The 121,896-nt window shown below is 38.8% G+C and overlaps 3 protein-coding genes, 1 long non-coding RNA gene and 1 other non-coding gene across 5 annotated transcripts; 2 read left to right on the forward strand and 3 right to left on the reverse strand.

Moving 5' to 3' along the window:
- Window positions 1-23,505: 23,505 nt before the first annotated feature.
- Window positions 23,506-23,964, reverse strand: LOC129768974 (uncharacterized). Its single transcript, XR_008741774.1, has 2 exons — window positions 23,833-23,964; window positions 23,506-23,758 (listed from the first exon to the last, which is right to left on the reverse strand). It is a non-coding gene; the product is annotated as an uncharacterized LOC129768974 (long non-coding RNA).
- A 5,514-nt stretch (window positions 23,965-29,478) lies between these two features.
- Window positions 29,479-30,745, reverse strand: LOC129768445 (60S ribosomal protein L27a). The gene is made up of 4 exons (XM_055770108.1): window positions 30,653-30,745; window positions 30,344-30,410; window positions 30,025-30,272; window positions 29,479-29,655 (listed from the first exon to the last, which is right to left on the reverse strand). The coding sequence occupies exons 1-4, from the start codon at window positions 30,656-30,658 to the stop codon at window positions 29,527-29,529; spliced, it is 450 nt and encodes a 149-aa protein (XP_055626083.1). The 5' UTR covers window positions 30,659-30,745; the 3' UTR covers window positions 29,479-29,526.
- A 5,104-nt stretch (window positions 30,746-35,849) lies between these two features.
- On the forward strand, window positions 35,850-37,742 carry LOC129768809 (putative protein tag-52). The gene is made up of 4 exons (XM_055770698.1): window positions 35,850-35,878; window positions 35,950-36,097; window positions 36,160-37,198; window positions 37,258-37,742. The coding sequence occupies exons 2-4, from the start codon at window positions 35,956-35,958 to the stop codon at window positions 37,595-37,597; spliced, it is 1,521 nt and encodes a 506-aa protein (XP_055626673.1). The 5' UTR covers window positions 35,850-35,878; window positions 35,950-35,955; the 3' UTR covers window positions 37,598-37,742.
- A 14,439-nt stretch (window positions 37,743-52,181) lies between these two features.
- LOC129771748 (zinc transporter 10) lies at window positions 52,182-120,409 on the reverse strand. The gene is made up of 6 exons (XM_055775746.1): window positions 119,993-120,409; window positions 88,953-89,408; window positions 61,890-62,538; window positions 61,701-61,832; window positions 53,211-53,389; window positions 52,182-53,144 (listed from the first exon to the last, which is right to left on the reverse strand). The coding sequence occupies exons 2-6, from the start codon at window positions 89,139-89,141 to the stop codon at window positions 52,641-52,643; spliced, it is 1,653 nt and encodes a 550-aa protein (XP_055631721.1). The 5' UTR covers window positions 89,142-89,408; window positions 119,993-120,409; the 3' UTR covers window positions 52,182-52,640.
- Window positions 109,242-109,388, forward strand: LOC129772176 (U4 spliceosomal RNA). Its single transcript, XR_008742581.1, has one exon. It is a non-coding gene; the product is annotated as a U4 spliceosomal RNA (small nuclear RNA).
- Window positions 120,410-121,896: the final 1,487 nt, after the last annotated feature.

Consider the following 121,896-nt stretch of genomic DNA (forward strand, 5'->3'; position numbering starts at 1 on the left):
TAACTGCTGTCAAAACGTTTTTTTTTCACTCAGTTTCGCACTAGTTCGCCCCGAAAGCTGTTAGTTTCGCACTGAGATGTTTCACGGGTTGGCACTCGGGTTCACCAATACAACTATACTGAACTGTCAAGTTCCGAATATTGTTTTGGAAAATCTAAAAATAAAGACTATGAAAATGGAAAACCTGCTGCTTTTGCTTTTGTATTATTGGAATCGTAATCCAATTCGGATTCTGATTTTGAAGAGTAGAGTAGACGGCATTAAGCTACGTGTGCTTTCATTGGGAGGTGAAAATAATGATGGATATTCAGGTGGAATAAATTTCAAAATCAAAATTATGAATGAAAATTTACTTTAACGTATCGAATATTTATTTTATGTGATTAAATAAAAGTTTTTTTTTCCGATATCGCAGAATATTAAACGAAAACTGTGTCTAATGATGGTTTTGTATTATAATAGTAATTATTTGTGGAACAAACAGGAAAAACAGGAAATGCATTGACAAATGGTTAAGTGAGTGTCAGATCTACGTGTGTTAGGTAATCAAACAATATTAAGTAAAAATTTTCATTCAAACTTTTATATGTTTACACTGAACTTGACCCTTCTGATCTGATGGAGAACAATTTACCTCCCAAGCAGTAATATCACCACCAGACGTCGACACTGTACATTTGCCGTCGTAAATATAAACAAATCAGACTATATAACGCACACCAACAAACCACCGCATTCGTGAAACTGAAAACGTTTTTTTATTACAGAGTCAGTTTGGCACTGACTCAGTTTTAAAAACGAATTCGCTAACAATGTGTCATGCAAGTAACCTCTCACGAACATATAACCAAGTATGAGAGAATCATTCAGATACTTGTATGAATGACAGTTATGACTTGTGTATCATTACATGATTAAACCAAGAGAGGAACGAAGACTATTGTTTGCATATTCGAGCTGTATCAAACATTGCAAACCATTTTCGAAGCCTGCATACAATATGCATACAGCCCGCATATTGTGCGATTCACATAGAACGTTACGGAAAGAACGTCTACGTTCCGTCAACGTCTCCACCAATTCACACATGCAGTCAATGCTTGCACCAGCACCGTCACGTCAAATGTCAAACGAATGATCTATTCAATGTTATTCATGGTGTCGCCATCTACAACAATTTTGAATTGCAACGCCCTCTTTCAAATCAGTATGCCTAGAATCAGTCCTAAATTTAGAAAAAAAAACAGTGAAAATCATTGAACTATATTATTTAAATGCCTAAAACCTGTAGTCCCGACCCTTTTTTAACAATAATAATATACAGACTGTTTTTCTCAGCTAGTCGTGAATTGATTTTGACTGAGAAATTTGAAACTGGGAGATATGTTGGCATAAAAAATGCAGCCAAAATCAAAACAAAAGCCGAGACACAAAGCCCAGACAAAAACCCAACGAGCCGTCCGACTCCGTCAATTATTCTTTTCTACAAATCCTGCCGGTCGTTTTCGTTGAACGTATGCTGACGGGTCGTTACGTTGCCGGTGTATGTGAATGTTTTCATATGAATTGCATGGTAGAATAACTGACGTAACGGAACGTGACGTAGATGTTGTATGTGAATCGCACTTATATCGCCCCGCTCTACTATAGCGAAACCTACTGCACAGACAAGTGCAAAGCAATAAATGATACAAGAAAAATTACGTCATCGTTCGGTCACCTTTTGCGGAGAGCAACGAATGGGGAAAGAGAGCGGTGCTGCCAGTAAACCTTTGCGGTCTATATGAATATACACATTTCAAGGCACAGCGGCTTTAAAAATGGAAAATATGATCTGTCTACCCTTCCCTTAGCCTCTATCGAGCTAAATAATCATATAGTTTGCACTCTCTAAGACTTAAACATCAGGATCTGCTACATTAGCTGAATATGAATCATTCGCTCTGCGTAGTCCGTACGATCCTGCTGTTTCATGATGCATGGAGAGATCGATATGCATATGTTAGAGGCAAAAAAGAAAATAAACTTTCTGCACCGAGAGCGTATATGATGGTTCTGCGGTGTCGGTGTCGGTGTATCATGAAGTGCGAACCGATGTAGAGTTGTCTCGTTCTCTTTTGTGTCGTGATTTGCAGCACGTAACAACAAAAGAATGCCGCTGGGGGAAATGATTTGTGTATGATCATATTTGAACGAACGAAAGTGATTTTTTCACTGAATGGATCATTTGGCAAACACTGTCTGTAGGCGTCTTGGAAAACTGCAACCATTTATTTGATCTATTGTGGTGCAGATGATGTTACTCAAATAAGAAATTCGAATAACACCGAACAAAGGAACGAGGAAATCTGGAAAAATCAACAAATGTTCATAAGCAACCCAAAACTATCGCGTTTTAAATTGGCTAGGCGAAAAAACTACAGGCTACATGGACATCATCTGTCCAACGAACTTCATGACCTACCCCAACGAACGCTCCTATAGATATAGTATTTTCGATTCGGACCATTAAATAGTGGCGATGTACATGAGCTCAAAACTGTCGACTGTAAGATGCGACAGAGCTGATCCTCGATGATAACGCGCAGTGGCTCGAAGCTACGTTACCCACAACTGAATGGCAGGATCCACACAGCGATTAGAGAATATGCGACTGGTGACAATAGGAGTATAGAAGTTTGATACGAAGCTTAACCTTCTAGTTTGAAGTTTTACTAGAAGGTTAACCAATCTTGCAGAAGCTAAAGGGCCTATTCTTCACTTTGGACGATGTTGAGATCGTCCCCGCAAGAAGCTGACACTGACTTGACTATCTATTACTAACACTTTGCGGACCGCTCACGAGATTTCTCGTGTTTCGCGTCCCATCCGTTGCGGAATTTCCCATTCCAGTATACGAGTTTCATTGAAATGTTTTATTTGGTAGACTGGAGAGGTTTCAGTCAGTTTTTCTCGGTATGATCAGTGATGTCAGATGAGAAGACATGTTTTTGTTTTGAGGAAAACAACAAACAGTTTTAAAATTGATCAATCGATACTCTTTTCTCAGTGCCAAAATATTAAAAAAAACATAACAAAAAGGAATAAGTTTCATATATCTTTTGGTTTCATTGATATTTTTCCTCGAGCATATGGTTTCATCACTCAGACGTTTTGTTATTAAGGATTTATTGGGGGCAATGTTTGTTCACCTAATCAACGATTTATCAAGAAAAGTTTTAAATATAGTAGTTGTTTTGAACTACTCATTTTCGTTCAATATGCGAAAACCCTTTTAATATATTCAAAACAGTCATCTCGCATCCCTGGATATGAGTTCAATGTTTACATTTGGTTGTGTTGTTTGGAAGATCCCCATTTGAAAATCTGTAAAATCTTGCAATTACTGAATTGAATTTGATGGTTGCAGTCGAAAACAAACATTGCTTATGCAATACTAGTTTAGCCGTGAAACAATTTTTGAAGATAAAGGTGGAGCAGAAGAATATCGTTGCTTTCAATCAACAAGGTGAACAAACACATAAAAAAAACTAGACGATTCGACTGATTCATCGACGAGCGCGGCCAAACGATCGTTGAGGCAGACGAGCTACTCGTCTGTTTTTAGTCGTGCTCGGCTTCTGGAATATGAAAACAAACGAGACGAGCGCTCGTCTGCTCGTCTCGTTTTCTGGAATAGGGTCATTAATCCGTCGGCTCAGACGAGTTTCTCGTTTGTTTTTCGTCGAGTCAGACGAGTTACTCGTCTGTTTCTTGTCGAGCTCATCATCTGGAATAGCAAAACAAACGAGACGAGCGCTCGTCTGCTCGTCTCGTTTTCTGGAATAGCAAATTTATGAAACAGGAGTTTCCCAATAGTGTAAAATATATAACTCGCGATACTTGTCTACAAATCAAATAAAGTTTTGTTTTTTTTCTAACAGAGATAATTTTTCTTCTAAGTGGAATAAATAAAAAAACAATTGCTGAAGATAAAGAAAGATCTCCCTTTTCAGAATCAATTTATCAAGATGCCAAAAAATACTGATTTATAAAATTGGAAGTTGGAATTTTTAATATATTCAACGAACGAAAGAAGTGTGATTTAGGAAAAACTGAAGAAACTGAAGAGCAACACAAACCAATATCCGCGATTACAGGCTCTTAACACTTCCGACGCCCCGTCACCCAGATATGGGTGACACTTTCCTCGCTCGAATTGAGTAGGATTTTTAGAAGGTATTTAATAGAATAGGCACCTATATGTAACTATAGGATATGAAGAAAAATAATAAAATCATAACCATAATATTATACTGTTTATACTATACTTTTTATTAATTTATAGTACGGATGGTTTGTACTGCAGTTTATTGCAAAACGCCTATGCTATGACTTTGGCATGTGTTATTGTCATCAATTCGTCTTCAATTGAAAACAAACATTGCTAGATCATGTAAAAGTTATCTATAAACTAAGTTTGATCTTCATTTAATAATTTAATCGCAAGTTGGGCTCTGTAAGAAACTCAAAAACGTCGCGTTGGGCGTCGAACGTGTTAAAGCAAAGCAATACAAGGGAACTTCGGTATAACGTACCCTCGATATAACGTACACGCTTTCTAAAGAAATAATTTTTTGAATGTTTTTTCTGAAAGAAAAATAAATTATCTGTATTTTGATACTAAAGCTTGTTTTGTACCTTTAACCAATCCCGAAATACAACTGTTTTGTGATTCCGGATTCTTAATGAATAAAACTTTAATCAACAGTGCGAAGGGAAACATCATTAGAAATGTTGGCTTTGTCTTCTAGTTGAATTTATTCATTAACCTTACTCGAACAGCAACACAATAAAGTAATATAAGCTACGTTTCTGAAGTCTTCAATATGCTTCGATATAACGTACAATTCGATACAACCTAAAATTTGGAAAGTAAAATGTACGTTATATCGAAGTTACCCTGTATGAGGTATTGTCTCGAAAGAAAAATGACCCCACTGAGTGTCTGGTATAATTTTGCCCCACGATTATTTTGGAAGTCATCTAGATACTCGATGCAGAATGGTCGATAAGGATTTGGAAATATATTTTTAATACATTGGTGAAGTCTCAACTGAAATATGGACAAGGACGCAGTTGAGAAAAGTGAATATAAAATCGTGAGTGAAGATGAACCGCATCTTTCTGTGGGTCATATTTCCTCAATGAGCAAAGCCACCATAGGCAGAAGAATTAGATGACTGCTGTCTACTTTATCTTTTGAATATAAACTTAATTTAATTATTTCCTTGATTTTTTAAATAAAAAAAATTAAATAATGTCCACGTGGACAACAGGGGGAGGGGTGTAGTCAATGTCCACGCTTGTCCAAGGAGGGGGAGGGGGATTTTAAAATCGTACTTTTTCTGTCCACGTAGTATGTGGACAGCCACTATTTCAAAACAACTACTTTGTTGTGAATACGGTACATTCGTATTAGCGTCACCGGCAGTGTTTGCCAAATGATCCACTCATTGAAAAAATCGCTTTCGTTCGTTCAAATATGATCTTTCAGGAAACATTTCCCCCAGCGGTATTCTTTTGTTGTTATGTGTTGCAAATCACGACACAAAAGAGAACGAGACAACTCTGCATCGGCTCGCACTTTATTGCACACCAGCATGCAAGCAAAGCTATCATATACGCTTTTGGTCAGAAAGCTTATTTTCTTCTTTGCCTCTAACATATGCATATCGACCTCTCCATGCACCATGCAACAGCAGGATCGTACGGACCACGCAAAGCGAAAGATTCATGTTCAGCTAATGTAGCAGATCCTGATTTTTAAGTCTCAGAGAGTGCAAACTATATGATTATTTATCTCGATAGAGGCTAAGGGAGGGTAATCAGATTATATTTTCCATTTTTAACGCCGCTATCCCTTGAAATATGTATATTCATATAGACCGCATAGTTTTACTAGCAACACCGCTCCAGTGAGAAGCAAAAACTCTCGCGTTTTATCTCTTTTCCCATTCGCTGCTCTCCGCAAATGTTGACTGTATGATGACGTAATTTTTCTTGTATCATTTATTGCTTTGCACTTGTCTGTGCAGTGGGTTTCGCTATAGTAAAATGGGACGATATATGTGGTTCAAACTTGTATGCAGGCTTCGAAAATGGTATGCGATGTTTGATACAGATCGGATATGCAATCAACAGTCTTCGTTCCTCTCTTAGTTTAATCACTAAATATTACACAAGTGATTACTGACATTCATACAAGATTCTGAATGATCCTCTCATATTTGGTTATATCACAGCAGTGGAACTCCATACAATTCACTAACTAAAAAGTGTCCACATTTTCATCGCTTGTTTACGTGAAGAATATAATTTTTTCAGGCACACTTGAGTTGAGAGTGTATGGATTTCTAGCTGTCTTGACGTAAGGTCTTTAATGAAGAATGCTAAGATGGGAAGGTTTATATAAACATGTGTATAATTAAATAAGTTTATTCAAATATTGCCGTTGCCGTTCTTTAACTATTCAGTGCAATTTTATCGAAATTTGAAAGAGAAATTAAAAATGAAATGTTTTTTTTTCAATATTTTTCTGAGATGGTTATTAAAAATCCATGATTATCTTTGCATTGTTATTTACCCCCCATTATTTGTTAATTTTTCCTGCTTTTTGTGCTTTGACCTATAATTTTGACAATTCACGTGACGTTTAAAAGAACGAATTGTGGAAAATTGAGTGGCAAATTTTCTAAGCTTTATAATTAAAGTTTTTCTGTAGTATTTAATTTCTGAGTTTGTATGAAAGACCGACTGAAGTTGATTCATAGAAGAATAAGATTTCATTTCATATGTCGATTTTTGAAATCGACTCAATGGTTAAAAAGTTATGACGTTTTGGAATGAATCTTACTTACTTAATCAGCAATAGGCCCCAGTGGCATGTGCTGTACACAAAAGTCGTCTCCATTCACATGAATTTTATATTTTTTCTCAATTCTCAACTTTCAAACTTATTTCAAGGATCAACATATCGTATCTTTCTATTAATCCGCAAACATGTCTAGTAGTAACTTAAAAAAACCAAACTCATAAACGACAAAAAGAGTCTTCGATTGTGCATTTTTCATTTTTTTTTACAGTTTTACAGTACACATTCGCTTATTGGCGCTTGTTTAGTTGGAGTGTTTTTTAATTGGTGGTTCGCTAGTTGGTCTTTGCTAGTCTTTGAATGTTAAACTCAAAAAATGAAGGCACAGTATAAAAGTTTTTAGTTTTGCAGTTTGTTTGACAAATGTGTTCGTTTAAAAATATATAGAAATATATATACAAATATAAAGTGAATTACATCACATCCACTATTAAAGAAAGTTGATGATACTTATATTTTCTAGCATCAATCCAAATGCAGCAATCCTAATTATTATTATGGCCGCACTAAAAGACATGAAAAACAACAAGAAAAACGCTTACTTTGAAATTTGTGAACTATTGCAGTATTAATTCAGCCATTCCATGCCAAACTGATACAGTGGTTTTCAGATTTTCGTGAAAATTGGTAGCGTGTTTTCGATATGGTAAAACATTGAACCTGTATTTTTTTGGGTGATTCGATTTTTTCACACTTTTCCCAAAAATGACTTTTATTAAAAACTCATAACTTCTGAACCACTAAGCCGATTCAGATGATCGACACATCAAATTGAAATTATTTAGCTAGTCTTTTTTGGGAAAATATCAAACTTGAAATTTGAATTTTGTTTTCGTAATTAATTGTATCTATTTTTCATAGTTTACATGGTCTCGGGACCAACGGCGCTATAATTTTCTATAAATTTTAGAAAACTGAGGATTTTTCACACATTTCCATTTTTTACTCAAAATGAGATGTGTTCTTTTTTTCTTTTTTGAGTTATAATTTTAACCGAGATGATCGATATATCAAATTAAAGCCAATGAGCTAGAATTTTTTGGCAATATTTTTCCATTGCGAAAAAAATTAATTTTGTTTTCATGATTAACAATAGTAACCGTTTTTTTATAGTTTATATGGTTTCGGAACAAATAAAAAAATCAGAGGTGTGTTCTTTATATAAATATATGTGTTAATTTCCCCGGCTAAAAAGCTGATTATTAGAAACTAATTGATGTTAACGTTTCATTACCTTGTGAATTCTATATACAATACCAACAGAGGGTATTTTAAAAAATTAAAATGGCTTTTTACGGGGTTTGAAAAAAATGTAATTTATTCAGAAATCTATTTTTATGTTGTTTTTTAAGCGTACTTACATTACCTAGTCGTATAATTATTGTATCATTGTTTGTAATTTTTTAGTGCTACGAAAAAGCGTATATGGGATTTGAGGTATTTAAGTATAAACGCCACCGGAGCGCAATTTGCATTATGAATTGGTTTTGACGTAGGACTACGTCTAACCGGAAGATATAGGGGGTGAAATGGAAATCTAGGCACTGAACAAGTAGGAAAAAATGCAAGATTTGGAACGCTTATAACTCGAGCATTTCTCAATAGATCGCAAAGGTTTTTGCATCAATTGATAGGAAATATATCTACGCATCTATCATAACGAATAACATTTCATTTTTCTTGAGATAAATAATTGAATAATTGTGAAATATCAAGCATTGTCCAAATACACTATGTGCCCATTTTTGATTGGTCCATTTTGTGCTCCTCAAATCGTACCGACCAAAACGGGTAACCAGAGCAGCAGCGAAAAATAGAATGAAGCACGATTGGAAAGGAAAAAGAAAAAAATGAACGAAACATTGGTCGCAGTCTCACACATGCGTAATTCTCGAGCCAGCCAGTCAGCTTAAAAATCCCCGCTCCGCTGCCGTAACGATCATTCTCATTCAAACCGTACACCACATCGGTTCGCATCACAACACATCAACAAACCAACCCAAGCAGCCATGTCTGGACATGGTAAAGGAGGAAAAGTGAAGGGAAAGGCAAAATCCCGCTCAAACCGTGTTGATCTGGAGTTCCCCGCAAGGGTAGCTAGTCCGAGCGCGTTAGTACCAGTGCACCAGTCCACCTAACCGGCGTTATATAGTTTCGGCCGCCGAAGTGATCGAGTTAGCTGGCAAAGCTGCTCGCGACGATAAGAAAACCCGCATTCGGAACAGAACACATTCGGTTCGGTGGACATCAAGACAACAGGCAGTTGCAGCGAGTGGCGAGTGGCAAACGCAATCGCAAAACGGCATCAGGTAGCAGAAGAAAAAAGTTTGTTCTTTATACAAACTGCTTTGGTGGCAAATCCAGAACAAGGCGGCATCGAGGGCGTTCGAAATGGTTTTTTTCAAAACCACGAGTACTAAGTTTTCTAAATTGGAACCATTCCATAAAACAAGGCGCTTTTCAGGGCCATTAAACCTCCCAAAAAAGAGTTTAGGAAATACAGTTCAATGCTTTCTAAAACAATATCCAAAATAATAATAAAACACAAATTGATTTTTTCATAATTTGTTTGCCAGGATATGATGAGTATGTGAATTTGGCAGTTGTTCTGAGCTTATTGATTTTCACCAATTCTTAAATTGCTTTTAGATTGAAAGTACAGTAATTTACACTTATCTCTACATTTAGCTAATTGGACGGACCTGTATTGCGACATATTTATTTGGACATTTTTGTAAACATAGAGTTCGGGGTCCAAATTATGACCCCACATTGAAAGTCGACACTGTACCACTGTCATCGCAAATGTTCAATTGCCATTGAATGTAATTTACTGTAAAATATGTCACAAGCTGGATGGGAAGAAATTTTCCAACTCTGAAAGCTGTGGCGAGTGGCAAATGCAAACGCTAAACAGAAATGTTTAGCCGAACAAGATGGGGATATCGAGTGATAACAAAACAATAAACTCTTTAGATTGAAGATAATTTTGTGATCCTGAAAAGGACCCTTTTTAGCCTGCATGTGAATCCAACGAGCGAACAAATCGTAATGAATGTATTTTTGTTTCATGTTTCTTTGTTTTTAAGAGGCTTTAAACTTTGCAGTTCATTCGCCTCCAGCCCAGTGAAGAGCCACAATAAAACCAGTCCAGAGGGGACTGGCGAAAGGGAAACCAACAAAATCACTCATCAGACCTGTCCGCTCGACTCTCGGTTAAAGAAGAAGGTAGGAAGGGATCCTATGCTTCATAAGATATTTAATATATGCTGTAAAGAAAAGTAAAAATTTACTGATCCGAGGACCAAAGCAGTAACGAAGCACAAGTGACCCAGCGAAGGGCGTGTTCCAAAGCCAAAAAACAAAAAGGCCCTTCTCAGGAGGATAGGAAGGAAAGGAGTGGAAAGGATTTGGGTGGGATTAGTGGATTGGGAGGGGGTGGGAGTGGTATGGGAAGGAAAGAGGGGAGGAGTAGGTGTGGGGTGGGGTGAAATGAAATGAAATACAGTTTGAATAGATAATAAAATATAGTGGTTTTGAATTTAATGGTATATAGTATAGCTGAAAAATGGAGAGGTTTATTTAATGAATTTATTCTCCTTGGTGAGTGTGGCTGTAGGAATAGGAAGTTGATTAAAGTATAATGTAATGGATAGAAGATAGATGTGGGTATGAAAGTATATATTATATTATTTGTTATTTAATATTATTGAATGCGTGTATATACATGTATGAATACCTTCCTTCCGACCCGTACATACATGTGTATACACACATAAACACGCATACATGACTGTGAAGTGGCGAACTTTAATAAGCACTTTCCAAGGTATTTAGTATTTCGGTTTAGATTTTACCAAAGAAGTCGGTTTCTTTCAGAAACGCAATTAAATTGGTTTCTTGGGTCTCGTCTCTACTGAGGATATCTCGGAGACTCTGACCTATGTTGTGTCGGACTCGAGCATCTTTGGTATGTTGACATTCAAGTAAAAGATGGCTAACGGAAACCGGAGCTTCGTTGCAAGCACATTGGGGTTTTTCGGCTCTGCAGAACAAGTGTGAGTGGGTGAAGTTAGTGTGCCCAATTCGAAGACGGGTAAGGACTTGCCTTTCCCTACTATTGAGGCGGTCATCCCAAGGGAGAGTGGAATTTTTAATTTTATGAAGATGAGTGGGACGGCTGTTTATCCAGCCTATGTCCCAGCTTTCACGGACTTGCTGTTTTACCCAGCGGACAATGTCAGATGGAGGACAGGGCATGTCTGGGGGATCTATTTTGCTGCCCTTGCCGGCCAGTATGTCGGCGGCTGTGTTTCCACGGATTCCTGAGTGACCAGGAACCCAGCAGTAGGAGATGTTTTTATTTGAAGCAGCCTCTTCTGTTTGCTTAATCCATGGGTGTTTGCTGTTTCCACTCAGAAGATCGTGGAGACAGCTAGCTGAGTCTGAGAATATTGTGGTAGGAAGAAACTCATGGGTGCATTCTTGGGTAGCTATTAAAAGGGCGAAAGCTTCCGCACTGAAGATGGAGCATTGCGGTGGAAGAGAAAAGCTACCAGTGTATCTACTCTCAAAGACTCCACATCCAACTCCATCGGCACTGACTGAACCATCTGTGTATACCTGGTGGTTGATTTGAAAATTGGATGCAACGAGGTTATTGAAGCAGGCTTTGACTTTTGGAGAAGGGTCTCCCGCTCGAACTGTCTTGAGAAGTTCAAGGTTAATGTTCGGCGGTTTGACGTTCCAATTTCTTCCCGTCGCAGATGAACGTTCACATATATCGGGAAGATCTTTGTTCGTGAGATTTTTGAACCATGTTTTAGCTCTATGTATTAATGGGACATTGTGGTCGCTTTCGGGGAGTGACAAGTGACGGATGGCTTTATTGGTGATGGCTTTTGTTACCAGGTGGGTGAAGGGAAGTTGCCCACTTTCTGCCATTACAGCAAGAGTGGGACTGGTGGGAAAAGCGCCAATTGCGAGCCTAATTGCTTTATTGTAAATTGGTTGAATGGTGTTTAACACCCTGTCCCCTCCACGGCTGAAGGTGCCTATTCCGTAAAGGATTTGTGGGACCAACCAAACATTTACAACATTTAGCAACGTCTTTCTATGACCAGAGGCTAGGTTGCCTGCGATAGACTTGATGATGTTCAATTTCTTTCTGGTGGCTATTTTGGTCTTTTGGGAATGTGATAGGAAGTTGAGTTTCTTGTCGAAAGTAACCCCTAGTATTTTCAATGTCCTCATTGTAGGGATCGGGATTTTGTTGAGCTGAAGATAGGTTCTCCTTCTGAGAGCTTTTCCGATATGTATGTGTTTGGATTTCTCCGGGGAAATTTTAAAACCTGTTTTTAGAGCCCAGTTTTGGATGGAGTCTAAGGTTTTTTGAAGCCTCTTTCTCTGAATTAAGCCGAAGCAGCTCGTAGAGATAAGAGTGATGTCATCTGCATAGACTATGACCTTTATATGGTCCGGGATAATCTCGAATAGAGATTGCATGGCAATGTTGAAGAGGGTTGGTGAAAGTGCTGAGCCTTGTGGGAAGCCGTTTTCTGGGATTTTTAGAGAAGATTGGTGGTTGTTAATAACGGTTTTGAAAGACCGGTTTTCTAGAAAACTTTTAACGAAGAGACCTAATCTCCCACGAATCCCCCAGTCGAAAAGGCTTTTCAGCACTGGGTACCTCCATGCCCGATCGAAGGCCTTGGATAAATCCAGGAAAACAATATCAATGTGGTGTAATTTTTCAGTTGCGTCGTCTAGGATTTTTTCGATTGCTACAAGGCAATCTTCTGTACCTTTTCCCGCACGGAAGGCGAATTGTCTGGGATCAATCAGCTTATTTGACTCTAGAAAAGTCGTTAAGCGTCGATTGACCATTTTTTCCAAGACTTTCCCAACACAACTTAGGAGAGTGATGGGGCGGAAATTGTCAAGAAGATGGTTGTTCATGTCTGGTTTCGGGATACAGATCATTAAACCCTCTTTCCAGCAACTGGGGAGGGTTCCACTGTCCCAGACTTTGTTGAGGAGCTTCAGAAGTGCTTTTTTCCCGAGATGGGGTAGATTCTTAAGCATAGGGTAGCTAATGTCATCAGGTCCTGTGGATCCTTGTTTGACTTTGTTCAGTACCCAATCGAGCTCTTTGAGGGAGAGGTTTTTGTTGAAGTCAAATTCCACATCGGTATGAAAATCGATGGGAATTCTTTCGCATTCCGTTTTGTGGGTTAGAAAGGTTTGGTCGTAGTTTTGATTGGAGGAGGCGGAAGCAAAGAAATCTCCAAACGCCTCGGCGATGATTTTCCGGTCATTGGTGTATTGACCGTTAATTAGAAGATTATATTCTTTGCTTCTTTTCTTTCCATGAAGCCTGCCAATCTTACTCCATAAATCCTTTGTTGACGCGTTGGGATTAATTTCGCTGACGAATTTAACCCAACTGTTGTGCTTGGCTGTGTTGATAGCAGTCTTAGCTTCTTTGCGAGCCCTTTGGAACTCTGCAAGCAGAGTGGGTCTCAGTGGGCTGTCCGGATGGGCCTTTCTTAATTTGCGTAGGGCCTTACGTCGACCTTTGATCGCTGCCTTCAGCTCAGGCGACCACCATGGGACACATTTCCTGCCAGGGATGCCACTGGTTCTGGGGATGTGCACCATTGCAACTTCTAGGACAACTTTGGAGAATTCCTTGGCTGTCCAATCTCGTTTAGCGGAGAGGCGGTTTTCAATGTCAAACTGATAGCCAGCCCAGTCAGCGTATTCAAATTTCCATCTTGGCCTTGTTGAAAACTCTGGAGAAGTTTGGCCGAAGGAAGTGAAGATTGGAAAATGATCGCTTCCGCAAGTATCATCGTGGATGTTCCAAGAAAGTTTTGAAGATAGTTTGTCTGATACTATAGTGAGATCGATGGCTGAAGTAGTACCAGAATAATGGATTCTGGTGTGTTGGCCGTTGTTAAGAAGGAGAAGAGAATGGTCGGATATGAAATCCTCAATGATGGATCCTTTTCGATCGAGGTATGCACCTCCCCAGGCGTATGAGTGGGCGTTGAAATCACCCATAAGCATGATTGGGGCGGGAAGTTGGGCGAACAGATGGTCCAGTTGGCCGCGTAGAGTGTTCGGATCGGAATCATTAGTGATGTAGATGCTAACGACGGTGATTGGAAAGGGGTGTTTAATGCGCACTACCACTGCCTGAAGATCAGTGGTAATGGGAAGAAGATCATGTGGAGTGCCATCTTTGATTGCGATTGCAACTCCGTTTTTTGAGGGGTTGGGACCCTCTTTGAAATATGTGATATATTTTGAGATGAAGTGTTTATCGAAGTTGTTTGGAGTCATAGTTTCTTGAAGGGCTATGACTGTGGGATTAGAGTTTGAAATAAGCATTTTCAGTTCTAGAATATTTCGTCGGATACTTCTGATGTTCCATTGTATCCCGAATTTCTGTGTTGGAGTGAATGTGTTGGTGTTTTTAACTCTAATTCCTAAGTCTTAATTGTGTGTATGTTTGAACTATTCAAAGAGAATTAGTTCGATGGTCCTTTACCCTTGGAAAGAGAAGCTTTCTTTGAGGTATTGGTGTTGTTTTTGTTTGGTGTAGAAGTCTTTGGAGTGTTTGTTGTGTTTGTGTTGTTTTTTGTTGAATGTGCGTTGCTGTTGTTGTTATTGTTGTTTTTTGTTTGATGTGTGTTGTTGTTGTTGTTGTTTTCTGTTGGGGTTGTATTGTTATTTGTTGTTGGTGTCTGTCTTTGTTCATTCTTAGTTCTTTTCTTGTCCTTGTTTGTTTGGGTCTCATCTTCAGATTTTTGATCTGACTCTGAGGATGATCCTTTAGTTATTTTTCTTTTGTTTTTGTTTTTGTTTGGAACATCAGACGTGTCCATAGAAATGACTGATTCGCTTTCGGATTCAGTTGATGAACTACCAGTTGTTGAATCTGTCATGGTTGTATCGAATGTAGTGTCAATTGGGGGGGTGCTTTCGCGACTAGAAGTGGCCGAAGCGGCCGAGGCGCAGTTACATTTGCAGTTGCAGCTGGGTGCTGGCTTTTGCAAGTTGGAAAGTCTGTCTTGCAGAACACTTGCGAATGTTGGAGCATTGTTTTGAAGTTGCAGCTGTTCCTTTGCCTCTTTGTATGAGATTCCATTGTCGATTCTTATTCTGGTGATTTTATTTTCGGTTTGCCATACGGGACAATTCCTACTAGAAGAGGAGTGGTTCCCTTGGCAGTTGACACAAAAAGCTGAAGCATCGCATACTTTGTTTGCGTCTGTTTGTTGTTCCGGATGTTCATGGCCGCAGTTTCTGCAAAGCGGATTTTCGCGTTTGCATCGCTTGTTCGTATGTCCAAATTTGTAGCACTTGTAGCATTGCATGGGATTGGGATAAAAATTTCTAGTCCCGGCTCGAATGAACCCAAAGTAAATAAAATTGGGAACGACAGTTCCGCGAATGGTCAATATTAAAGTGGCCGTTGGCACAACAATGTTGTTGTCCTTTCTGGTGATGCGTTTGACGCTGATCACACCTTGAGCGGTGAGTTCTTTCACCAGTTCGGATTCCGGAAGGTCGATAACTTCGCGGCAAGTCACAACGCATTTGCGTTGGTTTAAAGTTGGGTGGAAGATCACTTCTACAGGAGTATTATCAATCAGTTTGGTAATCGAAAGTAACTTACCGACTGTATCCTCATCCCTGGTTGTCAAGATGTACTGGAGTTTATTTTTATCATCTCGCTGTGGTTTGGCGCTGTTGAATTTTTTTACAACTGCCTTGATGGTATTGCTGACTGTGAAGGGGTTTGTTGGAAGCACCTTGTCTCCTGTGGCTCTCAGAAGCAGTATCTGGAGATTACCGTTCGAGGGGTCCGCCCATAGTGGAGCGGTGGCTTCGGTGGGCCTGCCCTCATAGAAATTTGTAGCCCGGCCTCCCGGAGGCCCGGAGCTACTTGAAGCCATGCTTCTGCTTGACTATACCTAGGTTATAGTCAGCAGGTACGGATATGAAATCACTAAAATTCCTTATTGGGAGATATTCACTAAGGGGTATGTTCCCAGAAAATTACACTTTGTTCTAGTAAAGCACTTTGAAAAGCCACCAATGGGTGCGGAAAATTGCAAATCACACTTAATATAATAATTGCTTCCGTCACTTCACTTGCTTGTATGCGTGTTTTTCTTTTTAGATTTTATTTAATAATAAAGATTCACTACACTACAATATAACTGGCAACACTGCCCGAAAGAAAAAGGGGGCGTGGCGTCGGTGACGCCGAAAAAGCGCGCGCTTTTTCCGGCAAGCCGGTGAGCGCCCGCTCTCCACGGTCGAAGCGAGCTATTGCCTTTTCCCGCTCTCCTTCTGCTGTCACCTTAAAACTTATTCTAACAAATCTCCTTCCACAATCGCCAGGGGGAACGTCCCAGTCCGCTGTCCAGAAACGCCAAAACTCCGAGCTGCTGAAAGAAAAATCGACCTTCTCGGTCGGAGGTTAAAATCAGTATGATGTATTTTTTCACGTTTCACGTTTCTTTGTTTTTAAGAGGCTTTAAACTTTGCAGTTCATTCGCCTCCAGCCCAGTGAAGAGCCACAATAAAACCAGTCCAGAGGGGACTGGCGAAAGGGAAACCAACAAAATCACTCATCAGACCTGTCCGCTCGACTCTCGGTTAAAGAAGAAGGTAGGAAGGGATCCTATGCTTCATAAGATATTTAATATATGCTGTAAAGAAAAGTAAAAATTTACTGATCCGAGGACCAAAGCAGTAACGAAGCACAAGTGACCTAGCGAAAGGCGTGTTCCAAAGCCAAAAAACAAAACGGCCCCTCTCAGGAGGATAGGAAGGAAAGGAGTGGAAAGGATTTGGGTGGGATTAGTGGATTGGAAGGGGGTGGGAGTGGTATGGGAAGGAAAGAGGGGAGGAGTAGGTGTGGGGTGGGGTGAAATGAAATGAAATACAGTTTGAATAGATAATAAAATATAGTGGTTTTGAATTTAATGGTATATAGTATAGCTGAAAAATGGAGAGGTTTATTTAATGAATTTATTCTCCTTGGTGAGTGTGGCTGTAGGAATAGGAAGTTGATTAAAGTATAATGTAATGGATAGAAGATAGATGTGGGTATGAAAGTATATATTATATTATTTGTTATTTAATATTATTGAATGCGTGTATATACATGTATGAATACCTTCCTTCCGACCCGTACATACATGTGTATACACACATAAACACGCATACATGACTGTGAAGTGGCGAACTTTAATAAGCACTTTCCAAGGTATTTAGTATTTCGGTTTAGATTTTACCAAAGAAGTCGGTTTCTTTCAGAAACGCAATTAAATTGGTTTCTTGGGTCTCGTCTCTACTGAGGATATCTCGGAGACTCTGACCTATGTTGTGTCGGACTCGAGCATCTTTGGTATGTTGACATTCAAGTAAAAGATGGCTAACGGAAACCGGAGCTTCGTTGCAGGCACATTGGGGTTTTTCGGCTCTGCAGAACAAGTGTGAGTGGGTGAAGTTAGTGTGCCCAATTCGAAGACGGGTAAGGACTTGCCTTTCCCTACTATTGAGGCGGTCATCCCAAGGGAGAGTGGAATTTTTAATTTTATGAAGATGAGTGGGACGGCTGTTTATCCAGCCTATGTCCCAGCTTTCACGGACTTGCTGTTTTACCCAGCGGACAATGTCAGATGGAGGACAGGGCATGTCTGGGGGATCTATTTTGCTGCCCTTGCCGGCCAGTATGTCGGCGGCTGTGTTTCCACGGATTCCTGAGTGACCAGGAACCCAGCAGAAGGAGATGTTTTTATTTGAAGCAGCCTCTTCTGTTTGCTTAATCCATGGGTGTTTGCTGTTTCCACTCAGAAGATCGTGGAGACAGCTAGCTGAGTCTGAGAATATTGTGGTAGGAAGAAACTCATGGGTGCATTCTTGGGTAGCTATTAAAAGGGCGAAAGCTTCCGCACTGAAGATGGAGCATTGCGGTGGAAGAGAAAAGCTACCAGTGTATCTACTCTCAAAGATTCCACATCCAACTCCATCGGCACTGACTGAACCATCTGTGTATACCTGGTGGTTGATTTGAAAATTGGATGCAACGAGGTTATTGAAGCAGGCTTTGACTTTTGGAGAAGGGTCTCCCGCCCGAACTGCCTTGAGAAGTTCAAGGTTAATGTTCGGCGGTTTGACGTTCCAATTTCTTCCCGTCGCAGATGAACGTTCACATATATCGGGAAGATCTTTGTTCGTGAGATTTTTGAACCATGTTTTAGCTCTATGTATTAATGGGACATTGTGGTCGCTTTCGGGGAGTGACAAGTGACGGATGGCTTTATTCGTGATGGCTTTTGTTACCAGGTGGGTGAAGGGAAGTTGCCCACTTTCTGCCATTACAGCAAGAGTAGGACTGGTGGGAAAAGCGCCAATTGCGAGCCGAATTGCTTTATTGTAAATTGGTTGAATGGTGTTTAACACCCTGTCCCCTCCACGGCTGAAGGTGCCTATTCCGTAAAGGATTTGTGGGACCAACCAAACATTTACAACATTTAGCAACGTCTTTCTATGACCAGAGGCTAGGTTGCCTGCGATAGACTTGATGATGTTCAATTTCTTTCTGGTGGCTATTTTGGTCTTTTGGGAATGTGATAGGAAGTTGAGTTTCTTGTCGAAAGTAACCCCTAGTATTTTCAATGTCCTCATTGTAGGGATCGGGATTTTGTTGAGCTGAAGATAGGTTCTCCTTCTGAGAGCTTTTCCGATATGTATGTGTTTGGATTTCTCCGGGGAAATTTTAAAACCTGTTTTTAGAGCCCAGTTTTGGATGGAGTCTAAGGTTTTTTGAAGCCTCTTTCTCTGAATTAAGCCGAAGCAGCTCGTAGAGATAAGAGTGATGTCATCTGCATAGACTATGACCTTTATATGGTCCGGGATAATCTCGAATAGAGATTGCATGGCAATGTTGAAGAGGGTTGGTGAAAGTGCTGAGCCTTGTGGGAAGCCGTTTTCTGGGATTTTTAGAGAAGATTGGTGGTTGTTAATAACGGTTTTGAAAGACCGGTTTTCTAGAAAACTTTTAACGAAGAGACCTAATCTCCCACGAATCCCCCAGTCGAAAAGGCTTTTCAACACTGGGTACCTCCATGCCCGATCGAAGGCCTTGGATAAATCCAGGGAAACAATATCAATGTGGTGTAATTTTTCAGTTGCGTCGTCTAGGGTTTTTTCGATTGCTACAAGGCAATCTTCTGTACCTTTTCCCGCACGGAAGGCGAATTGTCTGGGATCAATCAGCTTATTTGACTCTAGAAAAGTCGTTAAGCGTCGATTGACCATTTTTTCCAAGACTTTCCCAACACAACTTAGGAGAGTGATGGGGCGGAAATTGTCAAGAAGATGGTTGTTCATGTCTGGTTTCGGGATACAGATCATTAAACCCTCTTTCCAGCAACTGGGAAGGGTTCCACTGTCCCAGACTTTGTTGAGGAGCTTCAGAAGTGCTTTTTTCCCGAGATGGGGTAGATTCTTAAGCATAGGGTAGCTAATGTCATCAGGTCCTGTGGATCCTTGTTTGACTTTGTTCAGTACCCAATCGAGCTCTTTGAGGGAGAGGTTTTTGTTGAAGTCAAATTCCACATCGGTATGAAAATCGATGGGAATTCTTTCGCATTCCGTTTTGTGGGTTAGAAAGGTTTGGTCGTAGTTTTGATTGGAGGAGGCGGAAGCAAAGAAATCTCCAAACGCCTCGGCGATGATTTTCCGGTCATTGGTGTATTGACCGTTAATTAGAAGATTATATTCTTTGCTTCTTTTCTTTCCATGAAGCCTGCCAATCTTACTCCATAAATCCTTTGTTGACGCGTTGGGATTAATTTCGCTGACGAATTTAACCCAACTGTTGTGCTTGGCTGTGTTGATAGCAGTCTTAGCTTCTTTGCGAGCCCTTTGGAACTCTGCAAGCAGAGTGGGTCTCAGTGGGCTGTCCGGATGGGTCTTTCTTAATTTGCGTAGGGCCTTACGTCGACCTTTGATCGCTGCCTTCAGCTCAGGCGACCACCATGGGACACATTTCCTGCCAGGGATGCCACTGGTTCTGGGGATGTGCACCATTGCAACTTCTAGGACAACTTTGGAGAATTCCTCAGCTGTCCAATCTCGTTTAGCGGAGAGGCGGTTTTCAATGTCAAACTGATAGCCAGCCCAGTCAGCGTATTCAAATTTCCATCTTGGCCTTGTTGAAAACTCTGGAGAAGTTTGGCCGAAGGAAGTGAAGATTGGAAAATGATCGCTTCCGCAAGTATCATCGTGGATGTTCCAAGAAAGTTTTGAAGATAGTTTGTCTGATACTATAGTGAGATCGATGGCTGAAGTAGTACCAGAATAATGGATTCTGGTGTGTTGGCCGTTGTTAAGAAGGAGAAGAGAATGGTCGGATATGAAATCCTCAATGATGGATCCTTTTCGATCGAGGTATGCACCTCCCCAGGCGTATGAGTGGGCGTTGAAATCACCCATAAGCATGATTGGGGCGGGAAGTTGGGCGAACAGATGGTCCAGTTGGCCGCGTAGAGTGTTCGGATCGGAATCATTAGTGATGTAGATGCTAACGACGGTGATTGGAAAGGGGTGTTTAATGCGCACTACCACTGCCTGAAGATCAGTGGTAATGGGAAGAAGATCATGTGGAGTGCCATCTTTGATTGCGATTGCAACTCCGTTTTTTGAGGGGTTGGGACCCTCTTTGAAATATGTGATATATTTTGAGATGAAGTGTTTATCGAAGTTGTTTGGAGTCATAGTTTCTTGAAGGGCTATGACTGTGGGATTAGAGTTTGAAATAAGCATTTTCAGTTCTAGAATATTTCGTCGGATACTTCTGATGTTCCATTGTATCCCGAATTTCTGTGTTGGAGTGAATGTGTTGGTGTTTTTAACTCTAATTCCTAAGTCTTAATTGTGTGTATGTTTGAACTATTCAAAGAGAATTAGTTCGATGGTCCTTTACCCTTGGAAAGAGAAGCTTTCTTTGAGGTATTGGTGTTGTTTTTGTTTGGTGTAGAAGTCTTTGGAGTGTTTGTTGTGTTTGTGTTGTTTTTTGTTGAATGTGCGTTGCTGTTGTTGTTATTGTTGTTTTTTGTTTGATGTGTGTTGTTGTTGTTGTTGTTTTCTGTTGGGGTTGTATTGTTATTTGTTGTTGGTGTCTGTCTTTGTTCATTCTTAGTTCTTTTCTTGTCCTTGTTTGTTTGGGTCTCATCTTCAGATTTTTGATCTGACTCTGAGGATGATCCTTTAGTTATTTTTCTTTTGTTTTTGTTTTTGTTTGGAACATCAGACGTGTCCATAGAAATGACTGATTCGCTTTCGGATTCAGTTGATGAACTACCAGTTGTTGAATCTGTCATGGTTGTATCGAATGTAGTGTCAATTGGGGGGGTGCTTTCGCGACTAGAAGTGGCCGAAGCGGCCGAGGCGCAGTTACATTTGCAGTTGCAGCTGGGTGCTGGCTTTTGCAAGTTGGAAAGTCTGTCTTGCAGAACACTTGCGAATGTTGGAGCATTGTTTTGAAGTTGCAGCTGTTCCTTTGCCTCTTTGTATGAGATTCCATTGTCGATTCTTATTCTGGTGATTTTATTTTCGGTTTGCCATACGGGACAATTCCTACTAGAAGAGGAGTGGTTTCCTTGGCAGTTGACACAAAAAGCTGAAGCATCGCATACTTTGTTTGCGTCTGTTTGTTGTTCCGGATGTTCATGGCCGCAGTTTCTGCAAAGCGGATTTTCGCGTTTGCATCGCTTGTTCGTATGTCCAAATTTGTAGCACTTGTAGCATTGCATGGGATTGGGATAAAAATTTCTAGTCCCGGCTCGAATGAACCCAAAGTAAATAAAATTGGGAACGACAGTTCCGCGAATGGTCAATATTAAAGTGGCCGTTGGCACAACAATGTTGTTGTCCTTTCTGGTGATGCGTTTGACGCCGATCACACCTTGAGCGGTGAGTTCTTTCACCAGTTCGGATTCCGGAAGGTCGATAACTTCGCGGCAAGTCACAACGCATTTGCGTTGGTTTAAAGTTGGGTGGAAGATCACTTCTACAGGAGTATTATCAATCAGTTTGGTAATCGAAAGTAACTTACCGACTGTATCCTCATCCCTGGTTGTCAAGATGTACTGGAGTTTCTTTTTATCATCTCGCTGTGGTTTGGCGCTGTTGAATTTTTTTACAACTGCCTTGATGGTATTGCTTGTGTGATACACGTCATTAAGGAATTGTGAAATGAGCTTATTGACTAATAGAAGTGCCAACCGAACTGAACTAGATGTACTCAGGTGACACGGGCGGTGAACCAGTATGAACCACACCACTATATGATACAAGGGATACTTGTATCTCATAGCAGGCGATACTTTGGTTAACGTGTGTAACCATGACTCGTGCTCTTTCCTCTGTGGGCGTTCGTGCTAGTAAGACGTGATTTAACATTGGGGGATTCCTCTTCGGAGCCAGAATTGCACATTGGCGATCCTGCCGGGAGCTTTAATTGAAAAAAGACCAATATGGTTTATATTCGGACTATTAATTCCCATAAATATAGCAAGTTCTTGAAACGAAGAGAATCCCCCAAACAAACAATGTAAGTAAAAGTGAAAATCAAGTAATGTATGAAAAATTTGTGATGCAAGATGTCTGCACGGCAATAGCGAGACGGGATGTCCGCACGAAAAAAAAGCGAGACGGGATGTCCGCATGAGAAAGCGAGACGAGATGTCCGCACGGCAAAAGCGAGACGGGATGTCCGCAAGAAAGCGGAGCGGGATGTCCGCACGGCAAAAGCGAGACGGGATGTCTGCACAGAGATAGAGACGCGAGATGTCAGCACGAAAAACGCGAGACGGGCTGTCCGCACAGCATAGCGAGATAGTCTATCTCAGTTGAATATACAGTATTCACAATGGTATCGATGTTTGAGGATTTGTATGCGTCATTGGGCGCCCACTGAAAAGCTAAGGTCACTCTTGGACACTCTTGGAACCGGTTGTTTTAGTATTACTTTTTCATGCAACATTCAAACTCTGGTTACGATCGAGGCTCGTTGTCTGAAGCATAGCCGAATGTTTTATGAGCAAATGTTGGTGGCAGATGGCGACGACCCAACTAACGAAAGGAATCCCATGAATATTTCGTCGGATCAAGGCTAAAATTTTTCGTCAAGAAAATCAGGATTCATCGAGATGTCATCCCGCTCAATATAATTGGAAAGAGTTTTGCTTGCGTAAGGTGAATTTTTTTTATCGAAAGCCGTTTTTTGGGTGACTTTGAATAGCGCTTATCGTTAATATAGCTGTTGCAAATGAATTTATCGAAGCGAGCTTGAATGTTATTGTGCTAGTATTGTGCGTATCCGTTGACCAAGAAAATATGCGAAACAATATGGTTGGAATGTAAAAGGAGCGTTCATGAAACTGGTGGAAGTACAGTGTACAAAGGCAAATAGATTGCGGGGTTGCCTGGATTACGCGAAGATTAATAACGACAAGCGAAGTTTTCTAGTCATATTCCCGGGCCAAAGGTGAATGAGCATGTTGGGATATGTGTATCATTTGTGTATATATACTCTTATACATTACAAAATAGTCTATGCACCGCTGAACCAATGATAATTTTCCACGTAAGATTGATAAATGTTAAATGCGTTAAATGCAACCGTATGTACCACAAATTAGAAACTCGTCTTGCAGAAAACCGTAGATATAACGCTTGTGAAGTCACGAGTCATTTAGCCGTAGAGTATCGGAATAGCTGCAATAAGAACACTAATCGAATCAGGACAGGATGCTGGAAAACAAAAAATTAAAATTATTTTTCACGCATATTGTCATTTTCGGAGGTTTAATTTTTTTCTTGCAAACCATTCTTCCGTCGCTTCTGATTATTCCGTGGGGATGGATTGCTTTAGAATGGATTCATTCGCTCAAATCGTTGTTTTTGATTTTGTACTATGCACCTAAGACAAGACGTGACAACTGGCTTCATACTCTTCTTTCTGCATTTTCGTCGACCAAGTGCTAGATAACAGGAAAGCGAAATGTGAAGGTTGCCAAATGTTATAAAATTTCGGAAGATTATTTTCCAAAGAAAAACATGTGTTCTTCGTATCATGTATTTTCTGAGCTGCACCATTTTTTTGGTGTTAATTCTTCAACCGAATGTCATATATCTCAAACAATAAGTACTTTCCTGTTATTTTGGTATGCAAAAAAATTAAATGTGAAGAGATGAAGAAAACTAGAAAACGTAGATTTGATAGTAGGAGTATATGTTGAAATACATGAATTAAATTCATAGTTCATTTTATTTATCAAGAGATTATGGGCCTTATCATTTACACTTCACGATGAAATCGAATGAACGACGCGCCATTAAATTTCGTTTCACGAGTTAAAGAAAAATATGGGTTTTCAGGTAGAATGAACCCTTTTCAAATAGAAATTATGAATAAAAATTAAATTTTCCGTATCAAATTAGTGTGAATGTGAATGTGAATGGAAAACTTTGCTTTCTTCATTTGGTAAAATAATCTCGTACAAAAATTGTATTTGAAGATAATTTTATATTATAATGATAAGCTTTAGTGAGAATATCGGAAAGTGTATAGAAAATAGGTCAAGTTAGGGTAAGAAAGACGTGCTTCAAGTAAATAAATAACGCCAAGTAAAAATTTTCATTCAGATTTTAGCAATTTAAAAGTGCCTTCGGACTGAGTAGTAAGGCTTGTTAAAAACTAATTTCGTATCCAGATGTCGGCACCGTATCGTTGTTATTTGTTATTTGATCCTAATTTTATTGCTAACTGCTTTACTGTTGGAAAATAATTGAATGTTCTTCTCTGCTAGGCCGCTGCTATTATGCTATGCTAGATGGCAAGAGAATCACAAAAAGATGTAGTTGCAATGTTTTCCTCTCTTCAGGAACTGAGCACCGGACGTAACAGAAACGAAAATATACAAAGAATCCATAATAGAAATTTTATAATAGAATAATTTTGAATATATTTGGCAACACTGTGCAAATGTTGGAAATCTCATTTTTGTATATTTATCTTTGTCAATTGTTTTCCTCATCAACCAATCAGAAGCCGAGTTGCAAGTGGTCCGAGTTTGACAGAAGAAGTGGTCCGGAATCGGCCCCCACGGCTTACAGAGACAAGGCTAGTTCTTTAGCGAGTAAACATTTTTTTTGATGACGTCATCCGAGTCGTCAGTGTAAACAGTCGCCAGTTGTATTTTGTTTTCCGACTTACGCGTAAATGTTTCTGAAATGAAAAATCGAAAATGGTTCAATGCGTTGTGAGCGGGTATATAAATTATGGAAATGACATTATCGGGCCAAAAAAGAGATTCTTTCGCTTTCCGAAAAACCGAGAATTATGTTCTTTGTGGATAAATGTTTTATCAAATTATTCATGGTGTTAAATATAATCAACTATATTATCAACGCACAAACTTACAAAGCACGAAAAATAAAAAATAAGAACACATTGTTTACTTCAACGACTCAGATGACGTCACTAAAAAATGACTGATCGGCCCCCTATTGTCATGTCTCGTCTCAGCTATGCACCAGATGGAGTGGGAGCTCTGAATGAAGTTGATGTCTATGCAGAATTCATCTACGAAGTACGTTGAATCAAGGCGCGTAGAAGTATATCCTAAGGTGGGCCAACTTGCTAAAACCACTCTTCAGCCATCTTGGAAGTCTACTGTGTTTTGTTTGTAAACAAAACACAATACGCTTGCGCCCAAGCTCGCTCGTGATCAGTCTGTCTCTTTCACGCTTCAAGGAAATAATTCCCCTTCTGCTTTCTTCCGTACTGTTTTCATATACCGCTCCCCTAACCAACTTAGTGACGAAACGGCCTCACCTAGTACCATAGACCCGTCTTGCGTTGAATGATTGAGCCACGCAGAATCCCGTGTTGTAAAAGGGCGCAAGGTGTCGAGTAAATGCAGGGGTATGACTAAAACGCCAAATCCCTCATATTGCCAGTGTACCCAATATTGCTGCGGTTCACTGACATTTTGGTTCTGTCAATTACTGCTGTTTACAACTCGGTCCGGTTATATAGTCGAATAGTAGCAAACTTTAAACTCCATGTTTAAAGTGAACACCTCCATGTGAAACCGAAATATGAAAATCGTTCATGCAGTTAGAAATGAAGCAGCGCATTTTTCTTTATTTTTACTATCTCCGTGATTTTAACGATTTCAATCCTCGCAAATGATATGTTGGTAAACAAATGACGCCATATTGATTTTGATTTTGGGTAGCCTATATTCAATTGATGTCTAACCCCTGAGTAAATGCATATACTGTTTTACATGGAGAAAGTTAACACATTTGGTTGTTTCGTAATTCCCGAATTGTTGTTTCAATAGGTAAAGCCTTTTCATTTATAGTCATCTTATTCACCACCAGGAATATATGTATAAAACAGGAATATATGTATGTATGTTGGGTGATTCCTCGGTTTTAGATGTTACATACATACCATAACATCTAATGGATTGAAACTTTTTTTCCCTTGAGTAGAGGGGAGATGTGTGATACACGTCATTAAGGAATTGTGAAATGAGCTTATTGACTAATAGAAGTGCCAACCGAACTGAACTAGATGTACTCAGGTGACACGGGCGGTGAACCAGTATGAACCACACCACTATATGATACAAGGGATACTTGTATCTCATAGCAGGCGATACTTTGGTTAACGTGTGTAACCATGACTCGTCCTCTTTCCTCTGTGGGCGTTCGTGCTAGTAAGACGTGATTTAACATTGGGGGATTCCTCTTCGGAGCCAGAATTGCACATTGCTGACTGTGAAGGGGTTTGTTGGAAGCACCTTGTCTCCTGTGGCTCTCAGAAGCAGTATCTGGAGATTACCGTTCGAGGGGTCCGCCCATAGTGGAGCGGTGGCTTCGGTGGGCCTGCCCTCATAGAAATTTGTAGCCCGGCCTCCCGGAGGCCCGGAGCTACTTGAAGCCATGCTTCTGCTTGACTATACCTAGGTTATAGTCAGCAGGTACGGATATGAAATCACTAAAATTCCTTATTGGGAGATATTCACTAAGGGGTATGTTCCCAGAAAATTACACTTTGTTCTAGTAAAGCACTTTGAAAAGCCACCAATGGGTGCGGAAAATTGCAAATCACACTTAATATAATAATTGCTTCCGTCACTTCACTTGCTTGTATGCGTGTTTTTCTTTTTAGATTTTATTTAATAATAAAGATTCACTACACTACAATATAACTGGCAACACTGCCCGAAAGAAAAAGGGGGCGTGGCGTCGGTGACGCCGAAAAAGCGCGCGCTTTTTCCGGCAAGCCGGTGAGCGCCCGCTCTCCACGGTCGAAGCGAGCTATTGCCTTTTCCCGCTCTCCTTCTGCTGTCACCTTAAAAAATCTCCTTCCACAATCGCCAGGGGGAACGTCCCAGTCCGCTGTCCAGAAACGCCAAAACTCCGAGCTGCTGAAAGAAAAATCGACCTTCTCGGTCGGAGGTTAAAATCAGTATGATGTATTTTTTTGCAATCGCTCCCTTTTAACGCTCATTCGTTCGTCTCGTTGGACTCGCCCCTCTGGCTGAGTCTGCCGATTTGTCTCTATCCTGTGAGTGTGTACCGCTAGAGTATAAAACACGCGGAGCCCAAAAAAATATCTTATTTTCTTTCAAACCGTAAACCCGTGATGTTGTACGGCATCGGCATCGTGGACGTAACAAAGAAGGACAAGTTAAGGGAAAGGCAAAGTCCGCAAGGGTAACTAGGCCGAACGGATTGGTGCCGGAGCACCAGCGATTATAGATTTTCGGCCGTCGGAGTGCTCGAGTTGGCTTGCAAAGCTGCTCACGACAATCAGAAAACCCGCATCAAGAACAGAGCAGCTTCGGTTCGGCGCTCATCAAGGCAACAATTAGTTTCAGTGAGTGGCAAAGTGTTTCTCCGGCACGTCGCATTAAATGTAACTTACTGAACAATATGTCACAAGCTGGATGGAAAGAAATTTTTCAACTGTGAAAGCTGTGGCGAGTGGCAAACGCAATAGCTAAACAGGAAGGTTTAACCGAACAAGATGGGAATATCGAGTGATAAAAAAAACATAACACCAAAGGTTCTTTTCAGAACCTTCAACATATTCATAAAGAGTAAACAGTAAACTAATCCATTTTTCAGGTAGATAGGTAGGTATTCACGTAGGAGAAGAAAATAAAACAATATATTTAAAATATATATTTAACAAAAGCTGTCCCCTTTGTATAGTCCTACGTCACTCCGGTTATGTCCCCGACATTACCCACCCGTCTTTTTCTCAATAAAATTTATCCTGAGGTCAACGTAATGTGGACGAGTTCCATTAATCGAGGAGAAGGAACAGAGGCGGCCCTAAGCCGCCGAGGTGACGCAATCCGAGTGGGCCGCCGACCCGCCGTCGGAAGCGGTGGCCTTCCGCAAACAAACCTGTGTTCCATCGATTGCCCGGTTAGTTTGAAACATAGGAAACGGTCCTTTAGTTAGGTCCGACCGAGCGTCGGACGGCATACGTTTGGCCGGTTAAATTTTGCTTTGAAATATATCATTTATTGTATCTCGGCTCCGGTGACGCTAATACGAAAGTACCGGAAATTCATGGATTTCAAACTTTTGATGATAAATCTTTGATTAGGTGAACAAACATTGCCCCCAATAAACCCATAGTCCCCTTTATTCCGCACGACGAATGAGGTGACATGGCAATGGGCCTGATCACGAACGTCACTTCACGGTGAGAACGAAATAAATTGTATGCATTTCATTCCGTTTTCACCGTGAAGTGACGTTCGTAATCAGGCCCAATATTTCTCGCTTCATTCTGGAAGCCACCTTACTTTTTTACTATTATTTGATACCAGAGTCGATAACATATGGGGACACGACTTTAAATCTCACCTAAATAACAAACTATAGTCACCCCATTCGCCTTCGGGAACACCGTCACTTGAGTCATCTAACGTCATTCGCCGCGTAAAATAGGGGGAAATAACAAAACGTCTGAGTGATGAAACCATGTGATTGAGAAAAAATATCAATGAAACCAATAGAGGCGAATGAACTGCAAAGTCTCAAGCCTCTCAAAAACAAAGGATGGAATGGCAATGTTATGTTATTTAAATATTTTGGCACTGAGAAAAGAGTATCGATTGATCAATTTTTAAAATGTTTTTTTTCTCAGAATAAAAACATGTCTTCTTATCTGACATCACTGATAATACCGAGAAAAAGTGACTGAAGTCTCTCCAGTCTACCAAATAAAACATTTCAATGAAAACCGTGTACTGGAATTGGATATTTTGCTCGTCTCGACAGTGACTGCAGCCGAGACGAATAGCTCGTCTCGTTTCTGGAATAGGGCCCATTATTGAATCTAGAACGGTAAGAAAATGCACCGCAAGTTGTTCAGGCCCACCCTCCCCTGCTAGAATGGCATGCCTTGTGAAATTAATCATCGTAGATATGCGTTCATTTTAACCGGTATATTTCTTATTTCTTTATGTTTTTATTTTCTTTTACGCCCTCAAGACGCATGCACCTCCTGCCATCTTAATCTTCCTTTCAGCATTACGCGAGAAGAACTTAGCCTTCACAATGATGGGCTGCTTGGGAATGTGGCCTGTTCCGAGCAATTTGAAGTATCCCTGCAAATAAACAATAAAATAATCGTAAGTCTTCGTTCGCCTTCCCCTTCGTAACATTATTCGATAAACTGAAGAATCAGTAATGTACGATCAACATTGTAGTTTGCATGAAAAAGTACACAATATGCATTCTGACCGCCCGTACATAATAATCATCATGGTTAACACTCAAATTTTGCGCTTCAATGTTCCTGATGAAGTGAAAACCGACACAAAGGTCGATTCTTTAGAATTACAAAAATTACAACACGCTTGATTCACTAACTTTCCGATAATTCATTTTCATTGACAGTGTTGTTTCCACTTCATCGGAACAATGAACTCAAGATTCTCTCACTGTACACAAACAAAAATTGACAAAATACTTACGAATTTCACTAGATCCACAACTGGAACCTTAGATTCGTCCTTCTTGCACTCAATACGCTTGTCTTCGCCGACCAGCGACCACAGCTTGGTTAGGTTCAAGGTTGGGCAGTACTTGTGGTTTCGGTTGAGATGGAAATTCCTCATACCAACTTTACCGAAGTATCCGGGATGGTATTTGTCGTAGTTGATTCGGTGATGGTGCATACCACCAGCATTACCACGACCTCCAGGATGCTTACGATGCTTGCCTGCAGACATAAAAAAACACAGTTATCCCTTTTGAACAAATTGTAACCTATAAGATTGTACAAAAACATACCAATACGACCGTGACCGTGGCTGACATGACCACGTAGTTTCCTGGTCTTCTTCCTTTTGCGTAGATTCTAAAACGATAGATAAAACCATGCACTCTTTTAGTTCCATATTCACATTCTCCAACGCACATATATCTGTAAACAGTTTCACTAGCTGACTATGGCATCCAATAGCTTTGTTGTATAGCATCAACATTCTGCAATCTCTGCAAAATTCATCGTAATTCTAGCCACAACGACATTACATCTAGTCATCCACAACCAGCTGGAGAAACTCCCGATACTTGTAATATTCAGAAACAAACACTTACGACCATTGTGATTGAAAAAAGGGAAAACTCTACGCTGCTTTCACGAAATGTGTTCGACAGCAGTGAAGTCTGCCGGAAAAAGAACGCAGAAGAGCAGTTTGACGTTCCACTACTCCTTCCGGTGTCAGTGGTGAGTAGAGATGTCAGCCCAAAACGGGTGGCTTGTCAGAAAAGGAGGAATGTTTATTTTCACCTAAAGTGCCAAATGATTTACGTACACTGAGAGAAATAATTATTAAATATGAACGTCTTTTAACACTAATTCGATGGGTCGAGAACAAAATGTACGCGATGCTATGCATTTGCCTCAGCTACCTAAGCTACTTGACACGTTGTACTACCGTATCATTCTCCTAAAAGTGACCGTACACTATTTGTCCGGAGGTCAAATATTTGACAATTTTTGATAGATAAAGTTTGGTTTAAAATTTGTACAAACACTTTTTTGTTTGCTACTCTTTAATTGTCATGTCAAACGTCGACCAATTAGAAATGGTCAAGTGGGGTTCAGTGCTACGTGTTTCAAGTAAACAAATATCATGAAGTGAATTTCAATTTGCTTTTGGGCCTGCTGATCTGGTAGAGACGAATTTGCTTTCCAAAATTACTATATGATCACACACTGTACAAACGTTAAACACAAACATTAAATCGTATAACTTTTGCACATGCTAGGTAGCATATAAATTCGTATCAAATTAAAGTCGAATAAAATATCAATCAAAGGATGCTTCATGTGTATTCAAAATCGTTTGAAATGAAAAACATGATTTTCTATACTACTGATGGATTAAGTCGTATATCGGTATAACAATCATCCTAGTATCGCGTTATGCAGTATTATATATACGCATTATATAGATATTTGTGGTCTTATTTCTACCCACGCACGGTGCTCACTCACAGGGGTCGGTCTTATCGGTTCAAGTACGATGAACAAGGCCAGACAACACCGTATTGTCTTTAAGAGCGTTCAACTGACTCACCTGTGAGCGTGTGGAGCAGTTCGCTGACCACCGGCATATTCTCGAGGTACCTACTCCGTCGATAATTCATGCGAGGAGGACGGATGTCGCCCGTCGTAAACAGTTCCCGTGAGCAGCAATTTCTCCAGCCCTCATTTTCTCTCGCACTGTTCGTATTTTTTCTTTTCTCTAGTCTATCTCGATTCGATTTTTTTGACGGTCCGTGTGCTAAAGTCTTTTTCACCTTCCTTTACAGCTCAAATCATCTCTCTCTCTCTCTCTCTCTCTCTCTCTCTTTCTCTCTTTCTTAATTGTAGTTTTTGATAGACTATATGCAGGATACGAAGTGGAATCACGCCGTTCGGAGGAAACAAACACCGGAAAATATGATAAAGAACTTGGAACGAATCAAGAACACGAGGCGTCGTTGTTAACGTTTTATTTTACTTTGAATGTTGGCACAATTAATATGATTGGAGCAAGATATATACACCGAAAGGTAGTGCGCGGGTTTGCAGCACACGGTTAATAATAAAGGGGTGAATCGTTGTATCGTCTAACAGTTTTTAGGAAATTTCCCAAACGGTTCCAAGACTATTGTTGTTAATTTTGACAACTATTTGTATTCATTCTATTTGACAGTACGCATGTCTTACAGGTAAGTATTTATGGGAATTTTATAAGTATTAGTGGATTTTTTTTAATTGACGGTTTTTTTGAATTCTTATCAAATAATCAATGGTTCTATTTGATCACATTATACGACGACACTTTACCACTCTCATCGTCAATGTCCAATTATAGGACAAAATCACCTCCAATGTGACACTGAGTGGCGCCTCGGCACGTCGTATCAAATGTAAATTACTGTATATGATTTTGATTCCATCTCATTACCAAGTTATGCGATTTAATATTTGCTGGGTTTTTTTTCCGCAAGTTCGTCCTCGAAGGTTGTCGTAGAACCCATCATAGTTCAAAACTCCCATTGATTCAATCAGCCTACTCGTTGGATCCGCACTACAAGAATTCAAGTCTATCTAAGTATCAACATCAACGAGAGAATTATGTTTATTGTTTACTGTATGCAAAATGAATCACAGTAAATTACATCTAATTCGAAATGTGTCGCATTGTCGCATTGGAGACCATTTTGACCTGTAATTGGACATTCGCGATAACAGTTGTACAGTGTCGACATCTGGTGGCGACATTCAATGTGGGGCCATAATTTGGGCCTCGAAATCGATGTCTACAAAAATGTTCAATTAGATGTAAAAATGTTAAATGTCTCGCGTTACAGCCCTGTCCAATTAATTACATGTCGAATTAGATATAACTTACGGTATAAGTAATGTGTACTTACCTGAGTCATGTAAACTCAATGAAGTATTTTTTTCAATTGCATTTTGCTTGAAAAAAAGTTTTCTTCTCACTTTTTTCCCCTCACACTGTCAAATGTTTCTCCGATCAAAGGAACAAACGTTTTCGTGTCTCGGGTTTGTTTATTTACCTTTTCGGTCGAACCATAATCTCACTCAAGGAAGATTATCTTTCTACAGAAATCTTTGTGACCTTCTGTCCGTAGAACATCAACCAATGGGATAAATATCCCATGGTGTAGTGTGGCTGGTGTGGAAAGGCTTCCGGTGATAACTGGTCCATTGACTCCACTTGAAGTCAACTTAAAGGTAAGTGGGATTCAATTGAAAGGAAACGGACAAATGGCTGGTGAAACTACTTGATTTGGACTCGGAATAATTGAAGTTAACCGCTCAGGATTTGTAGGATGTTTACAACGATGAGTTTAGCAAGTTCAAGCCAGCTCCGTGCATAACTGAGGCCGACAAATGAATTATACTAAATCATTGAATCACAAGCTGGAAGAAGCACTGATCATACTAACGGAGCACAATTTGGGTGACGGAAGTTTATATGTACTAACTTAGGTCAAACATATAGCAGGTGAACCATTAGAACAATCTGCAAAACGTGCTGGTGATGAAACACTGTGAGTAACGCTTTGTGGAAACGCTCCTGTAAGGTTCCATAAATACAAATATCTGTCGACAGCACTCCAAGAAGCAGTTGAAACTGAAATATTATTTTCCCGGTGCGTACTAAAACCTTCGGCGGAAATATCAGTTATTGTAAACTTTGAATGAACCAAGGCGCCTAGAAGTATATCCTAAGGTGGGCCCACTTGCTAAAACCACTTTTCAGCCATCTTGGAAGTCTACTGTGTTTTGTTTGTAAACAAAACAGAATACGCTTGTGCCCAAGCTCGCTCGTGATCAGTCTGTCTCTTTCACGCTTCAAGCAAAAAACTTCCCTTCTGCTTTCTTCCGTACTGTTTTCATATACCACTCCCCTAACCAACTTAGTGACGAAACGGCCTCACCTAGTACCATAGACCCGTTTTGGAATGAACCTTATTATCAGAGTGTATCACAATTTTAGTTGTAATGATCTTAGTATAAATAAAACCCGCTTTTGCCGGTTGAGAATATCGTGTATATTTAAATCAATCGCTTCAAAGACTAACGTCTTCTTTATGTCAGATTCGTTCTGTTGTCTGGTGTGTAGTCTTTAATAATCATACCTAACTGCCACGATTTGATACGTTTTTTTTTGGCTAAATCGTTCATACAGTACATACTGCACACATATCAGTTCCTGCCAAAATGTTAGTTGGGCCCTTATGATTTTGCTATCATTAATTGATGATGAAACGTAGTTCGTTTATTTCGATTATTTTTGCCTTTCATAAAAATATTTTCTTTATGTAGTTGAATATTTTAATGAACGTAATATTTTTTCCGTCCTGATTATTGAATCTCTTTACATTTCTATTGGATTCGTTTTGACAACCAATTTGATTTTATCTGCATGACCCAGTTACTAACTATCATGAAAAATAATGTGTAATAAAATATAAGAAAATGAAAAAAATAAAAAGGTATGATCGTTTCCAGCAAAAATTAAATCGCATAACAAGCGTATATATAACATCATATGCCCTAAAATTTGGTTGGCATATAATGTGCCTAACTGGCATATGCATGCAAAAGTGGAGGCTATATACATACATGGCAAATGCTTACAGAATTTGTTTGGATGAATATGCAACTTTGACCGGCTATAATAGCGATTATGTTGAAATGAATTGCGATCTAATGTGAATATATTCATGAATTGTCAAAGCAACAAATACGACTTTTGCCATACTCATATACGATTTATTACAGACATAGAAAAAACAAATGGCGCAAAATATTTTCGTGAAATGTTTATTATAGTCTCACGAATTGCCATTTTTATATATGAGTATTCATGTTTGTAAAAATAATAATTGTTTGATTGACTTGTGTTGGGAGTGGAATATGAATGTTTGAAATGGCACAGATTGATGTTTGGTGAAAACTTCTCCGATGTGGGTTCGAACTCCGGTCGTCATCCACCAGCTATCTCGCGCGGCTATCTGAAATTTAATTCAACAGCGGTTAATACCTTCGAGTGCATCAGCATTTCATTGACATTTCAATATGATGTAATATGTTCTTTATTAGGATCTAATATGATTTACTGTTTCATGATTTTCTTCAGCATGCAACACGATTTACTGCAGTACTGAATCGTACTACGCTAATACGACACACAAACTGCATCAGCGTAATATACGCATATGATGCGGATTAAATATATTTTACGACAATGTACATCATAAAATTGATGTTTTGTAAACCGAATTGCGACATAATTTGATAATGGTATATTAAATCGAGTTTTTACATTTTATGCGATTTCAAATATACACGATACATACTTTGATTGATATTATATGCGATTATGATTTATTCGGATTTCTTGTAAGACTTGACACGTGCAAAATTATACAATTTAATGTTTGCTGGGTTATCTCTGATGAGTGTTCCAAACAAACTTTTTTGAGTCGACATTGATCCAACACTGCACTAATAAACCGTAGTTCCGCGTGATATTTTCGCCTATCAATAGTAGAATGTACCAATGAATAGTAGGGTAGAAAATGACTAGAAAATTGATTATATTTACTAATTATTCCTCTCAGTGCAATCATACAATCTACTTTCATTCATATATTTGTAACACCATATGGCAGAAATGGTGGTCTCGTGCTAGTGGTTAATGATTTGCCAGCCCTATGCAACGCGGGCTATGAACTGATGACAAATAAAGTCGTTATTTATTTACGTACACATATTCTCGCACCAGATCAAATGTAAAGTGCAGTTCGATTTCAGCATAGAAATATAAGTTAGATTCTAAGCTCTGACATTTTTTTTTAACTAGTTGACAATGCAACATAACATGGAAAACAAAACGGATTATTTAAACCAAAAAATGCTGAAACCGTTGATGCCAGAAGATATGAGAAGTGAACTCATAGCAGCTTTGAAAACGCAAAACGTTCAACATAATCGATCAACATCTGTTAGAAGTAAATTGAATAATTTAAAATCGTATCTTCAATTACTAGTTTCCTCTTCCCTCTTCAAACAGATTTCAAGAAGTACGCAAGCAGTTATGGCCCGGCTACTTCAAACGAAGCAGACAAACGTGCCCAGCTCAGATTGCAAGCAATTCAGGAAATTCGAACTTCGGAAGTATCTTATCTCAAACAGTTGGATTTACTTATTAAGCATTTCGTGACGCCTCTCAAATCGAATGGACTTATGCAGGAGCGAGAACACAACAACATCTTTGGCCAACTCGAGACGATATACAACTTAAGTCAGGAACTCTTGAAAAAATTGGACGATGATCTGGACAATGTTGTGCGAGCTTTCATGAACCTCGGACCTTTTTTCAAACTTTATTCGGTATACGCTTTCGATTACCGAAACTCACTGTGTACACTGCAGACACTCATGCAAAAAAATTCTGCTCTGAGCAAGTTTATCACAAACACTGAATCTCATCCTGAGGTGCAAATGAAGCTGATCTCGTTGTTGATAACACCTATCCAGCGTATCCCACGCTATAGGCTGCTACTCCAGCAGGTACTGCTTTACACGAGTCCCTCGGATGCGTCCTACAAGCAGCTGCAGCAATCAATTCGTCTTGTCGAGCAGTCCGTTTCGCATATCAACTCCGTTGTCGAAGACTACGAAAACACGCAGAGGTTGATTGTGGTTCAAAACTGCCTCACAAACAAATCGTTGAAAATCGTGAAACCGGGGAGGAAAATCTTGAAGGAGGGCGTTCTGAAGAAGGTTAAAACTGATGGAACCACTTCCAAAAAGTATTGTATTCTCATGTCCGATATGTTTATCTACTGTCGGATGCTGAAGGATCAAGATCATATATTTATGGATAATGGACTTGAGTGTTGTTGTATCTTTCCCCTCAAGAAGTGCAAAGTCATGGAGTTGTTTAGGGGAAACTTCAAAATAGCTTGCAGTGGGGATGGGACTATCTTCAGTGCAGACACCGTGGAGCAAAGCCAGAGTTGGTTGCAAGCGGTTCGCGAGGCAGTGGAACTGCACGTTCAATGCAGGAAAACTCTCCGGAAACTTTCTAGTAACAGGAAACCAATGCGGTGAGTCTGAGTAGCTGTTTGACTTAGTTTGATTTTATTTTTAAACTGGTTCATTTTAGCAAAAAACACATTCAGCGGTTGGAGGCTGAGGATGATCATCTCTGGTTGCTCCGACGCAAAATGGCAAGCCCTGCTAAATCGCCGAAGCGACGCAGCTTGTTGTGGCCATTCCACAATTTGGATTGTTTGAAAGCGAATCATTCCTTCCAAGATGAATCGATTGTAGGCAAAACGCACTACGAATCATCCGGTCTTCTCAATGGAAGAGCGTTACAACAAAATGAACCATTACCAAACAGAATAAATGATTCTCTCGTTATTACTCCATCGAACGGTAGTGGGACAAGTGGAAAAAAACACGTGCATTTTCAGTTGCCCGCCTCGTACTATAAACGTTAAATAGTATCTTAAATGACAAGTGTTTTTTTATCTGTCATATGTAATAAGGCTGTATTTTTTTATTGAATCTCATTCGATTCTCGTAATATGTATAAGTTGTATGTTTTTTTTATTTTTTAAATAAATTATTCTGCAGATTTTCAAATGGTAACATTTTTATCAATCTGAACGATGGATGTTTTGAAGGTTTTGAATATATGTGTCATGCTACATGATTGTCTACCACTGTATAGATCAGTTATACATAGGCCGCGGCCCGTGGGCCGCATTTGGCCCGGTGGCGCTACATTATTTTAAGCAAAGTTGTATTTGTAACAATAACTAAACTCTAGAAAGCATTATCTATTTTTTGACGTAGGACTACGTCTATGAGATACTAGCAAACCCGGCAAACTTCGTCCCGCCCAAAATTTATTTTTCGTTATCACATTCACGTTTTTTTTATTACGCGCACTTAGAGAGGGGGAGGGGTCTCAAACTATCACGAAAACCTTCCCCGGCCCCAAAAACTCCTACATACCAATTTTCATGTCGATCGATTCAGTAGTTTCCAGGTCCATAAGAATCAGACAGACGGACAGACAGACAGACAAACAGAAATCCATTTTTATATATATAGATGATGCAAAATCAGAAAACGGCACGTTTTTCTGAAACAGAAATAGCAAATGCAGCGTTCGTTCTGCAGACCATATGGATCGAAAAAATGATGCTCCGCAAGTTATTGAGAATTAAGGTGTGGTACACAAATTACGTAACGCTAAAAACGCGGATTTTAGACTCCATCCGTCCTATGTAATGGCGGGTTTACATTAGGGAGGTCTCTAGCTATAGATGGATTTATTCACCAAATAGATGTAAACGGGTGAGAACATATATGATACACTTCTTCGAGGTATATATGTATAGAATGTATAGAATAAATTCAGGCATGTGTAAACGCTGGTGAATTTCTCACTGGTGAGAAATCGCTAAAGTTGGATGCAGTTCTACTTCAAGTGAATAAATTCACCGAAGGTATAAATATATTCATTATATAAGTTCGCGCTAGTGTAAACGGTTGATGCGATTTCTATAAATCTCATCATATTTCTTCACACGAATATATCACTAGTCTAAACCCACCCTAACGATAAGTAACACAAGACCAGTGCTTGGAAATATCTGTATCACATCAATCTTTTCAGCTGAATTTCCGGCCACATTCGATCATTGCATTCGGGATACCGAAAATGAACCAACGCCAAACCTCACGATCACAGCAAGCCACTCACAGTTGATTCATCCATTTTTTTCATTCTGTTTTTCGTTCCGTTCTGCGTTCACGGAATGTGAGCAAAACAAAATATCCCTAGTTTTGTCATTCATTGACATTAACATACTAGTTCATTCACTATCAGCATCGTTCTCGGACACTGACGAAACGGAGAAATTCGTTGAGGAAGATAAGAAAGTACAGAATGCTCATAATAGTGACAATAAATTAAATTGTTCAAGCATGCAAGGTTTCTGTCTCAGTTAAATTGCTTTCATTTTACATAGGGAATATGCAGTTCCAAATCCACTTGTCAGAAATGCTTCAAAAGAAGAATTCCGATGTAAAAAATACCGTCTTGACTCAAATTTCAAACATTTAATTTTTTTTAAATTCTGAACACACGAACGTAAAATGGTGGTGTCCAAGACACGACCGCAATGGGAATATTTCGAGCTTCCTTTTGCAAACGGATCAAACTATGCTATAGGAGTAGCGGATGAAATTGCCAACATCTAGTTTTGGCTGACATAGCTTGCATTCGCTGCTTGGATCGATTCTGCAGAATGCCCCCTCGCCGTCCAAGCCTAAGCAATCCTTAACTGTGAGTGTGCATGCAGATCTTGCTCTTTTGTTGGCATTTCCGATTTGCGTTGCCCTCTCGGAGTAACTTCAAAAACAACTGAATAAGCAAGGCACTGACTTAATGAGAAAATCACACACATATCGGGATATTGAAAATGAACAGTTCGAACATTCCTGACAATTCAATGGCAATGAATGAATGTGAATGAATTCTCATGACTCGAGCTTTAAGGAAAGCTCAGAGAGCACAGAATGAATATGAATGAACACAGTTGTAAATTTGTTTGCCGTCGAATGAATGACAGTAGCATCGACAAGCAAAATAAACGCGTTACACTGATAAAAATATATTTTCAATGTTGCTTAACAAGCTCAATATTTCCAAGCTCTGCACAAGACAAACCCCCATCCCCAGCGTTGCCAATGTTCCAGTTTAAACTGGATTCTTCCAGTTTTTTTTCCTCGATCCAGTCATCCAGTTGAACCCTAAAATCTTCCAGTTTTTTGGAATATCGTCCAGTTTTATCCAGTTTTTTATATGTGTGCTCTAGTTTTATCCATTTTATGTAAAATAAATTTACAATGATATATATTATCTCTCCCTCCACCTACCTATTCCTTGAGCAATTTTTTTGACATTTATCGTTCGACCTTGGATCGATCTCTCTTTTCTTACATAGTCAACTCAGTATTGCTTATATTTCCGAATTCAATACGGTTAGCACGCAGTGCGTGTAGTGAAAATATACTGTTTTTCAGTCGTGTTTCATGTACCTCATGGACTTCTGCGACGGGCGAGGTTGTTATTTGGTTCTTCCCACTTGGTTCAATTCGTCGGTGTTTTGTGGAAAATGCTAAAACGAAGAGCAAACCGAATGCTGGAAACTTATCAAACTACTTCAAAAACAGGCTATCACTCAATTTCTATCTTATTTAACAGCCTATCCAATGAGCTACACTTTGTTTCAATTTATATAAATTTCAGATGTTGTAGGTCCTCCAAACCATTCTGAAGTTCAAACCTATTGATCTACCATAAGAGGTAATATTTAAGGATACCCCATTTTGATCTTCATACTAAAATTTGGGTTGGACAATTTTTATATAAGAAGTAAATTGCCAATGAATAATACCAAAAAAAAATGAGAGAAATAGTTTCTCAATACCAAAACTTGGTAATTTCAATATCAAAGTAATACTTGAGCAGTGTTGTTTTGGCATTGAATGTGTTCATTTGAATATTGAAATAGAATTATGGGAAGTTCCTTATGGTATTTTTCTTTGGTATTCTACCTCGTATCTTATGCTAATCCGTACCTTTTTGAAGTAACTATTCGCAGTTTTGCGACGATCTTCTATCAGCGATTTTATGGATAAGAAGCGATAAATGCGAGACTCTTCAAGTTTTGCCCAAATAAAACCGTCCCACAAATATCGTAACAGTTTTATGAACTCTATATAATTACTACCCGAAGCTTCTAAGAAAATTTTATTTCTTTAGCATTGGAATGGATAAAAAAATAATTTTATATAAATCATAGCCTATCTTCTTAAAATAAAACGGTTCTTCAGGATCCAGTTTTCTTCCAGCTTTTTTGAGAGCAATCTTCCACTTTTTTGAATAATATTATTGGCAACCCTGCCCAATCTGAACGATGTTCCAGAAAAAAGGCACATCAATGTCGTTTTTCAGCAATTCCAAATGAAATCGTCCTAAAAATGCAGATTTTAAAAACTTGTATTTTTGATTCCAATAAAAGTGTGTATTCCGTTTGGGTTGGAGGTAATATGAGTTTTTCACAGCAATTGGGATTTTTTGACTAAAGCGTAACTTTTGAAAAGGGCGTATCGATTTTAGTAAGAGAAATCTTTGATAATTTATATCTCAAAAACTATGAGTCGTACCGAAATAGTGTCTTAGAAAGAGTTATAGAGTTTGATGGTTGAATATGAAAAAAAATGTACACTGAGAAAAAAAATAGTACTCTTTTTTAATTTACAAAATAAAAATTCAATTTGTAATATCCAAAATACATATTTTTTAATTTTTTCATACAAAATAGAAGTCATGCAGAAAATTTAAAAAATGGGCCCAAGATGGTAAAACTATTTTTGACGACTTTGTGGAACATCGAATTTTTAGGAATTTTTGAAACTTCGAATTTTTGTATGTTAATAATCATTTTTAGCCACAAATTATGAATCCTGATTTGATTTAAAACAAAAAAGGTTATTATCAATCTCCTTCTAAATGTAGCCATTCTCGAAATATTCAAAAAAATATTTCTAATTTATTGTCTTTTTTAAAGCAAATAATCCCCTTTAATATGTTTGTCGTGTTATACCGTCATGTTCATAAAATTTGCTTATAATTTCCAACAACTTTTCCAAATACATCATCATGTTTCATTTTTTGACTCAAGCGTAACTTTTGTGTATTCCGTTTGGGTTAGAGGAAATATGAGTTTTCCACAGCAATTGGGAATTTTTTGACTCAAGCGTAACTTTTGAAAAGGGCGTATCGATTTGAGTAATAGAAAGCTTTGATAATTTATATCTCAAAAACTATGAGTCGTACCGAAATGGTGTCTTAGAAATAGTTACTCTGAGAAAAATAATGAGTACTCATTTTTTTATTTATAAAATAAAAATTTTATTTGCAATATCCAAAATACATATTTTTAAATTTTTTTTAAATTTTTTCATATAAAATAGAAGTCATGCAGAAAATTTAAAAAATTGGCCCAAGATGGTAAAACTATGATTGCATTTAGAAATTCCTAAAAATTCGATGTTCCACAAATTTCGTCAAAAATAGTTTTACCATCTTGGGACCATTTTTTAAATGTTCTACATGACTTCTTTTTTTTTATTTTTTATTTAAGTCATTTATTTTTACAGGCTCAGTTACATAGGTTTAAAGGAGCCGAACTCTTAGCTATACTTTTATTAGTATATATCGACATGTTTCCTTAAATTTAGGGTTAATAAAGTAGGAAACCGATTCCTCGCGGTCGACTCGAGATTAGAAGGGTGACATAGTTTCTTTTGGAAAAGGAGGGGATATAAGGATATTGTACAATGTTCGCACTCGCATTCACACTCACGCTCATCATACTCAATTTATAAATCTATTATTAATCTATTATGTATATACATTTCAGCTTATTCTGTAGTTAGTCAGAAGGGAAACAGTCGCTCGCGAAGGAAAAAAAAAGGAAAGGATAAGGGTGTACGGACAATCACACACGAAGATCGATAGTTTTAAGGAAAACATATATTAGGGACATGTAATCGAGGTGTAACCGAGCCAACACATCTCTCACCGGTACATTGGGCTGTCTACCTCGGGTCCGAAGGGAGTTTTCTAAATTCGATCTGGCAACAAGATACACCTCGCACGACCAAACAACGTGCTCGATGTCGTGGTACATGACTTCTATTTCATTTGAAAAAATAGAAAAAAACATATTTTTTGATATCGCAAATTAAAATTTTATTTTGTAAAAAAAAGAGTACTAATTTTTCTTCTCAGTGTATATTTTTTTTCAAATTATGCCAGCAATACTCTATAACTCTTTCTAACACACTATTTCTGTACGACTCATATTTTTTGAGATATAAATTATCAAAGATTTCTCTTACTCAAATCGATGCGCCCTTTTCAAAATTTACGCTGGAGTCAAAAAATGAACCATGATGATGTATTTGGAAAAAGTTGTTGGAAATTTAAGCAAATTCATAAAATTTCATGAACATGACGGTATAACACGACAAACATATTAAAAGGGATTATTTACTATAAAAAAGACAATAAATTAGAAATATTTTTTAAAATATTTCGAGAATGGCTACATTTAGAAGGAGATTGATAATAACATTTTTTGTTTCAAATCACATCAGGATTCATAATTTGTGGCTAAAAATGATTGTTAACATACAAAAATTCGAAGTTTCGAAAATTCCTAAAAATTCGATGTTCCACAAAGTTCGTCAAAAATTGTTTTACCATCTTGGGCCCATTTTTTAAATTTTCTGCATGACTTCTATTTTGTATGAAAAAATTAAAAAAAAATTAAAAATATGTATTTTGGATATTGCAAATAGAATTTTTATTTTGTAAATAAAAAAAAAGGGTACTAATTTTTTTCTCAGTGTACATTTTTTTCATATTCAACCATCAATACTCTATAACTCTTTCTAAGACACTATTTCGGTACGACTCATAGTTTTTGAGATATAAATTATCAAAGCTTTCTCTTACTCAAATCTATACGCCCTTTTCAAAAGTTACGCTTGAGTCAAAAAATTCCCAATTGCTGTGGAAAACTCATTTTTCCTCTAACCCAAACGGAATACACACTTCCATTCGAATCAAAAATACTCATGTTTTGTCATTTGTCGATTTCATTTGGAATTTATTTTTTAATTTCACTCTTGCAGGTATAAAGGGTGTGTCACATCAAATTGCATCACGGAAAAAACGCTGTAGAAATTCGCCCAGTAGACCGATCCTTTTGAAAATTTTAGATAGTAAAATAAAAACTATTAAAAAACTTTTGGCATTTTCTTTTTATTCATACTTCGAGCCCAAGCCCGTATACTCGCACCTTCCTCTTTACCCCGTCCATAAGGTTCTGTACAACGTCAGGTTGTAGTTTTTTTTTTAACATAAATCCATTTTCTCTTGAAGTCCGCCTCCGATTTGACAACTTTTGGGTTCTTCCGGAGGGCCTGCTTTATAATCACCCAATATTTCTCTATTGGGCGAAGCTCCGGCGCGTTGGGCGGGTTCATTTCCTTTGGCACGAAGGTGACCCCGTTGGCTTCGTACCACTCCAACACGTCCTTTGAATAGTGGCACGAAGCGAGATCCGGCCAGAAGATGGTCGGGCCCTCGTGCTGCTTCAATAGTGGTAGTAAGCGCTTCTGCAGGCACTCCTTAAGGTAAACCTGCCTGTTTACCGTGCCGGTCATGACGAAGGGGGCGCTCCGTTTTCCGCAAGAGCAGATCGCTTGCCACACCATGTACTTTTTGGCAAACTTGGATAGTTTCTGCTTGCGAATCTCCTCCGGATCGCTGAATTTGTCCTCTGCGGAGAAGAACAACAGGCCCGGCAGCTGACGAAAGTCCGCTTTGACGTAGGTTTCGTCGTCCATTACCAGGCAATGCGGCTTCGTCACCATTTCGGTGTACAGCTTCCGGGCTCGTGTCTTCCCCACCATGTTTTGCCTTTCGTCGCGGTTAGGAGCCTTCTGAACCTTGTATGTACGCAGGCCCTCCCGCTGCTTGGTCCGCTGGACGAATGAACTTGACAAATTCAGCTTATTGGCGACATCCCGGACCGAACTTCTCGGATCACGTCTAAACTGCTTAACTACGCGCTTGTGATCTTTTTCACTGACGGAGCATCCATTTTTGCCGTTCTTCACCTTCCGGTCGATGGTTAGGTTCTCGAAGTATCGTTTTAGTACTCTGCTGACCGTGGATTGGACGATTCCCAGCATCTTACCGATGTCTCGATGTGACAACTCCGGATTCTCGAAATGAGTGCGCAGGATTAATTCACGACGCTCTTTTTCGTTCGACGACATTTTTCCAAATTTACGAAAAATTAACAGTGAAGCATGGCCAACGTGATCTGTACACTCTTATCTGATTATAAGCGAAAGCTGAAGATATAATTCCTAAAAATTAAATTTCTACAGCGTTTTTTCCGTGATGCAATTTGATGTGACACACCCTTTAGCATCCCTCATGGGTGTATCTTGGCGTTGTATTCTTGGACCAATGAAATCCAACAGTGTTTCCACTTATTCAAGTGTTTTTCTCAACACAACACCGCTAGAGGATCATCATCGTAGAGTTCCTTCAATGTTGTATTTGTTGCTCCTTTTCCTTGCATCCAATTCCTGGGCCAAATCCTTTTACCTTTCTGTTTTTCGGATAGTATCTTCAGTTCGAAGAAATTCAGCACAAAGAATTTTTATACACGGTCAGCGTGTATTTCGCGATAAAATTGTATAATGATAAATACAACTGAAAACCTGAGACGAAAACTGCCAATAGAGAAGTCGGTTTCGGATCAATCATCTGTCGAATTCGCACCTGATTTCTGTTTCTGACTGTTTGATGGACATTTGAAAAATCATCTGGCATCACTGGTAAGCCAATGCTGTAGTATCTACTTTCTTGTCAGCAGCTCACACTGTGTGAACGGCCAAGGCGAGTCAACCAATTGTCAAGCAAATTCACCGGCCCAGTAGCTGCTCATTCTCAAGTCAGCTACTAGCAACGTATAAATTTGCCTTTACTCAATGGCAACATAATCTGTGCACAAAGTTTAAGTCGTTTGGAAAATTTTCATACTCTAGTTTTTTTCAAGTACTAGCTAACCCGGAGAACCTCGTCCCGCCAAAAATAAGCGTCAAAGCGTCACTTCACGGCAAGGTTGGCACATTTGATTCTGTGAAATTTTCTGAATCTGTTTTTTTTTGCAAAAAAAACCTGTCAAAATTTTGTCAAACGACAAAAATGAAAATGAAGGTTTGTTTTCATTTAGAATTTATTTTTCTTATTTATGGGCAGTTAGAGTTGTATCAATACAACAAAATAAATCATAAAAAGTTTTTCTCATAATCTTGTGAATTGTATGATATTCATACATAGTTTTGTTGAACTTTGCCTTCTAATTTTTCGTCAGTTTTATTCTTGAAAATCCTCCTTGAGCCGATACATAGTACTTCGTTTTCAAAATAGAGTCTATAACTGTGGGTGTCAACCGATTTCCGGACTTTGTTTCGTTGGCATTGTAAAGCGAAAATATTCATTCAACACACACTGATGAATGTCATCAAAAAGCAGGGGTACGACTAAAACGTCAAATCCCTCATATTACCAGTGTACCCAATATTGCTGCGGTTTACTGACATTTTGGTTCTGTCAATTACTGTTGTTTACAACTCGGTCCGGTTTAATAGTCAAATAGTGGCTAACTTTAAACTCCATGTTAAATGTGAACACCTCCATATGAAACCGAAATATGAAAATCGCTCATGCAGTTAGAAATGAAGCAGCGCACTTTTCTTTATTTTTACCTATTTTTACTATCTCCCTGATTTCAACGATTTCAATCCTCGCAAATGATATGTTGGTAAACAAATGACGTCATATTGATTTTGTTTTTGGGTAGCCTATATTCGATTGATGTCTAACCCCTGTCAAAAAGTGTCTTACAAACAACTTTAGCAAAGGATGCAAAATTTTCTTATTACACCTTTTGTCATCCAACAGCTGGAACCAATTGAACCATTTGTTTGGGAAACCTCATAAGTCCACTTGACACACTTACGAGAAAATGACCAAAAACTGCTTTTCTCAAAATTTTGACTGGGTCCTCCAATTTGTTGGTATGAGGTTCGATTATTAGACCGAAAACATAGTATTTGGGACCACTACTTTTTCAATATACCAGGTTAAGCTCAAAATATAACGCTTCAAAGTAGGTGGGCTTAGGGGGTTTCTCAAACAAATGAGAAATCAGTGGTGTTTTTAGGGGGTTTGAAGTCATTCCATTCAATTTTATGTACTTTAAATGTTCATAATGTTCATACCAAGTAAGAATGGGACGGCTGTTTATAAGTTACTAGGCAAACTTCGTCCCGCCCAAAATTTATTTTTCGTTATCACATCCACGTTTTCTCACTAAGCGCACATTCATGAGTCCAATCGCAGAACCGTTCATTGATTGATCTTGTCAATATTATATTGTAGAACATATGCGAATTGAATTTTCTTAATTTTCCCATTTTCCTTCAGAGTTTTTCGAAAATTTTCAATTGTCATGTTCGGTTGGAATGTTTGGTTGAAATATGTGTATTACTTTTATGGGACCCCCTTTCCATTCCAGAGGAGGGAGGGGTATCATACCAACATAGAAACATTTATCGTACCCGAAACCCCTCACATCCCGAATTTGGCTCCATTTGCTTGATTAGTTCTCATCAAGTAGGCTCCCTAGCTGCACCCAGAACAAAGTTTAGGAACAGTATAATCGGTTTAGCTATGGGATAGTTTAAATGAGTCAATATACGATTGGCGGTTATGGTTATACTTAAAACGAAAAAAATAGATTAAGCTCTTCAAATCGCTCAAGCTTTTGCTTAACAACTGCCTCCAACGAAAGTCATCTCGTTGCGTTCAACATTTTTATAAATCATCATAAATCGTGGGGGTCTCCGTAGCCACATTGGTTGCGCGTTCGCTTAGTAAGCGATCGATCGTGAGTTCAAAACTCAGGGCCCTCATTGACCATCTTTGTGTTATTACAGGATAACTACGTCCACGCAACGATTAAAGTCTGCTTCATTTAATATTGGAACACAAACAATTGCGTGTAGTTCAGTCATTTATTAACGAAAAATTATTCATTGCTGTTTCGAAGAAATTCTCGTACTTTTCCCGTAATACGGCACATTAGGCGGCGCACACCCTTTTCGTCCTCCGTTTTGGCGATTTGATTCCATCAGTTCTTCATTTGAGTAATGTTCCTAACAAGTTTTCCCTTTGCCTTAAGCCTCCGCTTCGTGATTGCCCAGTATTTCTCTATCGGCCGGAACTGGGGGCAGTTTGGGGGGTTGAGGTCCTTCAGTATTACGCTGACCCCGTTCGTTGCGTACCATTCCATAACCGTTTTGCTGTAATGGCAGCTTGCGAGGTCCGGCCAAAACATTACTGGACAGTCGTGGGCACGAATAAACGGCAGAATCCGTTTCTGTAGGCACTCTTTTTTGTAGACTTCTGATTCTGATGTCATTGTCTTGTCAGTGAGAAAGACTTTGGTTTTCTGTCCACAACTGCATATCCTCTGCCAAATCATGTACTGGCGGGCGAATTTATCCGCAAACACGAACTTAAATTTTGCAGGTACATCCCCCCGAGCCGTCGCCAAATAAAATTTTTGACCTGGGATTTGCCCAAAGTCCGCCTTCACGTAGGTCTCATCGTCCATCAGAATACATCCGTCGAACTTGGTCAGCACTTGGTCGTACAGCTTTCGAGCACGGATTCTGGCCACATTGTTCTGCTTCAGCGTCCGATTTGGCTGTTTGCTGGCTCGGAATGACCTTATTCCTTCCCGGAGACGAATTCGTCGCACCGTACTGTGAGCGGCCTGGAACTTATTGGCCAAATCGCGGTCTGAAAGATTGGGATTCCTCTTGACGGCCTTGATGACTTTCCCACGCAGTTTCCGGTCGACAGTTCCACTCCGACGCTTCGAATGCGGCTTCCGAGCCGTCGTCAACGTTTCCTTGTACTGCTTGATAACACGCCATACGGTATTTCTGGGCATTTTAAGCTGTTTAGCTAGCTTAGATGCCGACAACAATGGATTTTCAAGAAAACTGTGCACAATTTTATCTCTCCGTTCGGCTTCCATGGCGGTTGTTTACAAAATGCTATCGTTTGGTGTTATGACATAAAAACATGGTGAAAGGTAATGAATTTCCCGACACGTGGGTGAAAAAAGTTTCCAAATCCGTCCACTAGGAGCGCCACAATGAGCAAAAGAATTTGTTCCAATATTAAATGAAGCAGACTTTATCAGCGATGGAGATCGATCCACGGTCGAAATTAAGATCGATTCATCCATACAACTGCTCGCTCTGCAAGACACATCGGGCTGCTGTTCTATAAATAACTCAACAATGATCAATCAACTGTCTCCGCTGTCCGGTGGTCTAACTGGATAATGGAAGAACAGAAAGAATTCTCTTACGCCTAAATGGCTACTGTGTAAATGTGTACCAAATGTAATGGTATAGAAGGAATACTGGCGAATGGCAACTGTGTAATGTGCTAATTATAGATATATGATAACCATGTGACATGTACACGATTAAAATTCGGCTCTGTTACAGCTAAAATGCTAATGAGCCTTAAATAAATAAATGGGTTAAAAAAAAAATCATAAATCGTCTATGTATTCACTGTAATAAACTCAATATTTAAAATTGAATTAAAAAAACTGTAAATTCTGTATCTGTGTAGGAAATCTGTAATTTTGTATATACAGATTCTGTATCTGAAATTTTGCGGAAAAACTGTGAAATACAGGATATTCTGTATATGTGGCAACCCTGCTTCACGGTGAGAACGAAGTCAAGGGCATATAAAGCGCGTTACACATACAGCGTCACCATCACCGTCCCGTCAACTTTTCTCTTGGACTTATTTTGCCGACGTCAAATTTGCCGGTGATTGTGTATGTGAATGCTACCATACGATTTCCATGGGAGAATATTTGACATTTCATTCCTTTACGTTGACTTCACGGTGACGAGACGTTGTATGTGTAGCGCACTTAATCTAGCATACGAATCATTTCGTTTTCACCGTGAAGTGACGTTCATGATTAAGCCCGAGTTTTTCGAGCATTCAAGTTTTTGACCATTTGCAATTTTATTTTACTATAAATTTTCTATCACTTCTACCAAAACTCGTCATTATACAGTAAATATTCGCTAACTGGGCGAAAAGGGAAGACCAGTTATCGACATTTGCGTTTTAACTGGTCCGACATGTAAAACGTCAAATACAATCGAGGGAAACTTCAATGAATTGTTTGATTTGCATTGATCATGAAATTGGATAAACAAGAGGTTTCCAATAAAAGTTTCGCATGGAGTGCGACAACAGGTATGAAACATAATTTGGGGAAATTATTTTTCTGTAATTTAATCAATGTTTTTGTCATGCGAAAAAAGTGTAATAATGTAAATAATTTTTATAACATTTCAAATTACATTCGAATGCCCCTCATAGCAAATCTTCCATTTGAATATGGCGTCGATTGTTTACGAAATTCTGCTTTTTAACTGGTCCAAGGACCAGTTAACGTTCGATTCTTGCACGATTCTTCGAATACATTTGAAAAAAAAAACAATTCAATACTAAAGTAAAATGTATGAAGGATATATTCCGATGAGCAATTGCAAATTTAAATATATATGGAAGTTGCATTCGCATATGAGGTAAAATACTGAAATACGCGAGCGTAACATGAGCAAATTTATAACACATGCGAATTGGGGCTCTTTTGGTATTAACAAGATCTTCCGCATAGTAACTCGATGTTACTGATAATTCCTTAATATTTTCCTTCGTTGATCGTTTTGTTTTCACATATCCACGTTGGAGAGCCTTAACCCTTCTCTTCGTTGACCGAGGCATTTTGATTGAATGTAATACTTTTCCGTTTACTTTTTCTGAAAGCATAGGCAGCCGTGGCAGGGTTCCGAGCTCTGCAATACAATTTGCTTAACCAATGTTAAAGTTGCTAAAACTTACATTATAGACCCATTAAACGTAATAATAATAATTGTATTGATATCAACACAATTTTATTCTATTGATTTTCATGACATGAAACGCTATGACTCAGGAATAACATTTCATTCAGTGGTTTTTATAGCTGTTTCGATTATGTTGTCTGGCATCAGTGTCAAAAAAAAACGATGTTTAAACCAATACAAACAAAACCATTGCCGAAAATTGAAAATTGACTTTCAGAGCACTAGCTCGAGTTTTCCGACGTTTTTCACTATACAGTGCGACAGCAGATGAAAATTCAATATCTTGTGAGCAATCGATTAGAGTTTGGTTGATATTACTTGATGGGAAGTGTGCGAAAACGATAATTTTCTTCACACTGTTTCGCGAAATTATTGATTTTCGGGCGAGGGGTGAGGGAGGGAGATGAAAGAAATAAGCGCCATTGTGGCAGCCATTTGTGGCTAGCTTCCACCTTCACCTTAAATGAATTTTTTTTGTATAGTATTGATTGAACTACTAAAATAAAAATAAGATAACAAAAATGAGATAGTTTCGATCATTTCATCCTTTATTTCGTTTGGATTGTCGTGGTATGTTTATAAAAACACAATCAACGTGGATAACAAGGAAGATGAGAAGAAGGAAGCTCAATATGGTCGCGTGTTAAATATATTTTTCTTGTTTTTTTCTGCACTAAAATTATGATTATTGATTGTGGACATACCCTATACCATGACAGTTATAAACTCCTTTGCATATCGCATCGAGAGATGTGAGATTATAGTGAGAGGTACTTGCTCTATTTTGAAGATCACTTACCTTTCAGTTTCTATTTATCAATATTAGAAAATTACACGGCCTAAAACCTCACTTGAGGACAACTGTAGAGACGCCATTCGGCTTCAGGAATACCGCAAGAGTTCATCACATCCCTCCATTGCCGTAGGCGAATTCCGTGGCTACAGTTTGTCATTAGATTAGATTTGAAATCGTGTTCACATATATTTTCGAATGGGAGGTAATGACTTCGAGAATGAAGCGAGAAACTTTGTTTTCTCACGTCACTCGCGGCACAGAATGAAGAAACGGGAGTGTTCACTTGAGATGAGCTTTTCCTTCGCATCCGTTCTCCACAATCAAATAACATGAGGAACACGGTTTTCTTCTGTATTACAGCGACTTTTAACTGGGTTTCGCTGGTTCGTTACTTTTAACTTCCATTTCGGAAGAATGTCGGGAGTGAGAATTGGCCGCGTAATCTTTAGCGTGAGAGGTATGGTATTACCACTACGCCAGATCGTCTTCATAGAACTCGAGTTATCTGTTACCGTCAATGTGCATTTGTTGTCATAAAAATCTCTTTTCGAATAATGGATTTCTTTTAATCAAAAAATGTACAGCACCATGAATCGCTTAGTCGAATTAGTGTTGTTTGTATTTTTACCTAACACTAAAAAAACTACTGAAATGCAAAAGTATTAAAAACATACCTATACAGAGATCTCCGTATCATTCCTAAAATAATACCTCTAACAACATACGCTTATTTTCTCACCCAGTCTAGTAGTTAAAGTTAGATCTGGTATGGCCTAATTCGTTGTCGTCGCTCACTAACCTATCACAAAGTTGAACACCTAAATAAAATACATACCATTTAATTCAGCTAGTGGTCAAGACATCTAAGACACATACACGGGTCACTATCCCATGTTCCAAGTCCGATTTGCGTGACCAAAAGCCGAACTTAAAAGTTAAAACTTTGAATCTGCAATAAGCGTAACGGGTTGTGTCGACTTGTGCCTGCGCTCTTCCTTACTTGCTGGGATTCAGTCTTACTGGATTTGTACTAGAGCTAACGATGTCCTTCGCTAGTGGACGCGGTTTTCATCGGCAGCGGAAGCGGAGTGGTCACTGGCGCAGGTGGTTTGAGCTTCGTTCTCTATTGCCAGTGTCGTTGGGATGGTTTTGGTGATGATTTCTGCTTCATTTGGCACTGCGATTATGGTGTTACAACGGCTGGTAGTCCCTGCTTCAAGATTGGTTTGTACTTCCAATGGTATCTCTTCGATTTTTTCCCTGGTTGTTGTTGGCGTGGTATTCACGTTGCTGTTGCTCACTTTGTCCGGTGTCGAGGTTTTTGCGGTACCATCACCAACGATATTGTCACAGCAATGACGCTGTAAACAGCCTTCCTGTCTGCACTGCATCAAACATAAACTGCTAGTTGTGCCGGTGACTACGGATGATTTTGTCGGAGCCGCCAGCAGTGGCAACACTGGCAGTTTCGCTTTGAACTCTGGCTGTATGGTAACTTGGTTGATGCCCTGCTCGTGGAAGAAGTCGATCACGGGATCGTTGATGGCTGAGTATACCTAAAGTTGGGAGAGAAAAAGTTTGTTCGTATCACGTGCGAAATTATATTTTTGGATAGGGTATACCTTTGGACTTTCGAATATGATGTGCGCCGTGGAGACGTATTTGTTCGCGCTCAGCTGCCAAATGTGCAGGTCATGGACACTGACAATATCGGGGAAAGTTCGCAGCAGGGATTCCTTGAAGATTTCTATGTCGATCGTGTCCGGTATTGTTTGCAGCAGTATCATGCCGGATTCTTTCACTGGAAATAAACCGAAAAAATATGATATAAACAATAAAGATTGATCGAGAAGATGAATGATTTATGAATTTATGAACAAGCGAACAACAGTTAGCCCAGGTTGACACATTGGAGCTGAAAGATGGGATGGATACATGGAATTGCATCAATTGAAAGATGAAAGTACAACGATAGCAAAATGGAACTCGACTAAAAGTGAAAGATCGCAGTGTGGACGTAACAATTAAAAAAGGCAATAACCAAAACAAACGGATGAGAAGTCCATCAAGCAAGTAATGTAATTCAGTTGGAAAAGATGGTCATAGAGCAGAACGAAAATCAAGAGATATACTGGAGCGATTAATAGCCGACTTATCGAGTCATGGGCTCGGGACGGATGTCAACTTGTAGAATATCATTCACTCTCACTCATTTGAAAACCGCGTGCAGCTATCATCCGCTACACATTCACCGGCAGTTTATGATTGCGTGTAAAAATTGACCAATTGCAAATCGTTATATAGCTAACATTCGTAACATTTAATTTTAAGCGGGTTTTGTATCACTATAGTCCGGTTTGTCCTGACATAAAGCGTTCATAAAAAAAGTCTATTACTACTTCTTTTCTCATAAGCTTTATGCTTTATCGCCGGTGAAATTGAATACCTGTTATTCATTTCCATTTACAATAACGTTCTCAGAGAAATTTGATACTTGATTAAAATTTCTGCCATATATTATATTCTGAACATATAACATATAATCAACTCTATGGAACATATTTAAATAATTTGAACACATAATGCTACACAAATCGTCACTTTCATCTCAAACGAGGAGCTCCATCGTCGTTGCCATCAGATACCGATTTTAACAGCGATCCAGGAGCGTAAGTGGCGGTGGGTCGGCTACACATTACGCAAAAGTGGTACTGAAATTTGCAGACAAGCATCAGACTGGAACCCGCAAGGACATGGTTTGGGGGTCCGTATCCAGGCGTAGGAAGCTCCCACTGATGTTTATCGAGAAAAACGTAAAAATCAACGTCGCGTATTATAAGACCGAGGTTCTGGAGAAGGTTGTGGCCCGGCACTTCGGAACCTCATTACGTCTGGATCATTACGTCTTTCAACAGGAAGGTGCACTGGCCTGCAGTGACTCTCTCCCACGAATAGAACATCTCAAATAATTTCAATATGAATAAATATTTACGATAAGAAAGATTCCTACCAAGGATTTTCCAACAGGAACGATGGAATTTTCCATACTGTGCAAGTGGAAAATTCCCTACACATAGCAGGTAGCCAGTACGTTAGTTCTAACGTTTTTAGAGTTCTGTACATCCTCACAGAGGGATCGAGGATTAGAGAGAAAAAATAAAACAGTTGATAGTTGAACATCGAGAAGAACAGTTGTTTCTCTCGATAGAACAAAAAAGAAAAGTGCCCCAGACCGCTCGGGCGTTACAGGCCCACACGGCGAATATCGTTCAAGCGTGGTGTCGGGAGAATTTGACTGATTTTTTCCATAAGACTTCATGCCCTCCCAGCTTCCTGGACCTTAATCCCCTGGACTTTTATGTATGGTCGTACATGCTGGTCGAGCAGAGCGAACATAAAGTGAGCACCATGTTCCAAATTAAGATCATTTCCAAGATCTGAGACGAGGTGCCGATGGACCAGGGGCGTGCGGCGTGCGATTCTTTTGAGAAACGTCTCAAGGTTGTCGTACAGCACAGAGGGGGAGTTGTGCTTCCAGCTACTATGTCGTAAAGGTTCTTAATAAACATTGCCTCAATAAAAATTTACGCAGAAAAGAATATCTTAAGAATATATCTAATATATTTTTTTGCACATTTTTTAAAGTGTATTAGAACTTATTCAACAACCTGTACATGCGAATGTACCGCATAATCATTCGACATATTAGATTATCCATTGTAAAACGTTTAGTGTAAGTGTAAGTGTGACACTATCTACTAGAAATTTGGCTGTAAATAGCTTCCAAACTGAAACAAATAATTCGATTCTTCAAATTTGAAAATCAATCGCAACAAATGTCTGTTCGCGCATTATTTGTATACTATAACTCTTCAACCATGTTTTCTACTGGTACTACTGGCTACTGGTACGGTTCATGAATCTTGAAAAGGGGGAAAACAGAGGCTAAATCGGAAGTTCCTTTTCCGACGCTTTCAGAAACGGTGATCCTAAACCATTGATGGATCCATGGAACCATGGATTTTTTAAAGCGAATCAACTTCCAATTGACCGGAAATTACACACATCCCCCATTATATAGGTAATAGGTGAAAATAACTTACGAGCGGAAATCGAATACAATTTTGTTTTGACTTCCGGTTTGGGGCTGTCCACATACCACATGGGCAGAAAAAGCACGATTTAAGACTCCCCCCTCCCCTTCCGTGGACAAGCGTGTACATTTACTAAACCTCTCCCCTCTTGTCTACGTGGACATTTTTCCATTTCCATTTTCGGATCAAGAAAATATTTGAATTGCGTCTATATTTAAAGCTTATTTTATATTACCGGAACTGTAACGTTAATCTCTCTTTATCCTTATCGTAAAATTCATTCAAATCCTTTAAGTTTTTCACTAACATTACCCAAGAATTAATTCATATGGTCCTTCAGTTTCTTCCAAATTTCATTTATGTTGTCTTGATTTTTCCGTTGTTGAATTCCGCATCAAAACATCACTTATAGATTTCGAACAGATTTTTTTAGATTTGGCACATACTATCATTATATATCATATGACAAATTTCAATAGCAGAGATTAGAGAATAGCTTGAAAGCCTGCAAGTGCACCCGTGGCCGAGTGGTTAGCGTCTCACATTATCATGCCGGGTGTTCGGGTTCGATTCCCGTTCTGGCCGGGGGATTTTTCGTCAAAGAAATTTCCTTCGACTTGCACTGTGGTCATGCGTATTCAAGAGCTTGCCCCTCGGAATGCATTCAAGGCGTGTTATTTGGCTTAAGAAATCTCGACCAAGTATTAATAAATGACGCTAGTTAATGCATACGTTGAGACGGCAAAAGTTCCACAAGGGAACGTTAACGCCATTCAAGAAGTTGAAAGCCTGCTGTCTGATTAAAATACGATATTTGACAAGGTTTTTGGAGAAAGCAGTATGAGAATATGAATTTATTATTTTAAGTATCAAAATGAGTTCATTTGCATATACAGTAGAATCTCGATTATCGCGGTGTGGGTTATCCGTGAAAGGGAGTACCATAGCAATTATATAGGTCTTCCCGAAATTCGTCAGTGAGAGGTTGGACTTTGCTTTTTTGTTCTTTTTGGTTTACTGGTGTACATTACCATACGTATGAATAGTTAAATCATTTCTGTATTGATAATAGTCTTCATGATTTCATGTTTCGTGCATGTTTCAAAAGAAAGATTTTCGTGTTTGCACCTCATTTTTAGTCCTTCAATGCGTTATAGCGCGTCACGAATCTATCATGCACGTACGCAATGAAAAGCCGGACTATCCTGAGTCGGCTGAATCCGTTGTTTTCGAAAAGAAAAGTATTGGAGAAACAATTTAAAACCTCTGCAAAGTGCCCAGGAGAACACAAAATAAAAAATGGTCAAATTCCAGAAAAAGTTGAATACTAAGAAATGTACCTTTCGTAACTCCTGTAACAACAAACCAGAATTCTTTTTCAAAAGGAGTGCCTTCAGAAGATGATGTGTTTTTCTGGCGTGAGATTATATGCTTTTTGACCCGTATTGGAAAACAGTCACTATTCAGAAATGACCAAACGTTAATGAAGTACAACGACAATGGCATCACTTTGGTTCCCAAGATATAATATCCGGGCCAAGCTAAGGCTGATTGAGGATTACTGGTCGATTGTCAAGGGCAAACTAGAGGTAAACTATGGAACTATAAGCGTTGTGAAGGTGTTCAACGGAAAAGGGAATTTGAATGCCAAACAAGAGCTAAAACAGCTGTTGCTAAAGATAATGGGCGGTTTTCTGGGGAAACTTTGAATAATAGGCTAAGGAAAAAATATGCAATAAAATGCATAGTTTTCTCCTAGATTTTTGGATTCTACCAACTCGCTGATAAACATTCTTAGACATTCTTTGATCTTTAATATTTACTAAAAATGGAGAAAAAATCCATCAATCACAGATTAAAGCATTGTCCGCATACAATTCGTACGCGTTTTTTTTGTAGCAACACGTTCAGTGATCGCTACAAGAATTTTTCGATAGCGATTGAAATTGAAAGAGGAAGTGATGTTCATAGATACAATACAAGAAACGCGAATGATGCAAGAACACCCAACTTTATGTTTAGTAGGTCGCAGAACTCGTTGTTATATAAAGGTATAAATTTCTTCAATTCGATGCCCAGAGAAATTAAACGTGCGGCAACAATGGCAGAGTTCAAGAAAATGTGTATTTCACACGTAAAATCTGTTTTGTAAACAGGTTTTATAATTTTTCCTAAATCATTCATTTATGTTTGCAATTGATAAAAATTAATAAAATTTATTTACAGGTTAAACTACCATGTTCGTACTGATGATGATGATTTTTTTTTTGTTTTGTTTATGTATATTGTAAAAAAAAAAGTAATAAGCGTTGTCTACGAGAGTTTGAGCCTCGCGCGCGTTTGGTCGGCCTGGACTATGTTAATGGAACACTGGCAGAACACTGATATATAATGAAATTTTTATGTGGGTCTGAAGTGGAAACTGGAATGGGGATAGCTCATTCAGAATTGTCGTAAACTATCTTATCATAAGATGGTTATATCGAGTATTTGTGAATGTGGCAGATCTCTATCATGTTCTAAGTAGACACTTTTAGATATTGGGTTCGATTCCCAATCTGTCAAGGATCTTCCCGGGTTGGAAATTTTCTTGACATGCCTTAAAAAAACTTTGGGTCTGAAGTTGGGATTATCATTATGATAATGTCGATAAGGATAGGACCATTGTTTTTCTTTTAAAGTTTTTGCCTATTTATGATGTTCGATTAATAGAAATTCATGCCTGCAACAGAGTCAGTTCGCTGTTTTGTTTTATAATACTGATATCTTAATTTGGTTAAATATAAATATTATCTATTAGATAAATCGGCCAGTTCAAACCTTTGTAGGGGTATGAGGTGGGTCATCATCATCATCATCATAAAGTAGACTTCTTCGGGTGGAGAGAGTTTCACTGCTTTTCGTGCTGCGAGTCAAAAATTATTCTAGATGGAAGACGAGAGAACGAAATTATTCTTACCCACTTACATTGAAAGTTCAACGTGGTAAGGTGAGCCAATCGCAACGCAGTTGAATACTGCCAGGACTAACATGTGTGATGTGCTCCGACATTTTCTTATTCAAAGATGGATTTCGGACAGTTTCCTGGCCAAGAAATCTTACCTAGGAGGTGTCCTTGACAAATTTTAATTCACATTCATGGATAAATTTGCTCGTAAGTTTGTGATTTGGCAAGGTATTTGCCCCGGTAGAGCGAAAAACAAAATATGAAGATGATCCTCGAGATATCGGTGGTTTTTATGTGAGTTACTCTCAAAGTATACATTACAGTGAAAAAAATTCAACATTATGAGAAAAAGATGGATGTTCTAAAGTGCTCAGGCAGCTCAACCCTTCTATCAAAAATTACGAAGTTCTAAGAGTGGAAAGTTATAAAAAAGTATTGAAAATGCAGAACAAATTTCAGGCTACATTTATACTATACTTATAAGGCGTGTCCACGTGGACATTATTCATAACCCCTACCCCCCTTACCGTGGACAAGCGTGGACATTCTTGTATCCCCTACCGCCCCTAAAGTTGTTCACGTGGTATGTGGACAGCCCCTTCGCGAAAACTAGTTTTAAACGACCAGTAATGAAGGACAATCCCTACGATATGGGTATTGGATGAAAGGGCTTTCACAGCGAAAATCAAATATCGTATTCCGATGTCGATGTCAAACGAAGACGAAAACGGAAACGAAAACAACGTCAACGCTTAATGCTCAACGCGCACATGTACAGTAAATCAAAGGCGTCTAATAACATAATCAAATGCGTTCCCCCATTTGATGGTAAGCACCTGAGTAAACGTGTTAAATGACTAGGAAGCAAAAACAGATGGTTGGTGTAGCATACGCTGAATGCTGTGAGTTGGCAGAAAAGTATTGTAAACTAGGCTAAACGTTCTATAGCTAAAATGTCAAAATAAATCGAGAGCTGGTCTCTCTTCAGTTTGTAAAGTCAACGCGAATAGACGTGTTTCTTTTGCTAACCCGAAAATATAAAAATTGGCTCAGGAACCACGACTTTTCTGAAAAAACGGCATGCCGTTTATTACAGGCTACAGGTAAATTCAATTTATATAACTTGTTTTGAAGAGCATAATATAAGCAATCGAAATAACCTAGTTTTGTAATTTTTCGAACACTGATTTTCCGTACGTGTCAAAAATCTATCTATTATATCTGTCGTACTTTATCGATGTTTTGTACGGTAATCACATCAGACTGCCCGGTAATCAACGAGACTGCCCCCTTCATCATGACGAGGGACCTGGAATACAAGCCGTATAAGAAGCGCATGGGGCAACCAAGGCTACAACGAAGAAGAGGCTGGACAGCGTCAAACTGATACTTTCGCGGTACGCAGGTCAGGAGTTCGTGTTTTCTGGTGAGAAACTCTTTGACTCCTAACAGCCGCAAATGTCCAAAATGATCGGGTGTGGGCGCCGACGTTGGCCAGCATCCCCCCGTCCCACATAAACATCTCGCGGTTCCAGAGCGCCGCGTCGGTTATGGTTTGGGAAGCTCCCACTGATGTTTATCGAGAAAAACGTAAAGATCAACGTCGCGTATTATAAGAACGAGGTTCTGGAGAAGGTTGTCTCCCGTCACTTCGGGACCTCATTACGTCTGGATCATTACGTCTTTCAACAGGACGGCGCACTGCCCTTCATGCCCTCCCAGCTCCCTGGACCTTAATCTCCTGGACTTTTATGTATGGTCGTACATGCTGGCTGAGCATGAAATGATCAAGATCTTCTTAAATGGCACCAACGTTCCTGAAGAAACTTCCTCATCTCAACGTAGTATAACTTGCGTCATTTTCATTAGTACTTAGTTGAGATTTATATGCCAAATAACATGCCTCGAATGCATTCTGAGTTGCAAGCTCTAGAACACGCGTGTAAGACGGAGGAAATACCTTTGACGAAAAATTCCCCCGACCAGAACGGGAATCTAACCCCCGGCATGTTAGGTTTGACGCTAACCACTCGGCCACGGGAGCACACGAATTCGCGAGTATACTCGTGATGAGAACCTCTCCCCCATTGGGGAGTTTTGGCAACACTGAGGGTCATCTCATGGTTTTATGAGTCCACATTTGAGTAAAACACTAAATTCAGGAAAGCCACCATTTGATTTTTGGTTTGTTGCAAAATTTGAAACGAACAATCATGAGCTTATAACTCATAGTTGAGTGGTCCTCAACTGACCATCTTTGTGTGTTATTCTAGCTACTACGTCCATGCATCAATCATCATGTGATGGTGATCCCAGCCTCTCACTCCACATACGATCGATCTGCTGCATCGGTAATTGGTGCTATTTATAAACACAACAATGGAAGCCTCATATCAACAATCCCGCTGTATCTGTAACTGTGAACATTCGAACAATATTCTTATGCCGAAAAATGCGACATGTGTTGTGTATCGATAGAATAAGAATGAATACTCTTACGCCTAAATGGCTAATGCGTAATAGATAAAAAAATGTGTATCGATGAGATAGGAATACTGCTGTGTAATATACAACATGAGAAAAAATGTACACGATAAATTTGGCTCTGTTACAGCTGAATTTGCTAGATGAGCCTAATAATAAATAAAAAACCTGAGCCTAATAATAAAATAAACAGATGGGATAAAAAAAACGTCTGGACAGTTTCCCTCCGATTTTATCACGTTGTTCACAGCGAGCGGATATTATCATCACCATAACGTATATTTTGTCAGTCAAAAAATGGTGGAGAAAATACAATCGGACGGAGGTTCGGTTTGTCCGTATCTTTTTAATGAGCATGAAGCCTCTTCCAAATTGTATTCGGTGGATAAATCGTAAAATAATCGTTCCGTGCAACGGTTCGTTGCTTACGAAATTAGGTGACCATGCTGTATAAAAATGAAACAGCGTGAAATGATTTGGGAACGGCACATAAAAACACTCGTGGTTCAAGTTGAACGAAATGATAAAAGACATACAAAAAACCATTTACATTACATATATATTTTCACCTTCGCCATTATACTTACTGTATGGATAGCTGAGTGTCATTAGAACGACACAGGACAGGATCGAACACACTGGGTCTGCAAACTTGGAAGTTTCCTCGTCTTCGTTCGTATAATGCACGATCATTGAACACACTATGACAAATACCGTACCTGTTAAATACAAATATAAGTTCCAGAACTGTTGTACTTATGATCCCTAATACTTACTACAAATATCTCTCATCATTTCTCGTACACCCTGGCGCTTGGATGAGGCATATTGTAGTCCTCCCCCAGCTGGGGAGGCCACTTGTTTCCTGGAGCTGGAGAGACGCCTCTCCCCCTTCCGAATTCCGTCTCCGGTGACGACGCGATCGAGCACAACATTTCCGTTGGATGTGATGTACAGGAAACTGCCCTGGTGATACGTATAGCCACCGATCAGCAGATAACAGAATCCATTCAGTATGATTCCCATGGCACCGAGTGTGAGTACTGGAATGGGGAAGTGCATTGTGTCCTGATGGTGAATGTGGGACAACGTCTGCAGTGCTTCCACCACAGCCGAGAAGCAAAACGAGGCCAGAAAGATGCACACCACCAGCATCGTGAGCACATCGATTCGGGTCCAGCCGAATGTGTTGCGCAAGCTGTTCTCCCGCTGCTGGCGGGTTTTGGCCTTGACCTTCTGCTTCACCTTCTCCGGACTGGATTCCTCAGCTGTGGGTGTGAGCTCCCGTCCCGTTGCAACGCTAGAGGCGTCGTCACCTGTCGCCACCGGGATCTCGATGAAGCGATCTTCATCGGGGTTCAGCGAGTTTTGTGAGGCCGTCAAATGCTGCCGACAGGCTTCAGCTGTTGGAGCCCGTTTGCTATGCTAATTGATGCAATGAGAAGAGAGAAAAAAAACCATGATTGAATCAGGTGAGCACATGGTGCCGTTATTAGGTGTTGCGGCCGCATTTTGTGAAAGAAAAAAAACATTACAAATCATACAGATAATTAAGAGAAAAAATGCGCGTGAAATGATCAACAAATCAAAAGTATCTGCTGACACAGTAGCGTTTTTCACTTTCTCGTTTAACGGACCAGCATCTGGTCCACGAATGTCGTATATTCACGTGTAGATAAAATATATTCAACACACCAGAGATAGAATGCTTATCATGGAGACCCTAATAAAGTCTCATTATTTGTAACAACCGTGTACTTTGAATCAATTTATGGCATCTGCGCCCAGAACTGGCACGTCATTTGTTGTTTTTGTAGACAATATCAGTAGCGAGAGAGAAAATCACAACCGTGCGTCCATTCTCATCTCGATTCACGATTCCCAACAAATAATCTGGTAATCAATCGGTAGACATCCGATAATAACTAACCGGCACGATAAAAATAGAGTACTTGAACCTGTTTGTGAGTGTTTATATAATGCTCTACCATGTAGCGCTTCAAATGTTTTCCGATGAAGGGTGATGGTTGATGAGATACTGGTTTTGCATAATCGACAGATTATCTGCGTACAGCTGTAAGTAGGGTGTTGTATATTTTATTTAAATACATTGTAAGGATTGTGAAAAAATCATTGGTTTGGGTTGATGTGGCATAATTAAATCCGGAATTCTTTCCATGTCTTTCAACAGGATAATTCAAGTAGATAAAATTACAACAATTTCGTTCAAAAGAGTTGTTTGTTCATTTATTGTGCTTTAATATGATAAGTTCGGCGGTCCAGTTTCTATAAGACCATTTCAAAATTCATAAGTATTATCAATGAAAACTTCAAAACGATCGGCTGATTTACATGTCAATAATTGGCAATCTTGTCATTTCGGCTAATAACCATGAAAATTCGTGTTGGTATACTATATACCAAATTCTGCTGACCGGATTTCTTGATATTTTTCCATGTTTTCGAAATTGCGACCTTATGCTCTTCAATCGTGGTGTACCGCTTTCCATCGGTGTAGATTCTGCGTACAAGGATTTCAACAGAATTCAAGTCTGGAGAGCGAGCCGGCCAGTCCAAAAAATAATGTGACGATATCCATGCAAAAACGGTAAGGGAAAGGATTCCAGGACATGTATGAAGTAGTAAGTTTTAACAATTTGGATGCCTCCTCATACCAAGTAGTTGATAATGAACCAACTTCCTCGCCTCAACAACTAAATGTAGTTGAAATTTAGATATACTATCAAAATGGTCTTGTCCACTCAAAAAGGGGAGAAATCCAAATTAATATTCTGAATTCTTTTTTCTCGATAATTATGACAACAGAGACAAGTTGAGATGATAGTGTTAGAAACGAGGAAGTATTCGGAAATCGTTTCAATGTCTTCAGAGATGACCGTAATCTTCACAAATCCCATAAAAAATCGGGAGGTGGCGTCCCTATTGTTATTAATTCATTAATAAATTCAGAACATATTCCAACAACAGAATTCGACGAATTTGAGCAAGTGTGGGTCAAAGCACTTATTGTGGGAGAGATACATATATTTGCATCTGTTTACTTCCCCCCTGATCGTGCTCAAATTAGTTGTTATGAGAAATTCTTTGAAGTTGCTGAAAATATTTTATCTTCATTTGCACCACAATCAAAAATCCATATATACGGAGATTTCAATCAACGAAATGCAGACTTTATCACTGATTTTGACAATGAGCTCATCTTGCTTCCAGTTGTTGGTGATAATAAGACACTGCAATTGCAATAGCCGGTCTTGGGTTGAATCAAATAAATAATGTTCATAATCGACAAAAATGCTTCTTGGATTTCTTGTTGACAAATATGACCGAAGATTTTTGTGTGACTGAATCGTCATCTCCGCTTTCCACACAACTATCGAATATTCTATATTTTATAGGTAACACCCAAAATCCATTTGATTATGAATTCGAGAAAGTCTCTGATTACACTAAAGCAAATTACCAATCAATTAGGTGTAAGCTTAACTATATCAATTGGCAGGATTTATTTACAAGTGTGGAAAACATTGAAGTAGCAGTGACGACTTTTTACTCGATGATCAATGAAATTATAGAGGAGGAGATACCAACAAAACGAAAGAGGAGAAATATAAACACAAAATATCCGATTTGGTTTAATCAAAACATAAAGAATCTAAAAAATAAAAAAACAGAAGGCACATAAAATGTATAAGAAATACAAATTTGACGCTAATCTCGAAAAATATCTAAACATTTGCGAACAGCTTAACTCAACTGTTAAAAGCGCTTTTGAAGATTACAACTTAAAAACAGAGTCGGACATAAGGTCTAACCCGAAAAGTTTTTTTAATTACATAAAAGCAAAATTAAAAAGCAATAGTTTTCCATCACGCACAAAAAATTTGCAACCTCTTTGCAACATTATTTCAGGAAGTTTATATTGTAACAGCTGAGGAGGACCGAGATCGTGACTTCTTTGCATTTCTTCCAGAATTTCCATGTGATGTTGGAGTCAGAAAACTAACTTACATTGAAATTTTTGACGCATTAAATAAGCTTGATGTCTCGAAAAGGCCAGGTCCTGACGGAATTCCACCGGTTTTTATAAAAAAAATGGCATCTGAATTAACTCATCCACTTTTATGGCTTTTCAATAAGTCATTGGAATCACAAAGGTTCCCAAAAATATGGGAAAACTCTTTTCTTGTACCAATATTCAAATCCGGTAATAGATCCAATGTAAGAAATTATCGTGGAATAGCAATTATTTCTTGTATCCAAAAACTTTTTCAAGCCATAATAAACCAAAAACTTTTTCAACAACTGAAGACACGAATTACGAATAAGCAACACGGTTTTTTCAAAGGACGATCAACGACAACAAATTCGCTGGAATTTGTCACATTCACTTTGAATGCAATGGATAATGGTAATCAAGTTGAAGCTCTATACACTGACATTAGTAAGGCTTTCGATCGTGTTGATATACCATTACTGCTGCTCAAGCTTCAAAAAATAGGGATAGAAGTCAAGCTATTGAAATGGCTAGAATCACATTTGACTGACCGCACGCAAATGGTAAGGTTTAATGAGAAAATTTCAAAACCAATATTTGTTACATCCGGAGTTCCTCAAGGCTCTCATTTGGGGTCGCATTTGTTCATTTTATTTGTTAATGACGTTTCCGTTTTTCTTAACAGTGTTAAGGCACTTATCTACGCAGATGATATGAAGCTGTATATGGAAATAAAGAATGAAGAAGACTCTCAAACATTCAAAAATGAAGTTGACATATTTTATAAATGGTGCACTAAGAGTTTATTACTGCTCAATGTTAGGAAATCCACTTTGATGACTTTTACAAGAAGAAAAACACACTTGAACAATGGTGTTAAGCTGGGAAATCAACCCATCAGTAGATGTCAACGAGTAAAATACTTAGGCGTGGTCTTAGATTCGAAACTAATCTTTGTTGATCATTATAATACAATCATCCATAGAGCAAATAATATGTTGAGCTTCATCGAACATTTTAGTCACCATTTCCACGAACCGTACCCAATAAAGATATTGTATATTACATATGTCAGATCAATTCTCGAATACGTTGTATGCTAATCAATATTAAAAGCATAGAAGAACGTCGGAACTCTGCCTTGATTCTATTTATTATTGATATCATATCACAACGAGTGGACTCAGAAGAAATATTAGGAAACCTAAATTTTTACGCACCGATTAAACACCTGTGAAACCCTAACATTTTCTACAAAGATTACCGAAGAATGAATTATGCCAAATATAGTCCTATTAATCGTATGATGAGCCTCTGTAACGAACACAGTGAAATAGTTGATGTAACCATGCCAAGGATAATGAATAAGAATAAGATATAGTGAAATATTTTTTTGTAATATTTGGGCAGCATATCTGGTCTACGCTGGGTTGGCGAAATAAATAAATAAAAATTTTTTTTATGTAACTTGTTAAAATTCTCTTCTAAATTATACGGATTAATTATCCAGCCAGCTCTCTTTAGTTTTTTTTTTAGTTTTAAGTAGGATTAAGAATGTATCGGTCTACAATTTTGATTGACGACAATAAATAAATAAAATCATTGAATGATGTGAAAGCTATCTTGAGCTTTCCAGTTGCACAAAGCCCACCCAAACCATGCACGAGCCTCCACTAAAATTTCTGGTTGAAAAATACTGTTCCTCCTTCCGTGAATCACGCCATTACCCGTTGAAACCATGAAGACCATCCAAATTGAACTTTTTTTCGTCCTTTACATTAAAGAACTTTTCGTTATGGTATATAGCACAATGTGTTCTTTTGGAAACATACTTTGCCACAACATATCATGCCACACTTTCGGTTCATGTGAACTTTGGCAAAACTCAGACTTCTTCCGATGTGAGATTGTGTAAGATGAGGAGCTTTAACATTTCAAGCACTCTTTGCATAAGCGATTTTGAGATGTTCGAAGCTGTTCTAGTTATTTCCCGCTTATCCCGGCCAGAGAGCTTCGATTTACGTGAAGCTCTCTCTTTCTTACTCCTTCTGATGGGATCCAATCCGACGAGCAATTTCTCTGATACCAACATTTTTTTTTTGGTGAAATACATCGATTTGTCTTCCTTCTCTTTCCGTGAGGACTTTTTCCAATCGAAATTCGGATTTAATGATCAAAACAACAAGATTTATGTATCAAATGTAACTGGTCTTATAGAAACTTGACACTTGAAAAATACAAAAACTTTCGTTCACGCTCAGCGCTTGCACACACACATGTGAAAATCATGCAGTGTTTGGTAATTTCGCTGGTTCAGGTCAATTACGGAGAGCAACTACGAAGTGTACAGTCTACCCAAACTCAAGCTAATTAAGCTTAAATATCAAGTATTTAGTGTTTGATTCTAGCTTTATGACATCGAAAAATGTCGTTCGTTGTAGTTTTGATGGCTGTACCGATTTGAAATTCAACACAACATTTCATAATATACGATGGCAGGACCTAGGTTGAACCACAATGTATATATCTTTCTATGTGCTCGAATGATGCCAAAATCAAAGCTGTCAGGATTGTTCAAAACCAATCAAACTGCCTACATCGTAGCTGTTTTGATGCTTGAGATGCTGGAATCAAAAACATGGCTACCAATGTGAGGGCTGGTTTCAACGACCCCATTAGGCTTCGTGCTCAAATAACGTAACGCTATGAGATATTCTAAAGATACTCAAGTATCTATTTGAAAATTTTCTATTGGTTGCACGCTGTCTAGAGCGACACTGGAATAAAACTCACAAGAAACTTTTTTTATACTCTGGCTCGGAAACAATGGTGGAGTAGGTTAGTGAGATCGCTATTCTTGACCTAAAATATTTTTTCTTATCGGTCTGAACAAGTGCCTATCAGGAGATGCAATTTCTGATGATAGCGGATGAACTATCACATCGTAGCTAAACTCCAATAATTTTTGGCGGACTGTTAAATAAACATTAGGTTTGGCATTATTCTGGAAGAGGACGCTTTTGCTAATTGTGAACGTTTATTATAGATCACCGATTTTGATTCGTTTAGCTGCGAACAGTACTTGTTGGGATTTATCGATTGACTGTTTGGTAGAAGCTTATAATACAGAAGCGCTCTCCCCTCCCACTAGAATGACTTTCTGCAGGTGGAGACCGGCTTTGGAGATATCTAATGATGGTTCATTTCGCTCATCCCAAAGATTTTCGCTCAACCTTGTTGTAAATGATTATACTTTTCTTCGCCTGTCATGGTTTGCTTCAATGTTTTTCGGTCAAAAAGTGTAGAACTCATACATTGTAGCGTTTTACGTAATCACGCTGCACCATGAACATTGTGAGGAATCTACTAATTGATGTGTTGTATAGCGAGGATTATGCTTGATCAGCGTCTCAATAACTAGAAGCCTATTCCAGAAAATATTACAATTCAACGAAGAAGAGCATTGCTGTTAGGGAGATTTCTCTGAAGATACCTCCAAAATGTTTTGGTGGCGTCAGAATCCTATCGGAAACTGCGTCTCAATTCAAGTCGTTAAAGCATGCCAGCGAAACAGCCAAAGGCAAAAAACTTTCAATTTAAACAAGACAAAATTAAGAAGTATAACATGAACAAAAACTATACGAGGAATTTCAGCTTCCAAAAATTATGTAGACATGCATAAAGAAAAGTCAGAATTAAAATGTAATGTCAGATGAAAAATGTAAAACACTATATACAGTAAGTTTATTGCTAATATAAACAAAATTTCTTTCTCTAATTTTTCCTCGACTTCTTCCAACTTTTTCAAAAATTTCGTTGGCACCTTTGCACATCACGTTTCGCACAATGAGGCTGAGTTTTGATTGGGTGGGATATTTTTTCAGGGTCAAAGCCACAAAAAAAAAACCCTTCGAGATCAACATGTGAGTAGGTCTATTCAGCATTAGTAAACGTAACATTGTGAGTCGTTATCCATCACTGACCATTAGAGTGCCAAGGGATGTATGGGAAAAAAGTGACCTTCGTGTTTCAAACGGGATTTTCTTAAAAACGTTGATTCCCACGAAAAAAAACCCTATGCGAAATATCGGCTCAATCGGACTTCATTTACTAGAGTCGCAGACGTCAAAATGTGAGTTTTTTGAGAAACCGAAATATCTTAGAATCGCATGAAACGTCTAGATCAGGGTTTCTCAAAGTGGTCGATTCGGGGTTCCCCTGGGGTCGATTTGGAGTTCCCCTGGGGTCGATTTGGGGTTCCCAGGAGTCGACAGAAACGAAAATTGGTTTTGGGGGTCGACGGGGTCTGAATATCGACCACTATAAAATAACACAAATTCTTATTCGAAATATTTAAGATGCTCCATAAGTTGTGTTACGTTAACCACTTTGTAAAAGAATGGCCAGAGTTGCCACGTTTGATCCTGTAGAATTTTCTGAAAAAATCTGTATACCTGTATTTTTAGCAAAAAAATCTGTATAAAAAACTAACGGAAAAAAAAGGAAAGAAGGGTTTATTTTCATTTTGAATTTATTTATGGTTTGATTAAGTCGTATCAATACAACAATTTAAATCATAAAAAAGTTTTCTTATAATAAATTGTATGATGTTTATACATGGTTTTGTTGAACTTTGCTTTTATTAAATTTTCCGTAAATTTCATCCTTGACGCTCCCCCTTGAGCCGATACATAGCTTTTTGCTTTCAAAATAGAGTCAATCAGTGTGGAAGCCAACCGATTTCAGAACTTTGTTTTGTTGGAAGGAAGACAAAGAAAATGAACTGTAATTAATTTAACATTTAAATTTGAATTTGAAAAAATATATTTAAATTCTGTATCTTTGCAGAAAATCTGTAATTCTGTATATACAGATTCTCTTTTTGAAATTTGGCGAAAAATCTGTAAAATACAGAATATTTTGTATATGTGGCAACCCTGAGAAAGGCTAATATCTTAGATGGAAATAAAAAAGTACAACAAGAACAAGATGAAAAATTCGGCAAGTAAAAAAACGTGAACAGGTTGGTGCAAGATAATGTGTTTGAGCGTATGAGTCCTTCAGGCATGTTTAACATTGCTCTGTATTTTAAACATATGCGCGATTTAACACGAAGGAAGTCATCGTCAAATTCATGTCCAAACATACTCCTGACATTCTACTGTATAACAAGCTCGCCTTTAGATTGCAATTTCATCTGCGTTCTGAAATACGTTGGAGCTTGAATTATAATGTACTCAACTTCTAATTTAATTCAAAAGATTAAAGGTATTTACATAGCTAAATGAAGTGAATTAGAATGGCGTAACAATTTTTTTAAAAATTATTTCAGGAAACTCGGAATGGGTCGTGAAGAGGGAAAAATATTATTCAATTTATTATAAAGGGTGTGTCACATCAAATTTCATCACGGAAAAAACGCTGTAGAAATTTAATTTTTAGGAATTATATCTTCAGCTTTCGCTTATAATCAGATAAGAGTGTATAGATCACGTTGGCCATGCTTCACTGTCAATTTTTCGTAAATTTGGAAAAATGTCGTCGAACGAAAAAGAGCGTCGTTAATTAATCCTGTGCACCCATTTCGAGAATCCGGAGTTGTCACATCGGGACATCGGTAAGATGCTGGGAATCGTCCAATCCACGGTCAGCAGAGTACTAAAACGATACTTCGAGAACCTAACCATCGACCGGGAGGTGAAGAACGGCAAAAATGGATGCTCCGTCAGTGAAAAAGATCACAAGCGCGTAGTTAAACAGTTTAGACGTGATCCGAGAAGTTCGGTCCGGGATGTCGCCAATAAGCTGAATTTGTCAAGTTCATTCGTCCAGCGGACCAAGCAGCAGGAGGGCCTGCGTACATACAAGGTTCAGAAGGCTCCTAACCGCTACGAAAGGCAAAACATGGTGGGGAAGATGCGAGCCCGGAAGCTGTACACCGAAATGCTGACGAAGCCGCATTGCCTGGTAATGGACGACGAAACCTACGTCAAAGCGGACTTTCGTCAGCTGCCGGGCCTGTTGTTCTTCTCCGCAGAGGACAAATTCAGCGTTTCGGAGGAGATTCGCAAGCAGAAACTATCCAAGTTTGCCAAAAAGTACATGGTGTGGCAAGGGATCTACTCTTGCGGAAAGCGGAGCGCCCCCTTCGTGATGACCGGCACGGTAAACGGGCAGGTTTACCTTAAGGAGTGCCTACAGAAGCGCTTACTACCACTATTGAAGCAGCACGAGGGCCCGACCATCTTCTGGCCGGATCTCGCTTCGTGCCACTATTCAAAGGACGTGTTGGAGTGGTACAAAGCCAACGGGGTCACCTTCGTGCCAAAGGAAATGAACCCGCCCAACGCCCCGGAGCTTCGCCCAATATTTCTCTATTATGAAGCAGGCCCTCCGGAAGAACCCAAAAGTTGTCAAATCGGAGGCGGACTTCAAGAGAAAATGGATTTCTGTTCAAAAAAAACTACAACCTGACGTTGTACAGAACCTTATGGACGGGGTAAAGAGGAAGGTGCGAGCATACGGGCGAAGTATGAATAAAAAGAAAATGCCAAAAGTTGTTTAATAGTTTTTATTTTACTGTCAAAAATTTTCAAAAGGATCGGTCTACTGGGCGAATTTCTACAGCGTTTTTTCCGTGATGCAATTTGATGTGACACACCCTTCATACCAACAGATTTTCTCTCCAGCTGGAGGAGTCTATCTTTACCCGGTTACTTCTACACGCTGGAGTTCGCTGACCACCAAGAGTCTCTTGCCTAGCAAGACATTCAGCATTTTTGAATTTGTGCTTCAGCTGCAGGGTGACGATTTCAACTTGATTCCAAGCTTCAAGACCATGGAATATATCAGAGAAGAGAAGTGGAACATGAGAGAAAAAAGTGGCAACGATTTGTAGCAAGAAAATGTAAACAGTGAAAAAATTGACAGATGGTTTACGCTCTAAAAATTGAACATAATGTTAAGATGTTTCTAAAACGGTGGAAGACGTCATATATAAGGTGGGAGGTTCGTATATAATGCTATTAACGTTAGCATCATCATGATAAACACGTCGAATGGGATAGAAATTACGAACTGAAAATTGAATAAAATATATATATAGACGCTGAAAATGCTGTGGACAAATATTATAATGCATTTTTATCGGTTTATATATAATGTCGTTAATATTTGCATTATCAAAATAAACCCATATGTATTGTAATCATAACTTGCTGTGCTATTCATAACAACCTTTATGGTCGTATTCCACCAAATGTGTAATTTACGAATGAAGCTTCGCCATAGAAACTGGACATTGAATAAAAAAAATTAAAATGTGGCAAGAGCATCAGTTGAAATATTTTAAAGCATTCTCATCGAAATAAATTGAATGATACAATAATTATACGACTAGGTAACGTATGTACGCTTAAAAAACAACATAAAAATAATAAACATAAATTTATTATAAATTATTATTATAAATTATTTTTTTTCAATACCCTCTGTTGGTATTGTATCTAGAATTTACAAGGTAATGAAAAGTTAACATCAATTAGTTTCTAATAATCAGCTTTTTAGTTGCCGGGGAAATTAACACCAAACTATATTTTTTTAGTGTTATATATATTCCATTCTCAGATTTTCGTGTAAATTAGTAGTTTTGTTCCTTATCGCAAAATGTTAGATCCCATTTCATTTTAGGGTGGTTCGAAAAATCTAGTTTTTCTCCTTTTTTCAAAAATAACTTTCTTCAAAAACTCATATCTTTTGAACTACTAAACCGATTCAGATGATCAACATATCAAATTGGCCAGTTAGCTAGTCTTTTTTTTAAAAAAATACATACTATACTTGCAAGAAAAAATAATTTTGTTTCCTTAATTATTGATCGTATTTGTTTTTTATAGTTTTCATTGTCCAAGGTCGCAATATTTTTTATATTTTTTCTCGAAAGCTGAGGATTTTTTATATAACATCCAAAATGTGTTCTTCGTTTTTAAATTATGATTTTTCAAATTTAACCGAAATAAATCATTTTTCTCCTTTTTTAAAAAAAATTTCGTTTTTCAAAAATTCATGACTCATAAAACTGATCTACTGAACCGATTCAGATAATCGACATAGTTAAATGAAGTCAATAATTTCACACTTGCAAAAAGGGGAATTCTATACGCATATAAATAGTCTGTGTGCCTGAAAAAATTATATTCTTCACGTAAACAAGCGATGAAAATGTGGACACTTTTTAGTTAGTGAATTGTATGGAGTTCCACTGCTGTGATGTAATATTTTCATATGTCACTCACTTGGACGAATTACACAAGGATTTTACTAAAATGTTTTTAGATCTTCAAAATTTTCAAATTCCTCAATGGATAATAAATCAGTACTATATCACATCCATGGAATGAGCCAAGGTGATAATGTTCCCGTGGCCGAGTGCTTAGCGTCTCACCAAACATGCCGGGAGTTCGGGTTCGATTCCCGTTCTGGTAAGGGGAATTTTTCGTCAAAGAAATTTCCTCCGACTTGCACTGTGGTCACGCGTATTCTAGAGCTTGTCACTCAGAATGCATTCAAGGCGTGTTATTTGGCATAGAAATCTCAACTAAGTACTAAAGATTGGACTCGGAAAAAATGCGACATTTTGTTTTGGGTGTAACTTTTTATCGTGTGGGTAAAAATCATGAAATTTTGGGTAATACTAGTTTAGAGTGTTATGTTTATGAGTGCAAAATTTTATCGCGATCTGCCAAGTAGTTTCCGAGATGCATTCGAAACAAGAAGAGCTACGCCAGCAAATCGCGGTGGGCGCGGTGATCGATAATCCTGGTCAGTCGCACAGGCCTGGAAGCGGCCGAAAACGGAATACCCAGAGAAGGCGCGGAAGATGAGGCAGTACTTTAAGAAGAACCCGAACCTTTCCACCCGAGACTTGGCCAAAAAAGGTCAATTCATCGAAGTGGCTCGTCCAGCAGACAATGAAGTGGGCTGGGCTACGTGTTTTCAAGATCAGGAAGGCGCATCATCATCAAGGTGGACACCAATCAAGGCGGACAAGGCGGACACCAAACAAATCCCCGGCCTCGAGTTTTTCGGTACGTCCTGCATGGATGTTCCGGAAATGTTCCGAAAGAGAAAAACGGACAAATTCGCGAAGAAGTACCTGTTGTGGCAGGCGATCTGTGGGTGCGGACTAGGATTGGGCGATCTCGAATCGATTTTTAGAGGATCGATCTTTTTCATTCTGATTTCAGATTTTTTTTTTATGTTGTGACAATGTAATTTGCAAGAAAATTTTGACTAAAAGCTTAAAATGGATCATTTGACCCCTCGTGGTAGGTTTAGTGTTTTTTTTTTTAATTCGTTTATTTTTACAGGCTCAGTTACTTAAGTTTAAAGGAGCCGAATTCTTAAATATAATTTTAAAACTATATATATAAACAATTTTCTTACATATATGGTTAGTAAGGTGGAAAACCGATTACTCGCGGTGTACTCGAGTTTAGGAGGGTGACATATTTTTAGGAGAAGGATGGGATATAAGGAAATTGTAACAATGTTGATGAACACTCAATTTATAAATCTATTCGTATATCTATAGTGTATTTACATTTCAACTTATTCTACTATTTATAGCAAGGGGACGAATTACCCGCAAAGGAAGGAAAGGAGGGTATAAGGATGTAGGGGCAATCACACACGAAGATCTATAACTTTAAGGAAAACATATATATGGGACATGTAATCAAGGTCTAACCGAGCCAACACATCTCTCACCGGCACATTGGGCTGTCTTCCTCGGGCCCGAAGGGAGTTTTTTAAATTCGATCTGGCGACCAGGTACACCTCGCACGACCAAACAATGTGCTCGATGTCGTGATAACCTTGGCCACAAACGCAGAGATTGCTGCTGGCAAGATTGAAACGGAAGAGTAGTGCATCTAACGAACAGTGATTGGACATGAGTCGGGAGAAGGTGCGAATAAAGTCCCGACTCAAGTCCAGACTTTTGAACCACGGTTTGAGGCTAAACTTAGGGATAATCGAGTGAAACCACCGGCCCAATTCATCTTCATTCCACTTGCGTTGCCAGTTAGCGATGGTATTTTTGCGGACTAAAGAATAAAATTCATTGAAGGGGATTTGACGCTGATAAATATCGCCTTCAATTGCACCTACCTTTGCTAATGAGTCAGCCCTCTCATTACCCGGAATGGAGCAATGTGAAGGGACCCAGATAAAGGTAATGACATAACAGCGTCTGGATAAAGCACTCAAAATTTCTCGTATTCTCTGAAGGAAGTACGGAGAGTGCTTTTCCGGCCTCACTGAACGGATAGCTTCGACAGAGCTAAGACTATCCGTTACAATGTGATAGTGTTCAACAGGTCGTGAGGCGACGCTGTCCAGCGCCCAATGAATTGCTGCCAATTCAGCAATATACACTGAGCAAGGATTCTGAAGACTGTGTGAGGTGCTAAAAAATTCGTTGAACACTCCAAATCCTGTGGACTCGTTTATAGTGGACCCATCAGTAAAGTACATATTATCACAATTGATACCCCCATACTTTTCATCGAAGATCGTTGGAGCGATCCTCGATCGTTGGTAATCTGAATATCCATGGATATCTTGCTTCATGGACAGATCAAAATGCACAGAGGAATTGATGTAGTCAGGGAAACAAACACGGTTGGGAATATACGAAGAAGGATCAACCTGCATGGAGATGAATTCATGATATGAACTCATGAATCCGGAGTGAAAATTTAGCTCGATCAGCTGCTCAAAATTTCCGATCACCAATGGGTTCACGACCTTACACCGGATGAAGAACCGAAGAGATAATAAATTGAAGCGATCTTTTAGTGGGAGTAGGCCTGCCAAAACCTCGAGACTCATGGTATGCGTTGAGGGCATACATCCCAACGCGATACGGAGACAAAGATACTGAATTCGCTCGAGTTTAATGAGGTGTGTTTTGGCAGCTGATTGAAAACAGAAACTACCATACTCCATCACTGAGAGAATAGTTGTTCGATACAACATTATAAGATCTTCTGGGTGGGCTCCCCACCAGGTGCCGGTAATTGTACGGAGAAAGTTTATTCTTTGTTGGCATTTTTTACTCAGATACCTAATATGGCCCCCCCAAGTACATTTGGAGTCGAACCAAACCCCAAGATACTTGAATGACATAGCATGAGTGATCGGTTTACCCAAAAGTTGAAGCTTTGGTTTTGCTGGTCTATGCTTCCTAGAAAAAACCACCATCTCTGTTTTCTCCGTGGAGAATTCGATCCCTAGCCCAATGGCCCAGGTTGAAAAATTGTTCAAAGTATCTTGTAAGGGTCCTTGCAGGTCGGATTCGTTTGGTCCTACGACAGACACCACTCCATCATCTGCAAGTTGTCTTAGGCTGCAATTTTGTGTAAGGCAATTGTCGATGTCGCTTACATAGAAGTTGTACAAAAGGGGGCTTAAACATGAGCCCTGGGGGAGGCCCATGTAAGAGACCCGACTTGCTGCCGAATCTCCGTGAGAAAAGTTCAAATGTTTCTCACAAAGCAAGTTATATAACATATTATTCAATAGAGGCGGCAGACCCCGAGAGTGTAATTTGTCCGACAAAACCTCTATTGAAACAGAATCGAAGGCCCCCTTTATGTCCAAGAATACTGAAGCCATTTGTTTTTTTTTCGGCGTAAGCCATTTGAATTTCTGAAGAAAGCAACGCAAGACAATCATTCGTCCCCTTGCCCCTGCGGAACCCATATTGTGTATCTGAGAGTAAGGCATTCGTTTCAACCCAACGATCAAGGCGAAACAAGATCATTTTCTCCAACAATTTCCGTATACAAGACAGCATTGCTATTGGGCGGTACGAATTGAAGTCGGACGCGGGTTTTCCGGGTTTTTGAATAGCTATAACTCGTACTTGTCTCCAATCATCTGGAACAATATTATTCTCCAGAAACCGATTGAATAAATTCAACAAGCGATGTTTCGCCACATCAGGGAGGTTTTTCAGCAAGTTGAACTTAATTCTATCCGATCCCGGAGCAGAATTGTTACATGAGAGCAGAGCAAGAGAGAATTCTACCATCGAAAACTCGGAATCAAGATCGCACCTACCTTGTGGTATATCTCGAACAATTTTTTGCACAGGAGCGGAATCAGGACAAACCTTCCGTGCAAAATTAAAAATCCATCGATGTGAATATTCTTCGCTTTCATTCGTTGAAGAGCGATTTCTCATGTTTCGAGCCACTTTCCATAATTTTTTCATTGACGTTTCTCGTGACAAACCTCCCACGAAATTTCGCCAATAAGCATGTTTTTTCCCTTTGATTAAGTTTTTAAATTGATCTTCAAGGGCTAAATACGTTTGAAAATTTTCAGGGGTTCCACGTTTCCGAAAAGCTTTAAATGCATTCGATTTTTTTACATAAAGCTTGGAACATTGGCTATCCCACCATAGATTGGGAGGCCTTCGGGAAATGGTGGAACCTGGGATGGGTTTCGTTTGAGCGCGAACCGCGCTGTCATAGATCAAACGAGAAAGGAAGTTATACTCCTCCAATGGAGGTAAACCATCTCTGGAATTGATGGCTAGAGCAATCGCGTCCGCATATTTTTTCCAGTCAATGTGTCTTGTGAGGTCATATGCCATGTTTATAGATTCAGAAGAATTCGACCCAATGGTGATGGAAATTTTGATTGGCAAGTGATCACTACCGTTGGGGTTCTGGATTACATTCCACTTGCAATCTAACGATAGTGAATTCGAGCAAAGCGAGAGGTCAAGAGCACTTGGGTTAGCAGGAGGTTTAGGCACACGTGTTGTTTCCCCAGTGTTCAAAATGGTCATATTGAAGCTGTTACAAAGGTCATATATCAACAATGAACGATTGTCATCGTACTGTTCCCCCCAGGCAGTTCCGTGAGAGTTGAAGTCTCCCAAGATCAATCGTGGCTCAGGAAGGAGTGAGCACATGTCATCAAGTTGTTTGCGGCTAACCGCAGCTCTCGGAGGCCAATACAAGCTGACTATACAGAGGTCTTTGCCTCTGATGTTTGCATGACAAGCAACAGCTTCGATCCCTCCAATAGGTGGAAGGTCAATTCTAAAAAATGAGTGGCACTTATTGATCCCCAAAAGCACCCCTCCGTATCTATCATCACGGTCCAAGCGTATAATATTAAAATCGTGGAAAGAGATATCATCTCGCGAAGAAAGCCAAGTTTCGGACAGAGCAAAAACATCACAATTGTAGTTATGAATTAAAATTTTGAATGTATCCAATTTAGGGATAAGACTACGACAATTCCACTGTAAAACAGTGATATCTCCGACCTCTCTATTTGAATTAGACATCAAGAGAGATAATCATTGCAAGGAGGGGCCATGTTTGCATCAATTGTTGCAAAATTGTCTTTAATACTGGAAGCATTGAGATGACAAGGGTTCTGATGGAGTCGGAAACATTAAAACACTTGAAGATTTGGTCCAAAAGGTCAGACAACTTTATAAATCCCGATTGGGAAGTTGAACTGGACGGAATAACAGGGACAGTTGGGGTTTTTGATGTCCCCTCGAGTGCTGGGCCATTCGAAGGTGAATTATTCCCACGGAAACCAGGAGGAACCTGATTTTGCTTGTCCGCTGCACTCGATTTTTTAGGCATGCTAACAGGGGGTATCACCGGAGGGGCTTGTCCTTGAACTTTGGGAGTGGTCACATTTTTGCGCCGGGGATTCCCTTGGAAAATAACGGTGTGCCCCAGTTAGCTGTGTCCGCTCCTATTTCGTCAACGGGCAACGTGGCGAAGACATTTTGTGTGTTGATTGGTTGTTGTTGTTGGGCAAGTTGAGAAGCGCCCTTTAAAATATCCGCAAAAGTGCGTTTCGAGCGTTCCTTCAAAGAGCGCTTCTGTTTCTCCCAGCGACTCTTGTAATTTTCACAAACTGAGAGCTCGTGTGGGGATCCCCCGCAATATGGACATTTATGCTCAGTCGCACTGCAGGATTTCCCCTCATGTTGCTCTCCGCAAGTGGCACAGCGCTCCTTGTTGGCACAATAATCCGAAGTGTGACCAACTGACCTGCATTTGTTGCAAGTCATGGGCTTTGGCACGAAGAGTCGCACAGGTAGTCTCAATTTGTCCACCATAACGTAGTCAGGGAGGGCGGCACCAGCAAAAGTGACTCGAAACGAGTCGGACGGCGTAAATTTAGTTTGGTCCCCATCATGGGAAAGTTTCCCGAGTTGGCGACAGTCCAAGATTTTCACTTCCATTGAGGGGAGCTTCTTGAACTTGCCTTTTCCTTCTGCTTTTATTTGTTCGCTCGTCAGACCCGTTTCAGTTATCACCCCCTCAATTTCTACGTTATGGGAGGGTATAAATGTTCGATATTCGAGAGTGAAGTGTTGGTCAGCAACAATCTCGTTTGCGTGTTTCCGTTCATTCACGACAACTCGCAATTTGTTCGGTCTAACCCTGCGAATTTCAGATACAGAAGTGTATCTGGCCAGATTTTTCATGATCTGAATCACGTTAAGGTTTTTTCCTTTCGGTTTTGGCCGGAGGAAAACAACCCAAGGGCCAGTTCCAGGTGCACCTTCTGGATAAACTCTGACACGTGGAGCGGAGACAACAGAGGGGGAAGACGAGGACGAGGACGAGGACGAGAATGAGGATGAGGACGAGGACGAGGATTGGGTTGGATCGGAAGCATCAGAAGGGGGAAGCGAAATCGATGATGGGAGAGGGGGAGTGGAAGTAACAGTGGGTTGAGAAGGGAGGCTTGCAATTTTCTTAGAGGGGGGCTTGGTAGGATGAGCGGATTCGTCCCCAGAAGAATTATCTTCCTTATGAGGGACTCGTTTATGTTTTTTCCCAGATCTTGTATGAGATTCATTATCGGAGATCTCCATCTCTGGAGATCCTCCACTATTCTCCATTTTACAAAAATTTCTGTCTTATTTCTAAATTATTATTGATTTTAACAATAATCTTAAAAAAAATAGCAAAAAAAAATTATCATAATAATATCAAACAATGAACAAATGAATTGAATAATAATATTAATAATAAATATGTGTACCTTAATATATAAGTTGTTCCAATAATGCGCTCTACTGCCCTAATCAGGGAGAGACAGAGGCTACGCGCTACGGAGACAACACAATAGCGCAAGAATAGCTTACGCAGCCACGTGATGATGAATCCCGTTTGCGACAGTCACGCGATGGCGATCCCGTTATGCCGAATCAGTTCAACAGCCGCAATCCGGCTCGCTGCAAGAGCGCTGCTTCCTTTGTTCCTTCGTTCCACTTCACAAAAGGTCAGGTCGAAAGCGGACAGCAATGACCTTCACTCGTACACGATTCACTCGTACCAATAGCACAATAGCAAAAGTGGCAACGCACAATACCGACGCTGAACTTTACTCGTCAAGAGTTGGATAGCGAATGATTCAGATTTTTTGGATCGATCATTTGTTCTTGAAAAATTGAGAAAATCAATTTTTTTTTGCTTTCGATTTTTTTGATCTTAGAAAAACTTTGTTGGTTTTTTAAGTATATATCGATCTTATTCTCACCAAATACCACCTACAATTTTTGTTTTGAACTTAATGTCATTTGGATTGATTTTTCTACGATTTAAACCGAATTTTTGGTGATCATTTTTGTGTGTCTCATTTTTTTTGAGTCCAATCTTTAGTAAAAATGACGCAAGTAATACTACGTTGAGACGGCGAAGTTCCTCTAGGAACGTTAGTGCCATTTAAGAAGAAGAAGAGGAAGAAGAAGAAGAAGAAGATAATGCAAGAAAAGTTCACTATCATCAGCACAGGTGAGGCAGGAGTACAACCAAGGTTTTCATTGCTGAAAAATATCTTCTCGTTTTTCCATCATCATACTTTGTCGAAAAAGGCTTCATTATAGTAGCAAACAACGCGAAACCGAAGGAACCATTTGAAAATCAACGAACGCGGAGAATTAAGGTTTTAACTAATCAATATTGATATTATTTTTTTTAAATTTTTTGATATTTTTTTGATATTTTGGTAGCTGTGGATAGATTGGTTTGCAATTTGAAGTAATTTGAGTAATTTGTATTCATAATTATTAATTACACTTGATATTCACTAAATTTTATCTCTATTCATTTTGTTGAATATGATGAGAAAATATTCTATTTCTGTATTATAGTGACTTTCAACACTTTTGGCAGGTTTGTCACATTGCTTCCATTTTTTTGGAAGAATGTCCGGAGTGTGAATTGAACTCGTGACTTTTTGCGTGGAAGGTACGGATGTTACCAGATCACCTCCGTGAAAAAATATTGTTAAGTTTATTCATTTAACCAACTGCAATGTTTCCAAATTGATAATTATTCTGTAAAAAACTAAAGATAGGATTTTCAAAGAAATTCGGCAATGGGGGTCTAAAGTATGTCTTAATTCTGGAAAAGGTGTCTCTTGCCCAAACAGTTTGAGAACCCCTGGTCTAGATTTAACAGTTCGGCTGAAAAGTTTATAAGGTAACACAGTATTGTGAGAATTGAACTCGTGATCTCTGCGTGAGAGGTATGGATGTTACCACTACGCCAGATCGCTTTCTCGACCCATTTATTTCACAATAACAAAAGTTGCTTTACTCTCAATGCTGTAACTCACGAACCAATCGACCGATTGCTGTCAAATTTTGACACGTATCCATTGAAAGATGGTGCTTTGTGATACTCAAGTAGATTTTCGTAAGAGGCGCCATCTAGACGTCAACCTTATGACCTTTTCAGCCGACTGTTATCCCGATTTTTTTTTCGTCAAAAATTGACTTTTTGGCTATCAGAAACAGGATTGTGCAATCTTGTATCGATATTTCTCTCTTCGGTTTTCGATTTTATTGGATCGATTATTTGTACTCCAAAAAAAAACGTGAAAATTGATCTTTTCTTTTCGGTCTTTTTGATTAGAGATTTTTTTGTAATTTTTTTTTCAGTAAACTTTGAGTAAGGAAACTCTTCCTGTTTATATACTTTTTAAAAAAGAGTTTTATTAAATTCCTAACCTACTTATTCCCTAGCCGACGTCCAGTGTGAGAAAAGAGAGCGAGCCACATGGCTGTGGCCTTTTTATTATTTCATTCTGCTGGGTATGCATATCGCATACCGCTGACGATGGATGTGCCGCGTGGCGTGGTATACCGGCTGGATTTCCTAACGGCTCCCCTTTTAGTCGAAAGTCGTCCTCGGCTTTCCTCAATTATCTTGCTGCGGTATGAACTTAACCCTCGGTTTCTTCTGAATATATTCATCTACAATGTCCTCCATACTACCCGTTGGCGTGTCTCCCTTAATAACGATTTTGGTTCTATTGCATGGTGGAAGTATGTTTTTGATGACCAAGGTGAAAATGATTCCAAGGATGATTAGAGTTGTAACGGAGAATGAACCAAAGGATATCCACTTGAAGGTGCGCAAACTTCCGTGTATGTTTGTCGTCGTCAAGTTGAGCTTGTGCAGGTGTTCTCGATGATTTAGATGAAGTTTCTGTAAGTAGTCTAGAGGCATACGATTGATGATTTCAGTGGCGTTTACCTTTAACCCGGTGGTTGGAATAAAAGACGTTGCAGGTCCTTCAGCGTCGAGATTTGTATACTCCTCTCCATTTAGGTGGATAGTACATCCGGAGAACTGAATTAAGAAAGATCCCTGCAAGTCTTTCGTGTGTTTAAAACAGCTTGAAGACATAGTCATGTTTGCATCATTTACAACGATATTGGCGTCGTTGATTTTCTTTACAAAATTTTGACCATACGTTTTCTCAACCATACATTGGGCAGAACTTCCACTCATTAGTTGTTGAATGCATGCTCCTGCTACTTCTAACTGCGACTCTTGGCAAATGTAAAGTCCTCTGGTTTTAGGACATAAATTTTGCATATGGTAAGATTTGGGTCCTTTTAGATAGTAGTTTGAAGATAGATGAATTTGGTTATGACTGGTTCGATGTAGTGTAGCTCATAAATGACATCCTTAATTCTTGGAACTTTTAAGGTGTAGATAATTGAATGTGAGGTTCGAAGAACATAAGCGCTGGCGATATCCAGAATAGTGCCGAAGGAATCTAGTTCGAAATTGTTGCTGGTGAGAAACTGTTGTGCTGCGAAGATTTCTTCTGGGCTGATGAGGCGGCTGCTTGGTATATTAAACCTAGCTAAAGTTATAGCCTCCTCTACTATCTCTACATTCTTGATGAGCTCATCTAAATTAAATAAAAGATTAACTGATTCAAATCCATCCATTGTTTCATTATGTGACTTGTAATAGTCGGTAGCTAGCAAAGAGATAGTTTTTGTTAAGTTATTGATTCTTTCTTCAAATTGCTTATTAATTGCTGTTTGCTTATTATTTTGTTCAATTAGTGTATTGGTAGTGGTATTAATGATTTTCAAATCTTCGGCATCCGGGCTGCCTGATATATATTTCCAGGCTTTTCCTAGGGTTTCCCATCGTCTGAATCGTCTAATATTTGGCGTTTTCAGTTTTTCAAAAGTTATTAACAATTTTTCTTGTTTAGATTTTATAAGTGGGCTCAGGATGTGTCTATGTGTTATCTTTTCATTTGCAATTACAATCAGTTTTTCAATAATGGATTCAATAGAACTTACATTTACACGGTGGATAATTCTAACATAGTTATGGCTTATTCTCGCAGGTCCTAATGACACAACAGCTAGAGGGTTTTGATTTAAATCGTGTATGCGGACATCGCAGTGTCCGCCCTGGAGTAGTAGACATAGTCTGGAAGGAAGATCATATAAATGAGGGGTTTAGATAGGAGATCTTTTGATGCTTTTCTTGTGAATTTTGATGTTTGTGTCGTCGGTCACTGTCTTGTCCGTTTCAGTTTTGATGTTTATGAGTCGATATCTGTGTCCGTGAGGCGTTGGATGTGCTTTACATTTTACTAGTGCTTGTCTATTTACCAGTTTCTTGAAATCGTCCTTTGATATTATGGGTAATTTAGAATTGTGATTGTTTGCGTCTAGGGATATATTGTCTCTAGCGGTCTGAAGTGTTTTGTTTTTCGAAAGGTTGATTTCGTCAATGTTAAGGGACGATGAATTTCCAAATATTATTTCTCTAGGTGTGAGTTTTGTCGTCGTATGCTTTGTCTCGTTATACAGGGTCGTTACCAAGACTAGGCCCTGATAAAGTGAAAGATTTTCTATTTTGTCTCTATTCGCCATAGACATTTCGAGCAATGTGTTGTGGAAACGTTCCACAATTCCGTTGCCATTACTGCAACTCGCGAAATGAAGAGATATACCAAGTTTGTGTAAGAATTTGTTAAATTTTGCATTTCTAAAACTTGTGGCTTGGTCACAAGTGATCATTTTTGGTAGGCCGAAACTTTTAAAGTATTCAGTCAGAGTCTCCATTAACTCATCGGCAGTTTCATTTTGAATCTTGTAAATTTGCGCGAACGGGATTTTGAACGGTTTTCGTTCATATTTGGCAAATTTGCAAGATTCACAGTTTTGTACAAATACCTTGACCTTAGATAACATCCCTGGGAAGTATACAGATTTCTGTAGCTCACTGTATGTGAGTTTCCATCCTCTGTGGTTAAAATTATGACATCGTTTGATGAATTCCTGTTGGTCCGCTGATGACATCAAATCTGGAAGTTTGAGATTGGAGAAGTTAATTTTTAAGGTCTTGCTAAATGTGTTATTAATTATCCTTCGACACGACAAAGAAATGTCGAGTGGCGCAAAGATACCGTTATTCGTTGTTGGATCCAGATAATCCTTCAAAATCCTTGTTAGGTCTCCATCTGAATATCCATTTCTATGAAAAATGTGTCTTACTTGACCTGGAAAAGTATTATATATTATATGTGGGCTCTTAGACTTATCCTTAGTAATTTTTAATATAAGCTGGTTCTTGTATTTGTTGATAATTTCTGGACCATATACTTCGTGATTTTCAAAGCATTCGCTTTCCAACGTTTGAAGATTGAGTTCCATGCGGGGAATCCTGGAAAGCCCATCCGCGACTACGTTTTGCTTTCCTTTCTTGTAAATGATTCGAAAGTCGAACTGTTCCAGATAAAGCCGTTGTCTAACATCTTCTGAATCTGTTCAGAAACAATTTCTCGAAGGTGGTATGGGTACTTGTATGTACGCTGATGGATGGGTTTTTCATTAGTCGTGTTTATAGAATGTTTTACCTCATGAGTGAAAGTTAACCTTTCGCTTTCATTGAAAAATATGTCTTTGAATGGCTTCAGGGTTTTAACCAGTAGGCGGATTTCTTCTTTGTTTAAATGATCGGCAGGAAATTTTAGTTTACCTGTACTGCATTTGTCTTCCAACAAGTAAGGATCATTATCGAATGGTTTTAAGTTGTGATTTCTTTTCTTTCCATTTGCAGACAGAAATACTGTTGCCCTGTTATCCTCGGCTACATATAAGCCAGGATTTACAGTGACATTTGAGTTGATATCTGTTTCATGCTCAATTAAAAATGTGCCATTCGATGTAGTACAAATCTCACCAAGTTTTTCACGACACTCGTGGAAATTTATGTTTGAAGGATAGTGCTTTGTGAAAGAGTACTCTCTGTTACCAATTTTTAAAAAATGATGTGTTGTATCAATGATTGCGTTCATGCGCGCTAAATTTTCGTAGCCTATAAGGCCATCGAAAAATGGATGAAATTTAAACACGTGGTATGGCAATTTTTCACTGAAGGATTCTGCAAACAAATTAGCATGTACAACGCTATCTATTACAAATTAACCATTTTTGTTTGTTACAACCGCAGGATTAGATACCTTGCTAGCGGTTTTGACATGTTCCGGATTTATATACGACTTATTGGCCCCTGTGTCGACCAGAAAGTTTAAATAACCTTTCGAAGTCGTAAAACGAATGTATGGTATAAAATTCAAGTTCGAGAGTTTTTCAATCTGACCACGTGAAAATTTAGTTCATTGGATTCCACTGCGATATCTGATTCGTCGTCATCGTCATCGTCATTGTCATCGTCCGAGTCATTGTCCACTATGGCGCTTTGCGCTCCATTTGATTCATTATTATTATGCTCAACCCGCGCTCTGTATTGCTGATATGGTTTCTTATGTTGTTGTTGTTGTTGTTGTTGCTGTTGCGGTGGGGGTTTATTAAAATTTAATATACTTTGGTGTGCTTGATTTCCGAATGCTTTTGGTTTTACCGTCCCCTTTGCGCGTGTCTCGGCGTTAGCATTAAGCATAACTGCTGAGTGTGCTTCATCGAGTGTAGAAGGTTTAGAATTTCTAATAATGGACGCAAGTGGCTCCCCTATATTGTCCAAATATTTTGAGACTGTTATCATCTCGATAATTTCGTTTGGTGAAAGCGGGTTCATTTGAAGATTAGCCTTCAACTTAGTATTGATTTCTTTAACCTCGTTAAAGAATCTCGAATTGTTTTTGTCACCTTTACGGATATGGAATAAAAGTGAAAGGTTAGTAGTAAAATCTCTTTGGTCACCGAAGTTTTCGACCAAAATTTTCTTAATCCCCTGTAAAGTACTGGGCTTCCCGTTGGCACATAGAATGGTGCGTGCCTCACCTTTAATTTTGTTTCTTATTGCTCTGAGATAGAACATGTTTAATGTGTCAGGAGCACCCTTTCGTCCCTTCACTTTAAAGGTATCGTATAATTCGTCAACTTCTTCCAACCACGAGTTTAATTCTCGTTTGTTGCCCGTGAACTCGGACAAATTTTTGATGGGATCTGGCAGGCGATAAAGATCGTCATTCTGCCCCCCGGCGAGCATTGTTTTAAGCTCCTCAACCGTGTTACGGAGCTGCTCAATTTCACTGCACTTTTCGTCTGGCATTGTTTCGGTAGTTAAGTATAATTAAATGTGTGTACTTACACGATTATTTCTAGCATTCGATATGCTGATATGTAGGCCCCGAGGAGGCGGGCAATAGTTGTCGTTCTGCTAGGGGCGATGTCCAAGCGATGCTCCAGAATGATTATTCGGTGCTGCTGCTGGTGATCACTACTAAGCTTTCACTGTCACTTTGTCACTTTTTTTTCTAAAACCTCCTGATGGGTATCCTACCGGCTGCGCCAGTAAGGAAACTCTTCCTGTTTATATACTTTTTAAAAAAGAGTTTTATTAAATTCCTAACCTACTTATTCCCTAGCCGACGTCCAGTGTGAGAAAAGAGAGCGAGCCACATGGCTGTGGCCTTTTTATTATTTCATTCTGCTGGGTATGCATATCGCATACCGCTGACGATGGATGTGCCGCGTGGCGTGGTATACCGGCTGGATTTCCTAACGTTGATTTTAGTCTCTTCAAAAACCACCTGATAAATTTCATTGAATCCCTATGAAGGTTATCAAATTAGTGGACGATAATTTAGAAGAAGCAGTTTTGTATATATGATCATCACATTTACTAGGCTGACAGTGGAAATGTTTACGCAATTGTATGGTGACATCAGAAGCTTTTTTTCTGGATCTGTGACTACTACTAAGGTTTCGACTGAATGCCAGACGAATGGCATGATTGGATTATACGTTTTTATTGTGACCTTCATGCTGAGAATCTAAATAAAATGCTTTTGATGTATTAATAGAAATGTGAGATATTTATTCCATGTTCCAAGATAGGACAATACTTATATAGAACAAGTAAATAAATTAGAAAAAAGGCATTCAATTATTCAAAGATTGATTCAGTTAAGATCGATTCTTTGGTACCGATTGATTCAGTGAATCGATCTCTACGCTGTTTAGAAGATCGATTCGCCAAGATCGATCTTTTTCTAAAAGTTGCCCAGCTCTGATCTGAAAAGTCAATATTAGAAAAAAATTTTTTGAGATAAATTTTTTTTGAAAACTCGGGAAAACTCGCAGGAAGTCCCATATGAAAAGTCTAGATGACGATTTTTATTGGGACTTTAAACAATAAGTGTTGCCTCATATTCCAAAAAACGACCCAGAGTGTTTAGATTTTTGATAAAAAAATTTTTTTTCGAGATGATGATGAATCTTGACGTTTCATGCATCTTAAAATTGCATGAAACTAAGAGATTTACTGTTATCTTAAAAAAAATGTTTTGTCAAAAATCGACACGATTTATATTTATATTTTTATTTTGACATGCGGCAGCTCTCCTGTAGTATAAGATGACTCAAAAGTCATAAAACTCTTAAAACATAAGGTCCACACGGCGTCAATAGTCAAGAGCAACTGATTACACTATCCTCACTGCCCTTCTTCTTCTTCTGTAGGAACCTTGAACCATTGCGACCATTAGTTTGATCTATTGCCCTTACTACAGAGCCATGATATTGCCAACAATGACTTGTATAAAATGGACAAATGCTTCATATGGATGTATGCCACGAAGTGAAAGTGTTGATTAATTGGTGTACAACACATCATTGCTGTAAACCCAACGACCCTTCAATGAAGCTATCACTACATGTCACTGCATGTCACTTCTTGTCATTGGCCGTCATTCTTTTTAATTGGACACACAAACAAGTCCGCTTTACACATCTTCGGTAAAAATCGAAGGATATTTTGCATTCAGCCCGTCATATGTATCTATAGCTTATTTCAGTAACCACATTATTTATTTGGCTCCGACCATTAACGCCGACGAGGTACCAACAATGACAAGGACTCAGAGGATTACATTTAGAAGGTGTGTTTGTATTCTGAGATTTTTTGGAAGGGTACCTTCAGTAATGTATCAGAAAATAAAGAACTTTCCCCGCTTCTGTTCGTGGTAGACCTACCTTTATAGTTAGAAGGCACCCGGTGAGGGCTATGATGTTGCACAGCATATGGTACGAATCCACCAGCAGCACCAACGCGTGCGAAATGTGACTCAGGAAGAGTTGCACCAGAAAGTACACGATTGACATTGCCAGCACGATGTACAGCTGTACCGGTTGTAGACGGTAGATCCATTCTTTCATAGGCATTCTCTGCTCGAGTATCAATGAAAGTGAAGATTCACAGCTAATTTTTGAACACTGAATTATCCTGTGTTGTTACTGAGCTTTCCACTGCACTTTTTCTGTGTATTTTTCACTTTTTTCCGCGATGATTCTAACATCAATGGCACGCAATTTAAACGCAAACTACCTTCAACACATTACAAGAGAACCTTCAGCACTCGCGAGACGCGCCCGTACCGTACGCGAATAGCCTCAACCGGTGACTACCGCTCGGAACTCATCCCCGAAAATCTGGAAGAAAAGATAAAAGCGAGATTCAAGATCAGAAACGGGGGGAAGAAAGCCTGCAATCACATGCTGTCTGGATGGCTTATCGGCATCGGCGATGTGAGTGGGTCGAGTGTGTTGATTGTGGGGCATGAATGTGGTGATGATCTTTTTTGTGTGTGCGATAAGGTCGAATGAGGATGAGAATTGACGATTATCATGCTGATTGGGGGTGTTGTAAATTTGTATGTCTGCCGTGTGGTATACATGATACCGGTTACCGGAGTTCGGCAATTATGTGATTGTGTGACTCAGTTCATGTAGGAGAAACATGGATGGGTATAAGCTGAGACAGAGTGTGGGAGGAAAGCATTGGATGACTTATGTGAGGAGCAGGCAAAACTTGAGATTAATGGGAGAGATTTTAAATCTTGTGCCTGTGGAATGTTATAAGACTCATGAATCACGCTTTTGTACGTATTTTTTAGTTTCAATCGGTTTAATTTAAATTTGAGGAATTGTTACTTTAAAAGTACATCATTTGTCTTCGAATCGAAGACAATCGCAGACAGTCATTACAAAACCCGATAAGAACAATTCGAAATAGCATTTGCCCTGCTTAGCTTAGCTACCATTATTGGACACTATGAACGTTGCCTGCTGAAGCTAGCTGTTGCTATGTATTTATGCAAGACAGCAGCGCAACGGAATATCAGTTAATCATGTCAATAGCCTTCATTTCGGCATTCAATTGTCTGATAATGATAGCGTGAAGTGATTAGATACCTAATCAGATTCAACTGATCAATGTTGTGAAGTAAATTTCTGGTTCTATATAAAGAATGCTAATAGGTTTCATTTCTATTAGATTGTTCAGGAAGAATTTTTTTTACCCTACGCAAAATCTCTTTAGATCAATGCTCTTTTTAGACGGCTCCAGTGGTTGTGTGGTTAGCGTAACAGTCTCACAATCCGATCGGCCTGGGTTCAATCCCAGCTGGCGTCGTTGGGATTTTCTGAGGCGAAAAATCTCTGGTTACGTCTTCCTTCGGAGTGGAAGTAAAAGAAGTTGGCCCGGCTCATGAGTTGTTGAGTCTGATAGGTAGGAACAGGTGGAGTCGCCTCCCTGATGTCGGTGATTGGTACTGAAGAGGCGGAAATAGGCCGACGAAAAATAAGCGAAGATAAAAAAAAATGCTCTTTTTAGGTCTTTAGGTCAATATAGAATTAAATCTGTATTGTAAATAGTGTATTGAGATTGAGGGAATATAAAGTCATGTTTTGAATCACAAAGTTGTTTCTCATTTCCGCTTCTTGAACTATCCTTGCACATTCCTTATCAACAGTAATGGAGTATACCAGTATACCAATTATCCGTTCCATTACTGTTGATAAGGAATGTGCAAGGATAGTTCAAGAAGCGGAAATGAAAAACAACTTTGTTATTCAAAACATGACTTCATATTCCATTAATTTATCCAGGTGGTCTATTGGAAGTACAAATTAGTTCGAAGTTATCAAAAATGTATTCATTCCGGAACTCGTGAGTACCGAACAGCGATTGTCCAACAGTTTGTTGTTGATTTTTTTACATTTTTGAAGCTTCCTTTCAATAAAAGGGGTTTTCTGATTCGCTTTTTGGAGATAATAGATTTTGTAAGCTTTCCAATTAGAGCAGTGCCAAACATTTAACATATATACATATACTAGTTGTACCCTGCCACGCTTCGCTGTGGCACATTGTGGTTGCATGGTTGAGTTGAATTTTTCATTTTTTTATGTTATAACAGCAATCCTAGATGTGTTTGGTTGTTTCGTATATTGTATCATAGTTTGAGCTCAATCGGTTCCGTACATTTCGAGTTTTTAAAGCGCACACAAACGAACAGAAATTTTATATATATATATATAGAGATAGATGAGGGAAAACGATAAATTTTAAATCACTTCGTAACATTTCAGAAACGCACTCTGGTCATATATAAAATCATTTTTCTTCCAATTTTCCAATTTTTTATGACGTAACAACACTTCTTGAAGTGGATTGTATATTTTGTACAACTTTGAGCTCAATCGGTTCCGTACTTTTCGAGTTTTTGACGCGTACACAAACGAACAGAACATTTTTATGTATATAGAGATAGCGATAGAGATAGATGAGGGAAATCGATAAATTTTAAATCACTTCGAAACACAATTTCAGTTCATAATTTTGTCAAACACGTGGAAAAAAAGATGTTTCCATCATATAGAACACATATTCATTGCTGAATAGTCGATTTTAATTAGAAGCTCAATTTCAGAAACGGACTCTGGTCATATATAAAATCATTTTTCTTACAATTTTCCAAATTTTTATGCCGTAACAACACTCCTTGAAGTGGATTGTATATTGTGTACAACTTTGAGCTCAATCGGTTCCGTACTTTTCGAGTTTTTGACGTGTACACAAACGAACAGAACATTTTTATATATTAGGCTGTCAAAATAGTCCTGCGATATTTCCGCGAGGTGTCGTTGTAAGCGCGTAGTTCTAGTTGTATTTATTGTATCGAGTCATACTATAGCTTGTTGGAAAGGTATTTTTGCGCTATAATATAGTCCTTGACAGTGTTTTGTTTGGTTAAGTCGTTCGTGAGTTATAGTGTCGCAAATATGGAGCAAAATAAAGAGAAAATCCGACATATTTTACAGTACTACTATGACAAAGGCAAAAATGCATCTCAAGCTGCCAATAAAATTTGTGCAGTTTATGGACCCGATACAGTTTCCATTTCCACCGCACAACGATGGTTTCAACGTTTTCGTTCTGGTGTAGAGGTCGTCGAAGATGCGCCACGCTCCGGAAGGCCTGTCGTCGAAAATTGCGACAAAATCGCTGAATTAGCCGAGAAAGACCGGCATAGTAGCAGCCGTAGCATCGGCCAAGAGCTGGGGATAAGTCATCAAAACGTTATTAACCATTTGAAGAAGCTTGGATTCACAAAGAAGCTCGATGTATGGGTGCCACACACGTTGACGCAAAAAAACTTCTTTGACCGTATCGACGCATGTGAATCACAACAAAATCGACCCGTTTCTGAAGCGGATGGTGACTGGCGATGAAAAGTGGTTCACTTACGACAACGTGAAGCGCAAACGGTCGTGGTCGAAGCCCGCTGAAGCGGCTCAGACGGTGGCCAAGCCCTCATTAACGGCCAGGAAGGTTCTGCTGTGTGTTTGGTGGGATTGTCAAGGAATAATCTATTATGAGCTGCTTCCCTATGGCCAAACGCTCAATTCGGACCTGTACTGCCAACAACTGGACCGCTTGAAGGTAGCACTCATGAAGAAGAAGATCTTTGATAAACAGAGGCCGCATTGTCTTCCATCAGGACAACGCCAGGCCACACACTTCTTTGGTGACGCGCCAGAAGCTCCGGGAGCTCGGATGGGAGGTTCTTTTCATCCGCCGTATAGTCCGGATATAAAATGGATAGTAAAAATGGGTTACTATTAGTAATATCTTGACAAATATTGCGAATATTTTTGAAAGCTGTGAGCCGTTTAATAGAAGACATATTTCCACAACTTCCAATGCATAATACTTAACTGTAGTACAAATAGTTATAATTTAATAATTCATCAAAGTTTCATGTGTAAATAGCCATCAAATAACACCTCAGAAAAAGTCTCATGCTCAGCATTATACAGAACTACTAAAATTGTAAATATTGGATAGAATTATTCTTTAAAGTCTCGCTAGATGAGTCATTACTGATTTTGAACATCAACATTTTTTTTCCATTCGAATGTAGTGAACTCAAATACAGACGAGTTTTGTTTACCCGAATTCAAGCCACATAAATAAATGTTACTCGCACGATTATTTGTACGAATCATGTGATTCATAGGTAGAATTTTTACGGACGAAGCGTGCCTTAGAAAATAGTGTAAATAAGAATTTATGGTTTTAATGGGAAATATTCCTACTAGAGATAGGGGAAATCCAACCAAGGATTCCTCATCGTAAAATATTAGACCCGTATTTTTTTTTTCATCAGGGTGGCCATTTCCATTTTATGGTGGTCCGAAAAATCAACTTCCCCCCTTTTTTCCAAAAAAATACCCTTTTTAATAATTCATAACTTTTGAACTACTGGACCGATTTAGATGATCGATATATCAAATTAAAGCCAATGAACTAGTTTTGTTTGAAATACATTACACTTGGGAAAAACCAAATCTTGTTTTCGTTATTATTGATTGTAATTGTTTTTCATAGCTTACATGATTTCGGAACTAAAGTCACCATATTTTTTATATTTTGCCTCGAAAGCTGAGGTTTGTTTTACATAACATATCCGAATATCAGAGAAGAGTTTTTTTTCGTTTTCGAGTGATTTTGCAAAGTTAACATGTTTTCAGTTTTCGTTCAACATTCCTATGCGACTGGACAACATCTATGCCACTAGAATATTTTTTTTTGCGTATGTGTTATTTCATGGGACTTTAAATCGGTACATCGATCATCTGAATCGGCCCGGTAGTTTAAAAGTTATGAATTTGAAAAGAAAGTTATTTTTAGAAAAAAACAGGGAAAAATGATTTTTCGGACCATCGGTTAATATTGAAAAATCATAACTCAGTAACACAAAATAACGCATCTCTGAATTTTGGATATGTTATCTAAAAAAATCTAAATTTTCAAGAAAAAACTATAAAATAATATAGTGTGCCCTTTGTCCCGAGACAATGTAAACTATAAAAAAAAATACAATCAATAATTACAAGACCAAAATCCAAAAGTTCTGCAGGTATAATATTTTTCGAAAAGTTTCGGAAAGAAAATGATCACCCTAATGATAAAAATAGGGGTCTAATGTTTTGCGATAAAGAACAAAACTACCACTTTTCACGAAAATCTGAGAACCACTATATTAGTTTGACATGGAATGGTGGTTTGACACTATTTTCGTAACTGAAACAATCATTCAAGACACTTACATGGTGTTAAATTATGTTGAAATTATTAAGAAATTGATTTCTAAACACAATTCTGAATAGATAGTAATATTCACTACTTTGACCCATTGTCTCCCCTTCTAAGGGGTGAGATTGGGTCAACTTTCATTTAGTCGTAGTTCAGTGAAAAATTAATATTATTCCAATTCCAGAACATTTCTACTTAATCAGAATTGTGTTTTACTCAAATTTACGATAGTGATTCAACAAAAAGTTCGAAAACTTTCTTCTTTTGACCCATTTTCACCCCCATCGGCGGTATATGAAGACCTATTATCAGACTTTTGAAATGGCGGGAAATATATAAAGAGTCCCCGAGTCAAATGGAAATAATCAATTTTTAAACGCATATCAAAACTGGATGGATAGACGGAGCAGTTGTTCTCAAAATTGTCTTGGATTTTCACTTGCGATTTTCATTGACCTCCTCATTCATTCACTTTAAAAATATGCATTATTTTGACATTCTCCCCATTCGTCAAATTAGATACAAGGGAACAGGTGAATACTACAGTAGATTACCCATACTAAATTACTCAAATCCACATACAAAATCGGTGTGGCTTAGAGCGTAATCGCGCAAAACGAGTAACATCATGTATGAAATTGTAACCAACATAGTGATGCCTGAGGAGCGTGAACGAACAGAATTTGCTCTACGACCATAAAAAGCCAAAAGCGTGAAGGGCAATTGCTCTTACAGTTGATTCAAGGAAAAATACGATAACGGAAAGCGAATAGAGTATATTGGGATGCTGTTGTATACATATTATTTATGCACGTGAGTGGATTTTCGGTGGTGAAATTTCCACTTCATTTACAGCATATTTTATCGCAGATTTCAGCCCTTTGTGTAGGAACAGCGCCTTTAAGGGGCCATTTCTTTACTTCGACTCGAACGGCACTGTCTCTACTTATCTTTACAGAAATATCTTTTAATTTATTCGTCTCCTTTATATGAATATTCAAAATAAATTTTGGAGACTTTTCGCCGCCACCGTCAACTGGTTATTAGATGGATGACGGTTGAATCGTCAATGATTCAACGTTAACTCTCAGCTACACCATTAACACTTTTTTTCAGTATCTCAGTAACAAAAATCCTAACAGAATCGGTTTTGTTATAGTGATGGTGGCGATTACTATAGTCGCCGCGAAAAAAAAATCCATCTTCAGTTTTCAACCGAAGAATATAGCTCCCTCCGTAGTAAAATATAGGTCCAAAACACTAGAAATGTTAGAGCGATTTGTTTTCTCTCGCCTAATACCCTAATTAGGGTAATTAATATTACTCTATTATGCCCTAATATAATATAAAATGAATAAATATATATTATACCTAAACCTAATATTATAATGAATAAATGAATTTAACGAGGATAAGGAATCGAGACGACCCAAACCGCCAAAATGACACGATCCAAGCCGGCCACCTACCCACCGTCGGAAGCGGCGGTCTCTCGCACGGAAACATGTGTTCCACTGATTGCCCGGTTAGTTTTAAACATAGGATACGATCCTTCAGCAAGGTCCGACCGAACTTTAGCGAGCGTTCATTGCAATTCATAACTATTGCACCACGACCTGAAGAAAACTTCCACAATTATATATATATATATATTGGTTCGGACATTTAGTGCGCAAAATCATAACTCGTATACTCGCGCACGTTATCACAGAACGTCTTGAACCGATGATGTTGTTTCGCGTTTTCCGCGACTACCTGTGACTATAAATTTTTTCTGAGCGGTTGTTTTCTGGAGCGATTTTTCCAGGAACCCTAGTTTTATACATATTGCCTGGCAGGAGAGTCACACTGGGGAGGATTGCGACACAATGTTTGACTGCTCTTCAGAAACTGAACAGTGTGCGATATCTTCTATAGTACCAAGCAAAATCGTTGAATGTGATATCCGTCTGCTTGCTAGCTGGTGCGAGACGAAGGTCAATATTTATATCTGATTTTTCTTATTTTCAGTGAGTACACCCAAAATTAATCTCTGGCACATGTTTTGACATCCTGATTTATAAAATTTAATGAGCTTAAACATAACAGGAAATATAAGTTAATATAAGAGCAATAGGAGAGAGCGAAACAAGAGATACATTGCAAATAAGCACGCGTTTAACATTTTCGCATACTTTGCCACATACACGGCCTCCGACCGAAAAGGATACAAAGGATACGTTTATGCACTCCTTTTTACTCTTAGAAAACACTTTTCATATATACTTTTAAGATCCAACTCCATTTCATGATGTGGTGTAAAATTATCGCGCCTTTATGCAACAGCACCAGTGGATATGTGAATAGTGTAGTCGTGTAAAACAGCCTTGCATTCTAGTCGGCCTTGGTTCGAATCCCTGTTTGGCATCGACTGGAATTTTTTTTTTTGGGTACAATTTCAAGCTGACGTTCAGTCTGAGAGTAAGAGAGATCTGCTCCCATACATACAAACATTTCATATCTCTTAAAAAAGATGCACACGAACAATCATTTTTTTATGCCGAAGATGATATGTTTTCTGCCAACGCTAGTTTGGGTGCAGAATGATACGCATGGTAGATAGCTATGATTGTTTTCGCAGTGATATTGATTTATTATTGATTTTCAATGTATGTTTTTTGAATTTTTAGAAGTTTCTTCTTCTTCTTCTTTTTGGCTTTAAGAGGGTTTAAATTTTTCAGTACATTCGCCACTAATCTTTAGAAGTTTGGTTCCGTTTTCCTACATTTTTTGGATTTCATAGACGATAAAGAGAATTTGAAGAGTTTATATATTTATCATTAAGTACGAAGGTTGCCAGATACAAATAGTAGAGATTTCGAATACTTTTTCATTGAATATAATAATTTGGCCACCCGCTGTACAATCACAACCGAAGCTACAGATGTACAAACTTGGAAAAACAAAGCTAGTAACTGCTCGTAAGAACAAGGAATTTTCAAGAATTTGCAGTCCATCCATACATTTTGTCCACGTTGCCTCCATACTTTCAAAACGGGTAATTTGTCGAGTAAATTTTAAGTTAGTGAACAGAATGGGAGGTTGTTGAATAGTTTTCGCATTGTTTTAGTATGAAACTTGTTGATTTTTTCCTCTAAATATCAGCTCGATCGGCATCTATAAAAGAGACAACTTGGTTTCGCTGTCGTTCTTCAACGACGTTTTCTTACAGATTGGTAAACGTTATTACATTCTCTACGCTAACGAAATGACAATGTCTTTCACTGCATTGAGTTGTCAAGTCGTCCAGTATCGGGTCAATAGGGTGGCATTCAGCTCCTCCAAATGTTTTGTATTCAGTGGAATGATCCATTGTTTCTGTTACCGTATGAAGCTTGATGTCAGCTGCTGAATACTGACCCATTCACACAACGGAGGGAAACTGCTAACGTTGTCTCCGCTTCTAAAATCTAAAATCTAGTGAAGTAGACGCTCCCAATCTTTTGGCTTCGTCGGATATACACTGCGTTTCACAACCATAGAACCACCCATTCTTTCTGAGTTTCCAGAGATATGAAAGAAGTCGGTTGAATTGAAGTATGTAGTGTAGGATGTAACAACTATTTTCATTTAAAAGACTGGCCATTTGAACTTTATTGTTGTGTTTCGGCGCGAAACATTCAAAAAACTAAAATTCTAGTGTTTCATAACTATAGAACCAGATGAAAAAACACTCACTTCTTAACAAAATTAACGTTAATTTCACACGATTTATAATAAGTTTCTAATTCGTAGGTCATGTTTAGTTCACAATCAATCAGCTGCGCCATGTTGTAGTGTGTATCTCGTTCTACGCAGAGAAAACTGCTCTTTCGAGCTCTTCAAATCACTAATACTGCTTGTGAGTTGCATCTACTATTCGTACGATTATGCCTCATAAGTTCTTGATAGGGTTTTGATCTGTTAAATTAGCTGACCAGTCCAGAATCTGTAGCACCTATTAAATAAACTTTTACTTTCCAGGATGTTATAAATAGATGCCAAGTTCCCCATTTATCACGTTGTTTTTGATGCAAAAAGGGAGTAAATGATTATAAAGCATTTCATTGCACTTCTGACTGTACATTGGTGTTGATGAAAAGCTATCTGAATCAAGTCGTTTTGAAAACATTTTCCTCGAACCATCAAACTGCCTCCTGCAAAGTTACGAGTTGAAAAATTACATGACACGTTTCGTAAGTCCTTCCAGTATGAAGAAATTCTATTCAAATTGAATTTGTAGTGTTTTTCACCAGAGAAGTTCTCCTGAAATAGTTAAACCCATTGGATTAGCTTCCACATTAGTTTTTGGGCCCGCAGCTTTGGAGATGGAATTTGTATGGTTTGGGAGAATTTTCACAAGAAGGCCTGGTTTAGGTAGCTTACCATCAACACGTCAAAAGTCAAAAGCGCAACGAAGTACTTCAGAATCATTTACTGCTGTTTTCACATCAAAAACAATGTGATAATTGGAAAATTTCGAATCAATTCGTAAAATCCGGAAAGTCAAGGCATGGTTTGATGACTGGTCAGCCTGTTTACCAGATCAAAACCCTATCAAAAACTTATGAGGAGTAATCGTACGAATAGTAGATGCAGCTTACAAGAAGTATGAGTGATTTGAAGAGCTTGAAAGAGCAGTATCCTCTGCGTAGAACGAGAAACACACTAAAGGGTGTGTCACATCAAATTGCATCACGGAAAAAACGCTGTAGAAATTCGCCCAGTAGACCGATCCTTTTGAAAATTTTAGACAGTAAAATAAAAACTTTTAAATAACTTTTGGCATTTTCTTTTTATTCATACTTCGAGCCCAAGCCCGTATGCTCGCACCTTCCTCTTTACCCCGTCCATAATGTTCTGTACAACGTCAGGTTGTAGTTTTTTTTGAACAGAAATCCATTTTCTCTTGAAGTCCGCCTCCGATTTGACAACTTTTGGGTTCTTCCGGAGGGCCTGCTTCATAATCGCCCAATATTTCTCTATTGGGCGAAGCTCCGGCGCGTTGGACGGGTTCATTTCCTTTGGCACGAAGGTGACCCCGTTGGCTTCGTACCACTCCAACACGTCCTTTGAATAGTGGCACGAAGCGAGATCCGGCCAGAAGATGGTCGGGCCCTCGTGCTGCTTCAATAGTGGTAGTAAGCGCTTCTGTAGGCACTCCTTAAGGCAAACCTGCCCGTTTACCGTGCCGGTCATCACGAAGGGGGCGCTCCGCTTTCCGCAAGAGCAGATCGCTTGCTACACCATGTACTTTTTGGCAAACTTGGATAGTTTCTGCTTGCGAATCTCCTCCGGAACGCTGAATTTGTCCTCTGCGGAGAAGAACAACAGGCCCGGCAGCTGACGAAAGTCCGCTTTGACGTAGGTTTCGTCGTCCATTACCAGGCTTCGTCAGCATTTCGGTGTACAGCTTCCGGGCTCGCGTCTTCCCCACCATGTTTTGCCTTTCGTCGCGGTTAGGAGCCTTCTGAACCTTGTATGTACGCAGGCCCTCCCGCTGCTTGGTCCGCTGGACGAATGAACTTGACAAATTCAGCTTATTGGCGACATCCCAGACCGAACTTCTCGGATCACGTCTAAACTGCTTAACTACGCGCTTGTGATCTTTTTCACTGACGGAGCATCCATTTTTGCCGTTCTTCACATTCCGGTCGATGGTTAGGTTCTCGAAGTATCGTTTTAGTACTCTGCTGACCGTGGATTGGACGATTCCCAGCATCTTACCGATGTCCCGATGTGACAACTCCGGATTCTCGAAATGAGTGCACAGGATTAATTCACGACGCTCTTTTTCGTTCGACGACATTTTTCCAAATTTACGAAAAATTGACAGTGAAGCATGGCCAACGTGATCTATACACTCTTATCTGATTATAAGCGAAAGCTGTAGATATAATTCCTAAAAATTAAATTTCTACAGCGTTGCAATTTGATGTGACACACCCTTTATAACATGGTGCAACTTGGTCAAAACCACCCCGAATGGCTTATTTGAACTGATTGAGAACTAAAGATGACCTTAGAGTTAGAAACTTACTATAATTCATGTGAAATTGACGTTAATTTTGTAAAGGAGTGAGCGTTTTTCCATTTGGTTCTATAGTTATGAAACACAGGAGTTTTAGTTTTTCAAATGTTACACGTCCGAACGCAACAATAAAATTCAAATGGCCAGTCTTTTAAAAGAAGATAATTATTATATCTTACACTATATTCTTCAATTCAACCGATTTCTTACATATCTCTGGAAATTAAAAAAATATGAGTGGTTCTATAGTTGTGAAACGCAGTGTATCAACGAATGCGGTCCGTTCCAGTGATTCCTTCGGTTTGTCCTGACGTTACAACGGTTAAGCCAGCGCTACACGATGCTACGAACACCCTCGAATGCTGGACGCTCGATGATTCGACGCATCGTGTAGTCGACTGACGAGCTACGAACCACCAATGTCGAGTGTCGAATATTCGCGTTGGAAGGTAATCCGTTCGTTGTGGATTACCTTCCAACGCGAGTGACACGAGTCAAAGAATTTTTGTCATTCGATGACATTCGATACACCGCTACACGATTCGTCCGAATCTATCTTTGACAGATTGGTTTGTTTACAAGTTTTAGGTGAAGGAACTGTGAAATTGATTCTCAAAGCTCAAAATATTCGGCGAAATATTGCATTCTAATAATGTTGATTTGAAGCATTTTTAATTTACAGCCCGATATCAGTACAATTGCTACGGCAGCGATTTGAGTACTCGCATCGTCATTCAGTTTCCTAACGTTTTTGATGGTAAATAAAAACAATAAACATTCGATCCAAATACTCGCCGATTGTTTGGGCCGATTGCTTTGAATCGAACATTCACTTCACCGTGTAGCAGCACATTCGTCACAACATTTGACGATTCATCGAGTCAAATGTTTGAGTCCAACATTCGAGTGAAACGTTGGACGAATCGTGTAGCGCCCGCATTACGATTTCAACGAGTGAGTACATTTGATGATGAGTGCCTAAAAAAACAAAAATAATCCTTATTTCGCTAGACATTTAAGATGACATTTGACATTGATTTTCGTTAGAAATAATTTTATCACTATTCATTTGCTGTAAAAAGATCGATAATAGGTCAAGCAGTTCGAAAAACTAGAGCTATCAATTCCAATTATTCTTTGGTACATTTAGTCATCTTTGCCCGCCAAGACATATCGAAGCTACGAGATTTATTCGTTTTCTATGGGAAATTTGCCAAGGATATTTCTCATTTCATTAGGTGCAATCCAACCAAATTGCATTACCTTATTCAAATATGGCTGCATTTATGCAGCAGCCGAAGCTAACTAGCAGACCAAATTGATGTATTTTCTCACGACAATTGTCATGAATATGCTAATCCACTGCAGTAAAAGGCAACAACCACAGCGATAATGATAGCGGCTGAGTGAAGCTTGTCGAGAATCTAATTTGTTGCCTTCCGCCAAATATGAGCACCAATTGTGCTAAATAGGCTAATAAAAATGTTTATCTTTCACAGTGGAGATAAACTCTTGAGGTCGTTAGTTGTTTGTTGTGACAGTTTGCTCCAGCCTCCGTAGCTTTATTAGGGTAGGGTTTGAGGCTGGAGATTGCATCGCGGAGCAGCAGTTGTTCAGTAGTTGTGATGATAACATCTTAATTTCTGGCATATTTATGAAGTCTTATCGTCGTTTCTAAGTTGGTGGATGATGAATACATTTTGCACACGAGCTACTTCTAGCATGTGTTTCTGTTCCTCGGAACGCACCAGTGGTAGTTAAAGAAATGTGCTCCCACGGCATCTGTAATGTAAAATACATAAGTCAACAGAAGAATTGTGGAATCTCACAGGTCTTATATTCATATGTTGATATCAAAATCAGTAGATGAAATGTTCTTGAGTTTTTATTCATCTATTTGCGGATTAATGGCAAGAACTTCAAAGTGTGGATCATGTGATGATTGTTTTCGAAACTTCGTCGCTTCGTGCGATTCAGCCGAGGACCCTAATTCGACTGTCGCTAGGTAAGAAATAACTAGATAAATAAACGAGAAACAATGATAACGAATAAAGCAATGATAAGAGAAAAGAGGGATCAGTTCAGGACTACTTTTCGCATATATATGTCCTTTCCAGGCCTTTCCAGTGGTGCGTTCCGACAAGGCAGGAAGACTTGGTCTTCTTGGCAGTATACGTATACTTCGTATACTTGTCCTGTTGAAATACCAACTTGTAAACCTTGTAAGCCAGTCTAAGTGTCTTGTAAGCCAGTCTGGATCAGCGAAACCACCAGATTTTTCCTTTCGGTTAAACAGCTCGAATTTTCTACCGGACTACCAGAGAACCGTTTTCCAGTACTCTAGGGGCTTATCAGTATGTTCCTTAACATACTTATGCCGTTTGGCTTTGTTTCCCTTGCTGATAAATCTACGCTTCCGGGCAACTTCACCGTTAAATCCCTGTGATACGTTATGGCGATGAACAGTTCGATCGGAAACTAATAGTTGAAGAATATTCTGGATCTAGTGAACAGCTATTTTCGGGTTATTATTGACTTCGCGCATGATTTTGAAATCCGTTCTTGCATCCGTGTTGTGCTTTCGGTCTCTGCCAGGGCGTTTCACTACTGATCCCAACGGTTGTAGTTCATCCCAACTTTTTCTTTGATGATACTGTACTTCCTAGCGACAACTAGGGTAAACGACCCGACGAGAATAACATTATGTACCATAATTTTGTCCGAAAAATAATTTAGAAACTGGCGGAATGAAGCATCGGAAACTACATGCTTTACGCTTCTGAAGACCTGATCAAACGGTATATGGAAAATTTCTCGCAGAATACAGGAAAGGACATGGCAATGGCAATGGTAGACAGTAGTGAACAAAACGACAAAGGCATAGCTGATTAGTGATGATTATATTGAAGAAAAGCATCCAAAACGACCTAAGGTATGGTTTCCAAAAGTTTACCTATAGTTACAAATGTTTTGACGTAGGATTACGCCTTTCATTTCTATACTGGGGTGTAAGTTCAAAGTTTCGAAAACATGAGCGTTACGTCGGAACAACAAGATTTTGAGCGTTAATATCTCCTAGACAACTGAACGAAATGGTATGATAACCACTTGATTCGAAAGATAAAATGCGTTATATGCTTGTTAATTATTGCTTAAAAATTGCTTTGAAAACAGGGTATTTTTTTTTATCCAAAATATATATTTTATTAAGGCTCATATGGCGTCAGCCTAACGGGGCCGGGAGTTCAATATTTCGACAATGTTTACTTACAACTATGTTAGTAATATGTAACCGATTACTCGCGGTTGGCTCGAGGTTAGTATTACAAGTGTTCTCATAATTGGTATGTTGCAGTCTTCGATGCTCTGTACGTGTGCCTGACACGGGATACTTCCTATTGGGATGCAGCTGACCATTAATCAGCAACGCCCCCCTATTCTGTACCCCATATATAGCGTGGTGCGTCTTTCTCGACTCGAGGAATCCAGGATAGAATGGTCACTAGCCGGCGCAAACATCAGCTCTTGTAGAGTTGTCATGAGCGGTACAACCTTTGGCTCTTGTTGAATGATCAGTGGACTGCACAACCTTCGGCCCGTGCATCTGTAAATAGTGTGTGTATGTATTGCCGCGACTAAGTAAAAGTTTATCGATCGGATAGGAGGGATATGAAACTAAATACAGGGTATTGAAATCAAACAAATCTGTATATAAACTGGCGCCCGCTCGACAGTCCATTCAGTTGTAATTTCGATGTGACATGAGGATGGTCTTGCTCACACATCTGTAGATTATGCAACATGTTACTTTTTTGCAACCGGACTGAACGGAGTGTTTAGCGAAAAACCGAAATTGCAAGTATAATTCGATCAAAATGGATGCCATTGACTATGGATTTAATGTATTAAAACATAATATCCATTCATAAAAGATGGAATGTCCAAGAGTTATATGCACGTTAATTTTTGTCCCGAAAACATGTTTCAATAGCTTGAAAATTGCTTTCGTAAACAGGCTATTTTTTTTCCAAAATATACATTTTTGTTAAGACTCATATGCGTTAGCCTGACAGGGCCGGGTGTACAATATTTTGACAATATTTCTTATAGGCTATGTTAGTAATTTGTAACCGATTACTCGCGGTTGGCACGAGGCTAGTATTACAGTTTATGGTCATTATCGGGATGTTGTAGTCTCCAATGCACTGTACGTGTGACCGACACGGGATACTTCCTTTTGGGGTGCAGCTGCCCATTAAACGGCAACGCCCCCCTAGTCTGTTCCCCATATCTAGCGTGTTGTGTCTGTCGTCGTCTGTCGTCGAATCGAGGAATCCAATAGAATGATCACTGGCCTGCACAATCATCAGCTTCTGTAGAGTTGTCATGAGCGGTACATTCCTCAACTAGTGGCGAATGATCAGTGGCCTGTACAACCTTCGATCCGTTTCGTTATTGAAATCACACAAATCTGTATATAAACTGGTACCCGCTCGGAAATCCATTTAGTTATAACTGCGTTGTGAGATGAAGATGGCCTCGCTCACATGCCTAGGCATTATACATTCTGCCGCCGGACTGAAATGAAATCAATGCTCCTAAGGAATCATCATAGCAGATACATACAAGCTGTGAATACTTTTTTACTCGCTTGTATTTTTGGTGGACGGAATATGTGTTCCCGAACACGGGCGCAAAATCAATGCGCCTCGGTTCTATTCAGGACTACCAAAAAGTTGAAAGGGCTGACTTTTATGTGTATCCCTGTAGGAAAAAATCCATATTTATAATCTTCCACTCACAAACTAACAAGAAAAAATCTCAGCGTTCTTTCATGACCTTCGGGTAAAAGTCCCTTAAAAAAAGTCACAGAAAGGTTGTATCCGAGACACGACCGCATAGTTGACGTAGGATTCCGTTAGGCTATCTGTTGCATGCTGATTTTGGATCAAATTGTTCAACTCTTCGATAATGATTTGGTGGTCCTGAAAAAAGCCGTTTTTAGTTTGGTTGTTGGGTATTGTTTGTTCACTTCACCAGTGTTTACAACCGAGTGATGATGACAGAAGGATGGTCATTAGTTGTTGGATGGTGCGTATCAAGATGGTCAAGATGGCCGAAGTGGAATGAGATATGACGAAAGCCGCCCTCTGTGGCCGTGGACGAGATGGCTCCTGTGTTATGTATCGATGAAATAAAGTAAATAAACTCACCATTGTCATTCGAAGAAGCAAGTTACTCTATTATAGAGAAAACATATTTGAAATGGCAAAGGTAATTTTCATTTAGAATTTTTACTTTCTGCGTGTTTGTGTCAACCCATTTCGATCTTCGCTTTAAACTCAGCGGAGAACGATGCTATATGTCTCAATGCGAATTTCACTAACAGCACCTAATACGATATGTAGAGTGTATGGGAAATCACTTTTTCGAATATTCCTTCACTTCTCCAATTCTTCTCGTCGCATGAACTTTCTTTGAGTGAAAAAAAAATCGTTTCACATTTCAAGTCATTTTAACACAACAGCTACCATATACAATTTTGCACTTCACTTGTGCTAAATTTTTCACAATACACGATCGGTCATTGATTTGAAATTACACGAAGCAACATTAAGGCTTCAAATTTAAATTTTATTTGCTAGAGTTAATCGTATCACCCACCTTACTTGCAATGCAAAAATGCCCCCGACTTGCATATATTTGCAATGCCGATTTTCCCCAGGCACCTTGGTTTTGATGTCTCTGTTACGGAACACATTTCGGTAGGCACAAAAGTTTCCCCTACTTTCATGTATTTGTATTGCCGATTTCGCTCAGGCAGCTTGGTTTTGATGTCTCTGTTAGGGAATATATTTCGGTAGGAACAAAAACTCCCCCTACTTTCATATATTTGCAATGCCAATTCCCCCCAGGCAGCATGGTTTTGATGTCTTTGTTAGGGACCCGCCACATGTGTCGTCATTTTCGACCAATTAGAAGTGGGTATTTCCGTTAAGATAGAGGTTGAGATTTTTCAATTGTTCGATAGTTAGTTTCATGACATATATTGTTTTCTTCAATATAAAAAAATTGTTATGAAGTGCCGAAATTGATTGACGCAAAAATTTAATCAATCCATCATGAAATGACTGAGTAATAAGCGTTTCAATTTGGACAATTTTCACGATGTACTCGATTTTCGATTTTAAATTTGTACCCCAATATGTTCCCGAAAGACGTAATCCTACGTCAAAAGTATGTTCACTATAAATGGATTAATAATTTGGCTGTATTTAGTTGTAGGATGCTCGTTTTTTGCTTACTCAATGTGTGGAATCTTCTTGAAGCGAAGAGTCTCGCTACACGATAATGGATAATGTTGTTTCTTTCAGCAACAATGCGTCTAAACATATATGTCATATCAATGTACAAAGCCTATGTGCACGACAGTTTGTCAAATTAGAGGAACTGAAGAAGATTTTTGCGGTTAGCAAAATTGATAATGCATGCTTTACCAAAATTCAAATTAATCAGAAATGATTGTAACAGGCATGGTGCGGAATAGGTACAGGGTCTTTCAGATTAAATGCTCACGCAAAAAAAAATTGAATAGTTTCTTATAATTTCTTTTCGCTCCGTCGATGGTAACACTGCCTTCACTACTTCGGGACGATAGTATTCGGCTACACGTTCAGTCTGATCGTATGGTTTTTAGTGTCAATATGTACAATATACAAGAACGTGTATTTTTAGTGAAATCGTATTACTCGAGCAACCGAAGCCTTAATAAAACTTAATAAGAATTTCAACATTTCTCGTCGTCGATTACTTCCCCTGGGGGTACGTGAAGGACCGTTGCTATGTTAAAAAGCCACAAAATTTGGAGGAACTTAAAGAAAAAATAACTCGGATTTTCAACAGCATCGAAGTCGTAATGTTAGAGTTGTGCATGAACAATTTTTATTCATTTCCGAAAAAAATACTGACTATACTGAGCCGAATGGGACTAGCTCTAAAACTGATCATTCGATTGTTGAAGTTGTTCTTGGAAACGATCGTTTACTGTTGGCTGTCTATTACAACCCACATGATTCTGACTGTTCGGAGTTGCTCCGTTGCCATTTTAGGGAATATTCTGTAAAGTATGACTCGACTTTCTTTATAGGTAATTTTTAATACTGATTCTAGAGATAGATGTTGTTAATCTTTATGGCTTAATAATGTGGTATCAAGTATGAGTTACGATATTAGAAATACCGATTCCGGGTATTTTAATCATACAGGATCTTCACTACTTGATCTTCTTCCTACTGATAATCCTGATTCTATATTGAAATTTAGTCAAATATCAAGGTCATGAATTTCAAATCATGACCTTATTTTTGCTTCGTTGATTTTTTCCCATCGACAAGAACAGCTAGATTATTGGTATCGTGACTACTTACATTTTCGTGCTCCCGTGGCCGAGTGGTTAGCGTCACAACTAACATGCCGGGTGTTCGGGTTCGATTCCCGTTCTGGTCGAGGGAATTTTTCGTCAAAGAAATTTCCTCCGACTTGCACTGTGATCACGCGTATTCTAGAGCTTGCCACTCAGAATGCATTCAAGGCGTGTTATTTGGCATAGAAATCTCAACTAAGTACTAATGAAAATGACGCAAGTAATACTACGTTGAGACGGCGAAGTTCCTCTAGGAACGTTAGTGCCATTGAAGAAGAAGAAGACTACTTACATTTCGATAGTGTCTCACTTTTTCAAGCCTTCAACAGTATGAACTGGACTCACTTTCATAGTGTAGATGATGCTCACGAATATTCTAAACCATCATTTGACGGTGCTTCATGTACCATTTTTTTCCATTAAAATTCAAAATTTTTCGAAAAAATGCTTGGTTTAACCAGGATATCGAAAGAACAATGATATAGATATCGATTATCGAACTTGGAAGCAAAGAAAATCTGTAGATCTTCTTAATATACACAAACGACTTAGAAATAGAGTCAATACAATGGTTTCAAATATAAAAATGGAATATGATGAGTTAAACGGTTAAGCTGAATTTACCAAGTAAACAACTATGGAATAATGTTAAAAATCTAGGTATTTCAGATAAAAAATCGACTTCTACCGAATGTGAACATTCCGCTGAAGCAATAAACCAATACTTTTCATCAAATTTTTCAGTTGTGTCATCCACAGTAAGTTTGTCCATAAATTACTAACACTTTATGGACAGAGTTGTCAGTTATTGGTGATATACTTAATCATAACCTTTGAAATGTAATACTTTGGTCTCGGAGAAACCTTTTGGACATAAATCCCAGCAAAACCAAGGCCATGCCAATAACCAAGCTGAAAGAACCACCAACCCCACCTCGTTTGTAGATCGCGTGAATGATTTAGGAATGGTTTTTACAAGAAACTTAGAGTGGGATGACCATATCAATTGTCAATGCTCAAAAATCTATTCTTCACTGAAACGCCTAAACTTGAAAACGAAACATTACGACACGCAAACCTAAAATAAAGCTGTTCAAAGCGCTACTCTTAACACATTTCATGTATTGTAATTTTATTTATACTAACGCTTTGAGCAGGTCTCTCAATAAGCTACGTGTTACTCTTAATTAGTGATGAAACGGATAGCGGTTTTTCGAGGCCGGATATTCGGTTCTTTATTAGCTAATACAAAATTAAGAGTAAAGTAAGATTTTTTTAATTATTCTTTATTTGAGAGGCTTTCAGCCTCCTGGGCTGGTTCGCCTCTGGGCATTCAGAGAAAAAAGAAAAAAATGAACACATTTTGGAATAAAAGTTTTAAACGAATATTAAATTTTTCGTTTAGAATAAATATTCTTTGAGCAATGCCGATATCGTAGCCAATGAGGTTCTACCGAGGTGCGATTTTTGCTAGTTGGGAAAAACTGTCCTATTTATTAGTGTATCATGTATTCTACAAGGAATTCGGAACAGTTTTTTTTCTGATAATGATTTGTATTATAATCAGCAGATTTTTGTAAGTGTATTGAGATAATTCTAATACTGTCCGAGTAAGAGTAAGAGTTGCATGCAATCAGCAATCAATTATTTTCATTGAGATTGTGAACAAACTTAGAACTGTTTTCAGGGATGGTAGTCGGAAAGAAGAAGACTACCTTTAGACTTAAGAAGAAGATCAAAATTATCTGATTGCAAGCTTTTTACACCCGAGGTTCAGGTCAGATCATTTAGGTGTTCTCGAAACGTTAACAGACAGACAAAAATCATTAAAATTAAAATCATTTTACAAAAATATCTTGAGACGAATCTTCTGAGAATCTCATTGCCGTCTTCAACGAAACGTTAAACGAAACGAAAGCGATGGAGCTGAATAAAACTTTTATGACATGTGTTGATAATAATTCAATTTCAATAACATTTTGACATGTCAGTAATCACACCTTATTTTTATTCACGTGTGAATGATGCTTAAATGCTATTGTGTTATAATTTATCTTATGTCAATAAGAATTTTTTTTAAATATCCGGTATCCGGCCAGATAGCAAATATTGGTCGGAAAGGGCGGATACCGGATAGTTACCGGATATCCGTTTCATCTCTACTCCTAATGCTTGTGTTCGCTTATCTATAATTTATCTAGATACTCATACGTTTCACACTTACATAAGAACCTAATCGGGTGTAATTTTACTCACTTTTACAAGTACAGATCAATTAACTCCAAAGTTCCTAATTATCTATTCGAAAAATTGGAGCTCCTGAGAGGCACACAAACAAATAGTTCCAAAATTCCTCAGCACAGGTCGTTCTAGTACGGTGAAACATTTTTCGTCAGGGGCATTGTTTAAAGGAATAGTCTACCAACTGCCATTAAATTATTTGATTCTGGTGTATCTTTCAAGAGGAGTCTCCTGTCGAGTTTGCAATAGACGAGCAGGAAAAATTAAAAAGAGCAATAAGTAGTAGCAAATGAATAAGCAAACCCATATTTCATCCAAATTGTAACATTAAAAAAATTATTGCCTTACGTTACAAGAAGAAAAATAAAGAAATAAATAAAAAAAACAAAAACAGAACATCATTGAGAATTGATTCAGATGCAACTTCATACAAATGATTGTAGCGGTAGTCCTACTTCCACCTTGCGGTTATATCACAAATATAACCCACTACTTGTTTTTGCAGATAAATAAGAAAAAGTTGATAGCAATTTGGGTCTATGAACACATGACCGGAATGTTGCCTCAGAAAATTTATCTATGATAATGGGCCCTCGTATTCAATAGTTTGACACCTTTTGTGTTTAATTTGCGTCAAATTAACTTATTCACGAAATGAATACCCTCATTCGTTCAGGCTACATGACAGTGTGCTTACCCATATGTCTGAACAGATAAGGTATATCGGAGAACAAAAAACTCGCGGTATTATTAAAAAGAATAATGAATCCCCCATTCCGCCCGCGCATTTAACTCCTCATTATATTCAAAAGGTGGAATGACATTCGGCTCAATACGCGATCGGAAACTTTTTATCATATGCACCACTCCACTTGGTATGGCGTTTTTTGAGGCCATCGCCTTGGCCCGCTGCCCTATAGTCGAATGAAGACGGCACCATACGATTTAACTGTATATAAAACAAGTTTTTTTTCTCTTTATTCCTTCCTTGCCAATGATAATAAATACGCACAGCTCCTATGCGGATGCCCACTCGCGGGGTATGCGTTAATGTCACACCGATTGATTATCAATATTCTCTCCGCCAGCGTAATGTATTTTCGATGATTTGAATCCTCAATGAGATCGTTCAAGGCGGATCGGTGTAGCAGTGAAGCATGAAGTCACATGGCCTTGAAAATAGGAAGAACGTGATCAGGGATTCTATGATTGTTCTGCGTATTGTGTAATCGCTGCTATGGTGAATCGACTTTACGCATTGCGCATGGCGTATGCGTGAGTCTAGAAAATCTATGAAAACGAATACTACGGCCCACCACTTCATGATTTTATTTTAATATATTCGATGAGGGACATACCACTCCGTTTGTCAATCTTGATTGGGATAGATATCATCCAATATTGCACAACTTTTCTATGATCTAATTCGCATCCATTTGCATAATCTTTGTTTTGTAACAAGATGTAAGTTCGAACCGCCAACAGCACAAACTGTCATTCAGTCAGTCGGCACGATGAAACCATTTGGACCTACACAAACCGCGAACAATGCGGCACGGGTGCAGAATTGAAATTCATTCTGTGCATTCCCGCAATCGGTGGTCGCTACTTTTGCAGGACGTGTGATCACAGAAGCACGCTTCAAGGTGGTGGCTTCGAGTTACAAAAATTAAAACAACATTGGTAAAAATCGATCAGACATTTATTGCGCTGTTTATTGTTTGTATCCGCCCAGAGGCAACCCCTCCCCGATCAGACAGTGCTTGTTGGTCGTCAGATCAAGAGTTGGTTTTCACTTTTTATCGCAGAGTTGGCGAAAATATATCGCGAAGAACGTTATTCCCGATTAGCTCGATCGCTCTTGAAATGCAGGAGCACAAGCGAGCCCAAACGCTGCCTGCTTACGAAGTACCCGATTAGTTTGACATAATTGGTTGGTTAATGTAGTGTCGAATGAAATAATATCGGAATGCACGTAGAATCATTAAAGCTCATTTGGTCAAAATAACACCTCATTAGCATTCTGCGATAACAACCCACGCTTCAGGTTCAAGGAGATTTCGCACCTTGTTTTGGGTATGACATTTCGTTCATTGGATCGTTATCTAAAGTCAATTAGGTTCATTCGTCCGGTAACATGGCTCATTTTTCGAAGCAGTGTTTTTTTTTTACTTCTTGTTATGACGACATTTAGGTCGTTGCCAAATCATCCGTATAAACATTTACATCAGGACGAATTGTTTGACATCTGAATCACAAACGCACCATTGTCTGGTCGGCCTTTACCGTGGTGAATGAAGGGAATTATTCGAAACTGAAACGCGGCGGTAAACAAAAATAGACTTTCTTGTGACGAAGTTAATGACACACGCCATAGACTGTTTCTTTGTGTATTAATTGGAACGGTTAACGATAAACATAACAAAAAGTAAAGAAAATGAGGAATGATCAAACAAATAGAGCATAAAATCGCAAAAGCAAGGTTCGTTTTTATCGGTTCGAGGGCATAGTGAGAAGTTCTCGCCTTAACCCTTGACTGGCCAAGATATAGTACAGCGTGTCGAATATATTCTAATGCATTTTTTCATTTTGGTTTTGTCAATAAAAAACAATAATCATGTATAGGTATTTTTTTGTACCATGTTCATACAAACAGTTGATAGATTTATCTGCTTCTTTTTATCTTATAGTTTCTTTGATGGGCGCGTTGTTTTCGGAGACTCAGTAGTTGAGTATGACTTTGTGAATCGAGCCGGTAGGGATCTGATAGGCTTTGTTCAATTATGAATGGAGACCTCATTCGATGAGAATCCTAGGGCGTACTTTATATAACCGTTGACCCAAATATGTTGAAAATTGTTTGTCGCGACCAGCTTCAAACCGAAAAGTTATTGAGAAGTCAGGCAGTATTCTAGTCTAGAAATTTGAAAAAAATCAAAATTTTTTTCCTTCATATTTCTGTAGTTTAGGCATTCAAGAATATACAATGGAAAGGACTTATCGAAAATACCATTATTTACCGAATAAGAGCCATATCAGTGATGCGGTATCTAACCTGGTACGGCCATAACAATGAACTTCGAACGCGTTTTCCTCGAAACTAGCTTTTTCAAACTGGCGTACACGATATCTCAAATTCTACTGAACCGATTCATGTTGAATTTATATTGACACAATCTGCAGGCATCTCGCTATTGCATGAACCTCTAAAATATGATATTTTTTTAGTTTTACTATATAAAAAAAAGGGAAACGTAAGAAAAAAAAACGTTTCAAGCCGCATTTTGGTTTTCAAACAGTCGCTTTTTTGTCAAAGAAGATGTTTTTGACTTGTCCGAGATTCATGCGATAGCGGCATCTTTACTGATTCAGAATCTGTTCGATTTTTTTAAATTTCAGATAACCATAAAGGCTGGAATCGTGTGTGCGATGGCACAACTTTTTTAAACTTTTCACTTCATCAGCTCTTAATTATTCTAGTTATGAATATTTAAACTCCGTTTAATTTTTGTTCTATTGTTAACAGATAGATAAACAATTAATGATATAATGGATACTAAAGATAGATCAAATGTAAGTCCAGAAAAAACGTTTCCTGTACAAACTTCAATTATACAGAAGAAGATGAAAAGTCATCATGTCTCACTTTTAAACATAAATGTAAATAGTTCTACATAAATATAAGCCGAAGTCGAATAAATCTATGACTACAGAAAAATACTATAGATAAAAATAGAAATTTCTCCTTCATCGCCACGTTGTCCGCAATTTATGCGTTTTGAATAATATTATAGCCCGGTGATGTATATTGAGTATTCTATGGCCATGAGTGCTCTATTGGGAAGTTCGTATAGCTGCTGGAGTGAATTGATCTCATTTGGTGCTAAGTTCTGCTAAAGTATAGGAAAGGGAAAGGAGAATGGGTATGTGAATTCGAGGAAGTGAAGCGGGAAGACGTATATGGGGAGCATAATATTAAGATCGCGACTGCTCAAGCTATCATAATCTGATATGCGTGAGTATACTCTTTCGATCTTTTTACATAACCAAACAACATGCTCGATATTATGACATCCTGGACCACAGTTACATCAATTGTTAGTAGCAACAGCTACACGATGAAAACGTGAATTGAGCATGAATTGATTGGGCAACATTCAATATAATAACTGATAAATGCCTATTATCGGTAAATGGAGAATAAAGTGCGATTCACATACAACATCCACGTCAGGTTCACGTTCCGTTCCGTCACGTTGCGTTAATTATGCTTCCAAGCAGTTCTTATGCAACATTCACATACATGCTTCAATGAATTCTTCAATAGTAATTGCATATGGCACCCGCCATTGTGATTCGGCGTCGAGTAGGGCCTTAAAGCGAGGAAATATTTAATAGACGCTGTACTCTGCCACCTGGTGATGAATCCACCTATGAGTGAAGAAGTAGGACGTCGTGAAGTACTTCATGTTCGTCAGATACAACCCATCTGGCATTTACAACATCCTCTCCCTTCTGGTTCCGGCCGCCCGGTGGAGCTGTGCGAACGTTAAGTGCAACGGAAGCTGAAGAGGAAAACCGAGAGCAAGGAGGTCTAATCGTTCCTTGTGCCGAGAGGTCGGAGCAGTGGTGGCCAGGTATAGACATGGTGCGGGCCGCATTAGAATTTTCATTATAGCCGCGGGCCGCAATGATTTTTTTTCTTTCCTAATGTAATGTATAATATACGTATTCAACTGGTATTTTTTTGACTCACTTTTCATATCGAGTTAGAAAGCATTCAGTTTTATATCTGTAAAATTCATAACTTGAGAACAAAATGAGATAAAAATCTAAAGCATTTATTGAAGGTATAAAAGTATAAAGAATTAACATTTTTGGCAAAATTATTCGAGCATCTCTTCTGCACGCAGAGTCGAAAACGCTAAGGCCAATCGTTAATCGCTGCAGCTTCTTGGTAGAATTCTTTGACGATTGAAAATTCCAATTTACCAATGAGAACTGTGAATAATCCGATGGATTGGCAAATGGCCAATCATTTGCGTAGATGAAGTCTGGTAGGTTTATTGCTAGTCTCGTTTTTCAACGCACTAATTCATTTCGACAGATGAACGTTTTTGTTTCCGAAGAGAATTGCGTTGAACGCGTTCATGAACAACAAAGATAACATTGTGCAGCCGTACCGACCTCGGACGTCCCTAATTGGGCCTATCGCCAACATCAGCTGTTTCTTTGTACTATTGTAGTGTACGGAACACGAATCGTTCATTGATAGAAGACGGTTTGAGCAGCTCATAGATCTGTTTTGACGTTTCCTCGCAATCGCCACACGCTTCTCGTACAGACCGAACTCTATCGTTGATAGGAAGCCGAACAAGTACTGATGGGACCACGAAACTTGGTAAGAGTGAAGGAGAACATCGAACTACACGACTGCAGTGTTACCACTTTTCCTCGCTCCAATATTTTCTGATGAGAGCAGTCGCGATTTCATTGACAGCATTATGGCTATACTTGATAAGTGAATACGGTATCACGATTAAATTGGAAGTTCTTTCAATCATTGAAAAGTTTCTACAATATTTTTTGTTTGTTTCAAAAAAATAAATGCTTAAATACAAACATACTCCAACACCGATTCGATCTCCAACACCGATTCGATCTCACTCGAACTACTTTTCTTGATTCTCAATGTCAGAAAATGGGTGAAATTAAAATTGCCCATTTGTTGTTTGAACTTGAATTCATTTTCGAGTGGAAAAAAAAGTATGAAGAAAAGAAGTTTGGAACTCACAATGATCCAATGCGTGCGAGTTGATTGATGATTTGGACGATATCTTTCAAGACATACATCCTACATCCATAGGAAAAAGGCAAGCCAATTCCTCGGTAACTTCGAAATTCTTCTCTCATCTTTCACCACTCAATAAAATATATAGTCGGCAGCTCGTTCTTTCAAACGAACAATTTTCGCTCCTAACTCAGCCAATTTTCCAGCACAGGATGAGGCAAACCCGGTTTTACTGCCGTTACTTGCACGAATTTATGCGAGTGTGAGCAGAACTAAACCAAAAACGTGAAAAAGCCCTTTTGAGTACTAACAAAACACAAAAGTCACAGAAAGGTTGTATCCGAGACACGACCGCATAGTTGACGTAGGATTCCGTTAGGCTATCTGTTGCATGCTGATTTTGGATCAAATTGTTCAACTCTTCGATAATGATTTGGTGGTCCTGAAAAAAGCCGTTTTTAGTTTGGTTGTTGGGTATTGTTTGTTCACTTCACCAGTGTTTACAACCGAGTGATGATGACAAAAGGATGGTGATTAGTTGTTGGATGGTGCGTATCAAGATGGTCAAGATGGCCGAAGTGGAATGAGATATGACGAAAGCCGCCCTCTGTGGCCGTGGACGAGATGGCTCCTGTGTTATGTATCGATGAAATAAAGTAAATAAACTCACCAATGTCATTCGAAGAAGCAAGTTACTCTATTATAGAGAAAACATATTAGAAAAGGCAAAGGTAATTTTCATTTAGAATTTTTACTTTCTGCGTGTTTGTGTCAACCCATTTCGATCTTCGCTTTAAACTCAGCGGAGAACGATGCTATATGTCTCAATGCGAATTTCACTAACAGCACCTAATACGATATGTAGAGTGTATGGGAAATCACTTTTTCGAATATTCCTTCACTTTTCCAATTCTTCTCGTCGCATGAACTTTCTTTGAGTGAAAAAAAAATCGTTTCACATTTCAAGTCATTTTAACACAACAGCTACCATATACAATTTTGCACTTCACTTGTGCTAAATTTTTCACAATACACGATCGGTCATTGATTTGAAATTACACGAAGCAACATTAAGGCTTCAAATTTAAATTTTATTTGCTAGAATTAATCGTATCACTCACCTTACTTGCAATGCAAAAATGCCCCCGACTTGCATATATTTGCAATGCCGATTTTCCCCAGGCACCTTGGTTTTGATGTCTCTGTTACGGAACACATTTCGGTAGGCACAAAAGTTTCCCCTACTTTCATGTATTTGTATTGCCGATTTCGCTCAGGCAGCTTGGTTTTGATGTCTCTGTTAGGGAATATATTTCGGTAGGAACAAAAACTCCCCCTACTTTCATATATTTGCAATGCCAATTCCCCCCAGGCAGCTTGGTTTTGATGTCTTTGTTAGGGACCCGCCACATGTGTCGTCATTTTCGACCAATTAGAAGTGGGTATTTCCGTTAAGATAGAGGTTGAGATTTTTCAATTGTTCGATAGTTAGTTTCATGACATATATTGTTTTCTTCAATATAAAAAATTGTTTTTTTTTTTATTTTTATCTTCGCTTATTTTTCGTCGGCCTATTTCCGCCACTTTAGTGCCAATCACCGACATCAGGGAGGCGACTCCACCTGTTCCTACCTATCAGACTCAACAACTCATGAGCCGGGCCAACTTCTTTTACTTCCGCTCCGAAGGAAGACGTAACCAGAGATTTTTCGCCTCAGAAAATCCCAACGACGCCAGCTGGGATTGAACCCAGGCCGATCGGATTGTGAGGCTGTTACGCTAACCATACAACCACTGGCGCCGTCGAAAAAAAATTGTTATGAAGTGCCGAAATTGATTGACGCAAAAATTAAATCAATCCATCATGAAATGACTGAGTAATAAGCGTTTCAATTTGGACAATTTTCACGATGTACTCGATTTTCGATTTTAAATTTGTACCCCAATATGTTCCCGAAAGACGTAATCCTACGTCAAAACGGAAAAGAATACAGAAAATGATCAGCTTGGATACACACGATTAACACATTAAGGACCGCACGTTTTGGGGCAAACTTGAATGCTTTATATGTTCGCATTCCACGAATGAGATCGTTTCCTTCGATGTGGATGGCCTTGTTTGATTCTCTCGTGAGCGGTCCGCAATGGTTAACAAGAATTAGTCACAATGTTATTTTTATTCAATTGCATGGAAGAATTTTCAACTATAATCTTAATTTCACTCATATGATTTTTTTTTCCAAATCAGGCTGCGGACCACATGAACAAGGCTGGTTGGTTGGCCACCACTGGGTCAAACGGTTAAGACGTATATGGCCAAAATGCACATTTTTATGCAGAAGCATCAACCGAGGCCGGCGGTATCTGAGCAGCAGGCAATTATTCAGAAGGAGTGACTGAGGGTGCTGGTGGTCATAATGGATAACGAGACCAACTTGACGCTGAACGCTGCGACCGATAAAAAATTTTGGGTGAACTTCAAAGTACCTACTCCAATAATTTCGTGGTCAGAGCGGAGAAGCAGCTGATCGCCAAGGCCACGAAACCGTTGAAAAGCTTTTCACCGGCTATGGATAAGGTTCTGGTCAAGTGCAGTATGGCATTTTTGAAGAAAATTTCTTCCATTGAATAATCTTTTGTAGTTTTTTTCACCGCCAATCTGCCCCTCACCCTCCAATCTGCCCGAAGCTCCGTCCAATCGAAATGTATTGGGGTATCATCGAAGTTAAACCTAAGAAAAGTGGAGATTGAACCAATTGCTAATTGAAAGTATACTGATTTCTAATTGACAGGGTTTTAGGTAACAGTTCAATTCAATACTCGTAATACCCAACGAAGAACCTTTTGTAAATCAGATCGTGAGAGATTTGATTTTCCTTCCGTTAGCTAAATAGTCTCCAATTGAATTAAAGGATGTTGTTGTGTTGCAATCATGATTTCTTCGAATCGTAAAAAAATGATACATCACAGCCTCATATCTCTCGGCGAACAACTGTCGAGCACATGCTTTAGCTGAGCGTAGAAAGCTCCCAATTCATAATTTTGTCAGTGTAAATTTTTGATTCTTCAGCAAAAAAAAACAAAGTTCGATCCCAATTTTTCTTACTCTATCAGCACGGCAGTCACATTGTGCTGTTGCATTTCGCAAAGCACAATGAAGCTGAAACCCACCTTGCTGATTGCATAACTGCACTGATAGATACATCCCCCATGGAACTCAATCTACTGAATGGCTCATATATCAGATCGGTTCTACACATCCAGTGTTCCGGTTCCTAAACCGGGGGTGTAATATCGTTGAATGGAAATGCATGTTGAGATGATCTCAATTTCCGCATCTCAAACCAGGAAATTGATTTTTACAAAACCACACTAAACACAGTTCGATAACAATATAGGGCGACATTCTCCAATAAAATTCAAGTAGGCTCTACATTTCACGCATCATCATTCCAAAACGATCCAATTTCTTCGACATTTATTTCGGTTATCGACATAATTTTCTCGCGCTATTGGGTTTGTTAACGCAAATTATGGTGTTATCGAATTACACACGTTCACACGCGCTGAATTGAAGATCGGAGAAAAACGTTACGGAGAGTAAGTGCTAACGGTACGGAAGCCGGGTCACACCGTACAATAATTGATGTTGTTGACTGGACATGAAACATTTAAATAATTTGAGTATCAAAAACACTGCTCATGCATGTTGCAAAAAATGTTTCTTAGAATCGATATAAAAACATTTTGTTCGTGCTTCATTGCAATTGATCAAACAGGTGGAATGACACAAAATACAGATACTTTTTGGCGAAAACTGGTTTCAGCCAGTGGCTTGAGATTTCTTTCTCGGTGAGCACAATTACTCATTCGGATGCAAGAATTCAAATATCGAACTCGAGCTCACTTTTCTGTTCAACTCCGACAAAACGTTATACAACACCAACATTTCTGCTCAGTGATAATTCTTTTATAAAATTTATTTTAATTACGATCAACAGCGGACGCAACACAGCTCATGCGATAATCGAGCCACCGGATTGGCAATGGAAACATATGTTTCAGCTTCAGCCATATACGAGCGTGGAGCTTAAATAGGCATTTTTTACTCGCGTGTCATTCTGATACCTACTATGCGCTCAAGCTGGCTGCTTTTCCTTCATTGGATATTCCTTCGATTCGCAATTGCCTCATTTGTCGGCTCCGCCGTGTTATCAGTTGTTATTAAAGCGGTAATTACACTTTTGTATTTCGCCGAGAACGAAAGCGAGATGTTCATATGTAGACCATTGACTTCGCGCTCGCGACACTCCTAATCTTCTCAAATTTAGCAACACCACCCGGTCAGCTGAGATGGGCCACTATCTTTTTTTCTTTCTAAAACACAGCATCCAAAACACCAACCGGTTCCCGAAAAACAACGCAAAGTTCTAAAATTAAAATGCGCTGATGACACGGTGTGAGAGAGTTCGCGCAAAACGCGATACGCAACGAAAAGTGAACCTCTTCCGAAACTTGTTGCTCGAAGACTGATTCGACGCGGAGCGTTGAGAGGGTTCGCCAGCTGTTTTGTTTCTATCGGTAGAAACAAAATACGGTGCATCTCGTTACAACCACCAATAGCGGGCCGTCTCGGCATTGCGCTAACCATAGCAGACAAAATACACGTGTTTTTTGTTGTCCATTTTTGAACCAGACTAAACAGACTTGCCACTCACGGTGGTGCATTCGGCATTATGCCTGTGGTGCAGCTTGGAGCACTCAGCTGAGCTCACCTTGCAGTCCGCTTGAATGCTCATTCACAGTTTAATGAAGCCATGATAAAAGTGTATTGTGAACACAAAGCATTCGAAAACAATTGCTGTTTCCTATCTCATGGTATCACCATTTGTCTGATCTTGGGAATGTTATTTCCACTGTTATTACATTGTGTGACACAAATTATAGCTGCGCGTAAAGTAAAAGGAAAAGTAAGAGTGGCTCAGAATGAAATTTCTTGAAATGGCCATTGAGAATCAATAAAACAATCCCAGCGTTTTTCCTATTCGTCATAGGCTCTATAGAACACTTTGCGTGGAAGGCTGCCTATGAATCTTGTCGGAACTCACTGGATTACTGTCTCATCGAGCGGATTCTCTTTCAAGTCTTTTTTTTTTGTTTTTAATTTATTTAATATGATTCTGCATCCCATCATGAGATTAAAGGGTGGAATGATCAAAAGTTTGATCATTTTTTATTTGAAAAATCATTTTATTTCTCTTTTAGTAGTTCGATCATAATGTATTATTTAATAATTGTATAGTTACAAAGATTGACCATTAGGTTGTCTACAGAGGCTTCGTCGACTTCGTTCTCTACAGAACGCTAGTTTGCTTTGTATTGTCTTGTCCTTCCAACTAGTGTTGCCAAATTCTGTACCAGATGAGTTAAAAATCTTTCTCATCTGTACTTTTTTTTTCTCCAAAAATCGGTACCTTCGAAAATATTCGTCGTATAGAAAAAAATAAATTAATTGGCATGAAAAAAAAAATGTTAAAAATACAAAACACACTCGACAGTTGCGAGAAGTGAGGTATAGTGACAACGTTACAAACAAGGCATCGAAGCGCCAAAAATGCGAGCGAACCGTATCCAATTTTTGTCCACCAATCCTGCACATGCTCGTTTTCTGAAACTGTGCTTTCTTACGGAGTTATTTTTTCTTTAGGGTACGAAATTAACTCTCCACATCTTGTATATTCCTGTCATAGAATCCTGGAAACGCTTCTATCACAACGTTAATGCTTATCAAATTGGAAAAGTTTCTGGGATTCAACATTGGCGCGGCCTTGAGCGTCGGATCATCAAAATCGAATACTTTTCTCATTTGCTTGATCAGCTCCACGAAAAAATTGCGACAAATATCCTTTGAAATGATCTGCCTTTCGCTGTCCATTGTTCTGATAATTTCTTCTGATTCTGATTTCAGCTGCTATTCCAACCTAAAAATTCTTATCGCTTTTCAAATGATCTTCATTTTTAATAGCATTGGACATT

This window comes from Toxorhynchites rutilus, chromosome 2, assembly GCF_029784135.1.
Source record: "Toxorhynchites rutilus septentrionalis strain SRP chromosome 2, ASM2978413v1, whole genome shotgun sequence".
Taxonomy (NCBI): Eukaryota; Metazoa; Arthropoda; class Insecta; order Diptera; family Culicidae; genus Toxorhynchites; species Toxorhynchites rutilus.

What these genes read in the sequence shown, in the direction of transcription:
- LOC129768445 (XM_055770108.1), bottom strand. An exon ending in CCACGGTCACGGTCGTATTG is followed by an intron (nt 30,273 to 30,343) that starts GTATGTTTTTGT and finishes TTATGTCTGCAG; the next exon opens with GCAAGCATCGTAAGCATCCT. An exon ending in TTGTGGATCTAGTGAAATTC is followed by an intron (nt 29,656 to 30,024) that starts GTAAGTATTTTG and finishes GTTTATTTGCAG; the next exon opens with GGATACTTCAAATTGCTCGG.
- LOC129768809 (XM_055770698.1), top strand. Translation starts at nt 35,956, where the DNA reads ATGCAACATAACATGGAAAACAAAACGGATTATTTAAACCAAAAAATG. An exon ending in TCGATCAACATCTGTTAGAA is followed by an intron (nt 36,098 to 36,159) that starts GTAAATTGAATA and finishes CTCTTCAAACAG; the next exon opens with ATTTCAAGAAGTACGCAAGC. An exon ending in AGTAACAGGAAACCAATGCG is followed by an intron (nt 37,199 to 37,257) that starts GTGAGTCTGAGT and finishes GGTTCATTTTAG; the next exon opens with CAAAAAACACATTCAGCGGT.
- LOC129771748 (XM_055775746.1), bottom strand. Translation starts at nt 89,141, where the DNA reads ATGCCTATGAAAGAATGGATCTACCGTCTACAACCGGTACAGCTGTAC. An exon ending in AATGATGAGAGATATTTGTA is followed by an intron (nt 61,833 to 61,889) that starts GTAAGTATTAGG and finishes TGTATTTAACAG; the next exon opens with GTACGGTATTTGTCATAGTG. An exon ending in GACACTCAGCTATCCATACA is followed by an intron (nt 53,390 to 61,700) that starts GTAAGTATAATG and finishes GTTTATTTCCAG; the next exon opens with TGAAAGAATCCGGCATGATA.